General features: G+C 49.3%; 1 protein-coding gene across 6 annotated transcripts; it reads right to left on the reverse strand.

Annotated features, from left to right (window-relative positions):
- Positions 1-6,876: 6,876 nt before the first annotated feature.
- LOC144729059 (growth factor receptor-bound protein 10-like) lies at positions 6,877-94,521 on the reverse strand. 6 transcript variants are annotated; one of them, XM_078608919.1, is made up of 20 exons: positions 94,016-94,521; positions 80,852-81,039; positions 73,361-73,454; positions 70,506-70,622; positions 69,682-69,735; positions 62,822-63,071; positions 59,760-59,892; positions 53,607-53,654; positions 25,908-26,064; positions 23,293-23,414; positions 22,606-22,713; positions 21,774-21,911; positions 20,227-20,337; positions 19,298-19,393; positions 18,163-18,246; positions 16,035-16,151; positions 14,324-14,393; positions 13,665-13,752; positions 13,153-13,305; positions 6,877-11,096 (listed from the first exon to the last, which is right to left on the reverse strand). In XM_078608919.1, the coding sequence occupies exons 2-20, from the start codon at positions 80,900-80,902 to the stop codon at positions 11,006-11,008; spliced, it is 2,082 nt and encodes a 693-aa protein (XP_078465045.1). In that variant the 5' UTR covers positions 80,903-81,039; positions 94,016-94,521; the 3' UTR covers positions 6,877-11,005. The 6 variants fall into 6 exon arrangements, with proteins under 6 accessions (XP_078465045.1, XP_078465046.1, XP_078465047.1 ...); XM_078608920.1 differs by having other exon boundaries at positions 13,212-13,305; positions 94,016-94,520; XM_078608921.1 differs by lacking the exon at positions 70,506-70,622.
- Positions 94,522-119,395: the final 24,874 nt, after the last annotated feature.

The following is a 119,395-nucleotide window of genomic DNA, read 5'->3' on the forward strand; positions in this document are numbered from 1 at the left end:
GGCCTTACCTGCTAAAATAAATAAAACACCTCGTTGTCTTCGCGCCCTGGTGACAAGAGCAGGAAATACCCATCTCCCCTGCCCTAACCCTTACAGCGATCCCCTGTGTAGCCTTAACAATTTGTAGGAGAGAGTGCTGTTAACGAGCACCTATGAAGGCCGGCACGGCACAGGTGGGGGTGGGTGGCCAGCCGCACGCCCGGTCGCCTTTGTCTCCCTCGTGACGATGTTTACACACCACACCAAGTACTCATTTGAAGCTGTGTAGACCTAGGGGAGGCCCAGGACCGGCTCAAATAATTATCACCAGTGTTGGCCATGACCGGGAATTGAACTGGGGTCGCCGGGTTCGTAGCGCAGCGCGCTAACCGCTACACACAGCCCCCAACCGGTACTGCTGGGATACACTCCAATGCAAACGACAAACTTCGTGTGTTTTATAGTTATCTAAATGATGCTATAGATCGGGAGTCGGTAACCTGTGGCTCTAGAGTCGAATGCGGCTCTTTAAGGACTGCAGTGCGGCTCTTAAAATCCGAAAAAAATATCTTCTTGATATTATGGTTGACTGGGAGTCCAGTTTACCGTGGGAGTCCAGTTTACCGTGGGAGTCCAGTTTACCGTGGGAGTCCAGTTTACCGTGGGAGTCCAGTTTACCGTGGGAGTCCAGTTTACCGTGGGAGTCCAGTTTACCGTGGGAGTCCAGTTTACCGTGGGAGTCCAGTTTACCGTGGGAGTCCAGTTTACCGTGGGAGTCCAGTTTACCGTGGGAGTCCAGTTTACCGTGGGAGTCCAGTTTACCGTGGGAGTCCAGTTTACCGTGGGAGTCCAGTTTACCGTGGGAGTCCAGTTTACCGTGGGAGTCCAGTTCACCGTGGGAGTCCAGTTCACCGTGGGAGTCCAGTTCACCGTGGGAGTCCAGTTCACCGTGGGAGTCCAGTTCACCGTGGGAGTCCAGTTCACCGTGGGAGTCCAGTTCACCGTGGGAGTCCAGTTCACCGTGGGAGTCCAGTTCACCGTGGGAGTCCAGTTCACCGTGGGAGTCCAGTTCACCGTGGGAGTCCAGTTCACCGTGAATGTCCAGTTCACCGTGGGAGTCGAGTTCACCATGGGCAGGGATCGGCAACCTGCAACTCCGCAGCCGCATGCGGCTCATGAAGAGACCGCCGACTGCCACGTGACTTTGTTTCAGGGCCACCGTCGCATATTCACTACACAGAGCATTGCGGCTCTTGGAATAGAGATTTTTTGATGGAATTCGAAAAAAAAGGCTGTTATTTTGGTTGCCAATTCCTGCTATAGACAACACACACTTGCCAGATCCACACTGCCACGGAATATATGTACAGTAAAGGCCTATTTCACTTGAACACGTAGACAAATTATTACAAACAATGAAACAATAGTGACACCACGTGTGACTTTAACAACAAGCATGCAAACCTTGTATTTAACCGGTTAGAGACACGGTATCAACATTACATTGATACCATGATAAACATTGATACCATTTTATTTCGTAAGCTCTCGGAGTTTTTTGGATGGGGGGGGGCATGGGTAAATGCCACGATTGCCCCCCACCAACCCCGCAACCCGTCTCTGCATGGCGAGATACTGAATCTGGCACTGGTTGTTGTTTGCTTGAGGCTTGTTCTCGGAGTAGGATTGCTACCTCTTCAGATGGTTATTGGGGGCATCCCGAGCGATGTCACATTGCAATGCTCGTGTGTTACGAGCAAACTTGCACACGCATCAAATTATTTGTCGACACTACTTTTGGCAGTGGTGCACAAGTAACGGTAACAAAAATCCGACACGTATCAAACGACACTGTGGCCTTAACATGGATAAAGTATATACCGTAATACTAACGTTTCGGGCAATGACCCTTCTTCACAGCACAAGCCAGAGAGGTAGAGAGACCTGTCTATCGCACCACCACACAGCATTCAAAGCATTTAATTTTCGACGTTACTTGCGTGGAGGGTCAGTGCATTGTGGCCACAGTTCTCATGACAAACGATAATCCCTTGCCAGGGGCAGCGTGACACTTCACTTATATCTGCCATTGCCTTCCCTGTAAACAAACACACATCACCACGCATAGGGAACCCAAACCACACATTTGGGTAAAGCTACGTTTCCATAGCAGGACACCGCGCGGACACATCTGTACGTGTTAGTTGGTAGTGCCATGGGCCGCCCACCGAGGAGATGGAGCAATGAAAGCAGCTCCGTGCGCTGGGTGGATTGTTAGCATCGCAGGGTTGTGAGTGGTGGATTGGGAACGCCTTCATCCAGCAGTGATTGACCATGGCTGATGTAGGTGGTAGGACCAAACCACCAACTCTGGCGTTGGGGAGTTCATCTGCAACTTAAATTGAACACGAGGCCAGGAATGCACAAAGTTTTAGCATTGAGGGCCGAATTAACAAAAATGTTGAGAACAGATGGCTACATTATTATGGATAGGAGATATATTCAGAAATAGATGACACGGTCGATGAATTTGGAAGATAAGTGGGAAGAGATACGAGTGATAGCAGTGAGATTTGAGAGCATTTATACAGGACACACACGAGATCGAATTTAAAAGAGACGAGCGTGGGCGCGTGTTATACTCACGGGAACTCTGCTGAAGTTCACCCATCAGTCCCTAAGCACCACTGACGCCACCTCCTCATCACGCCAAGACAGCCCACAAGCTGATCAAGAGAGTTAATGTAATTACTGCACATGTTTTGCAAAACAATCGAGTTAGCTTGATTAACTTAATTTCAAAGCTTGCGAACAGCTATTTTTTTACACAGTAACTGCGAGCACCACCGCAGGCCAGATTTACACCAACGGGATTTCGTGTGGCCCAGTAGTTAAAGCAGACATCCATAACCGGAAGGTACCCCCAATTCGTAGCACGATCATCAAGGTGTCATCATGGGCAGCTCCCTTGATGACACCCCCTTTATGAATCCCATGCCAGAGCCCCCGCAGCTGCTGCACAGGCGACAAGACCTCCGAGATCTCTCCCGACAGCCTAATTCCCACCACCTGCCCTTAGGTCTTCCCCTCCGTTGCCAGATTCGTGGAGACCATTCCAATGCCCCCTCCTCTCGGAATCTTGCCTTCTCGCCCTCCTTCCTGTCCATGTGTCTCACCCGGTGCACACCAGTCACCTGCCACGTTCTCTTCTTCCAGACGTTTGCACTGCTTATCCCATCTTGCAGCAATGACATTCCTTGCATCCTATAACAGACGGGAGCTCTTTGTTCCTAATAAGGAAGGTGGGTGGCTGTAATCAGCAGAAACAGTAACCCCCCCAACTCCCCCCGTGCTCCTTCTCGCTTTAATCACTGGTTCGGGCAGCCCTGCACGACACCATTCAGTCATTCGGCAGCGGGCAGGAGACATCGCCCAAGCTGCAGGTGGTAACATTTCTTAAAAACACGGCGCTGTTTTTTTTTATTATCAGGATTTGCGCTCGACCTACACGTCTTCACAACAGCCGCGCAGTACAAACGTGCCCTCTGTAGCATTTGTGTAAACAATGTCACCGTTTGCACAGGCGACAAGGATCCACATTTATCCGCATATAGCAAAGCACACAGATGAGTGTTGTCAAGCATACCATTGTTTTTATACTAACCGGGCGAGCAAAGGAGGCTGGGTTGAGGTGGGTTTAGACGACCGCACTCTTTCAGACGTAACCCCGTGTCAGGAACGCGTCATCGTGACATTTGAGTAGATCGCCCGTGATGTCATTTTGGGCTCTTATTGTGGAGCAATAATTTATTTATTTCTGTAGACGCGTGTGACAAACTAGTTTCGCGTACTGTGGGACCAGGAATGGAACCTGGGTCACAGGAGGTGATCTGAACGGCACACAATCCACGACTCACGCAGCAATGCACCAATCACCGTCAATCATCAGCCACGCCGTCCACCGCTACGCGAATGTCGTCCGCCTAGTTTACTAAACAATGCTTCAATTTTTAAATGTCAATGTATTACGTTCAAGAACAGATGCATTTAAATCCGGCGTGACGATCCATTGTTTGACTTGTGCTCGATACGTTGCGTGCGGTTGGCTCACGGGACCTTCGCTGCCACGAGCGGCGCTCCGACGCGCCACGACGAGACGACACCAAGCCGAGCAGCACGCGTGTCCCGCACCAGCACGTGGTGCACCACACGACGACGCGTGTCCCGCACCAGCACGTGGTGCACCACACGACGACGCGTGTCCCGCACCAGCACGTGGTGCACCACACGACGACGCGTGTCCCGCACCAGCACGTGGTGCACCACACGACGACGCGTGTCCCGCACCAGCACGTGGTGCACCACACGACGACGCGTGTCCCGCACCAGCACGTGGTGCACCACACGACGACGCGTGTCTCGCACCAGCACGTGGTGCACCACACGACGACGCGTGTCCCGCACCAGCACGTGGTGCACCACACGACGACGCGTGTCCCGCACCAGCACGTGGTGCACCACACGACGACGCGTGTCCCGCACCAGCACGTGGTGCACCACACGACGACGCGTGTCCCGCACCAGCACGTGGTGCACCACACGACGACGCGTGTCCCGCACCAGCACGTGGTGCACCACACGACGACGCGTGTCCCGCACCAGCACGTGGTGCACCACACGACGACGCGTGTCCCGCACCAGCACGTGGTGCACCACACGACGACGCGTGTCCCGCACCAGCACGTGGTGCACCACACGACGACGCGTGTCCCGCACCAGCACGTGGTGCACCACACGACGACGCGTGTCCCGCACCAGCACGTGGTGCACCACACGACGACGCGTGTCCCGCACCAGCACGTGGTGCACCACACGACGACGCGTGTCCCGCACCAGCACGTGGTGCACCACACGACGCCGCGAGCCCGTGTGGCGACTCGTCGAATCTCCCGAGCTGGCGGGGGCGAGATCCTGGAGGGGAACGCGGCAGCGACACCTTTATTACCGACACAGCAGCCATGGACCTTGCTACAGGTCAGGCTGGCGCGCCTCTCGATAGAGCGCGCAGCCGGCTGGATAGCGGGCAGGGGGGCAGGGGGGCACACGCCGCTTAAATGGGGGGGGGGGGGGGGGGGGCATTTGGTGGTGGTCAGGGCGCAGAGGGCAACCCACGGGCCGCGCAGACGGCACTCCACCCAGACTCGGTGGGAACAGCCAAATGTGATCACTGACGATGGAGGGAGATTCCAGTTTGACCGGGGCGGAGAGGCACACGATCCTGGCACCTTCACACGGCAGAACTTTGCTTTTAACCCCCCCCACACACACACAGCAGTGAACCGACCCGGGACTGGGGCCCCTCTCGTCCACCGTGTCGGTGGAAGCGTAAACCCGGGCTGGGGCAATTCATAAAAACTGCACGACGCGGCCGGCACTTGGGGTGGGTCCGGTGGGCCCTGCCCCGACCAAAACGGTCCCTTCGGCCCACAAGGGGTCATCCATTTAGTAGGTACGCAAAACAATCTGTCAACTTGACCTCCCCACATCCCTGCACGCACGCGGACTTTTACATCCCTCCCCGCCCCCCCGAATCCCATAGAACGGCCGATATTTAATCCACGCATAAACGATCAAGGATTAATAATCTTCACGTGTTTAAGCAAACAGATAGTCCAACGCCGAACTCATTTGAAGGACAATGTTGACAAATTATTCTCGAGGCTTCACCCCCCCCCCCCCCGTTTCCTATGCGTACGAACATTGTCAGTAGACCCCCCATACGCAAGCGAACGCGTTAGTGTTACCCCCCCCCCTCCCCCCTCCATGCGTACGGACTCAATGGATGGCCCCCCAAGTTGACTCCCGGTCGTAGTGTATCACTGCTATGATGACCCACTCCACGCAGCAGCTGTACAAGCACATCGCCCCCCCCCCCCATCCGAGAAGGCTCGAGTACGCAGATTAAAACAATCTCATTTGCGGTAATCTGGAGAGAGCGTGCAATACAAAAGTACATCGGTGCAGTGTTCCAATTCAGCGAGCAAGGGTTCGTGAAGTCCTGTGTACACCAAGTGAGGGTTGTGAACTTGAGTCTTCCAGGACGAACAGCCATCGAAGGTCATTGCCGCGAATTTGTTTTCATCGGATGCCGAATCTAGCGGCTTCTTGGTGGCCAAAGGGGGCTTTTACGCAGGTCCATTATCCTCATTTATATTAGTTATTAAAAACTACGCTTGCACGCTGACGATGCAAATGTTGAGCGCTTAAAATCACGCAGAGGAAACATTTCACCCTTGGTTAACGCCCGAAACAGCGAGGAGAGCATTGCAACGATCGTAAAACTACAAAACCACACAACACCGATTGCTTTGCAAGCACAACTTCAGGGAGCCGAACGGCAATGCAGCGGACAACGACACCATTTAGTATTTTTCTTTCTTGCTCAAGTTAAATAAATGTTACGTCCCATTGGACCAATCAAGTACACCTGTGCACATGCTACAACGTTGTTGTTGTTGTTCTCTTAGCAGAGCACGAAAGCTCGCCCAAGGAGGACTGACGAACCATCGACCGAAAGCACTGCCACTGGCAAACGCCACCGCAAGCCACTGCTCCACACTGCCTTCTGCTGGAATTAAGTAACAGAGGGCCTCCGAGAATTAGGATTTTCTGCGAAGACTTAAGGCGATCTCAGTTTGCGCCAAATTTCAGATGACATTTATATTTCAAAACGCAGTAAGTCCACATGCGAAGGCTGGTAAAATTAACCAAACTTGTCATACTTCTAATCCAGCGACATTGATGACGTTATAGATTCGGATAGAAAACCATCGCACAACAGCATAGATGGCTACAAACCACAATGGGTTTAAAAAAAACATAAAACCCACGGTGAAATATTTTAAAATCATGTTTATTAAGAAACGTTACAAATTTTACATTGCAAGTTAGCTTAGTCCTTTGATAAAGTGAAGGGCACACTTAATAAAATAAGACTTGCTTTGCCTAAAAATGTACACCATTTCACCGCATCTCATTGAACATATGGGCATAACACAAAGTCAAACAGAGGCAAGATCAACATTTCAAAATCGGCTTACCAACAAAGATCTTTAAAAAAAACATGTTGCACAGCCACGCACGCAATCTTTTTATAATAAACATACAAGGTGTTCTTAGCAGCTTGGGTTCATAAGAATGTCACTGGACCTGGCTTCTGCTGTAGAGCCTCTTAATTCCCTGGGACGTGCGGACGAAAATGGCTTTACTACAGTCTTTTGAAATGGTGCCCCCCTCCTACCTGGTTCAAGGTAACAATGCTCTAAGCACAGGTTGATACAGATATGGGAATATGCATAAGGCCCTGAATGTAAATGGCGCGGTTCCACGGTGGAGTGAAACGCGTACAAGCACTCATTTTGGACCGTGCCATTTAGTTTCATTTGGGGTGAGGTCAGTTTTGTTTTTCTGGAGCCACCTGTCCCGTTCTGAAGGCATGGGCAAAAAAACGAAGCTTAAAAACACAGCAGAAAAGTATCAAATTGAACCCTATTCCACTAAAAATGCAAACTTTCAATTGAACATTTTCAAAAGTAAAAAAAAAACATGTCAGGCCAAAAATTGGCTTCAAGTATTTATAACATTGTTAGTTGCAATATGTATTCATTACGTTACACGAATACCAGAGTTAAAGTGTATATAACAATAACGGCAGAAGCAATTTTATAACGATCGGCAATTAGCAAGACAAACATCACGTGGCGACTGACTGTGCAGCACTCCACCCGAGCCAAGGAGTGCCGCTACCGTGCATCAGGGAAATGGCACTAACAGGCAACACTTGAATCCCACGAGTAAAACGACCTGCAAACTCCACATTGCAAATTACACAAGTCTTGGGATTAAGTCGTCAATGAACGGGGGGGTGGGGTCGGGGAAGAAAATGGGTTACAAAAACGCACTTTTCAAAACTAATCTACGGTTCAAGGAAAATGGTGGGCCGACAAAGTAACGGTGAGAAATTATTTTAAAACAAGTCGACTGCTCGGGTGCTAAAGGTAATAACCATGGAAAGACCAATCTTGACGTGGCGAATGAAAATACAAATATCGCGCATAGCAAAGCACTTGTGTTTTTTTAAGGCCTTCGTGAATTTTTGGACAGAAAGTCGGAGCTGTAGGGTAGCAATGAGCCAGCAAACATCCCAAACAAGAGGCGGTGACAGAACCGACGGCGTGCACATTCCATTTCACCTTGCAATTAACACGTTCAGAGAGATAGGCAATGTCTACCGGGATGGGGGAGGTATCAGATTTCCAAAACCATAGCTTACAATTATTCTACTCGCCGTTGATCGTCGTGGCCTGCGAGAATAATTGATGCAGGAACTTTTCCATGTCAAATCATTTCATGTCGGCAACGTTGTCCAAGTCTTTGTAATTAGAATAGAACAACGGGAGGCAATGTTACCATTAAAAGAGAAGTGTAGAATGTATGGTTATACTCAAGTCGGACTCGAAGGGAGAGACACACCAGGTGCATCTAAAACCTGCCAAAACTGTTCATTTCACAATGTTAAATTATACATTTCTAAAAGGTGGTACTGGAGGATTTTATGGAAAGTGGTGCTTTAAAATGCTGAAGACTGCCAAACATAAAAAAAAAACGTTCATGGCCGGCTTTTAAAACAAGTCTTTAAAAACACGTAGTCACTTAGGTTTAAAATCTTTACTCTTTAGATTATTTTAAAACCCCAAAACCAAAGGCCACGGTTAACGCCGCGTTTCCTTGTCGCTCGTCACCAGTGGACGCCGTTGGGTTACAGGAGTCGGAGGGTTCGACACAAATGGAATGGCCCCCACCACACTCCCTCTCAAAAAGAGGGTGCCCCATCACTGCAGAGGCAGGGTTTTGTTAGAAACCTCACCTTGCACCAGGGAGGCAAGATGGTTTAACGCCGCCAAGACTTTGAAGGGGGGGGGGGGGCAGCTGGGGTTAAAAACGCTGCACGAAAATCTAGACGGGCAGAGGTGGGCAAGTGATGTCACGTGTTGCGTTCTTGCAAACATGTGGCACGAGTGATGGGGGGGGGACTGGTAAGAGGTGTAGAGTAACACAACTAGGAGTTGTCCAGAAGTTACCTAAAAACAAATGCAAGAATTACAAAGAACTTCACTCAACAGCAAGGGTGGTAGTAGTAGTGATGAAGACCTGGGTGGGGGTGCAAGGTTTTCGCTTCAGACTTTGCAGACCTAATTTCCGAGCACTTGTTTTTTTTTTACTGGAACAGGTGCACAGAACAGCATGGGCCAATCTGGAGCTGTTGACAACAATACAAGTGTGCGCCGAATGGAAAAGTGTGAAAAAAAAGTGTTAACTTTCTTTAAATTATGGCTGGCATTCATATTACTTGGTCAAGTCACATGGGCAATCACCAAATTAAACTCGAGTGTTCACGTCTAAAACACGTTATTTGTATTAATAGGAAGGAAAGCTTATAATGTTAAATAAAGTCCAATAACCTGCTTACATTGCATTATGGAGCTAAGCATAAGTTTAAAAACTTTAACCAAAAGAAACTGATGAAAAAACACTGGCTACGTAAAAATGTAAAGTTACAGAACGTTCTAGCGTCAACATCAAGTGTTTAAAAGCAAAACGAAACTTAATTAATAAACTCTTGTACCTTGAAATTAAATGCTAATTTAACATTAAAATACTCTGCTGGTTAATAAAATAGTTTAAAAAATAGAAAATGTACAACAGTGTGGTGTCCAAAACAGCGGCTCTAATATTGATAAAGGTTTTTCCGGAAGGAAAATATAAACAGAATAAAAAGTTACTTAGCGTATACATAGTCTTACAAAATATAACACAAGACTGGTAACCTTACAGCATCAAATGAGGACGAGAGCCGACTGCTACAGATGAAACCAACTGGTAGACGCCACAGACTCCGCTTGAATTAACACACAACAGCCAAACAGTATGAATGTCCATTGAAGCCTTTTTGGAATTGAAAAAGGTACGAGCTCTAAAAACAAATTGCTCAGAGCAAATTATTGTAATTGTCCACATTTTCAGAGCCTTCAATCTTCGTCGTCTTCCTCCTCATAACAACCACCGTCACCCATGTGCGTCAAATTCTCAAACCACCACCACCACCCGTTGGAGATCTGCTCCACTTTGACATCAAAACCGTGGACAGGAACAATTTTGCGTCGTCGTCACGGCGACCACGCATCGTCGCCATGATGGGCGGCACATTTGGAAAGTTCCTGGGACGCACGGTCATTCCCGCACGACGTGCCGCTAACAATAAAAGTTAAAAACATGTAAATAAGAGACTCACCTGATTGTTTAGTGCACCATCACAACAGTAACAAGGGATCCGAGTGGCAATGCAAACTCACAGTAAAAGCCATCCTTTGGACACTACATTCTGTGCATTTTCGTGCTGAAAAAAACGTCAGTTTCCTCTATTTTTCTCTTAAATTCTCACGTGAAAGTTTTTTCCTCCTCATCCTCTTTTTGCTTGTTCTATTGCAAAGGCAATAGCGTCGTGCGGCGCCCCTAACGGGAAGGATGGAGGGAGAGGGGGGTGGTGGGACCACATCCGTGTCGAATTTACCCAAACGGCCAGCAGTACCCCCCCCCTCTTCCAGGCACAAATCCCCATCCGCCGCTCAAAAAAAAAAAGCCCCACACGTCTCAAACGTTCACAAGTCCATCAAGTAGCAGCCACCACTCGAGATTTCGCTTCTTTAAAAAATATGGTGTTTGACGATCCTTCAAAAAACGCACTCTTGGAATTAACGGCTCTCCCAAATTTGGATCACGAGAGAAGAGGACTTTGACTGCGGTCCGTCACTCCCCACCCTGAGGTCCCAGAAAACGTCGAGGAACGTTTATTTATTTTCTTCTCTTCCCCCGTCCGGGGCGAGGTCCGAGGCACGCCCGTCGCGACGTCATCACAGGGCGACGCGGGTGCAGCAGTGGCGCAGGCGGAAAGGCAGAACGCCGCGGTTCAGCTGATAGAACTCCACCAGGCTGCACAGGTCGGAGAACTTTGTTTGGCCCTCGTCCAGCGAGTAGAAACCCTGCCCGTCATCCTCCACCTGGTCCAGGAAACAACAACATCGCACAAGGATTCGTAAGATTCTGGTATTGGACGCCAATGTTACACTAACAAGGCTTACGCACAAGAAGGCACCGCGTGTTTGACGGACGTCGTCTGCAGTAGCGGGGCGGGCGTTGATAACAATTTGTGTTTGTTTCCACCCAATGTGTGTGTGTGTGTGTGTTCACGTGTTAGTTAATTTATCCTCAATTTAGCCAGGCCAGCCTCCAAGACTGTCAGGGTCCTACCCAGGTTTGGCAGTAGAGGGCGACGTTGCTGCTGTCAGTGCGATTCCAAGAGTCATTGGAGGATTTTTTTTTCAGCATTGGGGATGTTTAGCCAATACCAGTTAGTTATTTGTATTGCACTGGTAGAAACACAGGGAAACCCAGGAGGGGACGCCTTTGCAGAACAAGGGGAGAACATTCAAACCTCACAATAAAAAGGTGCCGTGTTCAGACTCGAACCGAGGAACTTTTTGCTGCGGAGGCACGAGTCTCACTACGATGCCTCCATGCCACCCAAAATTTGCAGCATGATGCCGGCACATTTAGCCACACAGCCTTTAACCAACATCGTCACAGGGATCTTTAACATCTGCCGAAGCAAGCTGAACTCTATTGAGAGTTACATCCGCAGCATTAAACGCAGCGTCGTCGTGCGGCATCACACAGCAGTCACCAACAAGGCACATGACCACCCAACCCACACAGTTACCACCCACACAACGTAACGTTACCACCCACACAACGTAACGTTACCACCCACACAACGTAACGTTACCACCCACACAACGTAACGTTACCACCCACACAACGTAACGTTACCACCCACACAACGTAACGTTACCACCCACACAACGTAACGTTACCACCCACACAACGTAACGTAACGTTACCACCCACACAACGTAACGTAACGTTACCACCCACACAACGTAACGTAACGTTACCACCCACACAACGTAACGTAACGTTACCACCCACACAACGTAACGTAACGTTACCACCCACACAACGTAACGTAACGTTACCACCCACACAACGTAACGTAACGTTACCACCCACACAACGTAACGTAACGTTACCACCCACACAACGTAACGTAACGTTACCACCCACACAACGTAACGTAACGTTACCACCCACACAACGTAACGTAACGTTACCACCCACACAACGTAACGTAACGTTACCACCCACACAACGTAACGTAACGTTACCACCCACACAACGTAACGTAACGTTACCACCCACACAACGTAACGTAACGTTACCACCCACACAACGTAACGTTACCACCCACACAACGTAACGTTACCACCCACACAACGTAACGTTACCACCCACACAACGTAACGTAACGTTACCACCCACACAACGTTACGTTACCACCCACACAACGTAACGTAACGTTACCACCCACACAACGTTACGTTACCACCCACACAACGTAACGTAACGTTACCACCCACAACGTTACGTAACGTTACCACCCACACAGCGAATACGGCAGCAGGCCTCGTCGCGACATTTCCAGACAACTCACGTCACACCAAGTGGGGCCTCAAATTCATTCCATTCGTGCACAATACGCCTCAGAACACCCACAGTATACGAGCACCAGAGTCATTTAGAGAATCTTTAAAATAATCTCCCACTGCGGTACTCGTCATTCCAGTGCAGCGACGGTGCAGACGTTTGGCTGCTGCGATAGGAACCTGGTAAACCACAGTTCTATTCCAAGCCACTAGCGGAGATTGCTAAACCAGTCGTGGGCCCCTCATCCCACCCCCCCTGTCCTTAACCCAAACTGGACGGTGTGATAGAAAACAATGTTTGGAACGCAGTTACAGATTGAAAAACTTATAAGACAGAAAACAAATTTGTTCCACAACACAGCTCTCAAGGAGATCCTCTTACCCCAAACATCAACTGATAAAATATCCCCAAGGCCGTTTGTCAAGACGAGTGGCGATTATATTGATGCTGGTGCACCCACGGCAAAACGCAGCGCAATTTATTTGGTTCTAGAGCAAAGATGGTTTGGTTTACCGGACGTGGTGCCAAAAACGGCGATCTACAACCACCCCACGGTAGAGCGTCTCCCTCACCGGCAGAATCTGGAAATGCCGGACCTTCTGGTTGTGGCACAGAGACAGCACGAAGGCCTTGGCGTGGCTGTGGCAATCGCGCACCAGGAACACCCTGTGCAGACGCACGCACGGAGACAAACCCAGGCACGGATGTTGCACATTGAGAACACAAATCAAAGTTAATGTTGGCCGAGGTGCAATGGGGCCAGGAGGAAGTTTAAAGACAGAGGGTGGGGGGGGGGTAAAAACATCCAAATTGTGAGAGGTGGCCTCCCGTTGAAGGGAGGCATTGACGGGAAATGGCAGAGGTAGGCAGGGGTCAAAGTTAGATTCAGGGTGTGTCGTCTAGCAGTACCTTAAATTAGAGCTCAATTAAGCAAAACTAATTTGAATATGATCACATGCAGAAGGAACAGATTGGAGGATCGATTCGACGTCTGGGGGCTGTGCATCGCTGCCGTTTGCACTCACCCATCCACAAGCCCCTGCTCCGTGATTATCTTCTGAGCCTCTTCCCTGGAAATGTGGCCATAGAACCATGGCTGTGTCCAGTGGATCACTGGGCAACGCACGAGGAGCGGCAGCAAAAAAAAAACAACACAATCAGAACGCATAGCAACGCACACAAACCGCACACGCACTTCGATACCACGAGACATGTAGAGAAATATACCACACCATTCATGACATGTGCGCAATGATGCCACCACATGCCCAACAGACACTAGTGGGCACCAGGCACGCAACAAATCAAAAGCACAACACCGCACCATGCTAAAAAAACACGCGTCCACAAAAATATTCGCACCGCCGCACGCGGATCACGTGACTTTAGGACCCAGGGCTTTAAACCATGTAGGTTGAGCGAGCGACCAAAACAGACTGCCCTGGGGAACTCCACGAGCAGATGCAACCCTGCCACCATAAACAAAGTGCAGATGCCCCATATAGCCTTAAAGCCTTTTGGGACAAATGCTGGTAGTTAGAGCACCTATGAAGACCCCGACATCACACAAACGACAGATTGACACCAGGGGCCATTGCCCGAGCAGCAAGTTTGACGACCGAGACACGATGAGTGGGAGGCGCACCGAGTAGAGGAGCGCTGAACGCGTCGCTCTGGAACTCACTTGTGCTCAGCGTGGGGGTCTGTCCGGGACTGCCGCTTCCCAGGACGTTGAGTCGGTTGCAACCGCGTTTCTGTTGAAGTTAAAAGCGCGCGTCAAGTGAAGGCAGTTGCCCATCAAAGCACAGTAATCCATCAGTAAAACACGGATTTAGACCCCAACCTTCGGCTCATGAATGGGGTTGGCGTGGGCACAGCTCTGCTGATACCACCTTTAAGCGACAGTGGTAGCCAAGGCAGGGAAAATCAAATTCAGAACACCAGATTCGGTGCACCACCCCACACTGGTAGGAATTTAAGTGCACAAAATAATTTGAACAAGAAGCACACCGACAACGCCACGGGCGTTGTGGACGAGCATCATTGGGTTTCAGGAGTCGCCGTTGACGTGACACACGAGGAAGGGTGCTGCGGGTGGCGTTCATGCAGCAAGGGAGTGCAGGCAGGCAGCAGAGGGAGCACCACGACAACGTGAAGTGGCTCCGAGAGAAAGCGCCAGCCATTTGCTCATTGAACCAAAGGTGGTCACTGGAGCAAAACCACTGGACAAGCACAGACGACCCACCCCCTACTGAACATCGGATTTCTCTAGGATAAATTAAAAGATTGAGATTGTTGTATTTGTACCCAGTTATCAAACGTCCAAGCAGGGGTGGGGGCGGCAAAGTGACCACGAGTCCACACGAGGCGCTCGCACGCGTTCAGCGATAAAAAACACAGCCATAGTTAAAAAGCTCTTCGACGAGCCAGAACTCCTGACCACCATCTTTCACGCACGCTAAAATAAATGTACGTCCCCCATTCTTCAAAGTTAATCTTTACCCAGAATTTCACGCAAGTTTATTTTTCGTGTCTCAATCTGTGGCCAACACACCCCCAAGTGCTTCAGCAAAGCAACCCAAAGGGCAAGTTGGCATGTTCATGTGAACGGTGAGGGAAGCAGGTAGGGAAATGGCGACTGGGAGTACACGCATCTAGAGCCGAGGTCCACTCGGCTCTAGATGCGTAATCAGTCACGCAACCAAATCGCCAAGCAGATGGAACGAACGGTAGAGGTCGTCGTTCCTCTTGTAAGCAACAGCAGCTGCATGCAAGCAAGTGCTCAGGCGGTGTGGACCCCACTTCGCCAAAATAAAGCATTACCAATAAGCGGCTTAAGGTCGTGCACTTTGCGATGATTTGGCCAACCAATGTTAATTTGGATAAAATGCCATTTTGTGGGCACAATGCACAGAAATCCAGATACAGGTCAAGCAACACACTCGCTGTACAGCCAGATCAGTCTGGCAAATGGAGAAACGAACCTCGACACAACAGGGTCACACTTTCCAAATACTGGCTTGGTTTCTGCCGCCAATGATTAAAATATGTTCGTCAAGTCGAAATAATTCATGGTCTCTGGCCATCACTCAAATTCCAGCGCTAATAAAATGACAAATATCACTTCTGTTCTCCTGTGGACAATCTCACAGCAGCGTATAGTGTCGTGCAACCCCCTGGTATTGTGCAAGGGATAACAGGGAAATTCAATACATCGTTTTTTAGGACAAGTCAATTTGGTAAACTATTTCTTTGCCGAGCATTCTGGGGTCAGACAGAATGCTGCGCTCCGAGATTTCTGAATGGATTAGTCTCTCGTCACCCTACTCAAAGTGACAAACTTGACGGGGAGGGAGTCATGAATTAAAGAGTCCTGTGCACCCCCCCCCCCCCACCTTCCACAGCAGGGCTTCTTCAGCTGCCACCGTCTGGGCCTCCGCGGGGTTCTCGATGATCCGGCCTTTCCGTCCAGAAAAATCCATCGCTACGAGCGAGTTTTCCGAAATGCTCCTCTGTTGTTCACACGCACAAACCACCACAAGATTCCCATTACCGACCGAGATCACGTGACAACGTCAGCCGTGGCTGGGAGTGCGCGTCGGGGGTCGCTGGGCTCGTAGTGCAGCACGCAAACAAACTGTGCCAGAATTCCTCTCTCTCGTTCGACAAATGTTTGGTGGGGGGGGGGGGGGGAAGAATTGAGAAAAAAAAAGACAGCAATGTTATATTGCTACTCTTCGAAATAAGGTTGCACAGAAGTGAAATCCGCCACACTGCACGGCCAGCGATGACGTCCACTACGTGCATGCGCACACACACGGCACGCGCTTGGGGATGCGAACACAGCGGCGCGTCCACGGATGGATACTGCACGATGCTGCCACACCAATGAGGTCCCCAACGCGCACGACTGTCAAGGCGGTCCCGCAACAGACACCTTTACCTTAAAAATACAAAATGGGTGGAACAAAAACCTGTGTTGGAGACTTGCGATGCTGCATTTCTAGCCGTTCAAGGGATTGCAATCTTCTGGGCAAGCGCATTTTCAGATAAATATTTGGCCGATGACTTTAAAGATAGCGCCAAATGTGGCATAACAACGACGGCGAGGTTCAGGCAGGGGTCACGGCTAAACTGGTATCGCTGGGATTCCAAAGCAATCCGCTGTAGCCAGGGTCCAGTGTCAAATCCCCAGGCGGCGCACGCGATTCTAAAGTTAGCGCGTGCGTGCGCGCGCCCGTGGGTCGCACAAGGAAAGGCGAGCACATGTTTGGAATTTAGAGACTCATTAAGTTGGTAGAGCCTTGCGAGAAATCAAACACTAGAATACATTTCTCACAGCCTTGGTTTTTTCTCCCCCCTCCAAATCGGCTGAACGTGCATTAGCCAGTCATTTAAGAGAGGAGTTCATCTTTTTATTTACTCAAGTTTTCCATGGCTTAGTGATGCACGGGATTATTAATAAAAGTGAGCGAGGCTCTTAACCCTTTTTAGATCGTGTGCGTGTAACGTCAACTAAAATACAATATCCTTGGCCGGTACACGTCTTCTGAATAGAAGACCAGAAGACGTACCGAAGATTCCACAGGGCCATGCGGGAGGGCGTGTGGCACAGTTTGGCAACAGTTACCATAGTGCGGTCGTGTCACTAGTTCTCGGCAGCAAGCACAAGGTCTTCAACAGCAACGGCGCTATGCCTCTCACCGTTTGCGTGTTCCGAGATTCAGCGGTTAACAAAACCCATCCCGCAACTTGCAGACGTCTCAAAACGGAAAAAGGGTTTGAGCAGAATTGATTTCTGGCTCACAATGATTTGGCAGAGAATGGGAATAGAAATCCCAGTGAGCAAGGCTCTTCAGGGGCCACTAAAAATAAATATATAAAAAAGTCGCACCAACTTGGCAGTGGCAGCAGGCTAACCGATGTGACGGTCTGCAGAATTTGGGAGGTCGGACAAGATGCAGGTGAAATTTCGATTTAAAGCTTTCGTGACTGCAGGGATTCATCTTCTTGGTTCTTTCGGTAAAGTCACGTAGAAGGGAAGTAATAAAATAATAAAAATAAAACATAATAAAACAATTCTCACGACGTTTCGGCCACAACGCAAGCAGCCGTCCTCAGGCCAAGAATGAGACATTATCAAGAGACATTATTAGCTTGATAATGTCTCATTCTTGGCCTGAGGACGGCTGCTTGCGTTGTGGCCGAAACGTCGTGAGAATTGTTTTATTATGTTTTATTTTTATTATTTTATTACTTCCCTTCTACGTGACTTTACCGAAAGAACCAAGAAGAAGATGCAGGTGGCCAAAAAAAGATGACACCTTGCAGGAGGCCAAGGCGATTTGTTTGAAAACACCGAGCATGCCCGTCAGATGAGCAGATAAAAATGTGATCGTGGTCTATTTTTGTCCACTTGCATGCTTACATAAGATAACAGCAGCGACCACGAGGATGAGGGAGGGTGAGTGGGTGGGTGGAGTGGGTTGAGAAAAATTATGCGCAACATTCTTTGGAATTTACCATGGGCGTGGCGGTAAATTGAGTCAGGTGGTTCCATCTCAGATGATGCGGGGTCCTGTAATTCTGGTACAACTGGATACCGTGCTGAAAACAAACAAAAAAGACAAGTGCACACACACGCGTCACTGTACAGATCTTTGCTCCACCACAAGCCGACGGGGGAGCACGCCATCTCCTCCGGCACTGTGGCGGCAACAAGCTGCGCCGAGAACGACTGTGTGCGAGACTCACCGACACGCATAGGGTCAAAGGTCAAAGTGATTTCCTGCTCAAACGAGCAGAAGCGGTGTTTTCACGAGCCCGTGGGGGGCAATTTGCGTTCCTACGACAGGGGCGAGTCCATCCAGGGGACAACCACTTTTGCCTTTTTTTTTTTAAATTGACCTTGGCAAAGGCTATCGCATTTAAGTGCACAAAATTAATGGATACTTCATGAATATAAACAAGAAAATGTACCCACGTGCACAAACTCTAGCACGCTTTCCCAACCGCTTGTTCTCGGATATTATTGACATAACGACGTTCGCGACGACCGATTCACAACGAGTGTCGAACAGCGCTCGGGCACTGGAGGCGACGTCACGGTGGAGAGGTCGGAGAGTCGAGTGCACGGCGTGACGTCAGCCTGAACCAGCAAGGGGGGGGGGCCTCTTTAAGGGGGTTTGGTTTCTCAAGCCAAGATTTGGGCAATCTTATTCAAGTCGCCAATATTCTCGAGGACAAGTCCTTCTAGCAACCACAAGTGTGCACTAAATTATGTTTTTATTGGATCATCTTTAGGATTATTACCATGACCCCCCCTTCCCCATTGCAGACAGCCAGACAGAACCAATGCACTTAATACTTTAAACCTGAGGTTGGAAAGCATTCAAAATTAGTTCTGCAAATGGATTAGGGTTTCCATACGGACCCCATTTGCAAATGCAACTTTCATTAGCGCCAACCCCCCCCTACCCCATTTACGTTAGCTGCGATCAATATAGCACAATCTCTAATTTGGAAGAAAAAAAATCTGAGCTCAATTGATCGCAACATTCATGCGCACTACCCCCTGCACAAGACGTTCAGCCCAACGAGATTGCCCCCTTCCTACCAGTACTTGGATTTAAAAGCACCCCCATGCCCCCCCAATTACCTTGAAGAGCCTCATGGAGGTCATCCAGCAGGCCTTGCTCTGCTCGTCCTCTGCACACAGCAGCTTCAGGTCTTTCACGCCACACGCTTTGTTGGGCTGTCAAAACGCAAGCACAAAAAAGTGCAACAGTCGGTGGATCGGCATTCGCTGCCGCACGACTAACTGGGAGATTTTATATAATTATAACACCACGAGCGGTGCGTGCGAATATTTTATACATGTTAGGTTCATGCAAACGAGATCACGTAACGGTTAGGTTGGAGTGAACAAACCCGTAACAATGCAGAAAACAAATTAAATAAATGAGATTGCAAATTCTAGACATTGTGTCAATTAGCCAAATGGCAGGTCCTGAAGAAATGAAATTGATGAGGCAGGGAGAATTCCATATCAAGCAAAAGCCTAAAAGTTAAGTTCGACTGGTAATGTTAGGCCGTGTAACCTGCACGTGAAAAGTCATGCACACGCAAATCACGAGTTCCTGCATCGCTCTTAATCCCAGATGCTTAACAATAACGCAATGATTGCACTCGTGATAGGTGCACGTGTAAGAACAAGCTTTTCAATTGTTCACGTGGCATGGAACAACTCCTGCCACTGGAGGTCACTACATTCACCAACGTAAAAAAATGGGTTAAAAACCATTCACGGCACTCGCCAATTAACAACGCCTGATCATTTATTATATAAATCAGGCAATGGCTCTTCCTTACAAGTAGCCATTGCCCGAAACGTAAAACACCCATTTGTTCACGTTTAAACAAAACGCAGTTGGCCATTCCGCCCCCCCCCCCCCCCCCATCGGCCCAGTTGGTGGAATTGGCGTGCGGTACAATTCCCAGCTTCGAGAACTCCACCCCCCCCCCCCCCCCCCGGTCCGTTGATGTTCCGCACGCAAAGCTCGGTCCCCCCCCCCCCTCCTCTCTCACCTTGAGACAGAAGCAGAAGTCCGAGGGCGCGTTGTGAGTCTTCCGCGGAGAGAGCACCGTGTACACGTTGCTCTCCGTTATCTCCGCAAAGCACTGCAAGTGTCGTGGCTCCTGTGGGGTTGGAAGCAAAGAGGGAGAAGGTGAGGCCGAGGCAGCGGGACAGACAGCCCAGAGGAGCCCAGGTGGGTAGCCGCGTGGGCTCCGGGGAGGTCGGAGCGATGGGCTTGGCACTTTCCGCAGAGATCGGAGTTCGAATCCAGCCAAACCATCTGCGATGATTCAAACCGGGTTCTTGAGGTGTAATAAGCACGTTGAACTTCTTTTGCACCACACGTAGCCCACAATGCTAAATAGGAGGAAAGTTGGTCTTGACCGGGTTAAGAAAGAATGGACAAATAAAACCACCACATTGAATTTGGGGTCCACACTTAATCTGCCTAAATTGGAGCATTAAGGTGTAGAACCAAATGCGACATCAAGGTTAAACGAGCACTGAGAAATAACAAAATATATAGTTATAAACTTCATGCGACAAAGTAACATTACACTCGATGGGTGGGGTGGGAAAACGCTGCCTTCAGAGTGAACCCACAGGTTACTTAATGAAATGGATTTCAGAAGTAGTTGGAAGTTGTGACATCTGGGTTGGGGCCAGCATTCAAAAGTTAAAAGATAGGGGGGGGGGGGGGCAGAGATGTGCTTTCCAAGGAGGGAGGTGATCAAGATTTTTCAAAAAAAGCCAATCGCAAAAAAAAATGGGTTTAAAAAGGTGGAAAGTTACAAAATATCAGCCACAGTCCAAATGATGTCAGGAAGAACCCCCAATAAACAAGCATCATGGCAAATCCTTATCAGCCATGGTCAATCCACCGTTGGGATTATGGCATCCACAGGCTATTGCCACCTGTCAACGCTGCGACTTTAATGATCCACTTGGCACCTGCAAACGAACCAATTTAATATTGTGCAATCTCCCCATTGGACATCCTATTGGACGATCAAGTCCCAAGCTTCCACGCCACCACACGACTATCATCCCTGTCGAGCCATGGACACTCCCCCACCTACCACACCTCACCCCTCTTGCAGGAAAGACAACAATTACAAAAAATTCACCCGTAAAAACATAGTTTTTCACTCCAAATCCTTTATATGCGTGGCGGCTAGAGTCTTCTCGTCCTCTGGCTTGAGATGGCTGCCACCTATGGGTCAGATGATTGTCTGCCAGCATTAAGCAATTGGTAATTAAATATAAAAAAAAATGTCCCTAAACAGTGTAAAATTTTGGAAACATTTTTCACGAAAATTAATTGTCATGCACAACGAGTCTGTGTGGAAAATGTCAGCTCGATTGGATCACGAGAAGTGTATTAAAAAACGACCGAAAGATTTGCACGGTCGTAAGCAAGCACGCAAGCAAGCAAGCGAACTTAATATAAAGGATTTAAAAAAAACAGCCGTGGTTAAAAGAAAAAAAAAACTGCAACCACCATAGTGCAGCCCCCCCCCCCCCCGGGGGCAGAATGAGGCGCAGTAGCGTTCGTCACCTTCGAGGTTCCCTTCAGAGAGAAGTAGAGGCCCGAGCGGCGGAGAAGGAAGAAAGATTTCTTCCAGGATCTCTTCCCCGACTCGCGCACGCTCAGGTACCCTTGGATCTCGGGGCAGCTGCTCGAGTTGAAGAAATTCTGGTGTGGGAAGGTGGGGAGGGGGGTGTAAAATAGCAAGATGAGAATCGAGCACCATGGCACGATAAATACGAGTACTTTCAAAGACGTCGCCGCAGCTTGGGGGAATTTTTCAAAGTGGAAGTTCACAGCATGAGGCTGCAGCTGAGCGGTTGGGGTTTAAATGACTGTGGGAGCAGAATGTGTATAAAATCGGTTGTTTCACTGAATGTTTGAACACACTACTGTCCATCACCACCGCGGACAGAAACGACAACTCTGGTACACCGTTGACTCCGAGTTCAAGCTGAAAATCGTGCGCGCTAGCGACCACGTGAAACAGTTCACCACCTGTGGCGAAGGACACCTCGTAAAACTATTCCTCAGAGCGCCGCCTTGCCTGGCTGAAGAGGCTCAAGGGGACATGTTGAGCTGAGTAGGAGAAACTTACGAGGGGGGGGGGGGCATTCATACCAGTCTGGCACTCTGCAAGAAGATATATCAACAACATGCACTGGCCAGTGCAGCGAAGCACGGTCAACTCCATAGGGGGGCAAATCGGGAGTGAAAACGAGGCGTTTGCGGTATTGCAGCAGAGTATTTAGCATCGCGGCGCACAGGCCCGGGACAGCAGGAGAGCGCGCCAGAGTTTCCTACCCCGAAAACATCGCGCCCATCATCACGAGCTGCGTGCAGGAGGCATTGCATGGCTCACCTGCACAAGCTGCGAGTGAGGGACACTTCCGTTTGACGAAGACGACGACGAGGAGGAGGCGGCGGCCGACTCGCTGCAGTTGGACACCATTTGGTCAGGGAAAAATTGCTGTGGATGTTAAAACACGAGACGACGACGACACTGGGTGAAGGACGGGACTGAGACGGACGAGGGCCGCAAGGCTGCCGATGGGGCCCGGCGTGCTCGCGTCAGGGCCTCCATGGGGAGGGCTTCAAGCACTGCAGCTGTGAGGCCTGCAAACAAGTCAACCCCCTACTCCTCTACCCCTGGCCGGGTGACGAGTCAATTCAAGTAACAAGGTTGGGTTCACACTTCAATTTGTGAGCGACTCAGATTTGTATATGGGGGAAAAAAAAACATTTGTACAGTTTAATTTGCTGCCTTTGGTATAAAAAAGGTAAAATGTATATCATTTGAATTGTCAAAATGTCACTCACAACAATAATGTGCCAGGAGCATGAAGCTGAATTTCATCAATGCGATTAGGTTGCCGTTGATCCATAGACTTCTAGTATCAGCAACAAACGGTGACAGCAAGACGTGACTGCAGCTTTAGAACAGACATCTCTGAAGGGAGCAGCTGCAAAAGCCCTTGTGCACTCCTCAGGGATTCGGGTGGTGCTGTGCAGGAGGAGGAGGGGGGGGGGGGAAGTTCATGGCTGGTACCAGCGGGGTCTTGAAGAACTCGTATTTGGCGTAGTTTTTGCGGAAGTAGAGGCGGCTGTCGGCATCGCTGCCCCACGACGCCTGCACCTGCATCACTTCCTCATGGTCCTCGAGCAACCGCTCTGCGCATATGGGGGCAACCAAGCACCACAACAAAAACCACCACACCTTAAAAACGAGATTCATCCAGCGCACAGCTTTTCCACAAGGGAGACTTCAGGTGTCACGCAGAGGACCTGGCACAGTTAGTTTTCCACAACGGTGGTCAGTGCATGACCAGAACACCAAGTACTGTAGTTGCACAAACGGAATGAAGAGATTTTAATCTGCGTCGTTACGCCTCTAGAGTACGATGCCTTCGACACAAATGCGTCAATGTTCTGTGGGTGTACCTGGAGGCGAAAAAAAAAATATTCAGATAGTCGCACGTTTGTATGCGAAATGCTGCCAGATGGGTGCAGCGGTGGCAATGTCCTTAGGACAATGTGTTACGAGCTCAGCAACCAGAGTTAATACCCCACCATTGCTCGCGATAGTTCAACCAGTTGAGCACCCTTCACCACCACCTCCATTGACCAGCAGGAAGTATAACAACGATCAACAGTATGGACAGACCTTCGCTCAGCACTGGGAATGTCAAGGTGCTTTGCATGTATTTACATCTGTATTGCAATGTTGTCCTCAGTGTCACGAGACAATTGAATTTCCATTTGGAACTCGCAGATGGGGGAGGGGGGGGTTATGGGTGTCCGCGTGGCCTTGTGGAGGCAGATTATTCCCGTAAACACATTACGTCACAAGATCATATTGCGAAATTCAAAACCGCGAGAGTGTAGATATTCTTGCCATGAACATCGCTTGGCATGAGAGCAGGGGAACTCTTATTACCTGCTGCCGTTACAACAAATGCAGCAATTCATTGGACTGGCCGGAAACGTTTCAATTTGGAGGAGGACACTGAAGCACTGCAGAGAGATCTATGACACACACACACTTAAAACCAAAATGTATATTTTTCAGAAGGGAAATAAAGTCAGAGTAACAAAGAAGCTATGGCTCTTTCATTACAGTTATTACCAATTGCAGAGGCCATCCTGTCGCTACTAGGGAGAGCGCCCAGTTTAAAGCCATGGGTGGCCGAGGCCAGGATTGTAACCCAAGATTTCAGCAGTGCTGGCTCTGCATCCCCCCCTCATTGCCAGACAGACAGAGTCCCGGTATTTGGTCCTTTGGGTCAATTATAATTTTCAGGAAGTATGTGGTCGAGCAAGACAAGTAGGAGCATTATCTCCACAACTCCAGTCCCATGATCCATCATGTACACGCATACAACTAGAACAGATTGGTAATTACAAATTAAGCCACTGCATTAACCAGACGGCTAGCAAATGGGAGATAATTAAAAATTAATCACGACTAAAGTTGAACAACCACCAGACAAGAAAGATTGCCAAGCGCTGGTTTAAAAACACACACAACGCATTCACTGCCCATCTGGCACCCAAACCCCACTTGGCTTTGTTGTTATATCAAATCAACCACAGGCAAATGTTTCGACTTTAGCACAATTCAACACCGACTTGTGCCTGCCCGGCACATGCCGGAAGCAGACTGTGGATGCGGGAAACGGGACCACAAGCAGATCACGCGGAGTGGATTAGAGAACGATGGAATGCACATGGGGGGGGGAAGGGGGGGGGAGAATGTTTTTAAATAAATCGCGTCTGGACCTTTCATTCGTCAATGATGCTACTTCAAGGTGTCGCTACGGACACGCCACGGGGAGAGGTGGAGGGCACCAAATATGTAAACTTGACACAGCGAAGAACACTTTTTTTATCACGAGAAATTCGGCAGGCGATGTTAGAAGGCCACAATGCCACACTTGGCATAGGGAAAAGAGCCACCCTCGCCTCGCTGGTTGGAAGAACTGCGAAGATAACACTTGTAAGTCGCTGCCAGCTCAGATGTGCCCCCCCCCCCCCCACAGAAATCCTTGCGGTATAAAAATCGCGTGAGAACGCAGTTCAAAAATAGTTGGAACGCCAGCAGAATGTCGTTCCAGTGTGCGACCCACCGATGGCACACGGGGGGGGGGGGGGGGGGAATCGAACTGCGGCCTCAAAACAAACAAGGCTGGAGAGATGTCACCAAGAGGAGGCACCAAGTGGCCAACGTGACAAAGGAAAGATCGGTTGGGTCGGGAGGACGTGATAGCTCTGTTTGCTTTGTCTGCACGAGAGAGCGAGATTTGTATCTCCCACTTTGTGTGCACCTCAGCTCTTTTGTAAGAGGCTTCGTGTCGATGGAGGTGCTCTCACCTGGGTACAAAGAGCGTTCATGTACGTGTGTACACAACAACACTTCAGCACAAAAGCCACAGTGCTCGTGACGGGGGTTAAAAACGACAAGTCGCGATTATGTATTGAAAAGGGGGGACTGGAGGCAAAGAAAACAGCACGAAACAACCGTGACGAACGCCGCCTTTGGTAGGGCAACAACACCGCAGCACTCGTGGGCGAGCGATGAGCAGCGCGGCGGGGAGGGTGGACGAGCAAATGAACGACGGGGCGAGCCAACAAGGGGGGGGGGGGGGGGGGGTCGAAGCCACAAACCTATGGAGACGGAGACCAGGCTCTCGATGAGCGACCAGTTGTTGTCGTCCACAAAGTGGCGTCGTTGAACGAGCATCTGGGCAACATCGCGCGCCGTCGCGTCCGTGGGCACCTCCAGCGCCCTGCTCGTGCCGTCCTCGCTGAACACCTTGATCACCTGCACGAGTAGAGGGGGGCGGGGCGGCGGCCGCAGTCAGATATTGGCCACAAACATTATTTAAAAAATAAATGAGGTATGCTCCGCCGAGCCACACAGATTTTTTCCAGAAGCAATCTGGCCATCACAAATGATAGCTCAAGAAAGTGGCTTAAATCATGTGTATATTTAGAGCAGAAAAATACCGTAAAAGCACGTGGATAAAAAAAAAATGAAGGAAAAACCAGACCCAGGAGAAAAAAAATCCACGTGACCACACGGAGAGAACATTCAAAATCTAAATACAGGGCGTCAGGGACAGACTAAAAACCCACGACCTTCTGTATACCAGGCGAGGTAGTCGGCATCTTGCCACTGCAGTAACCAAGAGCATTGCTTTACCTCCCAACTGGATGACAGCGACTGCTGTATATCATAATACCAGAACAGAACTCGGTGCAAAGCCATTTTCAAAACAATTAAACGTTATTCAAAACAAAGGATTACTTCTCAACAACCTCCAGCAGAATGAATAAAAAACTCTCAAGTTGCACAACCACATGAAATTTAGACGGCACGCAATTAAAATGTACCAACAACATTTGGTTAATGTTGCACAGAATGTAGCTTTTTTTAAAATGGAGTGTTACTCAAATGTAAGGTCTTACAGCGCACGCACCAGTAATCTTTGACAAATAAAACAAGTCATTAATAAATAGCGTTGGTAGATGAGTGACATGTTGAAAAAAAAATTCATGAGCCAACACAGCATCCATGCCCATACGTGGGCATGCCAGGTTCACAGGACGAATTCTTTACACGCAGAGTGTAGCGAGACAAAGGCAAGCCGTTACCATAAAGACCCAAGGCAGCATTGGAGGCAGTCAGATCTGTCGCTTCACCCTCGAAAAGGGTTCAGAAAACCACAGGCCAGCTGCCAAGCAGTGGGCAGAGTTGTAGCCAAGCAAGAAAGTCCACATGGGAGTTCCAAAAAACTAAAATTCCTCGAATCGTTACATGGGCAAATTCCTTTCATACCACAATTATTTATCTCAGTTTAGGAAATTCTAAAAACGGCAGTCAACTTTGTGGCTACTGACATATGACCACGGAATTTTCCATTGCAAGTTAGGGGCAGCCTATCAATGTGCGCATTAACGGAACATGATTTTTAAAAAATTAATCACGAATCCACGGACCCAGTCACCAGAAAGAGGACTGGAGACACTTCAGGAGATTGCTGCTCAAATTGAGCATCGAGGTGTTCAAACTCGAGCTCAGTGCTAAGCCAGCGGTAAAAATTCCACATTGGTATGGCGAGGGCAGAGTTCAGAATAAACATATTTATGCTGGAGGAATGCAATAGGCTGTAGCTCTTTTCAGATGTCCACGATACCCATAGGACAACCACTTCCTGACTTCACAAAGATGATCTCATTTAATAGACCCCGGAAGGATGACCAGTCAACTTCCCCAATCCCCCTTACAACAAAGATTTGAAATCCCAAACGGTTCCAATTGGTGGTGCTTCCAACTACAGAGCGACCGGCCAAGACACAATCTGGAAAAATAACTCAATTGAAAGAATAAAATTCACAAGGCATGCACGTGTGTATTAAAGACAACCGGGATCCTGCAGGAAAGACTGCCACCCTGCCAATGGGTCGCTACACTCAAAAAGGGCTCGCCACAAATGAACCACGACACCCTCGCCGATCTGGTCAAGGAGCATAAAACCAAGTGAATTCCAGTCATTCTCGCAGCAGCGGATTTTCGCGAGCCATCGAACAAAGACGTCACGTCACCGAATCGGACTCCGGATGCGCTTCTGCGGCAGGTTGGAATGCTCCTCTCCTTCCTGACATTTGGTAGCCACTGGGGTGATGCACTTAAATATAGACGATTGAATAAACTAATTTCTCTAGGAACTGTTGCACTTGGTTTGTTATCCTTCCCCCGCACTTCCAATTAGCACGGTTGATTGCGTACTGTGCAGAAGAATTTCGTACACAGCAGGATCGGTATGGAGCGTCAAACCGGCGGGACCCCACAGCAAGAACTCCTGCACATGCAGATGCCTTCGAGGCACGAGGTTTAAAACGTGGCATTTAAGGCAAACGGACCGTGGTGCAGGGCACATCGGCTTGAGAGACGGCCCATAAAAACGACAATGAGTTGCACATGAGCCGACCACACCAGGGAGAGAGTGCACGCGCACACGTACGTCAGTGGGAAAGAAATTTCCCTCGCAGGCAGTCACGCAGGAGAATCTATTTTTAAACAATACTTGACAAGAATTTGGTACAGCCACAGCTGGATCTGTTGGGAGAATAGACACCACACTTGTGCCGCCTGTTCCCGTCCTCTCACGTCAGCCATCCTCCTCCTCCTCCATGTTTGGTCGAGACAAAATGAACTAGGAACGACCTCTCGCGCGGAACGCCACACATGGCATCTCACCGGGCCGTCATGGTGAAATCCGGCATCCTTTAACAAAAACACCCACTCTCACGTTTAATCCCTGGGTTCACAGCTGTGCGAGTAATGTTCGACACGGGTAGCCAAGCTCGCAGCGGATGCCAACGTTCCGCGTGCGATCGCTGTACCAGTGTGTTCGTAAAGGCCCCACCAGTAACAGCCTACCAAGTAGGGGGGAGAGTTTTTAACTTATTTTGCGTTGTACGTAGGCCAACCATTATAAAATCAGACGCGCAGGTTTCAAACTTCGGCATCGTACAGATCGCAAAGACGTCCGGTGATCATAGATCATATTTCTAAAATTCAAAATAAATATAGAATATCGCTCTGCATTAACGTAAAAATAATTTCCAACATTTAAAAAGGAACAAATGTTAATGCATTGCCGAGCTACGGAGCTATTCATACTCCGTCAGCCGCGAGGTTTGCTCGACCATCACCACGAGGTCGTGGCCAGGAAATTAACTCTGGGTTGCCAGGGTTATATAGTGCACCATCCCATTTAGAGCATCCCTATCACGGCGATAAAATGTGTACGACCACGTCACAGCAAACATGCAAGTCACAGGGCATTTACAGGAGGAAAGAATATACATTAGGTAAAATATTAATGTACAAGATAAAAAAAGTCACTCGCCTGCATTTGTAGCCGCATGGTTGAACGGACAAAACTGGGAGCCGCGCTCAGAGACGCAGCGGTGCAGCAGTGCGCCCCCTTTAGGTCGACGACTTCCACGAACTCAAGCGCTGCACTTCGCAGCAACTTTGTAGAAACTCGGGCCAAACTCAAAACGTAAATTGTAGTTATCGGGTACCAACCGCCCGCGCTCTACAGGAACCCGCCCACCGTCCAAAAAAATCGCGTGTCGTTATCTCCCACCGAGATTACATGGATTTTCTAAACCAGGTCGTATAATTTCGCCAGGCTGCAATGTTACAGGAGGTAATGAAAAGCCACCACTGAGCAAAGTTTCTCTTCGCACTCCGAGCAAAGCGCACCGCTCTCATTCGAGTGGGAAACGTTTCGCCGGGAGGTATATATATAGAGAGAGGCAGCAACCGCAAATGTTACGTCCGCCGAGTGTTTTTTCTAAGTTGTCCCAAAAGACCCCCCCCTCGCCCCCACCACAGCCGTCGCTCCTCAATGCGAGACTGTGCCCAGATCGCACTGCCCACTCGCCCACCCCGCAAGCGCGGAAGTGCGCATTGGGTGCGCCAGAAAGATGAGTCAAGCACAAAAATCCTCATCATCATCATCGCCGCCACTGCTGCGACGCGTGGGCGTTTGTTGCAAGCGGCGTCTGTCCTCACAGGGCGGGGGCAGTGTGGTCGCCTGCACTGCCGTAGGTTACAGAAGACGGAGCGAGAAGCAGAAGGGGAAGAAGAAATAGACTCGAGTCTCATTCTTAGGATAGCGCAACCACATTAAAACCAAAGCCACATAAGCCAAGACAATGGTCTTTCATTACAAAATAATGCTTAAAGAATTGTACCAGCTTTGCTTCTGCAGCAGTACAGCAGAAGTTGACCGCTTTCACGTGCCCATCCACGACATCCGCCGCCCCCCACCCCCCCCACACTAACTCCCATTAAAAAATAAATTGGTTTCTAATAAACTTTCCGAGCACTTTTAAGTGAGGTTGGCGGTAGGGCCGCGTAGGGAGGGAGGGAGAGAGGTGGCATCCGTGACCTGCAGACAGACTGCGTGGGTTGCGGTGCGCCACCGCTGAGGTCATCAGCGGGGGGGGGGGGGGTTCAGGTGAACAAAAAAAAATCCCCGCCGAGTCAAGGTGTGCTGCTTTAGGCGGGGATTTTTACACACCTCAATTTGTGCTACAGGGGGAAATTCAGATTCTAAGGGAATTTGAACGCGTTACGCCCAAGGAAAGAGCGCATTGGCATCAAACGAGTCATCTTAAGATTTTCCAAGGCACAATAAACAAATTATTCCGTTATAAATTAGAGTTTTAAACGTAAGTTACCAACAAGTAGTGAAGAAATGGGACACCCCATACAATTTGTAACCGAATTTTAACACCACGTAAAAGGATGCGCACTAAATGTGCACAAGTTATCTGGCTTTAATGTCGACACCACAGCTCAAAACGAACCGTGTGGCCATAGCAGTTCAAATAAAGATTATTTTTCAAACGTGGGCAACCAACAGGCAGCAGTAGAACAAGGTCACAGCCGTCGTGGTTTCATCCCTTTTAGTTTAGCGATACTCAGGAATTTTCATTTTACAGGTATGAATGGCCATTTTTGCACAACCTCTGGATTTCAGTAAACAAATTTAAAAAGTCAACCAAGCCTGCACACAAAAATGGCAACGTTGTAAATTTACAACTTCTGCAGCTCCGACGTTAACGAAACGTTGAAGCCGGCACATTTGAACAGTGCCACATAGCCCGGGTGGGACGTAAACTCCCACCGGCACTCAAAGAGCGACGAGGTTTTCACGACACTGCGGACAGAGCGATGGCTTCAAATCGTACGAGACCACCACAGGTGGACAGTGCACACCCATGACCAGCCACAGCCAACTTAATTAGGCTGCATGCGCATAGAACAATATAACGTAGGTTGTTAAAGCTAAATTTTCAACAATGTTTAACCATTTACAACATCCGTATATTTTGTAAATGTGCTCTTCACCACACCAGTGCTGTACTAGTAACAAATTGGCATGTTCTGTTAACGTGATAACCCTTACCAATTGCCGGTGTTTGGTGGTGGCGGGGGTTAACGCCACATTTATATTTATGAGATCCAACCCAAATGAAACGTATTAGGGATCTGTAGATTTTGTTTAACAAAACCAAAGGTAACTTCAGCAATAATTTAAGTGACATGGGTTTGTACGTTTGGGGTTTTTGTCAATTTCAGGGGAATTTTTTTTCATACTGCATACAGTAGTTGTTCATGGTTTTACGTAATGCATCTTCTTACGTAACCATGTGACCAACTCAAAAACAGCATCACCAAGCCAATAAAGTTGATATTTAATTCATTATTCCTTTACATGTTTAACTTGCAAGTCTTCACCGTTCAGCCAACACAGGGAATGAGTGCCACCTCTCACATGGGACCCAGAAAAGGGGGAGCGTCACCACCAGCCACCGTCAACTCGCGCACACAAAAGTGCAGCCAATTGGGCATCCTGCGCGTGACATCGCCTCGGCACCAAGAGCCAATGGGAGAGGCCAGCGAGCCGTCCGGCCTCCACCGTCAACCAAGTTGGGTTCGCCGGTTCGGTGCAATTCTGGCCGTACCTTAAATTGTGAAAACTGGAGGCTGTAAATGGTGACTAAAGTAGTGAATAACCTTCCCATCCCCTCCCTACCAGGCATACCAGTTACTGCATCCTAAAGTGCCATCTTCATCGGTCTTAAATCAATACACCACTGGGATGGTCTTTCTAAGCCGATGCTAAATTTTGTCGCGCAAATTTTTAAGAAACGAGGCGAGTCGCGGCACAAACAAAGGAGACCCACACCAAAGCATTACATTCCTTCAAAACAACAATCACAAATGAAATGTAAATTATCATTATTATTAACATAGCACGAGGAGGGCCGCTAGGGGCCTCTTCCGTCACAGCGACAAAGCGGACAAAACGATCCAGCGGTACAGCGGAACAGTGGGGGGGGGGGGAGAGTTAAAAACGTCCTCCGCATGGGGTGCGCGTTGCAACATGGCAAACTACTGGCCCCTACTTAACCAGTATCGATTTTAAGAGTGGCAGTAAAGGCCCCTTCAGTGGCATTAAAATTCAGCGGAGCGTTCCGCGCATTACAAAGCCTTTCAAATGAAGACACGCGCACAGGCAGCGGCGGCGTCAACCACTGCCGCACCGTCGGTCGCGCAAACAATGTCACAAAACGGCACTCGAGGAGAGACTCAAGCAGCAAAAGAACTCTGCCACGGGGGGGGGGGGGGGAGAATTCGACACGGCTGCCCCCATTTTGGTAGCACGCTTTAATCCCGCGCAGTGTATTCATGGCACAAAAACGTGCAGGGAATGTTTGCTTTTGCAGTTGTGTGTGCTTTAGCCAACAGATCCGCCCTCATTTAACCTTACACACTGCGGCGTTAAGTACTGTTAGCGAGCATCTGTTCCAGGGAGAGTATAGAGAGGGGGGTGAAAAGTGGCCAGAACCAAGTGTAGGCGACTTTTCTTCTATAATTAAACATTTTTACAATTTAATTTCAGATTCCATTGGCAGTGTCATGCTATGCCAATGAGATCAGTTGAAGGTCGTGTGTTATCCACACTACTGGGGCACTTTCCCACCCACTACTTTGCTGCAGACAGGATGCGTGTCACCACTGTGCACGCACCGATTTGAAAGGAGATGGCATTTCAATACAACTGCAAAACGATGGTAGTTGGCGAGAACAGTTTGACAAATGGAAGGGGCCCTAGACACTCATCTCATGCATTAAATCTAAGGAGAACTAAAAAGTCAGTTGGACAGGTGTCAGGGCATATGAAGGGTGGTGTGGAAAAGTCTTTATATGCCACAAATGTAGTGGCAAAATGGTAAAAAAAAAAATCACGTAAAGAGAGGCAATCGTAGCCCTTGGGATTTCCCACAAAAAAAACGACCGAGACGAAGCGACTCCATCACCAACGCGGGGAAACCCCGAATCGCCCGGCAGGGGTGGGGCACCACACGCACGTCCAGAGCAAGCGCAGGTCACAGACCACACGGGAGAATCTCGTGGTGCACCGCTTGACACGGCCACACCCCTTGCCCCACCCCCCGTGGAGAGAGCAAGCATCATCCGACACTGCCCTGGTCGACCAGTCACAAATATCCACATATTGCCATTCTCGCAGTCGACGCAACCACCACAACCACAGATTAACCCTTCGAGTCCGAGGACGTACATGTATGTCAGTTTCTTTCAATTTGTTCTGATGACGCATACGTAGGGAATTGAAAGAGCTAAAATAACTTTATCGGTACATCTCCAGGTCAGAATACAATACCAAGGCCCCCACACGGCCATGCGGGAAGGCGTTTGGCACTGTGGTGCCAGCTATCAATGTGGTTGTGTTGCTACCGTTATCTGCGTTGAGTGCAAACGTCTTGAAAGTCAACGGCCCAATGACTGAATAAAATTGACACCAACAGCTTGCGTGTTCCAATATTGAACAGCGAACATGGGCCCAAACCCTGCAACTTGCAGACGTCTCGGAACGGGAAAGGGTTTTCACAAGCTCGACATGAACGTTCGGGGCAGTGACACGGCCCAGCAGCGGAGGTGGCGCCGTCGCCGCTTGCTGCAGAAGCTCATGGTTCAATTCCGGCAGACTGCCCTGGCTATTTAATTGCAGGTGTACTTCACCGTAAAAAGATTCTGCTTCTTCACAAGCAGACTTTAAAGGGCCTGTGAGGCTGTTTGAAAAAAAAGTACACCATTGTGTGCCGACATGGTTCAAGTTTGGGAAGGAAAAAAAACTACTACAAGGACTTAAATTGGGATTACACGGAGCAATAGTTTCCCTCCCTTACTCGGGGCTAGATCATGTACCAATAATAATTATCCATTTGTCACCGATCTGCCCTCTTACCACCATACAAAATTATCGTAGCTATTAACGGTTCCCACCGCCTGACATGGGGCTTTCTTCTTCTTCCTCTCATCTCCACGCAGAGATTTATGTTTTAAGTAATGGACAGTCGGTCGACTGAAAATATCGAGATAAACTTCAAAGCTTCGACGGTTGTCGACCGGTTCGCTACCCAGCTGCTGCCTTCCAACGGAATCCAAATCCTCATGCCTCAGGAGTTTTTATTTTATATTTGAGAGTGCGCGAACACTGCGCGGAAAATTACAATGCGAAAATATATTGGGGTTTATACTTGCACATGCCAGTGGCTCCGAGCAGAGCAGTGAAAAAACAAACCCCCCCACTTAAGCCACCCGGAGCACGCAATGGCACAACGCGAACGCTTCGTCCCTTGCCTGCCTGCTGGAGGGCGCTCGTCAATGGGATGACCACTCCCCTCCTCCCCCCACAGATGATGTACACAGGCAGTCAACTGGAAAAGGTTATAGTAAAAAAAAGTGCAGCCCTGCAATTATTTCCACCACATTGCTGGCAGACGGGTCTCCTAAAAAAAAGGTGCCCAGGGAGGTAATTTGGCCTACTCTTTCACACTGGTCAGATGTCTCCTTGGAAAGAGGAGAGGTTTGCAGGTACCCACACGCTTCCCGCACCACGACACGTGGTGGGAATCAGGAGATGCAGGAGGGATGGGGATTTTTCCGTCGTGACGGTCGTACCGGGAGGAGAGCGACTGGACTGAGATCCTCTTCCAGTTGTCCAAGCACGACACCACGGCAGGCATCCCGACACTGTACACACAGCCCACTAAAAACACATGCCCCCCCCCTCTCTCAGCTCACAAGCACCCAAACACAAGCCAGAATGCCTACCCGTGGTATTTTTAGAACACGCTACCCTTTGGGGGCAGCTTACAACCCGAGACCGAGTAACCGAATCCACACCCCGTCGGACGACAGAGTCAAACAATTTATCCGAGGGTCGAGTTTCACTCAAGAGCTGCCCCGGTGAAGATATCAGCCCCGGAGTTTGGGTTACGAAATGACGCGGGCACGCGCAGCGGTGACGCACATGGCAGCCTTATAAAACCAGAATAATCAGGGCCGTCCGATGTACGGCAGTCTTGCAAAAGTTCACACATTCGCGCCACTGTTGGGTGGAAATAAGCGCGAGCAAAAATGAGGATTTGCGCCAGGAAGTCGTAAAAAGTGGGCGTTTCACGACGACCATGAACGGGGGAGGAAGAGAACGGAACTTGTGTAAACGCGCAGCACTGCAACTTCCTTCTATTGGTTTCAATTTGGAGGGCTCTTTTGAAGACCATCTTCCAACGCCCAGTTGCCTCTTCACGATGGATACATGTATGCCACACAACAAAAGCAGTGCACAGCAGCAACATCACCACGACAGGAATCCCAGATGCCCTCCCCACTGGGGGCGAACATCCTTGGAGGGCTACCAACAATACAAGGCCAACCGAAAAACTCGAGGTGCAACAAGGACAACGGCAACCATACACCGACTCCATAATTTGGGGCTTCAGCAACAGATAGCCCTGGCCTACTGGTTACATGTGTCCGAGGGACGTGTGTCGATTAGCTCGCGCACCACCCGTACACTGGGTGGTGACCAATTGGGTGTGGCCATGACCATAGCAGGGCCTTGGGTAGACCATGCATGAGGGTGGGTGACGTCATCTCCACAGCAATCATGTTGGGAATCGGGGGCAGCCACCTTTTTCCACTCAAGATCAAACCCAGACAGTGCCGAGGGGGTCCATCACTGTGCACTAAGATTGTAAAGTTCACAGCAATCCCGGTACATCACTGTACAAAAAAAAAATTACTGACATTCAAAAAACCCTACGCCAATTCCCAAATGGGTGGCAACTCAACAACCTGGACTCTCCTCTGGTTTAGCCAAGAGATCTTTTGCAGATGGCCATGAAGTTGGTAACATGTTGGGTGCACGCCACACATTCTTCTGGCAGCAGTTGTCCCCCTTCTGCTAATTAAAGTGCCCGATGTGGTCGCCATTTGGAACGAAACAATTATGGCAAAGTGCCAGGAACTGAAGTAAAAATGAGGATTATTGCTGTCTCATGTTGGCGTGGTTTGAAAGTTAACGTATTTTATATGAAAAGTCTAAATTATACGAAGTATTTTTACACCGCTTTAACAATATGCCAGACAATGCCACAGTGTGGGTCAGTTTAATTAGGTTAAAGCGACTGGTTGTACAAAGTTAGAGTTGATGACGACTTGGGGCACCTTGAAAAACGATGGCCTGCCTGAGATTTTGCCTCCGAGCCAGGAAACACCGCAAGCCGTGCAAGTCACCAAGGCCCATCCCATCAACTCCTGTCTAACTGCACACGATACCCTTCAACCCATTTGTTTTGTAGTCAAGCAATGCCCGAACTGTAGAGCAATGGATTATTTAAAACACTATTTTCCGTTTCATGTGTTTTTATTATTTTAAAAAAATGAGTCAATATTTCTTATTTTAAAAACCCAAACCCACACGCCTCGTTTAAAGTTTAAAAAGTTTAAGTGCCCCATGTACTCCTGGCACCAAGTTTCCTTGCCTAACAAATGCGGTTGCACAACCTACGAAAGCCATCTTTAGACACGCGGTGTCACAGTGCGAGCAGGACACCACATCTGGTCGCTCGCAGCTGCCCAGCAGAGAACACGATTGGCATGAGGGTGCACACACACACGTATAAACATAAACACAGAAACAACCTTTAAAAACCAAAAGGCGAGTCAATTGGCAAGAGAGGGGCGTTACACCGCAGAACGATAGAATCGCGAGCGCCGGTGGCTTTTTGAAAACGCGACGGCAAGTCCATGAAAGTTCGCCGTCTTATCAGCAGCCGGAATTTCAGTTTGCGGGGAGAAACACAACACCGCGTTTGGCCGTCGCGTGCGACCGTCTCAATAATACACACGCACGCTGGAGGTGGAACGGCGATCAGCTCCGAGCACACACACAGACACACACAGACACACACACACGCGGCTGCACGCACCGCACACAGACAACGCGAGTGAGCGGCAGACGCACGCATCTCCTCTCCCGTGGCAGACGCTCTCGCACAAAAACCTGCAATCCTACAGCGTGGGGAGGGGCAAGTCTGTGGATCACGTGGGGAGAAACAATTGCCGAGCTACCACGTGAGCAGGAGATGCCAGTGGAGCAGGCGCACATTCAACAACCCATCTGCTGGCTACGTGGGATGTTTATCGTCCCCCCCCCACCCCACGTCTTCTACGAATGGGTTTCCTCTCGGTACCCTAAAAAGTTTCCTCCAACATGGTCATGGCAAGCATTTCTCCTTGGGACTGGGTCAAAACATCCCAATGCAGGGGAGCACCCTGAAGCGTCGAATCAGAGGCAACTTTAAAAAATAAACTTTTGGAAGACGACATTTGAATTAACATATTAGTGCGAGAACGACACACGAGGTGATGTGGCCAAGTGCCCAATAAACTCATTTGTCTGCCTAATTAAATCACGACGTTCACGCCCAGTGGACACTCATTTTGAGCGGCGTTAACCGAGTGGGGAGTGCCCCAACATTTGCCTTTTAATTACAGACCTTAATCAGGGATCGATCTAACACAAGGCTGTTGGCATTGCAGGGCCAAAGCCATGGATGCCACCACTTTGCCAAAGCCATCCACTCCCCCTTCTGCCAGATCCCACAGTTGCAGAATCCGGTAGCCATACACCCATCACCCTCTTGTAACAGAGGACAGCATTAGCTCGTTATTCAAGAAATTGCTCGCTGTGATTTTGGCTGTCTGCTAATCATAATTGGAAATGTACACAAATGCATCGAGAGAATGTGATGCAGTAAATGTAATGCATTTAATGTGATATTTAAAGGCAATTCATTAAAAAATATAAACGCATTTGTAGGCCACTATCATTATCTGCAATATTTGCCATTCACGAGCATCTCCAGAAGACATCCCTCGCGAATTCTGGAGGGTATCTCCTGCATCCCACCAGCGCCACTCAAGTTCTCCCTTGGGTCGCCAGACATGTGGACCCCTCCCTTCCCCCCCCACCCCACACCCCCACCCCCACCCACACCACCACCCCCTTCACACCCCCCACACCACCACCCCCTTCACACCCCCCACACCACCACCCCCTCCCCCCCCCCCACACCACCACCCCCCCCCCACACCACCACCCCCTCCCCCCCCCACACCACCACCCCCTCCCCCCCCCCACACCACCACCCCCCCCCACACCCCCCCACCAAAACCTCCCCCCCCCCCTTTTTTGCAGAATCATAAATCACTCCCCTGCCACGTTGCCTTCCATGGCAGGGGGATTTGTGAACCCACTGCACTCGTGTGGACCCCCCCCCCACACTCAGGGTGACACGCAGTGTGCACGAGCACGGACATTTAGAACACTTAGGGGAGAGGCTGTCAAAAGATGGCACAGGATATTTTAAGAAGAAGAGTTTTTCAGATCTACATCCTAAAACCAATGAGCGTTCTTTGCGAGTAGTGTACTTGACATAGCAGGCAAACATGACTGCAGGTAAAACAAAAATGCACCAATAAAACATCAAAAGGTGCCAAGACCACTACTAAAGATACCCCCAGCTTCCAATTCCAGCCAGGAGCAGGTGTAGCATGGACCACCACGAGACCTCTGGAATTACACCTAAATCTAGGGATTCAAATTAGTCATGGAACGAAGCAGGTAAAAAAACCTGCCGTTTACATTTCACGACATGCATCAAATCATGCATTTAATAAAGTGGTTTTATTTATATACACGCGTCACCCAATTGGCTTAGGGCAGAGCGGTGGCATAGTCAGCAAAACTGTGCGATGAACGTGGAGACGACCATTTAACTCGGGCGCAACTAACATTTGCAAGTGGCTTTCGGAACAAACCCTTGCCCTTCACACATCCACAACGACCAGTGTGGTAAAGCACGGTCAAACCACCACCATCATCATGACTGCCACGACATCAGAAAGCAACTCACAGACATCAGCCGACAGACTGACACAGTGGTGCCGTCAGTTCACGACTCCTCTGGCCCAGGAGGAATTTAACCGCGACCAGAATCTTAACAAGGTCGGCGAATCGAGAGGGCTCTGCAGTGCCGAACACAAAAGCACCAAAGATTGCCCCCCGCCTCATGTCCACAAGCTGCATTACAGGGCAGCACCACCTTCCAGCACCACCGCCAGTTTACCCCACAGGAGCCAAACCGAGACCACTCAAGACCAATCCTCTCGTTCACAAAACTCCTCCACGTGGGCACACGTGCCACCTGGCAAACCGGCTGGACAGCACGACACGTGGGGTGGCCTTGGCCCAGAGGGGGCCCCCCCTCCCCACCACGTAGCCAGAAGGGGGGGGGGGGGTGTCAGAGCGCAACGCCAACGTGATGTTACGGTGCACTCTTGGCAACACGCGCGGCTTAAAAACAACAACACGGCATAGGTCGGGTGACAAGTAGCGTGCAAAGCACAGGGTGGCCCTCGGGGTAAATGTCAGCCCGACTTGTAGTCGTTAATTCCATTAAACTTCTTGCGGGGGGGGGGGGGAGAAACACGGATTTGCATGCAATCCAGTCAGATCTCAGCGGTTTAAAAATGGAGTCGAGCGTGGAGAGTGGCCAACAAACAGGCACTGCAGCTCGTGGTCGTCTACAAAGCAGCCAACTCATTCTTGGCCGACAGAAGCACGCCCGTTTCGGGACAATGCGAGAAAATGTCTTCAATGCAGCAGGTTTGGTACCAGATATGCAAAAGCGATGGCAGTCACCACCATCTACTTCGGCAATGCACACAAGGCGACGCGGCATCAGTTACCCGATAGCGCCCAAAGCAAGATTGCGACGCTGCATGGTTGACATTGGCCGTGTTGTGAAGAATAACAAGTAAACCCGTAAAAACAACGTTTTTCACTACAAATCCTTTATATGCGTGGCAGCGAACTTAATATAAAGAATTTAAAAATATATTCGCCTGTGGAGGACGCGGGGATCGATCCCACGACCTTTGGCATGGGAAGCGAGGGCGCTACCAACTGCGCTACTCCGCCACGGCCTGTGGAGGGGTTACGCTCTGGGCTCTTATACTGTGACGTTCAGCCAAAGCGATGAATGAGTTATATTTGAATATATGTAAAATATTTTTTTTTTGCCTAAAAAGTGTCAAATTTTGGGAATTTTTTTTCACGAACATGAATTGTCTGTCACAACGAGTCCGTGTGGAAAATGTCAGCTCGATTGGATCACGGGAAGTGGGTTAAAAAACGAGCGAAAGATTTGCACGGTCCTAAGCAAGCACGCAAGCAAGCAAACTTAATATAAAGGATTTAAAAATGGGTCTCCACTCCAGTCCAATTTCTCCCCTCCGTTGCCCAGCACCTGGGCCCCGAGCATGCAGTCGCACCACCTGCACCCTCAACAGCTTTGCCACGCCGGACCGACCGCCTCTGGGATGCGCGCGAGTGCCCCCCTCCACCCCGCCGTGCGCACAGCCCCAAGGGAAAAAAACTCATTCGAGCGGGAGCCAAAGTCAAAACGTGGGAGAGGAGTGAACCGACGCCGCTCCCCCGGTGCACAACGCGGCGGTGGTGGTAGAGGCATCGTGCACCAACACCACAAGAATGAGCAAAGAGAAAAAGCTCGTTGGGTATTTTCCCCATGTTTCCGCAGGTGGCTTTGGGTGGTGCCATGTTCCTTAACGACGACAACTAAAAGTTAAACCCCCCCGCCTGCCCCCAACACACAAGCCGCTTCATTTATAAAAGTGGGGCGGCCCCAACTCCGCTGGGACGACGCCGCTGCACCTGCACGCGAGAGTGCAGCACGCACGTCGCACGCCCGGCGTTCAAGAAAAAAGTAAACCGGCGAAAAACCCAATTTTTTTTTATTATAAGTGGACGTGCACACACAAAATGTGTGCGCGCACAGGTCGACTTGGCCAAAACCAACAGCGGGCAGTTGACTTATTGACTTTACACGGCACGTTCCAGATTAAGCGCATATTTTCTATTACAGCGACAGCATCACTACAGCCCCATGTGGTTGCTGTGGAGGAAGGCTATGTACACAAGCAAACCTAACCTAACCCCCCCTATTCAAGCCAGGAATTTATGTATGTGGGGTCACGGGGAAGAGCGTAGTTCGCAAGATGCCAGTCGACCCATCCTCACCTACCACTTCTGGCCAACTCAAAAGTACACATACACCACAGGGAGATTTGGCCCATAGTTATAACAGATAGTGGCACGATTACAATACAATCAACATTCATCTTAGGATGCAGCTCTGAACTACTCCATTCCAAAAGTTAGGTCTGTAAGCCCCACAAGCAATAATGTACATTTGCTCAAAAAGGAGCAGCTTCAGGATTCCTTTATGTTAAAACATGTCCAAACGTCGTCTTGGATAAGGTCTAAAACCGTGCATGCCAAACATCCTGGGGTCTCTCAGACTCTGGGCTGCATCCTCACGTGAAGCTGGGCCACAGTCCACATGGCGGGCAAGGAGACCGATCGACCTTACGGCCTGAGACACAGCCGGGGCTAAAGGTCACAAGAGAGCACCTATTAAATGTGGCAAGGAACACAAAGGGGCTATTGTAACCAGCACCAAGCAGCACCAAGCACAGTCACCTAAGAGGACTCCAATAACTTCTGCTTTCCTCTTTCGTACGGCTGATGTGGACCAACTACAATCGGACATCAAAAAGGTGGCAAAGCCAGATAACCGCAACAGGAGCTGCGGAGTGTATCGCCGCGATGTCTCCACGTGTGTGGATCGGGGCATTGCGTCGTTGTACGGTCCTTGTTCTGGACGACTAGGTCGCACATTACCGGAGAGTTTCCATTTCCATTTGTGCATCAGGCGTCCACGCATCTGCCATGGTTTGTGCAGTGGGTGCGCGATTTAGGGCGGACCATGAGCTTCGTGGAAGATCAATCCAAGGAATCATCTGCGCTGGGGTTTTCCACAAGGTGCTTGGGAGTTATTTTGAACTCCATTCAGCTCCAAGCGTCAGGGTTTAAGTCGCATTACTTGACTTTCGCAGCATACGAAGTACTTACACTCAACAAGGCGGAGTTAACCTGGGGGATGTCAAGGAAAGATTTAAAGACTACCAACCATTTATTAAAGACAGATAGGAATTGAATGTCAATTCCTGGTTCAAAGTGCAGTTCCCCAACCACTGGTCACCTAATAGGGTACACCCATAAATATAGCAATATACAATACTTTTACATAGGTGTGGATGGTAAAGTCCAGACCTACATTTAATACACGCTGCTACAACAAGGCGAGTGGGGGCGAATAAACACTACCAGTGATGAGAACACCCGCACACACGAGTCTAAGACAGAAGGATTACTGGAAAAACGAAAATTTATCAAATCGCACTACGTACGTGGCGAGAACAGGGTACAAAGCAGACAAACGACCATCAACCTTTACTGCGGTTGGAGAAAATGCGGTTCGCGAGCACCCATTAAGGTCAGCACCACGCCTGGGGGCTGGCTTCGTCTCTCTGGTGCCATTGGGTCACACCGCGCCACCCCACGTATCTCTTTATGGCAGAGGCAACCTCAGTAAGGCAGCCCAGAACCAATTTATACGACTCGGCGATGTTAGTCATGTCCAGGAATCGAACCTTGACTTACAAGCTTCATAGCAGAGCCTGTAAACCCATTGGGCTACCCCCCCCCACCCCCGTCCGATTAGCACGGTTGTCTACGCACGGTGCGAAAGAAGAAGTTCAACATAGGAGATACAAAAAAACCACCCACACAGCCGGCAAACACCACCACCACGACTGGTGCACGGCACCCGCACGCGACTCACCCGCTCCCGGAGCTGCAGCGGCGTGATCGCCGGCAGAGTCACCCTCCGCAGGTGCAGCCCGGAGCCGCCCGCCTCAGTCATCGGCGGGGGGAGTTGCGGCGTTGCCGCTGCCCAACAGAGCGGACCGGAGCCTGCGGCCGGACACCGCTCTTCGAGATCGACCCGACGACTCCCTGGGTCAGCCCCGGCGTCCGTCAGCCGAGAAGGGGCTACACGGGATAGGTGACGGCGCTGCAACCCGCCCGCCCGCACCTCCACCACCCCCCCCCCCTTCACCGCCGCACTGGGGTCAGACGCGCCGAAACTCTGGCGAACACCCACGGACGATTCCGGCGCGCGAGAGGCGGTGCGGAGCTACGCCGATGGAGTCGTCGCGAGATGCCCCCCCCCCCCCCCCAAGGCTCGAGACGGCGATTGTGGCGGCAGCGGCGAGCGGAGGGCGCCGACCGACCGCACCAGCCACCTGCCCCGGCGTCCCTGGACGAACCCTCGCGCGCAAGCTTACGATTTAAAGTAACAGCAAAAAGCAATCTACTTTGGTCGGAGGGATGGGCGGGTGGGAAAAACCTGATGTTCTTGTTACGGTGCTGTTGAGACAGCTGGATTTATGCACGCATGCGCTTAATTATTAATGTTAACTCAGGTGCAAACAGTCTGCAGAATGCTTAACTGGCACGCCAGGGTTCTAAGTTTCCGCAAGCGCCGATTGCAAAATAAAAAACACGAGCAGACTTCTCTCCCCTCCCCCTGTGCACTGGGGGAGCAGCCAGGGGCCCGTCCCGCGCGACTCGAGGGCGCTGGTGCTGGCCACGCCGCAGCCCACAACACTCGAACTGTCAACCCACGAGATGCTCACTCGAGGAACTACCAACTTACTCTCCCCCACACCACACACCACCTTCTGTGCGAATGCGCTTCCTGGTCCGTATTTCAGGAGATGCTGCATCAGCCACGCCTGTCCCTTTAATCCTCCCTCTCCCTCCCCCCTACGCATGCTTGCCCCCACGCAACGCAGCCACCTCCACATGAGCTTCCACCCAAACCCACAAACTCCCCACACCCCCCCCCCAGCCTCCGCCCCCTCTCCACCGCACGATCGGAGGCCGTCCAAGGACAGTTTCAGAGACGCACCTTAAATGGGTCGCCGCAGCACTGCACAGCAAGAGAGGGTTAGTTAACATCTTTACAAAAAATAACTAAGGGCAAAGCGGCAAAAGGTTAAACTAAAGCCGCAAATCGCGCAACAGAGTTAAGCAAGACTGGGTCCAGCAAACAGTGAAGGCGTTACTTCTACTATGAATTTACAAGCGGGGGATGCTCGTGCCAGGGAGGTGTCGTGCTACGCACGGCGACAGATGCCGAGGGGACAAGTCTCCTGGCTGGGTGCTCGGCGAGAAGGCATGGCAGAGAGCGCCGCTCGCGACGAGAATCCGTCACTGGGGTTTGCGCCAAGATGTAGGCGAAAGACCGCACAGGATCATTTTCACGTTTCCACTTGGGTCAAGGCGACGAGGAACAGCTTTTCCGTAAAAAATGTCCACCACTGGCAGTGTTGCTACATGCAATGAATGCATCGCTCTACGAAATGGGTGGCCTTGCATTCACCTGCGGGTTGTATGGAATCCGTGTTGGGAGGCTTATTTCGACTTAAAATTCTTTGAGCCCTAAACGCACGATACAATAAAAAGGACAAACACTCGGTGTTTGCAAGGGGATAAAGTTGTAGAAGGACGTGAACATTATTATTCACCCCGACCTGCCATCAGAGTAACTTTAACCCTCAAATATGTTGGTCTAATAAGAGAAGTAGAAACTGCAGAAATGGAATTCGTGGCAGGAACTAGTCTTTCCATAGCACAACCACAAATACAAAGTAAGTAGAAATTGCACAAATGCTAAGTTAACAAATAAGTTAACCATCGAATTCCTGAAAATGTGTTTCTCCCTGCCCCCCCCCCCCAGCAGTTGCCAAGCAGAGGGCCCAACAACAGCAGAGGGCCGCGACGGAGCGCGTGCCACAGCACGCCGCCACGGTCAACCGGCCACAGACGGTCGGGCCGAACGTGGCGACCGGTGTCAGACTCAGACCCTCGTCCTGTCTTCCATTGGCGACGCTCACGCCACCGCCGCGGGAGGGGGGGCACGACCTCGCGTAAACATATAAACATGGGCATCGCCGCCAGGGTTCTTGGAACGACTTGGCACCGTGGCACGCCACCGACCACCGCCAAAAGCAGACCCCCCCCCCCCCCCATAGCCGGCTGCGTCGCGCTCCATGTCCGCGCTTTACCAACCGGTAATGTAGCGCGACAGATGGGCGATGCTCAGAGTTCATTTTGTAGGCAGAGCTTACCGAGAGGGAGGCCTGACCAGGTTCATGTCACTGGAGAGGGCCTACTACCAGGCAGGTATTGAAAGTGGGTTCTGTTTAGGAGTGTGTTGGACTATGCAAGTCATGGAGGTAATTACGACAAGATGGCCTGTGAAGGTCATACTGTTGGGCCAAGTGCTGTTAGCGAGTACCTATTAAGGCCAACATGTTGCACGAGGGAGTGGCATAGCCAGTACCAGCCTCCCTCTCCAGTCGCTATGATGAGGTTCACACATCGCACCAGCTGCTTTACTTGCAGCCAACATAGACCTCGGACCAGCCAGGAGCTCGCTCGTCACCGATGTGACAGCCAGCACCAGCCTCCCTCTCCAGTAACCATGGCCTGGTATCGAACTCAGGCCACAGGGTTCGTAGCAAAATGTACGTGGCACGAATGTGCCACGACTCCACTTCCAGGTACACACACACACCACATGGTCTGCGCAGCGGTGTTTAACATTATCACTGCTCTTATGTGACCCATTTAAATCTCTTGAAAATGTGGATGCAGTGTCCACACAACTGCTTTCACAAGCCCCTTCCACTTATCCAAAAACCCTCCTGGGAAAACCATTTGGTCTCCATTAAAAACAAAGAATCCTCTGCAAATCCGTGCGCTTCCAAGCCAGCACACTCCTCCTAGACAACCAAACGGTCAAAATCAACGCATCCCCGGCACTCAAAACAAGCAATGGACAACCACCATTGGCTACGCCGACCGTGGTGGAAAATCGACGTTGCTTTGGAGCAGAACCAAATTGACTGCAGCTGCAATGAACCGCAGATGTGGAGCGACGAGATTAGTTCAAGCCCCCACAAGCGAGGCTGATGTGGCACTGGTCCAAAAAAGGATGGCGAAGGGGCAGGGATGTGTTCATGCAGCACTAGAGGATCACACTGCCGACTTGGGCGACGACGAAGTTGAACATGCAACAGGCGAGCGTTAACGATCACCGGGATGCATCCGAAAAGCACAATACCATACAATTCCATTCATCCAGGACGGCCTTGCAATCTGCAAACATTGAAGGTGCCCAAATTGGGTTGGTTTGGCCAATTCCATTAATTCGATTTTGGAATATGGGAAGAAATTAAAAAGGAGAGGAAATACAAATGACAAAGATCCCCCCCCATATAGTCTTAACAGACTGTTGGGGCAAGCGCCATTCGCGAGCACATACGAAGGCCGGCACAGTACACGAGAGGGAGTGGGTGGTCAACACCACACCCGGGCGCCTTGGTTTCAACCCCACTGGTGCACATACCAAGGCCATCAACCCAAACAGTATAAACGCCTGATTATTCACATGCCGGTCTCGCAAAGCACTAAACAGGCTCAACCCTCTAGCTTCCAAGGCCGGTGAGATCTGTTGAGCTGCTAGCTTGCCGGGGATATGGCCATCGCAAAAAAGCGACTCTCAACGATCTTTGGCGAGGACCGCTGCACGGAACAAAACTAAATCGCAAACGTGCGACGCGTTGCCCATGCCAGGGTCACTTGAACTTTCAATTTTAGACATTGCGCCACCTGGCACCCACTACCCCCACATGCTGAAAAAAACAGATCAAAGCAATCAGCGGGTGTCCCCAACCTGTCCTCTATACCCCAGTCCCGAGCTAAGATGGAAAAAGTTGCCGTCACGTGAGAATCTCGGTGGCGACTCGTGCATGCGTGCGGTTTTTTTGTCTCCCAGCAGGGGAGTTATGTAAACATGTGCGGGCCGCTACGGCTAATGAGCCATGATGGGCATTTTCCAGTGTTTACTAACAAACTGCAGCAGCACAGCCAACTGAAATGCGCACAAATTCAACCGATATGCAATTAGAAACTGGAGTTTTAGCCATACTCCAAGCCTCTTTTCTACAAAACAAGGTCAGATTTCCTCACATGGTCAGCCTTGATTACCTTCTAAGTGGATTTAAATTACTAATTCGCCTCACGATAATGAAGTCAAACCTACATTGCATCATGCTCCAGCGAGCTACTTTACAATTTGAAACAAACCTCTTAAAGTAAAACGAGTATTAAGGACTTAAAAATGGCCCTTGCCGCAAAAGAAAACCAGAGCATTTTCAAGTCCTCCTAATACATATGCGGTGTGATTTAAAGTAACTATAGAATAGATTTTTTTTTGGAATAAGATGGTTTGGCAGACAGAACAGGGAGCAGCATCACGGCACAAATTAAAGTGTCAGTTCGTCAGAGTACATTCGGCACCACCGCGGTATTTCACGAGCATCTCGCCAAAATCGAGAAATGATTTGTTAACGTCCAACACTACGTAAAACAGCCACTTCATGATCATTACGGAGGACCCAGAACTTTCAAATATCTGGAATGTGCATCCACCCCATGGAACTGCCCAAAGTAAAATGGATTAAATTTGAATGAACTGCATCATGGGAAAATGCAGCACCCCAAGATTATGGAGTTATTTACCTGGCAGGGATCATTTCCCAGCCACGTGTTCTGGGCCGATGACAGCTTGATCATTCGTAATTAAAACAAAGTTACATGCATAACAAGCACCTTCAATTAGGCCATGTTAATGCATTGGTGACCATCCGCGAGGCAGCAGCAGCACCGGCGTCGTCACGAGAACACCAGTGGCTCACCTGGACATGACTTGAGAAGTCTTTAAATCATTCGTGAAATGTAATACTCGTGTGGGACAGCCCAGGAACAAAGACTAGGTCTATAGCTACTAGATAAGCAGTCGTTTTGGATTTCGTAGCCAAGCAACTGGTGCCAAATAAAAAAATGGCAGAACACAGATGGAGCCTGGGGTTGGACAGCGACGGCATTTCAAGGGGCAACTGATTTCACTAAAATTGTTGAATACAAAATCATATATGTACAAATGACAATATTGCAATCTAGGCCATAGATGGTATTACTGTAATAGAGCGGACAAGGTCACAACCCTCCCGTGCAGCAAAGGATGACCGAGAGTTGACAGAAGGGGCCTTGTACATGGACACATGAAAAGGAGCAAAGTGGGATCAACCGGAAAAATGGAGAAGGGCCGAGTCCATGGGGACACTCGAGGTCAACTTGGGACCAAATGAGCAACGTGGAACCTGTTGTACCATCGAGAGAGAATAGCTGCCTCGGCAATTATTTTTTTCAACACCTTGAGTGTACGAATTAAAGTGCTTATGAAATACCAAATAGAGTATGAAACTTTTTACATAGAATTCTAATTCAAAAGATATTTACCATTCAATAATGGGATATTTTCAAAAAAGGAACCGTGTTCTTTTCTGAATCCTTTCACAAAATATCGGTGCTGGGTATATATTTATATGCCAAAATAAAACCAGCATCCTGAATCCAAGATCTACATTGGTTTCCATTTTTAGTCTCCTGAAAAAGTATTTTTTCGCCCCCATTAAAAACATGTGACATTAAAACAGATCGCTACGAAAATACATGGCACCCACGCAAAGCGAAAGCGGGCGATTTGTTTTCATGAACCAAAAACCACTTGAGATGAACACGCCACAGGCCGGATGGAACGAATGTGGAAAGTCGACAAGTTGAACCCCCTCCCCACCCAAACACGCGTCACCTCACATTAACAATCTGCTCAAATCACCAACACCCACAATACAATTTTCTCAATCCACGAAAGTTGCATCAAGTCTGCATTTCGGTACAGTGCGCACAAGGAAGAGTATCTGCAGAACAAAGGAGAGGATGCTCACAAGTATTTACATGCATCATTGACCTACTTGGTCATTTACTGTACTTGTCAATGGGCAACTTACACAGGTGCCATCAATGATGGATCCACCCACCCCAGCTTGATTTTGGAATACGGTCGTCATAACTGGGAGAAGCACCCCAAGTTGCAACGTCACTGCACTGGATATAATTCAGAGTAATGCAGCGAGACTAATGAGTCACCGTCACCCTCGCCCACCAGCGATCCGTCGCCTCCTTACCCTTGCTACAACAACTGTTAAAGTTTTCTGTGAACGTCACCCTCAGATTCCATCATTCCTGTTGAGGACCATCCACAAAGATCGTCCATCCAATCCCATCCCTATTAGCAGAGTTGGCCAAGTACGGTGCGAAAGAAGTTCACCATACAAAGTGTTCAGCCATCACACTGCAGGGAATAAACTCTGAAACAGAAAGGGCTCCCGAAACACCCAGGCCATTTTTCGCTGCAATGCACAAGTCGCTACCACTGTGCGCTGCCCTGGTCAAAATGGTAGGAATCGCAAGAACGACATTGCATCAGCAAATAGAGAAACTGTACCATGGAAACTTCCACCCATCCCAGTAAACCGGTTTTAGCAATCAGTAGCCTTTCAGGTCTTGAGAAGAGAAAAATAACCCAGAGCGCCACACACACACACGTCTTTGTTGCTGACAAAGATTCAAGTGAACAGCATGGTCTTACATATTTGGATGCGTCAAGCCAAACAAACTGTTGAATGCCAAGTTGTAGTCGTGCGTTTAATATTCACGCCATAAAAAAAAACCTGCCTTGCCAATACGAGGCACAACATTGGCTTTAATATTTCAAATGAGAAAAGTAAACGGACGTGGGCAGGACACGTCATCTCGGTCCAGCGACCGGTGCCAAACGCAGTGGCGGCCAAGGAAGTAAACGCCTAAGGGATGTCCACAAGTGGTGAAGCAGCGACGAGAACGGCAGTGCGCACTATTGTTGCTTTGTGGATTGTTACATCGTGCGATCGGAGGGGGGCTTTGGAAAACCGTCATCCGGCAGCTCAATGTCTGATGACGCAACATCCATTTGACATTAAAAAGACACTTTAGTCCAATCGCACAAACACAGGCCTCTGTTCAACCTTCACCGAGGGGCAGGGCCCATGGCAAGTGCACGTGAGCAGCTAAACCACTCAAAATGACCTCATTCAAACTCATTGCACCCCAAAAGCCTCTTTCACAGGCTTTACAAACACGTGTGTAGACCCCAGTGTCACAAACAAGGTACCACAGAGCTTTGGGAGATAATCGTCACAAACTGCCCCCCACGGACACCACCTCTGCGACGGTTCCACTGAGCACTCCGTATCGTGCCGCGTCACCGAGGGGAGGGTGCGCACAGCGCCGCCGGGCAGCGAGCGAGAGAGCTGCCGGCTGGCGCTCTCCTCCCATGTGCGAGTGTTCAAGTCGCGGCGCCGTTCGGCACAACGAGCCTTTTCCAGGAAGAGAGAGCCGATCAATTGAGGACAGGACGCTCCGGCATGGAACAATAACGCTCAGAATTATGCCAAACAACGTGGGGGTTGCGGTTGTAACTTGGCGACACGTCCATTACACGATCTGTGAAGCAGCTTCGTACATCAAAATCGGTTTCCTGCAGTCCGAAGAAAGACTGACAAAGATTTGGGGGTAGATCCAAAGAAAAATAAAGTATTGTGGCACAAAAGTCTATGTAATAGAGGTTCGGAAATCGGATGTAGAAAAATCTATTAAGAGTTATGTTTTTGTCCACTCAATACCAGGCATCCAACCGCGTGCGAGATCAATGACCGTTTGATCTGTTCACATTGCACACCGCAAGTTCTTGGGATCCACGTAGTCACGCCAAGAAAAGATTGCAGAGTTGAATTGTGACCCTCTCAGCAAATCACATGGCGCGAGAGAGGGGGGGGTGTAGATTATCAAGTCACCTTGTCGAAATCTATGCGCGCTTTGTTCTTAAGCTGACGAGTCTTGAATTAGGTTTGCGTTTGACACAACCTTCATTTGGTCCTTCAGAGCTCCAAGAGAGCCGAGGCCATGAATCACGGATTACTCCCCCGCCCCACCCCCACCAAGGATTCTTAAAACTGCAAGTACAGAGCAAAGACACGCACACCGTCATATCTCCATGTACCACAGCTGGCACAAGTGCTCCTAGCAAGCAGCCATTACATCCAAGGGAGAGCACGCAGTAGGGTGTTCTGTAGCCAACAAGATTCACAGTCGCGTCCCCCACCCCCTCCCCCAATGAGGAGACCAGACTAGCCAATAAGCACTGATTTTAAAAGACAAAGTCAACTGAGGAGCGACTAAAAAAAACACGTTTCAATACCACCGGCTACCAACACTCGCCGGAAGCGAATCGAAGCCGCGGAAATTTGTAGCGCAGCGTGCGAGTGCCACTACACCACGACGAACCGCCACGTGACGGTAACGTCAGACTTCGCGCCAGGCTAGGTGCACTTGGCTCGCTGGCAGGAGGCTACGGGACAGACCTGGGCATAGCGGATTAACCCTCCGCCACACAGTTACAATTTCTCACCACCCTCGCATTCGCCGAGGGGAGCGCGACAAAATAGCCGCGACTTCAAAACATCGCCCGACAGCAGCCCCCCCCCCCTCAAGAGGGATGGGCAGGCTGGACTAAGTTTCTAGCGTGCAGTGGTCGAGCTCGGATTTTGCCGTCATTCATTGTAGCTGCCCCAGCCCTCGGTATTTGTAGGCAAGTATTTACCAGCCTCGCGTGTGGCGTTGGAATAAAACTGGTTCATCAACAGCCGCGAAGGCAAAACAGTTTTAATTACACCCAGAGCATTTCACTGCACTGGAAGGCTGCCACTCCACACAAGCGCCACGGGCAATGTCAGCCCAATGTCTTTAAAAGTGTTAAATTAAAAAGCAGCGTGCTGCGGTGACTTGTGTAACTCATGCACACGCGACACTGCACGCCATGCGAGTCACTGTCAACACCACCGTACATTACTCCTGGTTTTGGAGGACACCCGTTGTCCACGTTACACCATGTAGACCAACTAAGATGGCTATTTTAACAGGCGTGCAATAAGAAAGCATCATGTGTAGCAGAGTGTGCAGAAAAAAAAGACAACATCACAGGGAGATGGCGGGGGGGAATTTCTGCAGCCAGTCGACACTCCCACCACGAGTCGCTTCATGCACCACACCAGAGCGCCGTTGTTCAAAAGCCAGTGGGGGATGACGATCACACATGGATCTATTTTTAAACTTTAAAAGAATTGAGCTTTCCAGTCATTTGCACAGATGTACAAGATGGGGGGCATCTGCTGCCAAAGTCATGAGCGAATTGCAGCTTCTCCCCCCCCCCACCCCTAAAAACCGAATATCTTTCCTCAACCCCAGTGCTCCCAAGTTTCCAGCATTTATCCATTACCAGGGGAATGCAATTGTGCAATGGCTTTGAGCGCTTGCTAGCGGCAAAGATTAGTAAATATGGAAACGTAAAACATCCGGGGAAATGGAGCACGGGGAGGAAGTCTAAAATAGTTGCTACGCTTTGCGTGCACCGTAAAAACAAGATTAGTCAGGCGGTGGTTGTCTGCCAAATTGATATTTTCCCCCTCGACAAATATTAAAATCAGTTACCATAATGTGACAAAACTAAAATTCATTTCACAACCAGCACAGCAGAGTTCATGGCATGTTAGAAAAAAGGGCCCATTAGGAGAGAGATGAGAGCAGCTTCCAAGATATGCGACTAGGTTTAAAATCGTGCACGAAGAGGCCACTTGCCCAACCACCACCACGTGACAAAAGAAACGCTTAAAATCACGTGACATTAAAATTTATATTTCAACTCAAAAGTGGAAGGTCTGCCATGTGCAAGGAACACGCATTTGTTCAGTTGTGACCCAGACGAGCATCAATGCTCTTCACCTTGAGCACCGTTTAAATGATAAAACCACCACCTGGATGAAAGCCCCCAAAATCTTCATGGTTTCAGCACAATGCTCCCATCTCCTTAGCAACTTCCGTGCGGGGTTGCAAGTTGAATCAGACTTTGGTATGGGATATAGCCAGAGGTGTGGACTCGAGTCATGTGACTTGGACTCGAGTCAGACTCGAGTCATGAATTTGATGACTTGCGACTCGACTTGGACTTGCATAACAATGACTTTGTCCCACCTATGAGATGTGGACTCGAGTCATGTGACTTGGACTCGAGTCAGACTCGAGTCATGAATTTGATGACTTGCGACTCGACTTGGACTTGCATAACAATGACTTTGTCCCACCTCTGGATATAGCAGAGTTGAGATTTCTCAGTTAAACTACCAGTGGTGTTCCAAGCCACTTCTTAATTGAGCACCATAAAAAAAGGTCAGAACTTGGGCAATTGGTTACAAGAATAGCAGCATTATCAGCCGAAATAAAAATCAGTGATTGCAGTTAGTCACAATTAAGCAACTACAAAATAAAAAATTACCACAGGTCTGATGTTAGCTGAATGGGGAAATTAAAAACGCATCTGGACACACAACAAAAAGATCAACCTTACCATTTTTTCTGTGTTCGAAGCTCCATGGGACTCGGAGTTTCCAAGCGCCTGTTGCACACAGCACACGCCACATCTCCATCAGTCACCACTCGACACCATTTTTACAGCAGTCAACAATCTCTGGTATTTGTTGGTGCAGCCCAGATACGTCAGGATAAAATGCGAAAGCACGCATAGATTTCATGCAATGTTAATGGATTAATAGCTTCTACGTAGAATGGGGGGGGGGGGGTAGATCTAGAAGGTTTCATCAGTTCTCGGTTTCCTCTAACGCGATTTCGTTTGCCTGCCAACCATCTTTGTGGATATGCTGGCAGAGGCAATTAATGACCCTTGCAAAGTTAGGATCTGCTAATAATTAAACCAAAAACGCATGCATAAAGTAAATATATTTTTTTTATAAAGCACAGTTAAAAATCACCAAGGCCCATGGCTAATGGAGATTTAAAATGCACAGCCTCCGATACAAAATAAGGCAGCGTTACTCAAGCCACGAAACACGCCATTGTACCCATGTGGCATGAAGCCACCAATACATTGTTAAACTTCATCAGCAGCTGTTTATTAAGTGACCTCAATTTTCATCCTCGTCTGGTAAAAAAAAATAAAAGGACCGTTTTTGGACACGTCGACTTAAAAAGAAAACAAGTCGACACTTTAAAGGCCACGCGTCGGGACTTGTGTGGGGGTCGTGCAAGCGCCGTGTGTGTTCGCCTAAATACACGGCGCGCACAGACGCACGCACAGGCATTCCTGCTCCAGACCCGGCAGCCAACGCCACCCACTACCACCGGAGGTAGCAAACAAGGCGGCATTGTTGCATTTTAGTGGCCGGCAGGAAACTCGTAAAAAAATGTCGACCTTTTTGCGATACGTGGTCACACGTCACCGGCATACGGAAGAAAAACATAAATTATTAGACTATACATGGGCAAGAGAGAACAAACATTCGTACGTCCTTCATATTGTATTATTGAAAACAAAAGCGAGCGATTATTTAGAAGTACGTGCTCGATGGGGAGGGGGGGGGTATGTTCCCATGCACACGGCTCATGTTTAAGGCTGCGGAAGATTCGCCACGTGGCTGATAGACCCTCGCCGCACAGCTCCATGCAAGAGAACAGCGGACAGGTCAACACTGGACACAAGAGGCAGAGGGCCCTGCAGGCCCAATGGGCGGCCGGCCCTGCCAAGACCAAGCCAGTCCTCGGTAGCTTTACCCCAGTGACGACTCTCATACAGTAGCAAGTCATAAAGCACGCTGTGGGTACTCTTAAAAATAGGGTCGGGGTGTAGGTTTGCATTACATTATTTCATATGGCAAAACAGGCCGTTCCGAGCGAGAAGATTAAAATTTCCCCCCTTTGCCAAAGAAAATGTTTTGCAAAAAATACGCCCAGGCTACTTTTCTTGTTTTTTTTTCTACCCCCCCCTCCACCCTCATGTCCTGCTCCGTGTGCGACTAAAAGAACCTGGAGTGGAGAAAATAAAAACACGCTTTTTTTAACCGCAGCCCACGACTCAAAATGTTTTCACCCTCCCCTCAGCTCCCTGCCACCACCACATGTAACCTTGGCCTTGATGTTGATAAAACAAATATCGCAAGGCACATGTGAAATATCCAACCCCGAAATGCTGGGGCTTATCTTGACATTCTTTTGGAGGGGGAAGAATTAGAGGACGTGATTTTCTCAGATGGACTTCAGCCAGCCCTCACTCCCCTGCCTAGGGCAAGAAAGGCATAAATATAAACTTAGCGTGCGTGTGGGATTTTTCTTATTCATGCCAACTTGGCGGTTTAGTATCACATAACCTTGCATATTATTGGTTTTCCCCTTCACCACTGATACAACGTAGCTTGATTAAAATGTTGCCTGTTTCTTGGAGCCTTAAAAGCCACCGATGCCTATGCTATGCACTTTAGCAAACTGGGCTGAGCGGCACACGTCAAGAGAAAGCGATTATTTTTCAAAAAACGGGGGGGAGGGGGGGGGGTCCAAAGGAAGAGTAATCGTCAGTGGACGTTGCATCTAGGAGTCAAAATTAAAAAAAACTGCAAACAAAAATCTACCAGCCACTAGAAACTCATTTTTGCTGTAACAAATTTGGCTAAATAAAGACAAGTGCACAAAAACAACAATTAGGCATCGTCGTCGCCAACATGGCACATAATGCCGCTAAAACCAGAGGGACATGCAAAAGTAACAATAAAAAAGGCAGCTTGAGATCATCCAAGTTCCCAAAAATCGAAAGTCTCAAATGTGGCTCAATGCCCTGGGCATATTCCACTCCAAGATAAGACGGAGCCGCGAGTCCACAGTACAGCAAGTAGGATCCAACATGCTATTCATGTGTGGCATCTACATAGGTTCTGAGGTGGGGGGGCAATCTCAGGCAACTCCCACTCCAAGACAATCCATTACATTATATATTTTTTAAATTACCACATCCACATAGCACAAGGGTCAGACAGTTGCATAACCGAGATCCTGGATCTATATCTACATTTCAGTGACCCATGATCAAGCTTTGTTCGAGTGTCAAAACGTGGATAAAAGAAATCTCTTGATGGGATCTCAGAAGTAGTTTGGCGAAGTCTGCTTCCGCAGGTTCTTTAGCACAGGTTTGTGCTTTACAACAGCTGTGACTGAACACTTCATCTCTTGAAGTGATGCCGGAAAAGACAAAAAGCAAAAGAATGCCATAAGGTCTCTGTTGCCCTGCACCATGCCCCCCCCCCCAACTATGAAGGTATTTCTCGAACGTTCAGAGTGTTGGCATACACCTCGGTGCGCGCACGTCACGCTCCCTGCACTCTGAAATGAACCACGGCCTGGACAACGTCCTCTGGAACAGAGGGCACCTATCCAAAGTGGGTTTCGTCCAACACGGCGTTATCCAAGCACACATCTGCATAAGCAGCGAGTGTGCGGATGCGCACATGGGTAGATTAGTCCGGCGTACAAAAACCCACTCCAGATGGAATGAGAGGCACCACACGATGGACTACGTTAAGGGCGCGCCAAATAAAAACCACCTTTGTCCCCTTCCACCCCAAAAAAAGCAACCATTCTGTTATTGGCCCACTCTGCCATTAACAAACAGGACAGGTTTCTGCTGCGAAAACCCACTGTCAAAATAAAAAAACTGGACAGGCACGGTTGGGCATTTACCACTGCTCAATCTCATCGTGTTTCCCAGTCATAATATCTACAACAGCTACAAATCAAGCAGTGAGCACGCGCCTCATGGGCGAGTAGAGTTTTCACATGGAAAGTTTCCGCGCTCTTCATGCGATTTGTTGCGAATCTGCAGCGGGTCGAGCGAGACAGCAATTGGCACCTATAAAATCACAACGCCAAAACTAACTCACGTTCACGACAAAATAGCAAGTTCTTTTGAAACCCAATTTTCTTTACAACTTACACATTTACCACGAAACCTCCCACCCCTAACCCATGCCGACGGACAGAGGTAGTTTCGATAAAACGTCATGCAGGTCCGTGCGGGGTAGTGAAGACTGGGAACAGACGTGGCATCAGTATGCTACAGCGAAGGATTTTCCTTGCACCGACCACAATGCAGCCTCCGTTTCAAAATATTTCACTGCATTAGCGTTTGTCGAAACTGTTGTGGTTCCACACGTAAAAAGGTGGCAAATTATTCGGTTTGGTCGATTGGCAATAGCACGATGGGCCAGACCTCCCAAAATATTCCTCCGTAATTGTTTCTCACCTGGGATCAAAAAAAACACAACCCTCTAACGTTGCCGCCTTTGGTCCTGTTCTATTAAAAGGTACACAATCAAAACATTTTAAGCATTCCATTCAGAGTGCAAGCGTGTGCGCCAAAAAGTTGCACAACTCAATTGCAGCCACACGTTACCTATTAGCGCGCCGCAGCGTGCATCTCCCCCCGCATGCGTTCACAGCAGAAGTGTTTTCAATGTATCGCTTTACAAACGTGTTCCCAGATGGCAACGGCTGCTTCCAGTCCGTGTCCCCGTGCTGCCAGGAATCCGCGCTACCACGGCGTGATTCTACGTCACGCAGCACCCACCCACCCACACCTCCCTGCTCCCACCGCCTCTCAAACCTTGGCAGTGGTTGAAATGGAAGCGCCACATGAAAGGTTATAAGCGGAAGACAAAATTTAGAGCCTTGCTGGAAGAGCTTGTACCGGGAAGAGCATGAGTCACGTGCAAACGTCACGGCACAGATTCTATTTCCTCCACAGCGGGTTTTTTTATAAACTGTAAAAACTTTAGCAGATGTGGCGCACTTTAATAAGGGCACGCAGTCCAAAGGGGGGGCGCCTCATTTGGTACAATATCCTGCCTCGCAAAATGCGTCAGCAGGCCTAGAAATTAAAAGTTTTATCGGAAATGCCAGCGATTGCAGGAAAAATGCGGTCGCAAAAATAATTAGTACAATTCCAAACTTTTTTGGCAAGTGCTATTTCGATAGCCACAAAGAATGGAAAGCGACCAACCTTTCAGCGAACGCAAAGTGACATTTTTGGGTTAACACTCGTACAAGATTTTCCCATCGGTGTTGTTTGTGCACAATTTCCCAGAAATGATAACTGGCTACAAAAGGCAATTACGGAATTGCCTGCAAATAATTAATGTGAGAGCCACATCATTTAGCCCACCTAAAAATAAGCAAATAGCGCAGGGGGGGGGGGGGTGGAAAATGTACATAGGAGACACCTTCCTCCTTTGCCCAAAATCATTTCGAATGCACGTGAACACAAGTCAGAGTTCACAGACTAAGCAAAGTTGAGTTTGGCTTGGTGCTTCGCCAGGTGACAGCGATGCACAACAGGTCCTATTGGGCTGCGTCGCTAAAAGGTGGGCAAGCAGAGGGTAGCACGGCAAAATGTATCATTGTACAGTACTTATACGCTTCCCCCGCCGACCTTTGCCAACGCGCACAGACCAGGGTGGCAAAGGGGCAGCCCTCGTGAACGACACGGTGCGGAGGAAGGGCCGTCGTCCAGCCGTGGATTGACAAGATGGCCGAGCGCGTACAAAGGGCATCTTACTAAGAATGTTTAAACATGGCTATGAAAACAGTAACGGTACCGCACGCCGATTAAAGGGTTAACATTTTGTACCGCACATTTGACTTGGCATCGTTTCAAAAAGCACCTCGGGTTTTATTTAATCTCTCTCCTTTCCACATCTCTTGTTAGACCTAGGCCGTTTAGCTTGATGTTGACGGATTGTAATCGTCAATGGGCATTGACATAATTTATTGCACGATAACGGCCAACGTGCCAGACCGGGGGGGGGGGGGTAAGATGCAGCAGGGTTTGGCAATCGGAGCTCAAACTTTAAAAATGGCCACCAGCGGCAGGAACGGTGCATGCGCAGTTTCGTTTTCCCAACTCGCTACGCTCAACGCTATTCTATTACTGTGCATGGCGGCAGCAGCAGCGATGTGTCCAGGAGCTGAGAGAGTCCGTGTAGTTGTGCTCGTCTCCGTTGGAGGACAGACTGCGGTAGTTTACGATGCGGTCCATTAGGTTTGGGTTGCATGCCATGGTGGTGGCCTTCTTGGTGGCCCAACACTTCACAAGACTCCGTGTGAATTTTTTTTACTTTAGGTTTTCAACATTTCCCTACTGGATTATATATATTACACACACACACACTAACATTTTCTTTAAAACCAGGGTGAGTGCACCACACTTAGATGATGCCATTCCAGATCAAGATTTCATCATGGCCAACGTCATCAATGGCACCACATCGCCAATGTCTTCCAACGACAGCTACCGCTCCACACAAATGCTACGCCCATAATCTGCATTGACGTCGAACATCTGGGTCTAATAGTAGCAGCAGCAAAAACGTATTAAAAACGGTGACCGCAATGGATTCATTTGATAAACGGCCACATCAAAATTACCATAATTGGCCAAAAAGAAATTGTTACCACGAATGTTGCCCCACCTCTGGGTGGTACTGACAAGTGAGATATCCGAGTCCGAGTTCATGGATTACTTTTAGGTCTTCTCCTTGCTTGATGGATCTGCGGAGGCCACTAATGCCCGACCGCGTGGTGTACAACACCGGCATGCAGTGCGGCAAAACCCGCAGCGGTGCACCGTTCAAGCGAGGCGTGCGTTTGCAGGGTCACAACTCACCTTCTTTTTGCTCTGCTCCTCCGGCAGAAAGGCTCCGTCACGGAGCGGGGAACCCCCCGGACTGCCGAGCTCGGGGAAGGGGTTGGGGATCGCCGGCAGCGAGGAGCTCTGCCGGTCCTCCTGCTGCAGTAGCCTGGGGGGGGGGGGGGGGGGCGCGGCACAGGGAAACGAGCACCATTCAGGGATTCTGCCCAAGCACCAGGGACTGACGGCCATTTATGAATTTGCTCAAGAACCCACACCATGACGATGAACACCAACCTTAGTGGACTGCCCCTGATGTTATTACTAAGTTTGCCAAACCAGGAAAGAACCCCCCCCCCTCTCACCATGTCTTAGGGGACCTGTCCTGTATGTTGAGTACAAGTTCTTCCCGGGGATTTCTTTCCAGGCATCTCCAGCTTTTCCACCCCTCCACATTTTAGAATCAACATCACGCGTTTAGAGTATTTGGCTGCTATACATTTCCAAATAAGCCTCTTCGTTCAGCTATAATTTTTGTGACCAGATTGCTTCTGGAAAAAAGGAGCTACACAAGCTCAATGGGCCTTACTTTGTAAGTTTTTCAGGAGGGCCTGCTACATTTTGATAGCAGGGGGCAATGATAACAAACATAAATTCCAATGTCATTTCCAGGCATTTTATTTATTTTCAGGCCATGACGTTGCCACAAAAAGGTAACAGGCACTTGCCTGTTATGGATTTGCACGCGAGCATGCAAGCCAACGCACACCAGCGGAACCTCTTGGAAGCCAGAAATGTCCCATCATCGCAATCAGATTTGCCAAGTGGAATACACCGTTGCGTGCGATTGCAGCGACACTCGCTGTTATGAAACTAGACACATGCTCGCGCAGGCCAATCGGTATTTTGTTACATGGAAAGCCGCTTAGCCCGTTATGCAGATCGTTTGCCAGGGAGATGCATGGTGCTATTAGCACAGCAAAAGCAATCCAGAGGGGAACACCACAAGGCAATATAACCTATTGGGAGGTACATGCGAGATTGACTTCAGGAGACACACACAAGCACTCAGTGATGTACACAAGGGTGTACAACATAATAGAACACCCCCACCCCCCGAGGAAATTACAAAACTCGCCACCGTAGACAGACACGAGTACTCACGCACGCAGTGGGGAAACTGTAGAAGTGACACACGATAAAGTATTCATCCAAGTGGATTTACAACAGGCAAAACATAACGCTACGATTAGTTTACATAAAGATCGCACACGCCACGGCAGGCTCACCACGACGGGTGTACAGGCGGCACAACTCGAGGTACGGGTTCAAACACGCAGTGCCCCCCCACCCTCCCCCCAGTAGAGTGCAAGGAAATCGTTTATATAACACAAAGTTGAGATGGTTATGTTATAAACGACGCTGCATACCGGCACGATAAAAACGCGAAGGCATGGGTCAGAGTTCACACGTGTCCCGTTTCCACAAAGATCTCCCGTATAGAATGAAGAGACTTTTGGGGCAAGTGCCGTTAGCGAGCACCTAATGAAGGCCGGTACAGCACGCGCTCACACACCTGTGTGGCGAGGTCAAATTGCCCAACAAAAAAGCGAGGTTCCTTTGATGTAACAGCTTAACCAGCTTGTTTTAGACGGAATTTATATATTTATTTCAAAAGATAAACGTCAGTAAACATTTACGACTCCACCGTAAGGCACTCCCCGCACCAATGCAGCACAGGCATCTCTCCTGTGTGGTTGAGCACCGAGTGGCATTAAAATGGTTCCGTTGGTAGGATATATGCCTATTAATAAAACCGGCCAGATCTGTATGTAGAGTTCTGGGAAACACGAGCGCGCCACCCAGACAGATAACGCGTATTGCTTGACGAGCGTTGGCAGGGACGCCACTCAATAGCCGACATACAAAGCGTGGAACCTTTTTTTTATTATTTACAGGGAGGCACAAGGATAACGTGGCCCTCTAAAAATCTTTACGGTTTGCAGAGACACCAAGACACGCAAGCAGCACCACACAAGTGCAGTTACAATTTAATTGGAGACTTTTTGCAGCAAGTGCAGAGAGAGTTCTGATGAAGGCAAGGGCCAGGTTTAAGAAGAACAAGGGCCAGGTTTAAGAAGAACAAGGGCCAGGTTAAAGAAGAACACATTTTGGGACCATTTTGGCCTGGGTTCAAAATGCCACCATGGACAACTTAAAATAAATTTCATAACATTTTTACAAAAGTAGAACTTTAATTAATAGAAACACTACAATCCTTTATCAATTGCAATTTTGATTGTGATATTTGGCCCATCTAAGAACAGTTAAGAGTTGCCTGCTTTGTGCACGCACATATGCGTGTGCAACGCTAACATTTAGGTTGATAGACAGTCGGGGCACGCTCTTTTAGCGTGCAAACATCGAAGTGTGCACGGTCGCACGAGGGCGTGGTGGTAGCGACGACTCGCAGCCACGCCTGCCCAGCATCCCGTGCTGATGTTGCTTAAAGGCAAAATCAACAGGTGGCTGCCATGACAGCGCGGGGAGGAGGTAGCACGGACGATATAGCCACGGCTGGAAAATTAACTCCGGTTGCCAGGACAGCAGCTCGGCGCATTAACCACCATACCAACCCGCCCCCCCGGACTTCACAAGCACTTCTGTCAAGGCTGACATGGGACACGAGCCGAGCGTGTGATCAGAATCCCACCCAAACGCCCACATCTGCCCAGTGCTCGCGTTCACACAGCACCAGGTACTCAAGTTCACGTCAAGCCATGAGAGTGGCCAGCACAGACCGAGGCAAGCCATGAATGGGAACATAATCAAGTTGGGCGACTGTTCAAGCAGAAGACCATCCACCATTGACTGGGTCACGGTCCCAACACGCACGCACGTGCCTACACTCCACCTTGCATGTACCCATGCTCAGACCACACGCACGACTCGCCACCAAGCGACAGACAGATTTGCACCAGGCTCTCCAAGGCCAAGTGACGTTTAGAAGACTTACCTGGCAAGTGGTCACAGAACAAACCCATGCGTTACAGGCGACCCTAAAATACGTGCACACACACACACGCACGAGGGCACACCTGAATGCTTTGATGTGCATGGGTAGGGAGCGGCGGAGGCCCTGCCGGGGAGACACGTGGACGGGCGACGAGGTGCCGGAGCCGGGCGCCGACCCCGCCGGGGGGCCGCGCCTCGCCTGCGTGGCGGCCGCCCGCCCCTCGCCCCGCTGCTGCTGCCGCTGCGACGTCGCCGCCCCGTCGGCCGCCGACGTTGCCGCCGGGGACGAGATGCTCATCTCGTTCACCAGCGCCTCCAAGTCCACGTCGTCTTCTGCAATCGGAAGAGACGCGCGCACGGCGGAACTCACGGGGGGGACGTTCCCGGACGCTGACACCCTAGCGGCAATTTGTTTAAGGGGGGGGGGGGGGGGGGGGGAAGGGGGGAACCGGGTTTTGAGGAGTCTGTCAGCAGGGCACACGTACAGAGCATACATCCATCCCGTTTGGCTCGCAGGTGCGGAGTGCTGCAAGCGCCTACTTTAGAAAGGGGCTGGTGCGACACGCGAGAGGGTGTCGTGGCCAGTGCCATACCTGGCCAATTGCCTCCCCAACACCGACGTCTTACACATTGCACCAGGTACCTCTCAATCTATGGACGAGTCGACCTTGGGAAGGGTTCAGGAGGAATGGTTCAGATACTTGTCACCGATTAAATAAAAAAAACCCGCAGTCAAAGAATTTAACACCCGGGGCCACCAGGGCCGGTAGCGCAAGGGGCGAACCGCGTCGCCACCACGCCAACGCTCCGCCGTACCTGCCATAGTCCGCAGCGAGAGGCGCCTCGCTTCCCAAAAGGGTCAAACGCGGCACCGCCACCACCGCTCGGACCTCGAACTGTGCGGAGGCTCCCCCCGCAGAGCACGACGGCACTCGTCGTCGTCTCACGCGAGCGGCAGCGGAAAAGCAGTCCCGAAATAAAAAGCGGCAACATCAGCTTCCTCGAGAGCGTGGCCCAAGCGGATGCCAGAGGTTGTTGCGCAACAAGAACAGGAAACTGGACGCTTGGATTTTCCCATTTTTATTTTAATTCCCCCACGCCCATACTCCCCTCCACACTAAAGAGCCAAATCAGGAGAGCAGATCCAACAAGCGTAGCCGTGAACAAATTCTTCTAACTGCCACGACAATGGCGTTGGTTCCAGCGACTGCACAGACCACGAAATAGAAAGTCAAGTCCCAATGAGCCACTCAACGAGTTACCTAAAATGGGAGATATCACCAGTTGCCAGTCACTAAACACACACACACGCAGTGTTTTTCTAGAATATGCTGCTTTTTTTGTTTTAAACACCCAGAATGGTAGAGATTTGGCAAAAACATCCTGAGAAATAAATGCCACAATGTTTAAAACACACCGAAATCCACATGTACATTTTCCCAGCCATCTGATCCAAGTGAGTTTTCACAATGTGGTAATCTTGTGGACCAGACTGTTGATAACCAGCAAATGTGATTAAATCACCAGGCAGCAATTGTCAAAGGAAACGATTAATAAATAAACACAAAACACTGCCTCGAAGCGAGTGGCGTCGCGGGAACACCGTGAACTTTAAGTCCACACCGAGAGCCCATGCCACCATCCCCCCCCTCCCCGCAATCTCCATCCCCAGCGAGTGGGGGACAATAGCAGCGGAAAGAGACCGCGCCACGAGCGGGAAGCCACCACCGCCACCAAAAACAAACACCGCACATTCCCAGCGATCCCGGCGTCCCCGTAACTTACTGAATTTCCCCTCCGACACCAAAAGCCGTGAGAGCAAACTTTTTTTTTTAATGCCAAAACGTAAATCTTGAACATTCTCACCAGAACTATAATAATGTAATCTTGAGACCATAGCTTTCCAATGGGCGTTCAGGTTGCACCACGTGTCGTTTGGAATGGTGTTACGATGTTAAGCGACATGCTGCCAGAAGCTACTTTAGGAATGGTCATTTCGTATGTAGCACAATCGCAAAACAAGCGTGACATTTGACAATTTCATTTTCTCCTAAATGGGTTTGGATGGACGGGCGAGAAGTGCGCTCTCCATCATGCATCAGGCCACGGGCACACGACAGATGCTGTGCAAATGTACGACGAGTCTCTGCTGCTGCCGCCGCTGCCCATAGCCATCCTATCGCTACTCGGGCGGGGAGCACAAACCACGATTAGGAGAGCACGCCATCGTTCCCCGGCAACCTGACCAAACAAGCAGGGGGTGGGGGGGGAGCAGGAAACTCGAGCACGGCAAAACTTATGCGAGTGTGCGCACAGACGGCCAAAAAGCACACGAAAAAAATTAAAGCCACAGCCGGCTGTGTAGGTTTCTTGCCGAAAAACACTAGCCCCCCCCCATTCCCTACAGGGCAATTCAAGCCCAGGTCTCCTTGGGGCCCAAACTTTGTTGTCAGCCAAGCAGCAGAGAATCTTTATATGTTTTTCCATAAACCGTATCCATTGTGCGATCGGTATTATGTCATAAGAGGAATAACTGAACTCGCTCAGAGCAGCATGACCCCCTTTCCGCAGGCAAACGGCCAACAGAAGCGGATATCAGAGCTACCTCAGATCTCCATCATGTTAACGATAGAAGAAGTGACCATTCTAACGGTTCTAAAAATATTGTATAATACTCAGGTGAAATTTAATAACATTCATTGCAGAAGCAAATTTTAGTCTTGTTTTTGGGTTGTCATTGACGACCAGGTTGGAGAACAGCACTCTCCGGTAGAGAATCCAGTTCAAATCACAGTAGCCCGTCTAGATTTTAATCCAGGATGTCAGCAACATTGAACTTTAAGTGTTTTGGAATATTTTTATTTCTTTATTGTGAATGCCACGGACATTTTTTTTTAGCTGGTAAGAATTTAAGGTCAGCATTAATCAGAGCCCGTTCATAAAAGATCAGCACAAAAGCACCAACGTTTATAAAATTTCAGTTCAGGAATAACCACGGCTGAAGCGCGACAGGACTGCGTAAAGCGCAATAAGAAGTCGTCACTTGACCCTTTTATGAGGATAACTGCGCAACATTTCCCACATCCAGTCGTTAATAAAAAATGTGGTGCACAGATGTGCAGGGCAAAGTCACATTGTAACATAGTCGGCACAAGATGCTTATAGTGCGCATCAAATCTACCAGATTATCTTGAAAGATAACATGGTAAAATGTGCATCCAATTTCAGAATATATTGTTGCCAATGTCATCTTACAGAAACACTTCCCTTTGCTTAAAGCCAAAGGACGACAACAGCTCAGCTGGAGCACCACAATTACAAAAACAATCCAATAGCAAACTTAATGCAAGAATGGCAGGTGGTATTATCAACAATTTCCCATGGAATGTAGAAAATATGAATATTTATTTATACTGGTGGAATCCGATGAGCGCAAGCTATTTTTCAGATATCCAGTAAATACCATCGAGATTCCTTCAAGTTCCCTTTTACCACCAAGGGGCACTTTCCATTCAAGTCACACCACTTTTCAATGGCCAGACATGGAATTTAACAAAATTACGTGAAAAATTGAAACTACGGTGTTTTTGCGTGTAGTTAGATCGGTGACCAGACCGAGTAACGTGCTACGCCTCAAAAACATTTTTAAAAAATCACAGGCGGATGAAATGCGAATTTGAATCCAGAATTACCAGCAGAGGGAGCTCTGTGCCCAAGTCACCCAGTTGAGTCACCAGCACAAACCTGACGATAGGGAGCACCAATCCCTCGTGGTCAGTCTGAACACAACCTGTGCCCCGGGCCCGACATTCGTCGAGCTCAGAGTAGATCCATGCACGGGCTGACGCAACACCCCCCGCAGGACAGAGAATCGGACCAAAATAACGCAAATTGCTCCTTGCATTAAAGGATGCCCCCTTCGGCAAAACATCCAAGTTTAAAAATACCACCTTCAAAAAAGCCGTCACTGCAAAAGCAGCTTCAGGCTGCCTTTGCACAAAGTAAATAAAAGTGGCTTCATCTAGAAGACAGCTTGGTTTGTAATTTTGGCTGCCAAGGAAGCAGGCTGATGTCGCAATCTAACTTTCACAATGCTCAAATTCAGCTATATTACACAAAGGTTTGCCTTCGAATAGGACAAAACAGAAACATCAAATTCAATAAAAATGGGACCGGTTAAAATTTCAGGGAAAGGCTTCCTTTCTCTATGCCGTGTTGCTTCAGATGGGGGTGTAAACTCAGTTTTCAAACTCAATATCCTGTCTTGGCCAATCGAGCCTCATGGCCGACAGCATGGGGAGCAGTGGATTGACAGGGCTATGTAAATTATTGAACCTGCCTGCATCAAGATCGTAACTGCGTAAGCAACGAGATCACGGCACAATCTAAAATGGAGAAACAATGGGTAGAGGCCTGCACAATTATCCAGGACCTTTCCCATCATCAGCATGTACCAATTGCAATCTTAAAGGATAAGGAAATTAGTCAAAACACCGTATATAAAGCAACGCTTCTTTAACAACTATCCTGCAGTTTCCAGGAGAAGTGGAAAATTCCAATTTATTTTAGCAGATCAATCGATTTCAGCGTTTCACGCAAGATTGATCGCAATTGAGAGAATCTTCTTCATCCAGCAGTGGATCGAAGAGCCGGCTACGTTTGAATTATTGCAACATCGTGCCTGTAACGCAAAGCATAGGGCGTGAAGCGGCTTTGATCGTGGACAACACCGTGCACATTGGTGCAATGCGGAAAGCCAACGAGACCACCACAGTTTGTTGCCACCAGGGGTCGCTCGCGGGTGGGTAAAGTCAACCTCTCCACGAATTGGCCAACAAGCCAAGGGGAGGGAGAGGGCCCAGCCGCCCAGGTCTGCCACTGACAGTAACAAGCACGGCTTACGTCGGGGGTGCGTTCTGGAAAAGAATGGAAGACGAATATCAAAACGATCTCCAGGGGAGGGCGAGGCCGAGGGGACGGATTCGAGAAGGGAGGGACGATGTCGTCAGCGACGTGGGTTGAGGCGACACAAATCAGGTTGCATTATTGATCAAGGTGATGATATAAAAAAAAACACGGGTAAACGTCGAATGGGGGTATTCGTGTAACTGGAAAACTAAAAGTGGGGCGAGGCTCAACCCATAAAAACACGGTCACCGGTGCCCATCGCCAGGGGAGACACGGCACCCCCGTGCCCATCGCCAGGGGAAACACGGCACCACCACCTGCTCCGGGCCTGACGATTACCAACCCACAGCGGTTTTACGCATCAGGTGCTGCAAGACTGCAAACAAACTTACAAACTACTACGTCCATCCAAAGGAGGGGCGCGGTGGCAGTGGTTAATTAACACTCGCTATGCACCAACCAACCTGGGTTCGAGTCCCAGCCATCTCGGTGGAAAGTTATGCCAACGACTTATGGAAATGCCTCAAATTTAACCCGCACTGACCAGCACGAATTGCAGTCAAATAAACTGCAAGGGTCAACAGGAGGTCTTCATCGAGTAATGGATCGATTACTGGCTGTAAATTATTCTAAAATTGTATTCTTTAGGACACCCAACAGTTGGGGCAGAGCACTCAAGGGCACCTGTTGTTGATTCATCAGCCACGGGCCGATCAGTGGCGAAGCATAGTTGGCATGGGGCGGCGAGTGCAGGGAATGAGACTTGCACTCGTCTTCATAGCCCAGTGCCAGGGCCATTCCGGCCCCAGTGTGGCTCCACTGCCTACTCTCTCGATATACCACTGGGAACAACCTCAAATAAACCTCACGGACGGTGGGGCAGATCGTCACTGTGCTGAACCCGAAGCGGTGACTCATGTCCACACATCCACCGTTGCCTCCTGCCCTCCTGCTCTGGCACAAAAAAACGCTCACCCGAGCACGATGACCCATGACGGTCACTCAAAACCCCCGACCCTATTCATGTCTCCCCCCCCCACCACACGGGGCTTAACCTTTAACCTATTTGCTTAAAGCCACATGCTCATTCAGCAACTCTAGGCTGAAGCCACAACTAATTAGGGATGGCGGTGCACAATCAGCCCTAATCCCCACACGCGACTCGCGGGAGCACTCGCGCCCCATCCTTGCAGTGCGCGAATAAGCCGACGGGCGCCAGCGGATTGCGCTTGGTGGTTTGGGAGCAGCCCAAAACATCCCATGCAGCGGCGAGTTCAACGCTTGGGACGCGGGACGCAAATGCCGCCGCCTCGTTTGTGCGAGTGCCTGGGATTTTCTGGGAGAGGAGATGTGCCGGAGCACTCGCTGTTAAAATTTTCTATTTTTTTTTATGTCACCACATGCAATAAAAACGGGAAAAAGGCACAAAAGTGGCGGTGCTCAGGAGGAAACTATGCACACATTAGAGGCTCGGGACAATTTGCAAGTGAATGGGTCCGGATTTAAAAAATCAAATTCGCTAATCTCATTACAACGCAAATTAGTTCCACGTGCAAGTCATGGCACAACCTTTACCAGCGCACCATAACGCAGCAAAACCAAACACCCCGTATATTTACTTTTTTACATTTTCATTGTTTGAGCCTTGCAGGACTGTACATTAATTTTGTATGTTCGAACAATTAGCAGACTAGCAATCACGTGACGATTGAATGTTGCACCACAGGGTTTATCCTGGAAGTTAAAACAAGTTTGAGCCTGGTCTGTTCCTGGATAGCAGAGCATTTGGAAAGATGATAAAGCATAAAGGAGATTCTTAAATCCATGTCTGCAGCTTTGAGCATTATCCCCTAATATGAATTGTGAGTTCTCCAACTACTCATGCTTCTTCCTACATTCAAAAAGGAATTGACCAAAACATTCCAACGCATGATCCCACCCAGACACAGCCATCTTATGTCTCACTGGAGACTTTCCGCGTTACAGGGCATCACCATTAATGCAATGGATAGCCTGGTGGCAAAGGTGCGCTTGCCTTTCGGTCCTGGGTTCACCGGCTCAAATTCGACATCGGTTCGCCGAGGATTTGCTGTGAAAAAACAATCACCACCACGTAAATTAGCGAGGACGTAACACGGCACCACAACTGTTCCCAAAAACCACAAGGTGTGGGGGCGGGGGGGGGGTTCACACCGGGTGCCACCAACGAACAAACGTGGGAAACGACCACAAACCCACAAAACCACAAACCCCCACTTTGTGCTCAAACTGTCGCCTCTGGAATGCTGGCCGAGGTCAAATGGCTCCAAGTGCTCCTGTTTGGAGCCAGCATGGGATTCCAACAAGCCAAACTACCAAGCAGGCAACAGCTGACAAGAGGCGACGGACAAACCAAAAGGAGGTGGTGCTTGTGCCAACGCAGTGCCTACAAAAACAGAGGACTCCCCCCGGGTGCATTTAAATACGGTCGCCGGCGTGCCACCACCACGACACGCACACAGAAGCCCCTTTTTCCACTGGCATATCCGAGCCACGTCAGAAGGTGCCCTCATGGCTCAGGTCATTTTTACCCACATCGCTTTTTACCATTCCAGAACAAAAACATTAAAAAGCTTGCCTTAAAGATATCCGAACAGCTCGTAACCAAGCAAGGATAACCATATCCATCATATGAAAATGATTAAACGCATGGTTGTCAGCGGCAGTTCCACTTCTGCAGTGGAAAACAAACACTCCGCACCTTGACGAGAGCTGGCTCGGCATGGCTCCCGGCACAACTCGGTTGCACAGTGGAAAAAAAACATGGGCGAGAGATAGTCGGTGGCCACTGAGGGGGCCTGACGTGACCAACCCACCCACCTGGCCGCTCGTGGTGGAACCAGGTGCCCACGCGCCCCGCTGCACCAACCACCACGCGGCACATCGTCGAGCACCACGTGCTCACGGCCGCCCCACCCCGGTGCAACACTCCTGGAGCTGGGACGAATGAGTGGCGTCACCGGCAAAGCCACGATGTGGCCCGTGAAGGGGAGGGGGGGTGGAGCCTACGCCCCTCCTCCCCTACACACGTGGGCCTTACCTGGCCCGCACCCACCTCGAGTTCAATCTAAAACGGGCCCCCAAATGTTGGTCACCCGTCACTGCAGGCACCCCCCATCCGCACTACCACTGGTGCTAGGGGGAAATATTTGAGCTGAAAAAAACTACATTTCGCATGCGCACTCATCGCCGTCAATGGAACGGCCTCTTGCAGCCAAGTCCCAAGTCCTACTTTCACCCTCGGGGAGGATGGCTCCTCCCATCAGCCACCCACTAAACTACTTCAGGACATTACCTTTTCAAGTACTATTTACTGACAGTAGTTGACACCATTGTATATTGTGCAAAGCGTTTGCAAAATTGAACAAATCCGATGGCCGCTTCCTATAGTGGAACATTTGGACGAACGCTAAAATCAAGTCAGGTCAAATTGTGTGTTCTGTCGATCAATCATTGGGTCACACTTTTCAAATGCATTTTCATTGGCTTGACAAAACTCACATCATCATCATCAAGTACTGCGCTGCGTGGTGTTTTTACACCGGATTGGAGAACCCAGGTTTCAACCGGCATGCAAGCTTAGCGAGTTGGTGAAGCAGACCGCTCTTAAGAACACCACGGCGCTCCCCCTCGCAAACCTCACACGTCTTCACTTTGCATTTATAATGCAAAGGGAGCGTAAAATTACAACAGCACGAGCCGTTTGCACAGCAAAACGAGCAGTGTTTAGACAAAAAGAACTGTTGCATAAACAATGTTTGCAGCGCCGGCACTTGCACAAGTATAATTGCAGTTTTCAACTCTCGAAACGTCCCACTGCACGACTTCATCACAACACCCCCCCCCCCCACACCACGACCCCAGGCCCCCCACTTTCACCTCCTGGACAAGCGACATTCCTGCAAGCCACCATTCAGCCACCGCGCCGACTGCTATGGGAACGTCAAAATCGCAATACAACATTTATTCGCCCATCGTAGTGATCGGCCGGGCCATGAGGAGCGTAGCACCACGACTGTAAGAACGCGTGCGAGTCGCCGACGGAGCGTCGGGGAGCAGAGCTGCGCACACTTGTTAGTTTGCGAGAAACGAGACAAAACGAAAACGAGCAGCAGGTGGGAATTCTAGCACCTGTAAACAGATTAATCAGCAGACTACGGTTCTAAAGGTCGGTTTGCACACGCGCACAAGAATGTTACGTTTTAAAAAAAATGGCCTTCAGGTCTGCTGTTTTTATTTAGTTTCTTGGTCGTTTTCCTCCGTGTATTGCAAGTAGAATGTGCATCGTGTTGCACGATAAGAAAATCCATTCGGAAATCACAGCAAGGTCCCATATCAGAACGGCAAGGAAAAAAGATTATTCACCTTGGACCTTCTCAACCGAAGAGTGAAAGATTAAAAAAGGCACACATTCAAGGAGTTAGCATTCAGGCAAAACTAAATTTAATGCAATGGGTTTTTAACACCAGTCGGCCATCGGTGACTGGGGTACGACCAATTCACTAGAATTGAGAAAGCAGATGAGAACCACCAGGCATCCATCTGGAGTTGAACCCAGGCCACCAGCGGGTGCCCGCTTCTCTCCGTCCAGCCACCTCCACCCCTGGTTCTTTGCAAATCAACAATCCACACTAACATCACGTGGGAGGGCATGCCGTCAGCTGGCAGGCAATGAACAGATTGTGTGCACAAGTAAATGAGAATTGGCAGCTATTTGCATGGAAGTGCAAACAATTTTGTCCATAACGTGTAACAGTCGCCATCAGTCGATACATTATTTGAGATTGGATTCTCTCAACTTCCCCGGTGAACACGCCTGTGCCTCTACAGTTGCGCGAATAATAATTCAATGAATTAAAATGTTGGGCATCAAGGAGGTCGTGTTCAGGGCGACTGGACGAGTCTGAAGTAAAAAAAAGCGAGTTGAGCAGAACGAGCATGGGAGAATTCTACTGGCACCTTTCTCTGACCAAGGTAACAACGCCCAATTGAAGCAAAAAACCGATGGGGAAACAATAAGTAGACGAAGAGCAAGTGGGAATGTGCAATTTTACCAGGAATGGCCCGAGCTATATAGCTCTTTTTGAGAATAGACCTGGGCCACAAATTAAGTGACTTATCACATGGAAATGTATAGCAGTCAATCAAACTCTAAAACACATGTAGAGTCTAAAATAGAGGGGGAAAAAAAATCTGGTGGCCCAGAGAAAAATCCACCATCACGGGGAGAACACGCAAACTCCAAATATACCAGGGGTCGGGATCGAACCCAACCTCCTACATAACCAGGCGAGGGAGTTAACACCGTCACTGAAGCACCCAGAGGGGGGAAGCAGCACACACAAGCACCAATTCCCATCCACCTGACTTGGATTCTCTCAAAACCTCCGTATGCAGGTAGACCAGATGGGCACGCTGCTGCTATAGTTCGGCTCAATGGGAGGCATTTCAGGGAGAAGTTTAATTTTGCTTAACCAGTTGAGAACAAGAAGAGTCTCATTGCAAGACCGATCAAGGTCAGAAAACAGGGCCACACCAACCGTCAACCGCAATGTGGCCGCACGACGCGTGCGTGCGTGCGTGTCGAGCTCCTGCGAGGTGCTCCTGCAAAGGGAGCGTGCAAGCCCGGAGGCCGCAAGGGCACACGTGGGGGCAGAACGTCACCGGGGCCCCACCAGTGTTTGCCGGAACGTCGCCCTGCTGCAAAGTGGAGTTGTCTTCCAGAATGCCCTGGGGCTGGACTGGAGGCGCAGTTCGCCGCTCATTATCCTACACACACACACGTACACGCACAAGTCAACAATGTAACAAAACTAAAATGTACAATCTCGGCACAGCCATGCTCAATATATTGCGATTGAAGCCGGGTCGAGGTAACCAGCACTGGAGAATGTTATCGCCCTTACACGCCCCTGGCACCTCAATAGCCACCACTGCCTTTCAAACTTATGCCATCATTTACCAAAAATCATGGAAGAGTTCAAGCCAATTGGTGAAATATGTCTACAGACGCTGCATGTACGAGTCTTCAGGGGGAACTTTTTATAATCATGAACATGCGTTGCCGAAACTGCACAACTCCCTACCCATAAAGTCTTAACTACCTCACAACAGGGGGACATTCTCCCCTGACCTACGGGAACACACCATCCTCAGTCTTAAATGATGAAACTATGGTAAAGTTTTATAATTCGGCCTAAGCATTTCCTTCAGATAAAAAGGTAGTTTTGTTCCCTTCTATTTTCAAGAAACAGTTTAGTATTAAATCGATAGGTTGACCATGTTTGTACACCTTAATTTCCACTGCCACAATTTTGCGACTCTAACTTTCAGAGCATCTTAAAGATTTCGAAGAAGATGGAAACTAGAAATCCATGGTCTGAGCCTCATTAACCATTACCCATCCACTTGGAGGAAGCCTCCAAATTGTAATCCTTTGCTGCAGCGAACAACATACCTTCATTGTGGAAACAGGCTCTTGTTGAAAGCAAAATAGAATAATTATGCTCAGGCTTCGTAGAAAAGGAAAATAAAGGCAGTTTCTGAAAACTAACGCAGTCCAAAGTAGCTCACAATACCAAGGGCCCATAACATTTGAAAAAAGCCATTTTAGAAACACAACAAAATTAAATCTCCTATTCGGGAACATCTTCTTTGCACTCCCCCGCTCCCATGTCGAATGCATTCCAATAATTCTGAGAAAACAAATCCCCAAGGTCCCTCCCACCCCGTCTTGAAAAGGGGCAGCGCACTCACGGAAACCACGAGCAGTGAAGCCATCGGCTGGCATTCACACGCTGCCACTCCCAACGAGCCATCATCGATTCCTCCTCCACCACGGTGCCCATTCCAGACTTCACAGGGGAGGTTTTTTCCCATCCCCGTCCGATAAAATGACATCCCCCACCCCCCTACACCCCAGTTAAGCAAGCGAGTCGTGTGCGTTTTTTACGTGGTATTGATTAAGTCTTGGTTACTGCAGAGTTTGCATTTCCCTCAACTTCCATCACCAGAAGTTGCACCTAGCCGACCTTGGTTTAGAACCCAGGCGATAACCCGAGGAGACACAGGAGAGCCTTTCAAGGACGACGTGGGTCAAACCAATCATTTACTCTGGGAGGAAAATGAAAACAGACTAAATAGATAGGAATTTAGGCTGTACCCCCCCCACCTCCGTCCAGCTGTGCGAGAGCATAAATCTCGACGAATGAGAATACAAACATTCGCGAGAGCAGGGGGGCTTGCCATGCCGAGAAGACCACAGCTGCAGCAGCAGCAATGTAGGCCAAGCAGAGGCGCAGTCCTGCAAGTATCGGCTCACCCCCCAGCAGGTGAAAGGGCCCTCATGGGGCCTTGAAGGAGCTCCTCTAGAGCCGTTTGGCCTACTCTTCCACAGACCACGTAAGTTAGAAAGCAATGACGCAATAGCAGCAGAGGGCGTGGCAGACTTGACCAGTCGCATTTTACCACAAAAATCGGAGGAACTTTGGACAACCCAGCCTCATGCATCGGCATCAGACGCAGTCATAGTCCTGCAACAGCCACGTAAAAAATAATTGGCAACTAAAGGACCTCTAAGGCAGACTCGTCATTCTAATTAGAATCGCATGGACAAATTTCCATGCATCGACCAAGGAGGTGGTCAATAGAAATCCTGGCATTGACAAGGCACAGTAGCCAGGGGCAAGTACATCGTGGACATTCAAGGCAAGACTCGCACCCATCGTCATGCGGCATTACCAGCTTGCATATTACATCTTCCAACAATTATAGAAGTTACTTGTGGCAAATTGCTTCCCCCCCCCCCCCCCCTGCAACTTTTTCAACTACAATTACTCTAATGATCGATCGTCAATGCCTAAGCACAGCTTGATAAATATTCAGTAGTCTGTCCAAATACAAAAATCGCCAAACGCCATCCACTGTCAGTCAACTATTGGCCAGCGTCCTCTAGCAAGGAGTGCTGCCCAAGTCCACCGGTCTTGACCAGGGACTACACGACTATTCGAATTAGTGGCGTCGAGTAAAATGAACAAATTGCCAGAATCAATATTAGGTGGCGACAAGTCACAGGGTGTTGACGTACGCCATGCCCAAAAAACAATACGGGTGGGAAAGTCCAGAATGCAACGCTTAGGTGACCATATGTATAATGGGTGCACTCCAAAAACATAAGTTAGCAGGGCAAGAGACTTGGCACAGCAGCTTCAGCCGTGCTTCCTCTGCTTGCCAAAGCCGCACGGGAAACTTGGACGGCAAGTTCACATTTGATAAACGCGCGCAGTAAAGCGGGTGGACTTGGGACCGCGTCCAAATTAAAAATCGGTGCGCGCGAGACAGTCGTTGATGAAGATGCGTGGACGCACCTTGCACAACGGCACTCTACGAAATTACTGCCACAAAAACACGAATGTTGACTCAAGTTGGTTAGGAGGGGAGGATGGCCGAAAGGGCTCCGTTATCCGCCTCGTGAAAACAAGACGTCAAAAACTTTGCCAGACGTTCACCTCGCAACCCTCAAAACCCCCAGGACTCCCTCGGCTTTTTTTCCTCGCAACCCTCAGACTAGCCCCAGACCCCTCCATGCTCGGACACCAATCCATCCCCACCCAGACGCCCCCAAATTCTCTCCCCTCGACTTCACCCCCCCCCCCCCGTAACCCCAGAAACCTCCCTCACTTTCGAGGAATTTGAGAGCAGGTCAACGCTGCCCACAGGGCAAGGCAAGACTGCGCACACACATAATGGGCACACGTTCCAGTGCGACTGGTTTGAGGTTATTCACGGAGAGAGAGAAACGCCCTCGGGCTGCAGCGCGATATTGGTTTTCGTTTTGGGTCAAAATTGTATGGTTTAGTACAGCCAAGTGAGACGAGTGAGGTGGGGGGGGATTTGCTTGGAGGTGGGGGGGGAGAGACTGCTCCCGTTTTGTTCTGGTTTAAAAATGTTTTTTAAAAACCTCCCCAGTGCAAACAATTATGGGGATTTAATTGAGGGCAGTTTTGGAGGTGGGAAGAGCGGTGGTGTTGGTAGAGGGAGAGGGCTGTGCAGGGTTTTTTTTTCCTTCCCCCTCAAAGTAGTTGTGGAAAAATTGGGACAGTATTAAAAAGGGTGCGGAGATGAAAGTTAAATCGCTCTAATCTCATAGCTGGTAACTACCATGAAGCGTCTCCTCCTCCTCCTCTCGCAAGGCCAATGCAGCATCAAGCTGTCCAAACTGGTGCACTGGGAGAGGAGGGGGTGAATAGCGGAGCCTACACACGCAAGGACGTCCAAACGCCATCCATGCCTCGCGCCTAGAGGCCCTGGGTTGCTCGCAGCCAACGTGAATGTGGCATTGTGCGCGCGGACGGAGTAGTTGAGCGGCGAGTGCGAGACCACCGCACACGCGCCATGTTAAAGGGCCAGAAGCTGGACCCAATGCGTTAGGGTCTCTGGGAGAACGGTTATAATTTTTAAAATCGAGACTACTTTGCTACGCCTGTTAACCCTTAAAAATGGGTTTGGACGTTTAAAGCCGGAAAAACAATTTCAAGTTCAGGCATGGCCACTGCTGTAAATGACCAATGCTAAGAATTTATAAAAAACGGTATTTTAAATGTTTACGTGTGTTTTTTGGCATTGTGGTGTCAAGAGTGGAATCATGTCAGAACATCCATCGTGCAGGGGGGTGGGGTGGGCAACCCTGAAAGCAACGTGATGAGAGTTAAAAAAAGATTGCAAGTTGGCGTTGTTGCCCACACCCCCCCCCCCTTGTTGGGGATATAAACCATGTCTGGTACTAAAACTGCAACTGATCGTCTCTACGTTCCGGGGCTGTGCACCTGGGCTTGGTTTTCACTCGCAATGGCTCCTGGTCCACCAACCGTCACGTGCCTAGGACCGCACCGCCGCATCGAGCAGCAGTAGATCTTTGCCAATCCATCACTGGACGAGGGCTTCCCTTCCCACACCATGGAGGGTCGTGGAGGCAGCAGTGTTGCGCCAACTTCACCATGCCGGTAAGCACGGGTTTGTTAAGACGGTGAACACATGGGGGGGGGGGGCATTTACACAGCACGACGGAGTGTGCCAAACCAACTCTGCTGCTCACAATGTACCCCCCCCCCTGCAACCTTGTTGTTAGACACGGTGGTTGCCCATCAAAACACCAGGGAGAAGCTCTGCGTAGCTTCCAAGAGCTTGGCATATTCCGGGGCAATTTAGTTTTTTTTACCAGTCATGGCATCATACCAAAAGCAGCGCAGGGTCCACGAGACGCATGAGCGTTACCAGCGCATCGCACTTCCTTGGGGAGGATCGTGTACCCAATCTAATGCAATATTGAGAGTTGTCTTTTGTTTTTGTTGTAAAATCTGGGCAACTGGCTAAAAAAAAAATTGAGACCATCTGTGTTACAAAATAAACAAACTCAAACTCAAGCCTATTTGGCGAAAACGGTGGAAAATTCTGTACCGTTGGGGGAAAAAAAGAAAACACGGCCATGACGACAAGCCACCCGCGCTGCAAGCTCACCTCAGCGTTTCCAAGTCCTTTTGTTGCACGAATTAAAGGATCAAACTGGCAAACCTAAAACTCTTCCAGGAAAGTAAAAAGGAGGATTTGCCAAAAGAGCTATTCTTGGAATGACGAAACCGTACGCGGAACTAAAAACTAAACCATTTTTTTCTCACCAGGTAAGGTCTACGGAGCTAATTAGCTCTTTTTCAGAAGGGACCTATCACAAATGGTATCTCAAAGTGGCTTACCACGTGGAAATTTATCGCAGCCAAATACTAATCGCATGTAGATTATAAAATAGGGGGGGGGGGGGGAAATGCACACGACCACAGGGAGAACCACGCACACGCAAAACACACAGCAGGCGTCAGGGTCGGGATCCAATCCACAACCTCCTGTCCACCAGGCGATGCACGTCCATCCCCACACTTGGAGACCACTGGGAGAGCCGCACCTCCACTACCCGCGTCCCTTACCGACGTCAGCCAATCAAGGGAAGCGTGTACACACACACACATTGGCGCGTGTCTAAAACACGGCCACGTGTTAAAAATTAACCCGCGTTTGACCGTTTAGGCCAGAACTCGCAGCGTCAAAACTCAAGGGCGGAGGACTCCACGGGGTTGTGGTACGAACAGAGAACGAGAAAAGTGATTTCCACCCCCTCCCCTCAAGGAGGTTGGGGCAGCACGTGACTGTCGATATTGCTCCCTGGTGGTGCCAGACGGTGCAATGACTACGGGGCCCATGCGGTTCTGGACAGCGGAAAATCTTAACGCTCCGGTAAATGGGCGTTTGGGGAGATGCGCTGGGGGTCACTACCGTTCACGATGGGCCATTCAAATTGAAACCCTCCCCCACCCCGCCAAGCCTCCATCACCATTTACAAAACAGTCACCCCCCTCCTCCACCTACCCTCCCCACCCGTGCGACGCGCCAGAAAACTTTGCCAGCTTCCCCAGCCACTCCTACCCCCTCCATCTGCTCTTCTCACCCCCCCCACCTCCTTCACAACCCCGAGGCTGTGAGGAAGCACACAGCTGGGGAGACGTAACGCGACTTCTTGGCCACAGACGATGCACATGGAGCACTTTCCAAATCACGAATCATTTGGCAGCTACCGCGGATACGAAAAACAAAAATAAACGGACCGCATGCTCGAGCCTGCACACGCGCGCGCGCGCGCGAGCGCAAGACTCCCGAGTATTCGAGCATCGGGCGCCGTTAGCAAGAGCCTAATAAGGGCCCTCAATGCAATTGTTGATGAGAGACCTGCAAGGGGGATTAGCACCAATGAATGCTCGGGCACAGTCCTCTCCAGTGCTGGTGTCGACATCACCCAGGGACTTAGGTTTAGGTCACGCCGACCCAGGGAAGGGCTCAAGCATTAACTAAGAAATTTTTAAAACGCAGCAACAAGAAACCGCAAATCTTGGCCGAGGTTGGAGGGGGGGGTCGCAGACACCGACCAAAGTCAGCGAGGAACGCCCGCACGATTAACGAGAAGGATTACACAAGTACCGCCCTCTCGTTAGGAAAAACGCGACTGAGAAATAGCGGACAAGTCGGTTTTTTTTCCCTCCTCTGCCAATAAGGGATGTACTGTACCATGGCGGTTTCAAATATGCGTCATTACCCTAAACATCCCATACATTAGGCACGCCAGCACGTGCTACATGGATCCAGCTGTGTGGCCCAGCTCGTCACGAACGTGAAATATGCGTCCGATCTGCCTCTACGATTCCATCAGTAAACAAGGAGACATCTCGGTTATGCAGTTTAAAAAGAAAAAAGTGCAAGGTCTTGTTGCCAGCTTCATAATTTTATCCCGCTGCCCGGCCGTGGCATTCCGTACTTCTCCGCATCCATTTAAATTCACCCGATGTGAAGGCAGGAATCAAAATAGACGTCTGTCTGCTTTAGAGTGGGTGTGATTTTAAACAAAGTAGGCCATGGTGTGCAGGCATCATGGTCCAATTTTTTTTTTTATAAACTAAAAGTACTTAAATGGAAATGCATGACAAGCGTTGCTCTTCCGAAGAAAAATTAACAGGACTCCTCAAGAAAGCAGAGACTCTCCAAGGCTACAAAAACAAGCGTAGTAGTAGTAATCAAGTTCCGAGCCATTTCATCTGTATCCGACGACGTGGAGGAGCCTCTCACGATCTTGGGTTCGGCATTTCTAAGTTCGCCTTGTTCAAAATATAAAATGCAACCTAAAAATTAGAATAGGATTACCCCCTTTTTACTGGCAACAAAACAGGTGTTAAGATGTTAAAACACCAAATTGAAACCTTTTACAAGGAATCATGTCCGCATTAACCACAATACTTGTGATCAGAATGCAAACAAAAACGGATATATGCATGGTCTTTGAAAGTTATTGGTCCAGAGAAAGGCTGTCAAAGTACTTAAATGGAAAGCTGCTAGCCAGAGTTCAGAATAGATATATTAATTTTGACAACACGAATAAAGCAAAGCTGGAAAACAAAGATTTGAGAAAAGGTGACATTTTTTTAAATGAAAGTGCATTTGTTGCAAATGTTCTCGAATTTAAAAACCCTCTGAATTGGTGCCAATAACGGCACACAAACGAGGGATTACAAAGGGGAGATTACAATGACGACAAAAGCACACCCAACGTCCGGCAGAGTCAGTGGCCGCACCTGAAAGTACTGGCGTCGCAGGCAGTTGTGGGGCCTCCCTGCCAAATCCATGCCAACTTCGAGCCTCAAACTCCCAGTGACGGTTTCCAGCAGCTGGCACACGAAGAGGAGGCTTCCTCCCCCTCTTTCTCTGGATCGTCGTCGTGCTCACTTATTTTGAAAAGAAGCCTCGGGAAGTCTCCAGCACCCTAGGGCAGAAGGAAACAACATTAGCATCTGTGGGAAAATAAAAAGTAAAAACAAACAAGCAGACACTGTCTCCGAAGCTTACCATCATATCGGTTTTTCGTAGTCAATACAAATGGGTCCAGATTCGTTTTTGCGTTCAGCCACGTGGAAGTTTATGCCAGAATTATTGTCAATGCTTTCCAACTCCACGAGCCAAACAGTACTCTACTAAAGCGAATCAAATTCCTCTTACACAGGATGGTCTTGCAAATGAGACCATCCTGGTCTCTAGTTCTCACCGTGGTGAAACCAATAACATTCATTTGTTAGTGCCATCTACGTAGGACTCTTGACAGTGTCTGGTTTTACGCAAGGTCTCAAAGACAGATGTCAAGGAGTTGAACACACGAGGATTATGGTTAGAGGCTGTACGATTATTCGTTGATCACCAAGACACTATGCCAAGGCCGTACTATGGAAGGTGCGCTACAGATCATCATCATTGGCGTGCACAACAGACACCTTACAGGAGAAGGATGGAGGGGATGGTAGCCAAGGCTTGCAGTTAAAGCAGAGCAGCAACGTACATCGCATGCGACTTTGCGCGATTCGACAAACAAGGGAACTCATTTTCAATCTCACCCTGTGCCCAACCCCCTCATCGCCGCTTCAACGCTACAAGAAAAAAAGTTGGGTCGAAGGGAAGGAAATATTCAAGCGAAAAACCAAGGCTCCCACAACCAACGGATCCTTGTTACAATTCATTTCGTCAATTAGAAGCTGCGAGCATTGACAATTGAACGAGGGACAAGGTAGAACAAGCAGAAACGCGTCGCAATCAAGGCCCGACATGGCCGGGGCCACAGCTCGGTGCCCAACATCGACCCACCCCGACGTCAAAACAGAATATAAATTAACCCAGCCTTAATTAACGGCTCAATTAGTAACAAATAAATAAAAAGGTCAACGGCAAGCAAAACTTCCCACAATCCCATGCCGCCGTGCCAGATTTAGATGTTGTATTACGCGTTGCCGCTTTGTTATCCCGCCCACACCCCCGCGTGTACCCCCCCCCCCCACGGGGAGACCGGGGGGGGGGGGCAGTTCACTCCCGCGTGTTTTTGGGGTTGCACCGCAAGTTCCTGGCCACATCCCAAAGGCGTTGCTCCAATGTTCTAGGAGTTTCTTCAAGAACCAAATTCCACCCCCTCCCTCTCACCTCCCCAGGTCAACATCTCTCGACTTAGAAAATTAACCTGCTGTACCTCTAGCAGGCCCCCCCCGTGCAGAGGGAGGAAAGCCTGCCCAGGAAATGACCGGGAAACGCTGGCACTGGTGTGCACTGCACGTTGCCTTGTGCTGTGAATGCAGTTTGGGTTCAATAAAAAAAAGTTCCGAGTTTCGGCTCATTTTTAAAACACGTGGCACGGTCAGAACAATTAAATTTGTTCCTTGAGCTCCCAGCACGTGGAACAAACTGGGCAATCTCGTGCCCAAACAAAATGCACGGTGGTACAACTAAAACCCCCATTACACAGGGGGCCCACGTGAAAGATCCCAAAACCGTCAAGTTAATTCTTGAAAAACTTGGGTCACAGGATTAGAGCTTTAGCTGGCAGCGGCCCAAGCTTAAATAAGCACTTTGAAGCATAGTTGGTGGATCACGAAGTAGCCAGAAGGATGAGAGCACAGCAAGCCGAGGTGTGGCCCAGAGTGTTTTTCACCTCGGACACCTGGTGGGGGTTTCTCCGTTTCGACCCACGTGCGTCTTGGATACTGCACCACTTGCAACACTCATTTTGGTCAAGTCCCGTAGGACCGATTGACAAATATCAATGTGGACAATCTCCTAGTTTGTTTTTTATAGCTATATTGCATAACAACTCTGGAAACCACACTGGTCAAAAAAGTCAACCAAGGCCTTCCTGGTTAAATAAACATGGTTGGTTGGAGTTTATTTTTTGTTTAAACCACAGCAATTTATATCTGTAGATGTGTGTATGGTTTCACACTTAACACCAAGTCAACTCTGACATTGCCAACTCGGCCAGATGGAGGCCCATCAACTTCGTTTGGAGGTTCCCAACCACTCCCCCAGCCAACCCAACTCATTCAATCTCACTGGGCCACCTTTTCTTCTGGACGAAGAAATATTTTTCTCCCCCCCGCACATCGCACAGTTTGTACTCAAGAGTTAGGACGCCCAGAGCAAAGGAAACCGCGGTCTTTGGCGCCGTTGCTTATTTTTTTTGTCGTTAATCACGCACGACTGGAATGGGACCAGGAGATGTTCGTTTCTCAGTTCTCCCTCATCCAGCAACCCCTTTGCCCCTATGTACCCCATTCCAGGCCCTCCCCTCCAACCCCTTCGCGTCAATAGATAATTTGTGACGGGTCCAGCAGAAAAAAACTTAAGCTATTCTTTTTTACAGCCAGAGAGCAAAGACCGACCAAGTGACTTTTCCGAAGGCTGGGCCCTTCTTCCTGTTTAGCATGGTGCTGCTTGTTGCGCAAGTTGACTAAACCGCAGCCCCTTACTGCTCTTGGACAGCTGCACGAGCAATCATTTTAAAGGCACTGGGAGCTCGAGTTGGCGTCGGATTTTGACGAGGTGCAAGACCGCACTATGGCTTTGAGTTTACCAAGTTAATGACTACAAATGGATTACCATGATGATACAAGTTGTTGCCCTTTGATGGATAAGGGACAATTATAGAAGCATTTGTATAGATTCCTAAGCTACATTCGTACATTGAAAAGGGCAAGAGATTCTGTTTAATTCGTAGACAATATCATGGGCTGAGGGGACCCCTGCCAGTTACTAGGGAGGTGCTACAATTCAAGCAATGTTGAAAAGGAATATTAACTTGACAGTCCTTGGGGAGTAGTGACCGTCAACCCCTACTAAAAAACGGCAAATTAGCAAGACTGCAGAAACCACCACTCAAGTTAGACCTAAAAAAAAAGTCCAAAATAGTGCAGGATATTAATTTTGAACAACAAACCTCGTCCTAAAACCTGTTCCTGGCATCCTCTATATAAATATCTTCATCTGTATATATATGCGAGTCTCAAAAACCTCTAGGGAACTTCCCAACAAGGTAGAAAGCTGATATTCAGTACATCAGTAGCTTTTAGGAAAAAAAAATCTGAAAATCCGAGATTTTTCATTTTCAGCCCCCCAAAATCGATTTTAAGTGCCCCATAAAGATGCCGTGTCATTTAGAAAATGTTCAAAACACAAGTTTGCGGTTTTCCTAATTTGATAGCGCATTAAACAGCAAAATACATTAGAGAACTATTGTTCGAGATGTTTTGGATTTAAGTAGTTTTGTACAAACACATTTCGTTAAAATCATAATAATCTGAAAGCAGTAAATGGAGCTTCCCCCTCCGTTTTAAGTTCATTCATTTTAGTCTAATAAAGAAGATGGAATCTTTAAATAACGGTTTCCTATGGGTACGTGTTTAAATGAGAAATTTAAGCAAGTCGTCAATGATCTTTTGCAGAAATAAACTAGTTGTTAGAGTCTGATTGTAGAAAAAAGAAAATCTTATCAGGTTCATTATATTTATTCGAAACGTTTACCTGGTGCAGACAGGCTTTATGAACGAGTAGGAATATAGGGTACGACATACCATTATTATGGTTAGGCACACATACAGCAGTAGTTCCTTCCAGCAAGGCTCCAAGCCAAGCCTCGCAGCGTTTCAAAACATTGAAAAAAATCAAGCTCCTAATACCAAAATGACAAAAAAAACGCACACCATCCAAGATGACCCATCTCTGCACACGCTCAAAAAAAGTGGAGCACAGATTGCGACAACACCCACAAAGGTTTTGCTCAATACCATCCACACGCGCACACCGCAACGCCCAGCATGCCCCTCTACGCAACAGCGCGTCCTTGAAGAGAAGTGTGCAACGCGTCAACTTGACAAGCGGAGGCACGCACCTTCGGGCGCCCGCCGCAAGAGCGCCTCGGGCCACCGCAGTGACCACGAGGACGAGGGCACGACGCGCCGCACACGCGCGGTCACGGCGACCCCTGCAACAAGCGGGGCAACGGCGCTCTCAAATAAAATTGGGCAACGAGCCAATCCGCGCGGCTAAACCAGAATTTATTGGTGGCACAACGCCGACTTCTTTCCCCCCCCTCCTCCTCTCTCTCGAGCCGACGACTCGTGTTTACCGGGGATCTCGCACTGAAGCACGTGCCAACCGAACGCTCCAGCGCCCCTCAAGGCCGACGGGGTTCCGAGTGTTCCCGGTACGACCAAGACACGCGCATTGATGATGTTGGAGCAGTTTCTGTGATGCCTTCCAGGACAGTTCCCCAACCCAAGGGAATGCAATGTTAGTTGCAAGATCAGAGGATTAAAATTATTTCCCTTGACGAGATGTCCAACGACGATTTAAGTTTGGGAGGAAAGCTAAAAAACACATTTGTTCTAAAACTTAACGACCAAACTTTCGGCACAAAACGTGAGCAGCTTCCTATACTTAAGAGTGGGGGTGGGTGCTCATCTTTACCACCAAGCGGGATGGTGTATAGACACATTTCTATGGCAGTGGCAAGTACCCACAATGACCGGTTTACGTTTCCCCACAACGGTGGTTGCTCATTTGATTAACCTCAGGGTGGGAAGGGCTGGGGGGGCACCATCGCTGGGCCACCACCACCACCAGGTCAACTCTCCACCGCTGCGACACCCCGGCCAAAGGCAAATTAAGCAGTGTAGAAAAATAAACCCCAAGAAGGTGATTCAATAGAGTGCCTTAAAAAAGTGACTGACAGCACCACAAATCGCGTGACATTTTACTAATAAACATTAAAACAAATTAAAATTGCCAATTTGTAATACCATCTCCTCCTCTCAAGTTGCAAATCAGACGAACCGCATTCCACGTCCACTTCTGCGCAGCACTACGGGATCAATTGGCTTAAGAAAGCGAAAGTGGCTCCAGGAACACCGATGATGGATATTGCCTATAAAATGGCGTGATTTATTTATAATGTATACCACGTCCCTAACTTTCCAGCACTGCCCCCCCTCCACCCAGAAAAAAACACAAACTAAGGTCTTCCAAATTTACCGTAATCCAAACAACTATTACACCACGCTCTTCGCCCTGCCAGTGTAGGCCAAATGGGATATATATTCTAAAAGTATTTCGCTGCTGGGCAGCACTAACAGGCAGCCATGAGGTCCAGTGCAGTCACGGGAGGCAGGTTTAACCGGACCACACAGACGAACACTTGTGCACGGAGGGAGTGGCTGGGGTGCCAAGACCTCAGGTGGACTTTTTTTTAAAGCAGTTTAAAACACACTTTGCCAAAGTCACCTGCTAAAAATCAAAGCCAGGAGAATGCGGGACACTCGATGCATCTTAAGAACATGGGGGAGTTGAGACACCATGACCACAGCTTTGCTGAATAACAGATTGGCATCCGCCGAGACAAGCAACCTTCATGCGAATGAAGTTGCCGTTTACTTGGGAATACGAGTCAACCAAATTTGGTCTGAATACCAAGCAACACAGAATACCTAACATTAGTCCGTTAAGGATACACTTTTTTTACCATAATATAAAACACATATATAAAATAAAGTAGGTATAGGTCAAAAGCACTTTCATTCATATCGTCCAAGCAGGGAGCCTAACTTTACATCCAGACTGGGAAGGGAATAGGCTTAAATGAGCGATACAATTATGTTCCACGTACAAGAAACTTCACTCACGAAAATGTATTTCCAAAACGTAGCATATAGTCACGTGCCATAACACAATGATAGCAGGGACGTCTTGCATTGGAGGGGGGGTTGAAAACGACAAATCCTTGTGATGGTTTCAAAGCAAATGTCTTCAACAAGGCAGACGGCAGCCTGGTTGGTGGTGGACAAGCAACCACGGGGCACAAGCAGTGGCCTTGGTGCCAGGTTAGGGTGCCGGAGGGCCCAACTATGGGCCCAGAGCCTCAAGGATGAGTGACCCCAGCGATTCCCAGCAGTGCCCCCCCGCCCAAGCGCCACAACATTTTTACTCCCCGCTCCCAACCCAGAGAGGGCTGTTTAAACCACGGGGCTTCTGGGCACGAATTCAATTAGGGAATCGTGCAACCAGAAACGAAAAGCTTTGGCCTCCAAAACGAGTACCCGAATGTATAGGCACCCACTTTTAGCTTTACCGTTGGGACTTGGAGCAACGGCACATTTTTGGAATTGGACGGCAAAAGCCCCATGGTCCTTTGCGCGCCACAGTTAATCCGCGTTCTGCTTGGCATGAGATTGAAAAGCACAACAGCTGTCCGTTTTTGCATCTGGGTCACACCGACCCATCAGACGGCGTTTTGACTTTAAGGGAGGGGTGGGGAGGGGAGACGGTAAAAAGTTGACAGCTATTTTCGCATTTTTAATGCTCTATTCATCGTAAAAGCCTGCCAATGACGCAAAGGACATCTGACAAAACACGTGTTTCTCGGGTGTTACTATTGCCATGTTTTTGTAAACTAATCTATTTAAAAGAATATTATGGTGCACGCACAGCAGTAATGGTGCAATGCGCAAACACACACCACGTAAAGGATCAGGAGGCTGATAAGCTGAAATCTTAATCCCCCTTCTTATTAACCCAAGCACTTGACGCTGCTCCCGGAAACAGACCCATGTGCCACTGCGCACACAAGTTGACACTTGTGCAGCCAACACTTGTGGGTTCAATGCCAGTTTTTTGCGATTAAAGCAAAACCTCGCACAGAATCTTAAAATCCGCTTTCAATATTTGACGCCGTGGCGCCAGTGGTCGGCAAGCCGGACTCGCAAGCCAACAGATCCTCGGCGTAGCAAGGGGCACGCGTCTTGAACAGGTCGTGCCCACTCCCACCCAGCAGTAGAAATGAGGACAACGAGCAGCTTGGAAAGAAGTGGTTCTCCCACCGCCTCCAAGATACCCGGCCAGCGTGACATAGTAGGCCAAACACCCTCAAGAGGGCTCTCGCTCGACCTCCCCTCTAGAAATGCGAGGCCCCCCTTCTGTTAGTGGCGCAGCAAGCAATTGCAGGGACTGCACCTTTACCTTTTAATTATTAACGCCACTTTAATGGAGCGCGTGTTTTATTCCCGCTTTATTATTCTATTACCACGAAGCTAAACAGCAGCGCTGCAGCACTCGCGTCACGTGCACTGTATATTAATGTAATTTGTTTCGCCGTCAATCAAACCCGGCGCGCCACCAAGGCCACCAAGGCGAGAGCCTCCGAATGACGCCGCGTGTCCTGCCCAAGCCCGACAACTTCGCCTCTCGTCGGTGCCAATACGGCGCCTCCGGCCCGAGCAACGGGCTCCAATCCGTGTGCTCCTCTGCCCCGTCAGTGCCACTGCGAGTGTCCGAGTGTGCATTCTTCATCCCCCCCCACCCCCCCGTGTTTCGATGCAGGTTGTATTAGTAGCGTCCACACAACTTCTGCAGGCAGACACGAAGGACAAATTCTAGATTTGAAGCTTTCGTGACTGCAAGGATTCATATTCTTAGGGGTTGTTTTTCGGTAAAGTCACGTAGGTAAAAAATTCAAATTAATAATAGTAAAATAAAAAACCACGACGTTTCGGAGGCACACAAGTCTCCGTCATCAGGTGGAACCGTCACAACTAGATTTGCTGTATCAAGTAAAGTCACCTACGTGACTTTACCGAAAAAAAAACCAACCTAAGAATACGAAGGACAAAACCCACCATCCCCGGTTTGGAGAGAAGATTTCTGGGCAGCGCAAGAACAGGGAACCCCCCCCCCCCACACACAGCGCTTACAAGCGCCACAAACACCCACCCGCAGTACATTTAAATTTTACCAATTTCTCCATATTCAAATAGCAGTTACATACTGCACGCGCCCGATTTCGACACGCATGATAGAGAACGCTCATTAAAATGGCAAGGTTTATCGAATGGTCTGCAAGTTACTTGTGCGACTCGCTTAATATCTCTTTTTAAATCCTTTATATTAAGTTCGCTTGCTTGCGTGCTTGCGACCGTGCAAATCTTTCGGTTGTTTTTTAACCCATTTCCCGTGATCCAATCGAGCTGACATTTTGCACAGACTCGTTGTGCGTGACAATTTATTTTCGTGAAATTTTTTTCCCAAAATTTTACACTTTTTTGGAAAAAAAAAAATTCATATTTAATTTAAAATACAAATGTGATAAAAATGAAACTCTTACCTCAAGAAAAACAAAAATGAATAATAAAATAAAACCGATACCACGCATATAAAGGATTTATAGTGAAAAACTTTGTTTTTACGGGTTAATTTTTTTAATATCAGCGCTCTCTCGGTCACACGGGAAGTTGCAGCCATCGTGCACGGGGCTCCAATAATTACTAAATTTGTATTTGGAGTTCGATTGGTAAACAGACAGCTGCACCGACAGGCGGGTGATGAGGAATGACGTACAGGAAACGCTGCTACTGGGTAAACTCGTAAAATCTTATTAGTTTTGTTTACACATTTCATCATCTGGTTGCCAAAAAACGCATTTTTATTTAATCCTGGGATCATTTTAATTTGTGCAGTCGTATGCTGAAATTAATAAGTCACAACCAGGTTTGCCTCGAAACATTTGTAGTGTTGCCTCGATGAACTCCCATCCAGGTTTTGAAAAAAAAAAACACGTTTTTTGGTCAATGGCGCATGCCGCCGTTAATGGGGCACCATTATGACCAATCCCCAAATAAAGTGCACGACCAGACCGCCCACACTTGCACGTTTCGGGTCATTGAAGTCGCCCTGCGTCGACCACCAACGTTCGTTCACCTGCAGCAGCAGCAAGTCACAACCACAGCCCGGCGAGCCGCCAGAACGGGGCGAGTTTCGGCGCCGCCGCCGCCGCACACGAGGTCACGGCAGTGCAAGACTGAGATCCAAACGCCGATTAGCGGCCAAAACGGCGGAGGGGAGGGGAGGGAGCGTTAAACAAATAAACGCTGAAAATGTAGTCACATGGGGAGGTGTCTGCAATCCCCCCCCCTCACCTCACGTCAGATCTGGACGGGAGACATCTGCGTGCAAGCTCATCCACGTCTCAGATTTCCCCGGAATGCCATAAGCCTCGACAATCGGTCAGACCGATGTTTAGTTTCTGGCTAAATTCCCCACTTCATGATCCCAAGTGGGAAGAGACATTGCCTCTCATTGCCTGGCTGCGGATCATTTATCGCACCGAATGGATAAAGTAAATGTTGCTGTTGTTTGCAGCCATATTTCCTTTGACAACCAAATGCTTTTGATGGTCAACTTCACCTCGGCTCTCACATTCAGTATTAGTCGTGTTAACATTTTCCACTACGCATCTCATTTAGTACCAATGTGTTATCTTTTGGGTTTCAAAATTGTAATATTACTTGTTTTGTTGTACCCAATTTTGAATTTGCAAGCATACCCCCCCAGACCTCCCTCGACAGATCGAGTCCCTCCCCCAGTTATAAAAGTCGCACTCAACCTGGTGCACAGGACTCTACCGGCCATAGTAAAAACAAGAGATAAATGTATCCCCAATGTTTAGGACGAAATTATTTTCTCTTTACCTGGTAAGGAAGCATTGAAATGCAATCTTGCAAGCAAATTCAGGATCACATTAAAATAATTTCAGACAAGGGCCTCATCTCAAAAATCACAACACCGACCGCATTCTCCGGCTTATACGGCGCTCCGGAAACCACTCACTCCAAACGTGTGAGCGGTCACTGCACTGCTATCAGATGAGACGCAGCTTCAAGAGTTAAAAGCGCGTTTTAAGCCAGAAATATGGCATACCTGGGGGATTGCTTGAGTCCAGGCTTCCCTTGAAAGATCTATGTCACTCGGAACACCCACCTGGTTTAAATGCCTTTTGAGAATGGAATATAAACCACGTTTAAATGGTGCATTGCACCCAAGTGAAAGTTTGCATACTTGACCAATGAAAGTGCGGTTTAAAGGACACTTCAGTACTATAAAAAAAACCCCAACATAGTTTTGTCGGCAACAAAACATGCCGTCTCCCTGAGCGCCCAAGATTAGCTCATAGATCCCCCCCCCCCCAAGGCATCCTTCATTGATTCATGACCTTCATTTACAACCAAGTGGGGAGCTCCGCAGAGACGGGACGTCTTTTTTTTTTTAAACGAGCAACTTGACGGGTCACTTTCTCAGAGCGCCGACGACTCCCTCCACCAAAACGCAAGGCCAGTGGGGAGAGACGTGACCGGCACGACCTCTCAGTGGCACACGATCCAGAAAGCATTGCGCTGTGTGGCGTGCACGTACAAACCATTAGCGGTGCCGAACAGCATGTCCCCAGTGACCAGGGAGGGCTCGTCAACATAGCACTGCCGAGGCACAAGGCAGCAGCAGCCGTAGCCAATGGATAGACTTCTGCACCAATAATTCCAACCAAGGGCGACACCGGTATATACAGCTCTCTCGCCACCCTCATGCTTACAGCGGTGTCAAAAGGTGGCCACAATATTTGACTGTTGAGATGTTCGTCCAAAAGACAAGGGCTGTGCCGAGTCGTGCAAGCAATACGGTAACACCGTGACATGCAAGGCAAGGTTGGTAGTCGTGAGCCAACATTAGGAATCCCTATCGCACAATTTGGGGTCTAGAAAGCACCTTGTGAGCGTCGTATTGGTAGCATTGTTTGCAGGTAACATTGTTTGCAGCCTGCACGCACATTCTGTCCGACGAGTTGCACAATTTTCAGACGTCGGTAGAATTAGCTTAGTGCAAGGCCACACAGCAAGTCCCAAGTTGCGTGTAGAGGACCATTGACGACTTTCACTCAAGGGGCCTTTCACTGGCAAAATGCCATGAACGACAAAGGAGACATTAACAATAAACAGGTGGCAGGACGAGCCAACGGAGGAACAAAACGAACTGGGGACACTTAAGATAAACTCATAATCAAACTAAGAATAACATTGTCCAAGAGCTTGTTGTCCTTCCCCCACACCTCCGATTAGCACGGTTGGCTCGGTACGGTGCGAACGAAGTTAAGCATACACGAGACCGACCTCCACAACCTGGGGGCCCACCACAGCAGCGTAGCACTCACGTCCCAGGCGGTGGCGGTGTCGCCTGAAACACCGTCGAGGTTGCCGTGAAGGAGGAGCGCCGCCTCGAATCTCCCTACGGCTAAAGAACCCAACCGCCAAGGGCAGTGGGTGCGAGGGCAAGCGAGGTGCGAGGTGGTGGTCTTGGTAATCATATGGGCTGGAGGAATTTTTATCCCAGGGCGCCTGAATGTGGGGCATAACCACTGCTGTATAGGGACAGCAATGGTCATGTCAAGCAAAAGGGTGGCACGCGGCAGCTGTGGCTACAATAAGGGGATCAACAACTCCCTCTTAGCGGGTGATGCATTGGGCAGTCGCATACACGGTGACCACTGCACGTTCATGACATGCCACGTGTTGTACAGTGTCAAGATATGCAACGCAACACTGTATACTCAAACCCAAACTTACACGCGACCCTCTGCAATGGACACGCAGCGCACTCTGAATAATGTGCGCATTCATTGGGCGGACTGCAATGCACTTGTAAAAGCGGTCACCACATTCAGCACAGCGATGTATACAACTACCACCAACTCCACGAGTCTCGCAAGCGGGCATATTGAATAAGTGAATGGGTCCGACGTGGGTCTACTGGAGATGTTGGAGGCGCCGTCACGCACCCACACCACACCAACTTGCCTGTGCACAACACTGGCACCCACCGCCTCACGCACCGCACTCCATGTTACACGAAGACACGCATTTATAACAGCCTGGCCAGACACCAACATTAGGAACACGTTCCGTTTCCGAGTACGTAATGACAAGGACAATCAGTGGACAAGACTCGCGACAATTAATTTAGACCACTGGGGAACCAGTGGCACATGGAACCCACCGATCACCTTTGTGTATAACATGCAGAGATTAATTTAGGCCGGGTCTGTGACCGTTCAGATGCTTTTCCGGTCACAGCACATCCAGTAGATCTCTCTCTCTATGGACGTGACTGCCAGGTCACACGCCGAGGCTAACGGCGACCCGGGAAATGTTTTAGGAGGAAATAAAAACCACTCCGTACATGCGCCACGACCATGCTGCTCCTGCATTGGGCACACAGCTCATCGCCCCTTCGCTGGCCTGGTGGACCCCACCACCATCGGAGCGACCGCCGTTGCGCGCACCCACGAACGAGTCTGGAGCAGAGGCGGTGGCCACACCACCACGCCCAGCAGCAGCAGCACTCAATCCGCCGATTAACACGCAGCCAGCATCAAGAACTGTAGCACTGCATCGATTTTTTTTTATGGCCCAAGACGACCTAGACCGCTTTCGGCTCCCACTTTCCACCGCAGATTGTATCGTGCGCGCATCCCCCCGCCAGGAATCCAACGCGGGTCGCAGGGACCTAAGCGCAACGCCCCGCTCGAGCCGCACGGCTGCATCTGCAAAGCCTCTCCCGCACTGCGCACACGTGTTTGTACAATACAGTAGGAGCACGCATGCAAATACAAAGATCCCCCGTATAGCTTCACGCGGACCGTGCGGCCAAGTGCTCAAGAGCATCTCTTAAGGCGGACAGCGCGCACGAGAGAGGCCAGTGGCGGCGAGCAGCACCCCGCCCCGACCGCCTTCGTATCCCCGGCGCCTGATTATGTCACACCGCACCGGTGGGCGGGCAACTCGTTTTAACTGCCGAGTCAACCTAGCGGTCTCCCAGTTAAAGTTCTAAACGCGGCAACCGCTGCGACGGAGCAGCGGCCGGGACTCGAACTCGGGTGGCAAGAGTGGCATGGCAAAGTGCGCCTACCACTGCGTCACTGCTCGCGACACACACACACTCACACACGCGACACACATTCACACGTACACTCACTCAGACACGCGCCACACACTCACACACTCGCACGCTCTTTAAACGCCAACGCCCTAAACAAGCGCACGAACCCCGATACAGACCTTGTACGCTGTTGCATCACCCGGCGCTGCAGACGAAGGCGGCGATGCGAACGAAGAGGATGGTGACGATGTGAAGTTAAAAAGTGGCCAGAGCCAGACGGCTACTCCGCGAGTTGGAACTTGGCGTGTCGGAGTGGTGGCGGTGGTGGTGGGGCCCTTAGCCGTCCGTCTCCCTCCCTCCACCCCTCCCCGGTCCGTGTGCCGAGCTTTAAAAAAAATAAATTAAAACAGAAGAGAGAGAGCCCAAGGAACGCACAGAGAGAGAGAGCTGAAACAAGCCTCCCCCCACAAACTCAAACGCAACTTCCCTTCCAGCCAGTAGCGGTGAAGAGAGAGAGAAAAAACGAGGGAATGGATATTTAGTCGACGGAAGGAAGATGATATGATGGAGGAAGGAGGGAAGGAAGGATTGGTGACCGAGGATTGTGTGTCTGTGAAGGTGTGAGCCCTAGCTCTTGGCTGCTGCTGCTGCTGCTTCTTGTCATGAGGCTATGCCAGCAGTTGCAGGACACGCCACAATTTATGCTGCACGCGAGTGGGCGGGCCTGAGAGAACCCCACTGAATTAACATTAAACACAGAAGAAGAATTATTATTGGTGTCTCTGCGTCGCTCGCTCCCCACCACTCACTCGGTCGGCTTGCGTCCTCAGCAATGCGCACCGCCTTAATTCTAGATTTGAAGCTTTCGTGACTGCAAGGAATCATCTTCTCAGGTTTTTTCGGTAAAGTCACGTAGAAAGTAAAACAAATAAAAACAAAAATCACGACGTTTCGGAGGCAACACAAGTCTCCGTCATCAGGTGGGACTGTGACGGTCCCACCTGATGACGGAGACTTGTGTTGCCTCCGAAACGTCGTGATTTTTATTTTTATTTGTTTTACTTTCTACGTGACTTTACCGAAAAAACCTGAGAAGATGAGCGCACCGCCTTGTACACGGCTCTCGCTATTGTGTACGCACGCTCGTCCGGCTGCGCCGTATTAAACGTGAAATTACGTTACTTTTTTAAATGGCAATAGTATCGTTAGCGTGTCGTACCGGGACACAGGTGCGGTTAATGCGCTTCATGATGATAGACGTGCCAATTTGTGATGATGAATGATGCAGCTGAGAACGATTTAGGCGGAGACGCCGTCTCTAAATGTTGATGAGGGTAACTGGGATGATGGTGGTGATTGGATGATGGTGACTGTGAATCTCATGATGATTGGCAATCGCGGCCCCCTTCCCTCGCCTCCCTGAATGTGTGCAGCATGTGCCGGTGTTTCGATTCACCATTCACCAGTGAGACCACCTCGCCACCAATAATAACTCATACAAATAACTCGTAACCATCGTGTTTCATATTCTTTGGTTCTTTCGGTAAAGTCACGTAGACGCTCACGAAGCTTTAAGTCAAGATTCATCGCGTTCCCGTTAAGCGACATTCAAAATCTAACAATCACAATACAAGACCCTCCGTGTAGCCTTAACAGACTGTAGGGGCAAGTTTCGATTTAAAGCTTTCGTGACTGCAGGGATTCATCTTCTTGGTCACGTAGAAGGGAAATAATAAAATAATAAAAATAAAACATAAAATAATTCTCACGACGTTTCGGCCACAACGCAAGCAGCCGTCCTCAGGTGAAGAACAGGTCTGTCGAAACAACCAAGAAGATGTAGGGGCAAGTGTTGTTAGCGAGCACCTATGAAGGCCGGCACGGCACACGATGGGGTGGGTGGCCAGCACCACGCCCGGCCGCCTTTGTGGCGATGTTTACACACCGCACCAGGTACTCATTTGAGGCTAGGTCCACCTAGGGGAGGCCCAGAACCGTTTCAGATAATCGTCACTGGTGTTGGCTCCCCACAATTACACTCCCAAACGCACACACAGATGAGTAAACACTTATTTACCGGCACAGTACCGTGCACATTACAATGACTATACAGTATTTGCTTTGGAGTTAATCTGCTAAAAAAAGACAACGTGTACTGGTGGAAGGCAGTAAACATCACATTATGGGGTTAAATGTCTAAGGGTGAGGCACAGAACAGAGATATTCGTGCCAACGCAAGCATTTACATGATTTGCAGTGCACTGCGCGTTTGCAATCTCAACTCGGCGAGGTGAATTGCAATAATTGGCATGGATTTTAACGGCCACTCACTCACCCGGTGTTCATAGATTGCAGTATTTTGTGGCACTGCGTTGACAGTGGGTGCATGACCACAAATGACAAAAACACGAAAACATTCGTCAATAAACAAAGACCTTAAGTAGGTGACGTTTCAGACTGGGCTTTCATCAACGCACTTAGGTCAGAATAACTACAGTGGTAAATCCACATCCTCAAACAATACCTTGCAGATTGGCCAGACTCTTAACATGTTTCTATCGAGTTCTGTCGAAGGTAAGTTAGTTCACTGTATGAGAGCGCATTGACATTTAATTTTATCCAAAGAGGCTTGACAAATCTCAGCCATTGCAGCCAATTGCCATCACTGAGCCAGTGGTGGATATTCTACATTCCCATGGCGCCAGTGTCTCCCATAAGGACAACCACCAACAAAGTAGTAATTACTTTATCGACCCCATAAGGATGATGGGCTTTGAGTCAACTCAATTGGCAAACCCTTCTAATTGTGAACCCAGCGCTCTGGCCACAGTGTCACTTCTGCTGATATCATATTTTGTCGAGATAGTGCAAGCTTTTATCAGGGCTCGTGCCGCTGATAAGAGACAGCAAGGGCGTTCCGTGTGATGTCATTTAGACTCCAGACAAGACGACTCTATGACTGCGCACTGCGCCGCCGCTCTCCGTGTGACTCATGCCTCGTCTGGACTGTGCGGAGAAATAAAAGCCCCGCCGAGTCTCGCTGTTTATTTAAATAAATTATTGCAACAATTAGGGCTAGAGATAGGACGAGCCAAGCGCATGCGATACAATTATTGTGTTTTGGAAAATTCATAAACTCGTGTTTTGTATATTCAGTACCCTCGGGTACAAATCGGTTGTTACAGAGATGTCTTACGCGAATGTCTTACACATTCTCGTGACGGAGCGATGTAATTTCTCGTTGTGTTTCACAATGTTTGTAGAACGGACACGTGGCACTAAAATGAAACACGACGCTTATGACTGCAATAACATCTGGACACCAACATTTTCACTCACAGGGCAGATTCAGGACGAACCTCTCCACTCCTCAAAGTCTCGTGCTGAAACTCTTCCCAAGTCACCATCCAAGAGGCTTTGTCTCCCGTGGGATCCGACGCTAAATAAGATAGTCAGCAGGCGAAGCCCCGTCGACCTCTTACTAATAATGTATTTATTACTATATACCGTTTTTTTAAAAATATAAAACATTAGATACAGGGGCAAAGGTGCAGCCTCGCAATCGCTCGCTCACGCCAATGCTAGCGGAAGGCCCCACTACGCTCACAGGTATTTGGTGACTGTTCCATGCTGGCCATTAGAGGCGCCTTGGGAAGAGCGCATGGCTGGTATCTGTGGATGTTGGTTCAGGAGTATGACGATGACAAGAGACGAGGCGACATTCCCGTAACACGATGCTTCCCGTACCTCCGATGAGCACGAGTGGTTACGTGCGGTGCGAAAGAAGTTCCACATTGTACATACATCCAAGGGCGACCTGAGAATTAAAAATACACGGAGATATTCGGGTGCTGATAACAGAATCTGTACTCACATATAAAACACTCAGAGCATGCACACACATGTACAAACTGGGAGTTGCAAGTAGCTTTTAAGTTGTAAAAGTGTTGTTTTTCAGAGTAATAATTATTTGGAAATTAATTATGCGGATTTAACAGTATACAGTATCATATATGAAAAAAAATATTACCAGCATTTGTTTGTATTTATGTCCTTAAAGTTCATCAATAAACTTACTTAGCCCACGAATGGAACGCCCCGAGATTACGGTCACCGCATGGAGATGGAGCAACGGAATTTCAGCGTGGACGTTCACATCTCAGGAGCGTGAGACAGCTTGAGGGAGGAGACCTTCATCTAGCAGTGGATTGACCATGGCCGATGATGATTGGTAATTAGGTTGCATTTATGAATGATAGATGACTAAGGGATTTTTATGTATGTGTAGTGTAATAGCGCCGGCTGTAGGGCGGCAGCTGTGGTGGACAGACGGCACACACGCCGGTGAGGTTGAGCACGGTGCGTGTTGGCAGGGCGGAGGAACTGGGGCAAGGGTCACGGAGGACCCCGTCTGGAAGTCCCTGGAACTTGCTGGGAGGTTCGAGAAGGGGGCACGGTCAGGGCGGAGCCAGGCCACGCCGGGAGCATAAAAGGAGCCGAGAGCGGGGGGCTCAGGGCTGCCGGTGCTGGGAGTGGACTCGTCTCGTCGTTGTCTCGTCGTCGCTACACGTCTCCGCTAGACGCTGCGCTACGAAGGAAGAGTAGTTGGCTCTGTCAGTCGGCGCCGTCAGTGTTAGACGGCTAGTGTTGTGTACAGGCTGGGCTGAGCTACTGTGGAGAGTGTGTGGACGAGACCGTGAGAGTTGTTAATAAAGAAAGTGCCTCCTAGAAACTCTGTCTGAATCGTTTGACACTACACATGTGTATACAAGGTAAACTGAAACTCGGTGATACAGGATACAGCTATACAGAGGTGCAATATTTAATTGTTTAATTTGTGTAATACCAGACAAAAATACGCCCTTAGAAAGACAAGGGCATTTAACGGGCTTGTGGGCACTGTCAACAAGCGCCTCTGAAGGCCGACAAAGCACACGGCGGTGTGGGGGTAGAGGCCACGACGCCCGGCCGCCTTGTCTTCCCAGTCGTGACGTTTACACACCACACCGTGCACTCGTTGGAGGCTGAGTCGACCTAGGAGAGGCCCAGGACCGGCTGGGATAATCGTCACCGTGGTGTTGGCCGTGAGCGGGACTCGAGCTCGGGTTGCCGAGTTCGTAGCGCAGCGTAGCGCTGACCGCTACACCACCGCTCCCCGCAAGTGTTACAACACAGAGACAAAGGTCCTCTGTATAGCCTTAACAGACTGTTGGGGAAAGTGCTGTTAGCGAGCAACCCCCAAGCATTACAAAAGACAAAGACGCGCACTATTAGAAAAGATACGCACACGAACATCATCACTGTGCAGAGCTTCGGGTTCACGTGGCTTTGAGATTCATTCATTCATCCACGGAGCGGCGTTGGGGGTGGGTCGTGGGGGGTGCAGAGTGTGCACGCAGGGTGAGGACTGTGGGGGGGGGGGTAGTGGGGGGTGCACAGTGGGCACCCAGGGTCTGGGCTGTGCGGGGGGGGGGTAGTGGGGGGGGGGGTTCGTGGGGGGTGCACAGTGGGCACCCAGGGTCCGGGCCGTGTTCTCTCGGCCAAATGACACGTGACGTCATGCCTGCCCAGCCTCTGCACTCACGCACTGTAATAGCAGCATACATTACGCACGCAATTAGCAGTCCACGTTCCCGTGAGCGTGTGCAGGGCAGTCCAGATGTATTGTGACCCCCCCCCCCCCCCACAATGAATTGACCCCGAACATTTGTTTCCCTTTGCATTTTAATTTCTGTTTTAAATATACCTTACTTTTAAAATATGACGTTTCAGAGAATTCAATATGGGACACAAGACATCTGGACCCGCCTGTGCACAGCCTAATAGATTCCAATGGCCCTTATAGGTATATATGTGTGTGTGTGTACGTATAAACAATGTTTACATACGAGATGCAGAGTGCAGTCATCACGTTACTAACGGGTCTGAAAGAACGCTGGCGAACAGAGTGGAACGAACGCGGACCTCCCGAATAAACGCCTCCTCATTCAAGACCCAAACATCGCAACCGCGTGGATTTGACATTCATCGAAGACACCGCCGGTGTAACCCTCACTCGAAGACGCTGGTTGTAACACCAGCAGGCCGAGACGAACGTCTCCTTCGTCGGTTGTACAATTAAAGACACGAGCAGCAGCGGCGGTGCAAATTGTAGCCGTGCAAAACCCAAAACCGTGGAACGTGCAAGTCGAACGACGTTTCGCTCTGTGCCCCCATCAACTGGAACGGCAAAACAACCACGAACTCCCCGCTCCCTCCCGAATCCCTCTCGCGTGCTAGCAGCAGGGGCCCTCGACGTTGGCACTCAGCTCCCAAGCGGGTCGCACATCGTGCGCACGAACAGAAGGGTGGGATCTCGTCCGCGACGCGTGCATCGTTGTTCGCCGGTTCCCACGTGGAGGCGGTGGGCCGCGAAGTTGCCGGTGGCGGCAACTGGCGCCGCAGGGCGCGGAACGGCAGCACTTGTCCCCATGCTGAGGTCATTCGAATGGCACGAGCGACAAACCCGCACAGGCCCCCCCCACCCCCCCCGGGCGGGGTGGGGTGGGGATCACTGCCATCATCATAAGCGAAGTAAGTTCACGGCGTTCTTGATTGATGCATTGTTTGCTGTTGGGGATCATTTCTACGGTAACGACATCACAGGCACGAGACGCACGCACACCTGACAATCACAACATTTCGCATGACATCTTCCTGGTTTGGCTTTGCTAATACTGTAGTTGGCTGGATGTTCTTTCACGGTAAGTGTGGGGTGACACACTCAATCTCACTTCGCTGTCAAGCTCGCATCGCCCGTGTCAAATCCGTGACCGTGGATTCGTCAAGACAGTATATGTGTAGTGAGTTCAACCGAGTCGCATACGTACTCTTGGAGGCAACACATTGATTTAACACCAACACACGGGCTAACTGCCCCTTAACAGAATAACAACCTCTGGTGGTGACCACCAGGCTAACTGCACTAATTACCACGTAACTGCTACTATGGACCGGGATCCTAGCTCGGGTCCAGGTCCACGTGTTGGAGACTCGGAGAACGTAGAGCGTAAACGAAGGTTTCTTCAGGATGAACAACAACGCAGGCCCCTCTAGGGGACCCGGCTTATATTCTCTGCGGCGTGGCCGGCTCAGCCCTTGGCCACGCCCACCTTCTAGAATCCTCGAGCAGGATCTCGACCCCGACCACGTGACCACCCCTAGCCCCCACTTGGGGCCCCTTTGTAGATGCAACTGGTCACGTGTCCACTCGGGTCAACCAGAGTGCCATGGCCTTTAGTAACCCCGTTCCTACCGCCGGCACTGCCACACCCTGTCCTGTAGGGGCTGGCACTGCACGCCAAGCGTGGTGCCACTCAGCACTCACCAGGCCCCGCTGAGGCCGGCACTGCACCCACACCACGTGGTGTCCGCGTTGTCGCTACACCGCACGCCGTGACCCTCTAGGGCCAGAATTACACAGTGACATCCCGCGATGACACTCCATATGTATACTATATACGTATACTGTAACAGTGTCAGCTACGTTGTTATGTATCCAAGGAATGCCTCCACGAGTCTCCAGGATCGTGCTCGCTGCACTGGGATGGCTGGTCAACAACGTTGTAAAGAATGTATCCCGTCATGTGTGACAACTCAGCGATACCCAGAGATGAACCCTCGCCTGGGAGAGGATAACACTCAAAGGCGCTCACAAATGGCCCCATGACCCCACTGCCCGTAATTCCATCTTCTGGGCAACTTATTGTACATCGCTTTTGTTTTACTCATATGCGGGGCTTAATTTCTCGCTGAAAATATTCCGATCGCTGGTAGACTGGAGAGAAAAAATCACGTGAATGGTAGCCACAGCCGTGGTGAGGGGTATACTGGACGTTGTGTGCCGGTTGCTGATAGATTCAAGAATATTGTTTTCGCACTACCATCTCCTGGCCACCTCCCTGATAGTTTCATCTGAGTACATTACTCACCAGGCTCTAAACGTCTTGCTTCTGGGATCTGACAGGACAATTTAGGTCACATGCAGGGTGATTTGGTCTCAGCGGAGTTCATAGGTTCCCGTCTGCTTTAACTGATGGCTGTGAATGAATTGTGGAATGATAGATAAATACGTGAATGAGTGTCGTATCAATGGATTAAGCGGGGAGGGCGGTGACACGGGTGAGCTTGCTCTATTTACACTCGCGGGATGGAGTGCGTGGAGCGTGACGCACAAGCTGTCACCACGTGGTGTTGGCTGCCCCCACGTGTGACTCGCCTCTACATGTGAGCGCGTGCGCCTTCAGGATCTGTCCATGGGTGCACGTACACACGCGCGCCGCACATACACACACACACAATGCCTAACCTATTACGCGCCTGTCAACCTGTAAAATGATATCATGGATACACCCTCCAGCCAATGACAACCCACTCACACGCGAGAGGGGGAAACACACACACACACACGCATAAATTCAACACCAGGGAAAAGTGAATAGTTATGGTGGTAAAGTCGTGAATATCATAGGAAGGAATGCGAGTAAAAACACAACACTACTGTTTACGACAGGGCGGTGACAAGGAACAGCAGTAGCTCGTTCGCCGCTCTTGGCAGAGGGTCACGGTTCGAGTCCAGCGGCTGCCCCCATTAACGCTGCGGATGTCGTAATACGAATAATACTGCTACGCGCTTCACAATGCGGGTTAAACATCCCCTGACATCATTTGCCAGAGTAGGATATCGTGTGCTTGCAGATACACAGCACAAATTTTCCAACATTCAAAAAATTACTCGCAAACAGCGCCCCCTACTGGCAAACGAATGCCCCGGGTCGTGCTTGCAAAATGAAGACTATTCTGGCCTCTTGAATTCTCAGCTCGTTAGCCAAAACAGTCTGGTAAACTAAAACACATTGCGTGATTTGATCATTGCTGCCCCATTTCGCGCTCGTGTAAAGCATGGAAAGGGGACGCAACTGCAGGGCCCAGTGGGAGCTCCAACGGCTGATTCGTGCAGCTCAGCTGGTCACCCGCATGCCTCGTTCTTCCGTCTCTTTTCCTCCAAAGGCTTTAACAAAATAAACCGACGAATCGCTCGGTCATCAGAGACGCAGCGAGTCAGGAATCAAGCACAGGCGCTTCTTGTTGTGAAGCACGTGTATGACGCCTGTGCCACCCTTCCGCCCTCCCAATCCCTAATTGTGGTGAAATGGTCTCTCCGCACACACACATCCGCAAACACTATGATTAAACACACGATCATTCTCCTCTCCAGAGCAGGTAAGAGCCCCTCTGGATGCATTGTTCTCGTTCTGCCGTGGGACGTCTGCAGCCAAGGAAGTGTGCGCGCGTGTCGAGGTAGTGGTGTGCGTGGGTTGCATGTCTTGCTCCGAGTGTCATTCAGCAGCCTACGTGCCTCTCTCCACGTAGCAGCAGTGGGAAGCGAGACCATGGTCGTGCTTTTGGCGCATGGTTCCAGCTCTTACCACCCAACCGCCCGTACCAAACTGCGCTAATCGGAGGTGCGGGGCAGGGACGACACACTTAACACACAAAAACTGTTCTAAAGAAATTAGTTTATGAAGCTGCTTAATCTAGACTAGTGGCACACCAGTTACGTGTCCTCAACAGCGCATTTAGAGTAAGTTTTTGCAGTTTTTTCCTGGATTTTTCTGTTTGCGCATAGTCACTTTAAGATGTTTTCTTGTTCATGTTTTTGTTTTTTGTTTGTTGCGGTTGCACCCGATTCTGGAGCCAAATGGCCCACAGGGCTCTACCAAATAAATGAAACTGAAAACGGAAACTGAAGTTAATGAGTTGAAAAGAACATTTCACAAGCAGTATCTTTGCGTGTTTTCATTGGTAGTTGAGCTGTGCTCATCAACTCACTCCAGAGTGCTTGAGTTGAGATGCTGCTTTAATCAAGAGACGACTGAAAATCCGGAATTGAACACACGACGACCTCAGCGCTGCTCGGCTCAGTGTCTCGAACCCCTGGGGTATTGTCCGACAAACATCATAGTTTCAAGACAGACTCTTGAAAAAATCCACATATTAATTTTAGTTAAAACACGGTGGATTGAAAAAGGTTGGGGCACCTACACATTAGCCCACCAGTACAAGCGAGTTGGACAGGACTGCCGCTGCATAAAGACATGTGACCAAAGTTATAAACACCCTGACTTTAAGTTGAACTTGGATGGATTCCATTTCGTGACAAGCACACCAACCGAGGTCTTGAATCCATCACGCAGGATGATATGAACTTTTAAAACACACATTTTACGTGTTGCTCACACCATGTTTGACTCATGATATTACAATTTTGGCTGTTAGCCAATTTCCTTGTGAGCAAACCACATGACAGCCATTCTATAAACATCAAAACACACGCGCATCGTCGGGTGCAATTTCTTTCTCAGGTGACTGCCGGCGGACGGACCTTCACTAAAAGGGAGCCCTATAGCGCTGCTCTACACGGTACATTGGCCTACTCTTCCACACTGGTCAAACGTCTTGCACAGGGTGGGAGTACCCACACCATCTCCCACCGCTGGGTAGACAGAGGTGCGGGATTGATAACAAAGCACTTGCAACATTGTTTTCACTGCCGTGCTCGAGTGACCGACCGACTCGTGGAACACTTTGGATTGGCTGCAGGCCACCAATCAGAGGGCTCCCCTCCCTTGGCCAGGTTGGTTGTGATGCTCTCACGACTTGACCACATGACCGAGGAAGTGAACTTAACGTTGCATAAGATGGCATTTGGACGGCTTAAGCTTTAAATTGGCCTGTCAAAAGCTCATAAAACCCCTGATGCAACCATTGGAGGTGCTCCTTAAAGGTCGCTCCAAACACAATAACGTCATCTAAAAAGATAAGGCCACACTCCCATTGTAAATCGGTAAGCACAAGTTCCTTGAGCCACTGAAAGGCGACTAGAGCTGTCTGCAAGCACATTGGAAGACAGTTGCATTCAGAGTGCCTGGAAGCCCGATTTGGGTCCACAAACAGTGTCAATCAGGTCGTGACAAAGTCCAGAGAGGAGATCTCGGGTGCTAAAAAAATGGCAGAAGAAAAGGGCATCAATAAAGATGTCAGTGCGGAGAAGTGGGTAAGCGTCGTCTACGATAGTAACCGCGTTTCCCGCACCTCCGATTAGCACGGTTGGCTACGTACGGTGCGATAGAAGTTCAACGTACATATGTCAAGCCGTCAGAAATCAACGACAAAAAGTGCATGGAGCCGTCAATATTTTTCATGAGCACTACAGGCGGGCCCCACGGACTCGCATCCAGCATCGGCTGAACATTCCGCTGGATGCGAGCTTTTTCGGTCAAACGAAGGCGGTATGAATTTTGCCGAAGAGTTTGCGTGTCCCTCTCGTGGTTCCGTCGTCTAGGCGTGACACGATGCCACCAGATGTAAAGGGCTGAGGAGCACGAGGTATAGCAACTAAACTTGAATTACACTTACGTACAAATGACCTCACTCATCACTTCCATTCCAAGCTCAAGCCTCGAGCCACAGGGCTTCCCTTCTTTTAAACGCCCGGCTATCACCCCCCATTCGCAAGGTTTCCTCTCTTTGCATTGCATTCTCCTTGTCCTGACCAACCTGCAACCTGCCTTCGTTTTAAACACAAACCGGCCTCTCACTCTATCTCTCCCACGGCGTGCATCGCGTGACGGCTTTTGACAGAGGCTTGACTCCTACCCCTGGAATTGGAACTGACCACTCACGAGGCTCGCACAACAGCTGTTGTTGTGGTGTGCATGAGAGTTGCAACATCAGAACAAGAATATGTATTTATACGGTAGGAGGAATCCGATGAGCTAAAAAGCTCTTTTTCACCGATGTCCAGTCGGGGCACGGGGTAAGAACGTTACAACAACAAACAGTACAACAACACGATAGGAGTGTAAAGTACAAGAAAGGTAAATAAATTACACAAACACAAACAAATATAACTAAACCATCCCCACCCTACCAGGCAAAGCCCACTGAGGCATTAACTGAGTTTTCAGAAGCGACCTGCTCACAAATGATAGCTCAACAAAGTGGCTCATCATTTGGACATTTATAGCACCAAAATAAGCTACATAATCTCAATGCAGATTTCTAGAGACACGCAAACTCCACAGATACAGACGCCAGGGTCGGGATCGAGTCCCCGACCTCCTGCATACCAGGCGAGCAAGATGACATCTCCTAGCCACCGTGGCGCCCCTTTAATAAATAAATAAACGGTACAACTTTTAATTGCATCACCAATTCCAAAGCTTGGGCAAGGCAGTAAAACAGCAGCAGCAAAACCAGTCACCGGCCTCGCCAACACAACGCACTGTCCCTCAATAAAAACATTCACTTTTCGATTTAAAGCTTTCGTGACTGCAGGGATTCATCTTCTTGGTTCTTTCGGTAAAGTCACGTAGAATGGAAATAATAAAATAATCAAAATACAACATAATATAATAATTCTCACGACGTTTCCACCTGAGGACGGCTACTTGCGTTGTGGCCGAAACGTCGTGAGAATTATTTTATTATGTTTAATTTTTATGCTTTTATTATTTCCATTCTACGTGACTTTACCGAAAGAACCGAGAAGAAAACAACATTAACATTGCAAAGCAACTCTCACCACTCAGCGCGCGCGTCTGGATTAACGGACACGTGCCATCAATTCGAGCTTTGACAACGGCCCACGAGAGCGTACAGGGAGGGTGGGGGTTCCATTACACATCTATTGATTCATAACCGTTCACGCCGTCGGGAAGATTGTATATGACATTACCAAAGTGACAGATAGTCACTTCGTAAGCCCAAACTATATCGATATTAAGTAAATTACACACAATTCACAAAAGGTCCAACTTCATTACGAATACATCAAACATGTTAGATACATACACAACACACAAACAAGGACAACGATCCCCTATAAAGTCTTACAAACTGTGTGGGCAATTGATATTACAGATGTCCTACTGGACAGATTTCCAGTATTTATAAATATTATTTCTATGCTGAGTGTCTGCTGCCGTGTCATGCACAGCGCTTTGAGATCCTTGATGAAAAGCGCCAGAAATCAATATTATTATTACTAGATATCTGTGAAAAAGAGCTTGATAGCTCATCGGATTCTTCCGGTATAAATACATACTCTCATTAACAAGTCCTCATTATTAAGACTTGCACAGATCTTGAAGGGCTGGTGTCTCCCCAGTGCTGGTGTTTCACACACGCCACTGAGTGACTCACTGCAGGCTGAGTGAACTTCAATAACACACACACGCATTCATGTTTGAATGTGCAATACAATTTGCATACATGTCACCTAAATTCAACGCGTATCAAGACCCCATACGGCAGAATTCAAACAGAACAAAACACAGCGGACGTTTGTTTTTATAGAGAGAGAAAAAAAGAAGCAGTGAGTGAGTCATGGGCAGAGTACAAACTCAGGTCCATCTTGAGCCTGGCACTTGAACACGGAGGGATTGACACTAAACGTTGACTACTACAGCGGCTATAAACCACTTGTAAATCACGCCCAAAAGTACAGTACACAAATATTTACGACGGTGATGATGATGATGATGGCAAAATAATAACAATTACAGTAGTACCCACTCACGAACATGACGTCAGCTCCTGTGTACGTGTGTGTTGTTGTCACCCCACCTCTGTGTGTCGCGTGATGGTCCTCACCTCTCTCGCTTCTCTCTCTTCGTCTCTGCCCACGTTGGTGGTGGTAGCCGGGGGGGGGGGACAAGCCGCGCGTATTTGTGGACGTGAATCACACTTGGACGGTCGTTAAACTTAAGGAAGTGGTGATGTGTGCTGTGTTCTTGTTGACAAGTGGCTGCGTGTTGTGTGAGACCCGAGAAGGCACCCAGAACAACGGCACTGGTGCTCACTTTTGGATGAGTCAACTTCTATAACGCACACACACACCCCTATACCACACACGCACACCCCTATAACACACACGCACACCTATAACAAGAATGCCCTTTTAAGTGTTAACTACAGGTACTAAGACCTAATATCTATGTACATATAAACAGTTCTGAGTGCATTACATAATTTCCATCGTTGTTTTATAAGCCCTGGGAATCTGAAACGTTGGCATACTCACAGTGCAGGTTATGTGTGTAAGCAGGACACATACGACGGCCAACATTTTACAATATGCGACGTAACAAACATTTATGTAGAACTTTTTTGTTTGTTTGCATTCTGACCACAAGCATTGCGGTTAATGCAGACATGATTCCTTGTAAAAGGTTTCAGTTTGGTGTTTTAACATCTTAACACCGCTGTTTTGTTGCCAGAAAAAAGAGGAAAAACCTTTTATCACCTTTTCTGTGTTTGACCTTAGGGCCAGGTAAAATTGTATCCTGAAGTTTTCAAGGGTGCTGGATCCAAATATAAATTTCTTTCGTATTTTTTGGAAGTGTCATGCTAAAGGACAAAGACCATTCCTGGTTAATCATAAAACGTATCCAGTAGCCATCAAGCAGGGCAATTGATTGAAATGTTAGCCTACTTGATTTATTTCTGTTATAAGGTGATGCAGGTACATAATACATCACGAACCCTATTGAACGGTTCAATTAAAACCACATCACAGGTCACCTACCCATTCACGTGAGCAAGCATTTGCTTAGATGCCCGGACATGCAGATGCCGAGACATGCACACACACACAGTGCCGGATTATCCTCGTAGCAAAAGTAGCTACAAATGCTACGGGCCCGCACTTTCAAGGGCCCCGCGCTAAATGCTTTCAAGCTATCCATTTTTCTGGTTCAGTCATTCTGCACTTGCTCTATTAATATAGTACTATACTGCCTTCACATTTAATGAACGACTGGGTGTTTAAGGTTAGCCATTTGTGGTATTATCTGGCTGTATAGCAAATGAAAAAATACAATTACTTTACTATGCAAGTTAAAAATGTGTGTGTTTTAATATGTATGTGTTTTTTTTATTTAGGGCTCATTTATAACATATGCTACAGGCCCCGCACTAGCTTAATCCGGCACTGCACACGCACATATATATTGTATATACGCTCTACACACATTCAGATACACATTAACGCGGACACTCCGATACGTAGGCATGCACCCACCCAGTTATTTAAACACACAGCTACTCAGATACTCAGAAACTCATCCAGTCCCCTAAGTCACACGGACACCCACAACCCTCAGACATCCAGACCTTGCAAACTCACATTGTTCTAACCACAGAGACATCCTGATCAGGACACACAGATAGCCATGTGTATGTGACACAGACGTAGACATTCAATCATTCAGGCACATAGATGGGTGCATGCCTCAGATACATACGCCCAACCACACAGCCACACAGACACAGAGACTCCCACAGACACCAACACACACAGACACCCAAAGACAGACACCCAGATGCAGACGCCCATACCCACACGGGCACGCATACAGACGCAGCCACCGAACATGCACTGAGTTTCCCAGACACAGGGCCACGCGGCTGTCGGGCTCAAGACACCGTCGTTTTGAGGCCTTGGTGGACCAGCTGCACTGGTTGCATAATACTCCCACGCCACTCTGGTCAAGACCAGGCCATTGTGTGCCAGTGGTGGACAGGTCACGTCCACACGAATCACTCGCTTTGAAGTCGTGACTCAGCCTTGTAAACCTGGTGCACGGAGCTCTGCGTGGACTTGCCCCAGCTGTGTTTTGTTTCAGTCTGCGTCCTCTGTCCAATCTGGTAAAATCAAGAAGAAATTCGTTCTCTCATTTTGGCCACAGTGATCCGCGTGATCCGTTCGAAAGACACGGCCACTGCAGTAATTTGTATGTTTACGTGAACAGCGGTCAAATTGACTTTGACGCGATGATTCTATGCCGCCAACTTTTGGGAATGGTGGAGCAGGATTTGAGTTGTCCAGTTTACCGCACGTGTTTCATTGAGTGCAGAATTATGGAGCTGTAATAGGGCTCGAACCACAAGCTCCATGTGAGTTGGCTCAATGGCAAAAATATAGATTCTTATATTTTCAGGAACACAATACCCTCAGGGGAATGTGAGATGGGCAGTTCATGTTGACAAATAAGACTCATAAATGCTTCTCATTTATCCATAAAACCCCCCGTTGAGTTCTCAAGAGTCGTTGTCCAATTCCTTCGAAGTAGAGTTTGGACTTGTGGGAGGAAACCGGAGTACACAGAGACAAATCTGAGGAGGCAACATTTTAAGTTCCACACAGACTGGTTCCTCTGCTTCCAGCGCCGAAGTAACCTCTCAGCCTAGCGGACTTTGAGATGTTACACATTCATGCGATTCACTTACTCTTGCGATGTTTACACACCGCACCGGGTACTCATTTGAGGCTGAGTAGACCTAGGGGAGGCCCAGGACCGGTTCAGATAATCGTCACTGGTGTTGACCGTGAGCGGGAATCGAACCCCGCTCGCCAGGTTTGTAGCGTACACACACACAGACACGCATACAGACACACGTACACACACACGTACACACACACACGTACACACACAGATACAGACACACACACAGACACACACATAGACACACACACAGACACACACGTACACACACACACGTACACACACACACGTACACACACAGATACAGACACACACATAGACACACACACAGACACACACACAGACACACACGTACACACACACACGTACACACACACACACGTACACACACAGATACAGACACACACATAGACACACACACAGACACACACACAGACACACACGTACACACACACACGTACACACACACACGTACACACACAGATACAGACACACACACAGACACACACATAGACACACACACAGACACACACACGTACACACACACAGTGTGTTTTTGTGATTTCGAGCCGCGCTCTCCTCCGCCTCCCATCCGAAGCGTATCCTCATTTTCCTTTCCAGAACAAGCCTTTACGTAACCACGTGCGTGCTTCACATTCCGCTTGTCCCCCCGGAGTACACTTAAAGCTGGCACGCTGTGTGCTCTGTAAGGCAGTGTGCGAGGCACGTGCTCTTGTTAAAAACAAAACACCCCAATCGGAGCCGCTCCAACTCCGCCGTGTGCTGAGCACACCGAGAGCAGCAGGGCGCGTCATGCCGCAGGCTGGCACGCCACGGGTGGTGCCAGTGCCCTCTGAGAAAAAAATGATCCTGCAATGACCCCGTAAAGAGAAGACAACAATTTTTTTAAATCGAATTTATTTGAATTATTGACTGCACAAGAAGCGTTCCCTTCGTCCTAAAATAATAACAATACAACGGGCTGGCTTTCGAAGGAAGCAGATGCACACGGGTGCAGCAGCTGCGGCGAGTAGAAATGTGTCCATTGAACTTCTTTCGCACCGTACGTAGCCAACCGTGCTAATAGCCCATTCCATGTTTCCCAGGCGCAGGCCAGGCTTCCCGAGAAGATCTGCTCATGGGCTTCTGTAAACCCCGGCTTTGTTTGTTGGGTAATCGTTCAGCGACAGACTTTGGAGTGCTGTATTACACCTCAGCAGCGGATTTCAAGCGAGCACGTTTCACTACCTTCGCTCTCACCCCTTGGCTTGACCCCGAGGGCTGTGATTGAGTAGTGACGACCCCCACGGCTCAGTCTTTTGAATGGTTTGGCGGGGTGGGGAGGTGACAAGGCTAAGGCACAATAGGAGAGTGCCCAAGCATTACCAAAAGTGTGAGAGTGTCCACCACTCATTCCATCGCAAGTCACTACAATGCTCATAATTTATACAGGAAGGCCTCACTGACTTAAAGCCCTTTTCAGGAGGGTCCTGCATTGTGGGATGTTTGGCCAATTCCCTCCATGCTTGTTTGGCTTCCGAGAGGACACCAGAGTGCCCAGAGGAAAGCCCCCAGGACGATGACAAGGTGCCGTGTCTGTGAGTCCCCCACTCGACGATGACAAGGTGCCGTGTCTGTGAGTCCCCCACTCGACGATGACAAGGTGCCGTGTCTGTGAGTCCTCCACTCGACGATGACAAGGTGCCGTGTCTGTGAATCCCCCAGGACGATGACAAGGTGCCGTGTCTGTGAGTCCCCCAGGACGATGACAAGGTGCCGTGTCTGTGAGTCCCCCAGGACGATGACAAGGTGCCGTGTCTGTGAGTCCCCCAGGACGATGACAAGGTGCCGTGTCTGTGAGTCCCCCACTCGACGATGACAAGGTGCCGTGTCTGTGAGTCCCCCACTCGACGATGACAAGGTGCCGTGTCTGTGAGTCCTCCACTCGACGATGACAAGGTGCCGTGTCTGTGAATCCCCCAGGACGATGACAAGGTGCCGTGTCTGTGAGTCCCCCAGGACGATGACAAGGTGCCGTGTCTGTGAGTCCCCCAGGACGATGACAAGGTGCCGTGTCTGTGAGTCCCCCAGGACGATGACAAGGTGCCGTGTCTGTGAGTCCCCCAGGACGATGACAAGGTGCCGTGTCTGTGAGTCCCCCACTCGATGATGACAAGGTGCCGTGTCTGTGAGTCCCCCACTCGACGATGACAAGGTGCCGTGTCTGTGAGTCCCCCACTCGACGATGACAAGGTGCCGTGTCTGTGAGTCCTCCACTCGACGATGACAAGGTGCCGTGTCTGTGAATCCCCCAGGACGATGACAAGGTGCCGTGTCTGTGAGTCCCCCAGGACGATGACAAGGTGCCGTGTCTGTGAGTCCCCCAGGACGATGACAAGGTGCCGTGTCTGTGAGTCCCCCAGGACGATGACAAGGTGCCGTGTCTGTGAGTCCCCCACTCGACGATGACAAGGTGCCGTGTCTGTGAGTCCCCCACTCGACGATGACAAGGTGCCGTGTCTGTGAGTCCTCCACTCGACGATGACAAGGTGCCGTGTCTGTGAATCCCCCAGGACGATGACAAGGTGCCGTGTCTGTGAGTCCCCCAGGACGATGACAAGGTGCCGTGTCTGTGAGTCCCCCAGGACGATGACAAGGTGCCGTGTCTGTGAGTCCCCCAGGACGATGACAAGGTGCCGTGTCTGTGAGTCCCCCAGGACGATGACAAGGTGCCGTGTCTGTGAGTCCCCCACTCGATGATGACAAGGTGCCGTGTCTGTGAGTCCCCCACTCGACGATGACAAGGTGCCGTGTCTGTGAGTCCCCCACTCGACGATGACAAGGTGCCGTGTCTGTGAGTCCTCCACTCGACAATCGGGGTGTTTGTGGTGGCAGCTTAAAAGCTGGTCATGGAGAAGGATGGGGGTGGGGTGGGGGCTTGACTCAACCCATCATCACTTTAGGGTGATAAAGTTAGTACACCTTTATGAGACGTCAGCAGTGGTTGTTGTATGAATTTACTGGATCCTTGATGTGCCAATGAGGAATTTACCACACCGGCTTGATAACTCGGCCCATTACTTACCCAGGCTGGCCTCAATGAGCTTCAAGACTCTTTCTCAGAAGGGGCCTGCAATTTGTATTTTGTGCTAATTCCGCTAATGACTGTTTGGCTTACCGTGGGAGTGAACCAGAGTACCTGGAGCGAGGCTTTCCCATGTCAACAATTGGCATTATTATTATGATTACCGTAAGTACGGCATTCATTCTAATCCCATCGGGTGAATTCGCTGCTCTCCTCCCAAGTTGAGGATGTCTTCTTCCTCCCCCTCCACACACAATACAGCGACGCAGTTTTTTTTTCCGCCAGTTTCCAGCGGATGGCTCCCCGATTGAAATCGTTCCCGCTGGACGCGTCAACTGTTTGACGCTATCTCGCACGCCCGCTCGAAGCGACACAACCGGGGCTTGTTCGTGGTCATTGACCCGGCTGGAGTGGTCAGGATGTGGCGTGTGAACGCGCACGCCTAATCTGAACATCGGTTTGGGCCCTGCTCCAGCTGCTCCACTGCGAGCACTTATCAGTGCTCTCTTGTTGGGCACTCATGCGAGCCCATGACGTCACCGCGGAGCTGATATTGCCCTGAGTTTTCGGATTTTTTTTTTGCTGACTGGTATATTCTACTTCTGCCGAAGCCCTTTGTTAAATCTGCCCGGCTGCAGCGCGTGGCCGTAGCGCAATCGGAAGGCTGCGGAGTTCAACTGACGATTGGAGGCTCCGGTCAGCTTTTTATTCCTTAACGCGTGAGAAAAACGAGTACAGTACCATTTTGTGGGAATTGAACAGCGGTTGTCCTTAACATATATATTTTTCCGGCCATAGGAATGTGGAATCTAATCAATGACTCAAGGGTAAAAACAAGAGATGAGAGTTTCCCCATGCTTATTGGAGCAGGAGGCCACTTTGGCGTCTGGCTCTATTAATTTAATTTATTTAGAAAATAACAAAAGATCGTTCTTCACACAGATGTAGCAGCCTCAGTGGTTTCACCGAGACGTTTCATAACGGACGCCCGGACGTTGTAATCTCTCTCCGGCTCTCACGGTAGCAATGCTGGCCCATGCCTTTAACGCAGAGGCTTTAAGGAAGGGTTGGTGGATCACTCAGAGATGGGGTCTGATTGAGACAGCCACCAACACAGCAGCAGCAGGAGCCACGCCCTGATCGAGAATGTGGGACGGTGGGGCAGAGAAAGCTGCCTGTGACCCAAACGCACCGCACACCAACAGCCGAAGCGTGTTCAGTCAAGCTTGCCTTCTCGCAAGGTTAAGTTTCCACATTTGGCAAAGTGCCAATGAAACATGGACAAAACATGTGTGTGCGCGCGCACGTGTACCCTGCATGTGTATGTGTGTGCGAAAGGTGTTTGAGTCCACATTCAGTGCATGCACATTATAAAATGTGTACAATGTGTGTGTACGCGCGTGCGCGTGTGTGCACATGTGTGTAGATATACATGTGGGGAGCGGTAGTGTAGCTATCAGCCCGGCGACCCGTAGCGATTATCTGTACTGGTCTTGGGCCTCCCCGAGATCGATTCAGCCTACGAGGAGTATCTGCTGCGGTGTGTAAACATCACGTGGTGCTGGCCACCCACCACCTCGTGTGCCGTGCCAGTCTTCATACGTACTCGCTCACAGCACTTGCCCCAAAACTACGTTACGGCTATACGGGCGATCTTTGTATTTGTATGTATGCATGTAATAATAAAATGCCCAGATATGAACACAGAAAAACATCGCTGGGTCTCAAGACTCGTTTCAGCAGAGAGACCTGTTTACATTGAGGCGTATTGGCCAATACCAATCAATCATCGTTTGGCTTTGATTCAGACAGAATCCGGAGAAAACCCAGCATGCATGAGGGGCTAAAAAACGAAACACTTTTATCTCTTTGCCAGCCTTACACCGATAACATGGGGCAAGCCCTCGTGGTCACCCATCCAAGTACTCACCAGGATTAAACCTGGTTAGCTTACAAGATTTGAGGAGATTGAGCACATTTAGGTGTGTTTGTGAGTGCATGTGAGCGTGCGTGTGTTTGCGCACGCCTGCCAAGCACATGGCATTTATTAATGAACCACACTTGTGCCCTGGCAAAGCCGTGCATTTAATACAAGCCAACAATTCAACGTCAGCTGGCAGCATGGTTACCATTTACTGAATTAAAGCGGTTCCTTTATTTCGGGATACTCTATTCCTTTTACATGGTGCCGCGCACGGAAAAATACTGCTTGTAAAGACAACGCTGTAAACCTTTCCTGGAGCAAACAATTGACGACACACAAGAGGCACGAGGCTTCATTTCAATTATGAATTTTGCACAATAAATCACGGAATAGATTTCCATTTACTCGCGTCTCCCCGTCGCCGAACCTGGCAAACGCGTTTCAATTTCAGTACATCTCGTCTGGCTTCATGGCAGTCTTATCGGATTAATATAAATTATAACACCGTCAAGCGTGAGCCTGTGTGTGCAAAGTAAAAATTGGATTTGCGACACACACCAAAGGGCACTTCCAGGTGAACAAAAGGTGAAAAGAAAAGCAACAACGCCCGAACTCTCTCATCGTGGGACCTGGCAGCTTCATCAAGGGACCCTGGTGCGGAGAGAGGCTTTAGTGGCACAGGGCGGGGGGGGGGAAGTAATTAACGACGTTACGACTGGAAATGAAATCCCTGGCGTTTGTCTTCAACCGACCAATCCCCCAAATGAAAGTCAGGTGAGAGCACGCCGCGTTACGGGATCTCCCCGGACACGGAGGGTTACGATTCCCGTTTTGTAAGAGAGAGGTTGGAGATCATTGCGACTGGGCGCGTCGCGGTCCGACTCATGCAGTCGTGGCAAACGCAACGACTTGGCAGGAGCAGCACCGCAAAGCGGGGATTGATGAAAGTCGTAAATCTGCCCTCAGCTCCGCGAGTCGTGGAGCTCAAATGAGAGTGTCCCTGCAAGAGCTTATTAGGTCAAATATTTAAGGCAAAACTTGGCACTTCAAATACAGACTTTGTGTACAGTCGGGCTGTTTGTTTTTTTTTTACTTAAAAAAAAGAGATATAAAGGATTATGATCTGGTAGAAAAAGTGAACGGAGGGTCAGTACTGACCAACAAAACTACTTTGTAGCTTAACTGCAAATACGTTGCACCACCGGGCATTGGATAACATAATAGTAATATCATTTATATATCCAGCGAAATCTCAGCGAGTCTCAAGACCTTCAAGAGGATTCTGCATTTTGGATGTTTGGCAAATTTCATTCGGCATGCTTTGCATATGGCAGGAAACGAAGAGCTCTCAGCTTGTGTATACGAGCAGTCAACACTGATGCATGATGGAGTTCATGAACCCACTTAAAGTACTGCCAACTCCCAGCCAGTGTGGGAGCCTCACAAATCCCGACGTGATCCACCCAACCCTTGCATTCAAATCGCCGGATCACAAGTGCGCTCCACTGTGCCCGGCTCAATCTCGATGTGCGTGAGCTCACGTCACATTTGAGCAAGTTAACAGCAAAGTCACAGTTCGTTAACTTTACGTGGCTGATCATTGCGGCGTAACTAATGGCTATTTTAAACTGGAGCAGTGTTACGCATCACGCGGCCTGGTCAGAACCTGCCAAACAACAATTATTGTAACGTGTAGCACCTTGAGCGTGGCAGATGTGATTTTTTTAAAGGCACATTTTTTTTATTCTACCGGGCGATGCAGTGCGGTTGAGGCTGTTTCAGGGGTAAGGCGTTTCACGCGTCAGGAGTTCCGTGTCTGTGGGTAGAACGCAATGGCTACGTCACCGCCTCCACGGTTTCGCGGAACCGTCCAGAAGTTCCGTTCGGGGCTGGCTTGAGCAAACAACCCCACAACCCCACAAACAACCCCACAAACAACCCCACCAACCCACAAACAACCCCACAAACAACCCCACAACCCCACAAACAGCCCCACAAACAACCCCACAAACAACCCCACAGGCCCACAAACAACCCCACAGGCCCACAAACAACCCCACAAACAACCCCACAAACAACCCCACAAACAACCCCACAAACAACCCCACAAACAACCCCACAAACAACCCCACAAACAACCCCACAAACAACCCCACAAACAACCCCACAAACAACCCCACAAACAGCCCCACAAACAACCCCACAAACAACCCCACAGGCCCACAAACAACCCCACAAACAACCCCACAAACAACCCCACAAACAACCCCACAAACAACCCCACAAACAACCCCACAAACAACCCCACAAACAACCCCACAAACAACCCCACAAACAACCCCACAAACAACCCCACAAACAGCCCCACAAACAACCCCACAAACAACCCCACAAACAACCCCACAAACAACCCCACAAACAACCCCACAAACAACCCCACAAACAACCCCACAAACAACCCCACAAACAACCCCACAGGCTCACACCTTTGCCCGTTACGAGACAGCATTGACAGCGACGACGGTGATTTTTTGCTTGGATACACAATCCCTTAATTACTCGTCCGGGTAGCTGTTGTGCATCTTGCATACGTAGATGTTTGAAACAAACCCACGTGAAACACACACATCAGAATAATAATGATGATGATGATGGTAATAATACACTTGCGGAGCAGAAGCGAATAGTGTTAACTAGTGTTAAACATTCATAAAAAAAAATGATGAGTAGAAAAGAATAGTGTTAAATAGTGTTAAATATTCACTTGCACACATCCATTTAGTGTGGATGTGTGTGTCTGTATGCACGTGTGCGTAATAGCGATGTGCTCGCTAACAGCACTTGCCCCAACAGTTGCTTAAAGGCTATAGGGGGGATCTTTGTATTTGCTTGAAACATTCAGGCGGGCCTGCTTTCAATCCATCCCGGGTTTAACGAGACTGGATTATGTGAGGAGCTCACAGATCTTTAAAAGATCTGGACCATGTCTTATCAGTGAGCTCTTCCAGCAGGCCATACTGCGGGGGCTGCTTCTGTTTGTCTGGGTAGATGGGGGCGAGAAAAGACATGGGCTGAAGTGGTACAAGATGATGTGGAGCTGATTTGTACTTTTCAAACGATTGCTACCAGCGGTGTAAAGATATGCCTCCGTGGAAGAGCCTCGTGAAGGACTCTACTGGGCATTTGGAGGTAATTGCCCTCCAACAACAGAGGGCAGAGCAGCAAGTTGGCACAGTGGGAGCTAAGGTTGTGCATCAGCCAGTCATCTCATTCAGCCAACCCATAACACCTGGGTCTGTCCTGTGACCTCCTGCCAGCAAGCCTTTGACACTCACGTGGTCTCAAAGTGCACCTAGCCTGACACAAGCGCTGTGGTGGCATCTCCGTCCTTTCGTGGTGAATGGCGGTTGTTGTCTGTGTGTGTGTGTGGGAGCGGTGCGCTACGAACCCAGTGACATGCGTTCGATTCCCGGCCATGGCTGACATCAGTGGCACCTTATATCAGACTTGTCCTGTGCCTCCCATAGGTCGACTTAGCCTGAAGTGAGTGCCTAGTGTAGTGTGGTAAACATCGGCATTGTGGACGATACAATGAGAGTTGGACGTGGTGTTGGTGTCCTGCTTGTTGCCGTGCGGGCTTTAATTGGTGCTCACGAAAGGCACTTCCGTGAACAGTCGACACGGCTCGAGCAGGAATCCGTGTCTTCGTGTGAATTTGCAACTAACACTTTTTCATTTAGTATATTTAAACGTATAAACTAAAATGAATTGTTTTACTATTCGGTGGTAATTGACGTTGGTCATCTCACTGGTTGGATGAGATGCAGGCGGACAAACGCAACAGTTGTCTCCCCATGAAGTGAGATGCCTTCACTCCAAAGTGCAATTGAAAGTATTAATCAACACACGGAAGAGATCGGCTGAGAACGGGAGTTTCACTTTCCTCTCGATCTGTACATTCGGTTTCGTATACAAAACATATTTGCTACGAACCTCAATGGACAGCCTGGACACCCAGGCAAACGAAATGTTCCGAAGAACAGGATTACCCAGGTGAAATATGTCTACTTTCCTTCGTCCAACTCGCCTCTTTATTTCCCTCTCCTCTCCATTCATCGGCCGATACCCACATCTCTGCGACTGCCTTAAAACTGGGCATCGTTCGTCTCAACCTAAAATCTCTTCTTGTACAACCCTCACCGCTCAGCGTGTTGCGTTCACC

The sequence above is a fragment of the Lampetra planeri genome, chromosome 31, assembly GCF_965212315.1.
Source record: "Lampetra planeri chromosome 31, kcLamPlan1.2.h2, whole genome shotgun sequence".
Lineage (NCBI taxonomy): Eukaryota > Metazoa > Chordata > Hyperoartia > Petromyzontiformes > Petromyzontidae > Lampetra > Lampetra planeri.

What these genes read in the sequence shown, in the direction of transcription:
- LOC144729059 (XM_078608919.1), bottom strand. Translation starts at nt 80,902, where the DNA reads ATGGATTTGGCAGGGAGGCCCCACAACTGCCTGCGACGCCAGTACTTT. An exon ending in CGACGTTCCGGCAAACACTG is followed by an intron (nt 70,623 to 73,360) that starts GTGGGGCCCCGG and finishes CATTCGTCCCAG; the next exon opens with CTCCAGGAGTGTTGCACCGG. An exon ending in GGTGAACCCAGGACCGAAAG is followed by an intron (nt 63,072 to 69,681) that starts GCAAGCGCACCT and finishes TTCCGATTGCAG; the next exon opens with AAGACGACGTGGACTTGGAG.